This window comes from Pagrus major, chromosome 2 (assembly GCF_040436345.1).
Source record: "Pagrus major chromosome 2, Pma_NU_1.0".
NCBI lineage: Eukaryota > Metazoa > Chordata > Actinopteri > Spariformes > Sparidae > Pagrus > Pagrus major.
In genome coordinates this window covers 2673284-2803872 of record NC_133216.1, presented here as the reverse complement: position 1 = coordinate 2803872, position 130589 = coordinate 2673284, and the positions used below count along the sequence as shown (strand labels likewise).

General features: G+C 39.2%; 3 protein-coding genes across 7 annotated transcripts in view; 1 reads left to right on the top strand and 2 right to left on the bottom strand.

The window, feature by feature from the left end:
* The first annotated feature begins 27330 nt into the window (after positions 1-27330).
* On the top strand, positions 27331-45191 carry gdpd4a (glycerophosphodiester phosphodiesterase domain containing 4a). The gene is made up of 16 exons (XM_073485028.1): positions 27331-27392; positions 28320-28425; positions 28916-29019; positions 29260-29353; positions 29948-30007; positions 30124-30222; positions 30358-30451; positions 32296-32441; positions 32529-32611; positions 33680-33830; positions 34775-34993; positions 36289-36446; positions 39481-39628; positions 41057-41139; positions 42761-42840; positions 45069-45191. The coding sequence occupies exons 1-16, from the start codon at positions 27331-27333 to the stop codon at positions 45173-45175; spliced, it is 1794 nt and encodes a 597-aa protein (XP_073341129.1). The 3' UTR covers positions 45176-45191.
* A 26591-nt stretch (positions 45192-71782) lies between these two features.
* Positions 71783-113383, bottom strand: myo7aa (myosin VIIAa). 4 transcript variants are annotated; one of them, XM_073480112.1, is made up of 49 exons: positions 113366-113383; positions 104537-104650; positions 104180-104332; positions 101748-101932; positions 101191-101312; positions 100501-100643; positions 100250-100363; positions 99973-100041; positions 99673-99757; positions 99398-99474; positions 99034-99153; positions 98586-98728; positions 98170-98380; positions 97870-98005; positions 97613-97719; positions 94167-94304; positions 92969-93127; positions 92281-92373; positions 90397-90491; positions 90214-90298; positions 89813-90031; positions 89509-89616; positions 88913-89122; positions 88358-88564; positions 87993-88169; positions 87768-87857; positions 87549-87676; positions 87315-87441; positions 86868-86987; positions 86272-86445; positions 85860-86087; positions 85558-85725; positions 85194-85311; positions 84713-84839; positions 83967-84136; positions 79441-79631; positions 78700-78824; positions 78022-78179; positions 77693-77846; positions 77315-77470; positions 76825-76930; positions 76627-76740; positions 76125-76212; positions 75424-75530; positions 75068-75253; positions 74615-74731; positions 73734-73817; positions 73398-73517; positions 71783-72375 (listed from the first exon to the last, which is right to left on the bottom strand). In XM_073480112.1, exons 1-49 carry the CDS (start codon positions 113381-113383, stop codon positions 72283-72285), a joined length of 6537 nt encoding a protein of 2178 aa, XP_073336213.1. In that variant the 3' UTR covers positions 71783-72282. The 4 variants fall into 4 exon arrangements, with proteins under 4 accessions (XP_073336213.1, XP_073336222.1, XP_073336206.1 ...); XM_073480121.1 differs by having other exon boundaries at positions 74621-74731; XM_073480105.1 differs by lacking the exon at positions 113366-113383 and adding an exon at positions 106725-106829.
* Positions 113384-124684: 11301 nt separating this feature from the next.
* The window catches only part of LOC141018057 (uncharacterized), a 16596-nt gene continuing 10691 nt past the window's right edge, over positions 124685-130589 (bottom strand). For both annotated transcript variants that reach the window (XM_073492933.1, XM_073492924.1), the window contains exons 5-11: positions 130295-130389; positions 129983-130196; positions 129517-129641; positions 128634-128745; positions 127287-127488; positions 126689-127015; positions 124685-125849 (exon numbers count right to left, since the gene is read on the bottom strand). In XM_073492933.1, coding sequence (XP_073349034.1) covers positions 125711-125849; positions 126689-127015; positions 127287-127488; positions 128634-128745; positions 129517-129641; positions 129983-130196; positions 130295-130389 — 1214 coding nt within the window. In that variant the 3' untranslated portion in view covers positions 124685-125710. The remainder of the gene's footprint in view (positions 125850-126688; positions 127016-127286; positions 127489-128633; positions 128746-129516; positions 129642-129982; positions 130197-130294; positions 130390-130589) is intronic.

Genomic DNA, 130589 nt, shown 5'->3' with positions numbered 1-130589 from the left:
ATTATTTTTTGTAAACAAGTAATCGTTGCAACACTGCAGAACACACTGAACATTGAAATTACAGATTTGAACCCTGCAACAACCAGTGTGAACGGTTGCAAGGCACTGAAGGTCACAGCTGTTCACGCTGGCTGCAGTACGGAGGATCAAAGCTGTAAAAACATTAAACGTGTTTAAACTGCCAGAAACTGTTGCCACTGTGTTCGTGTGTCCTCCTCTGAACCCCCCACACAGAGCTACTTTGGTAAAAAAAAAAAAAAAACGATAATCATGTTACTGTAAGTGACCATCAGCAGCCAGGACACAGTCCTCTGAGCAGCTTCAAGGGGGATTCAGACTTGGTACAGTCCGAGGTCTAAAAGGGGACTTCAGTCCAGAATGAGACGGTCGATGAAGTCTTCACTCCCCAGTGTATCAGAGCCATAATTTATCTGTTTATAAGTCATTCTGATTTTTTGAAACAACTCTGAAAAATGAAGAATAAAACTGTACAAAAACTGAAAATCTGGTCTGCTTTTTTTCTTAACTTTACCTGTTGAAACATGGGTAAGATATGGTTTAATCCTAAATATAAAATATAAAATGCAATGTTTCCCCTTAAAACAGTCCAAAACTGTGGGGTTTGTGCAAAATTAAAATGCCTTATGTTACATGGAAATATTTATTTGAAATGGACGTTTTATTTGCACAAATTCCTTATTTGATAATTAAACCATCCAGATGGATCCTCTACATTTTAAAGGGTACTGATTGTTACCACACCAAAGATTATATCTGTGTTTCTTGAAGCAGCTATAATCAGTACTCTGACATCGATAATGGCTCACATGACTACTTGTTCATGAAAGGGGTCACTTGATGTGATAATCCCACAGAGCTGTACGGCGTCCTGCAGCTTGTTTTGGTTTAATGTCTCGCAGCCTCACTGTTGTGGTTCGGCTGTCAGGACGTCTCTCCACAGACATGTAGGAAGACATTTGGTCTCTAAAGATACTGACTCTCCTGGACTTTGTCTAGATACAGGAGATATTACCCACTGCTCAGAACTGCATAGATAAGTTCATGAAGGACCAGTTTCAGCTTTGAATATTGAGATACGAGTGTGACCGTCTTATCAAAGTGGATCTTCATCATTTGAAGCAGGTGACACGTTCACTGTTTCCACGGTTATGAGCATTTAGGGCATTGTAAGCTGAATGGACCGAATGACCGCTGTTAAATAATAACAGGTTTTTAATTCTATAACATGATTTCCTAATACTCCTGGAAGCTTTCAAGCCTTTCTGTAAGTCACTTATGTAATTTACTGTTGTTTGCTTGAGTCTGGGGCAGAAATGAGCTTAAATCCGTCTGGCTGTGACGGCCGCCCGCAGCCTTCCTCCCGCCGTCCGTCTGGCTGTGAAATTAGATCCCACCTACTTTTTTTCTTTTCTCTAATTAAAGGTGGTAATTACTGATTGCCTGCCTCCGAAGCTCCTCTTTCATCTGCAGGCTAAGAGGGAATGAGTTTTGCGGTGGGAGCGAGGCAGCATGTGAATCAGTGCTTAGGCCCCAGCAGCCCTGCAGTGGATTCAGTGTTTGTGGACGGAGTTAGAAATCTTGAATTGGGGCAAACTGGGGCACAGTTTTAGAGACGTTGGGCACAAACACCTGTAACACATTTATAAAACGAGTACTTCACTTTTTATTACCCTCTTTTGTTGTGTCTGCATCTCTGTATCCTCTTTCATCTCTTCTCATCCTCCGCCTTCTTTCATCTTCAGATCCCTTTGTTTCGTCTCCATCTTTTTAGTTATAAGAGGTGAAATTTATCTGTAATAAATGTCTGTTTGGTGACTCAAATTCACAGTTTAGTTCGAACTTATATCCAGTGATCATCATTCACAACCTGACCTCACCCGTCCTCTCTCCCTCATCCCGGCCCTCCACCTCCTGATGTCTCTATCTGGACAGTGAAGTGGACAGTCTGTCAGTGGCAGTAATCCTCCTTAAATCCTTCAGAACACACACACACACACACACACACACACACACACACACACACACACACACACACACACACACACACACACACACACACACACACACTGCCCCCGCCCATTGTGTCAAACCAATATGATGAGATGATCTTATTGAGCTGTGAGACTTCACAATCCTCTCTCCTGCTCTTCTTTCGTCTCACTTGAACCCAGGGCTGGACGATATGGCCTTAAAATAATAACGCAATATTGTTATACTTTATCACAAGACTAAAAACCCCTCAATATAACTTCATAAAAGCTAGGACTTGGTGACAATGTCAAATATCACAATATTTTTGACCAAATACCTTGTTGTTGTTACCTCCACAAAACATTTTCACAAAAGATTTCTGATCAGTAATCATCAGTAATGTGGATATAATGACTGAGTGGATAAAGACAAGTATTAGAACAGGTAGAACAGTCAGTTAGTTCAGAAAATGACATCGCTTTACTTGAATGCAGCCTTTAAAACCAGGAGAAGACAACACTTATGACATATCATGATATAAGGATATCTAAGACGATGTATAGTCTAATATCAAGTTAACGATATAATATCAATATATCGCCCAGCCCTTGAACCGGATTTTCAAACAGTCATCTGCATTTTGGTTAATCCAGGTCCAGATTGCATTAATTTAATTACTTATTACTGTGTTCTTATACTCTACATAAATATAATCGATAATTTTTTCTTCATATTGGTTTAAATTGAGGATGGAGATTCTGTACTGTGGCTACCATCTTTGTTTACATGAGGAAACAGAAGGAGCTCTCATTAACCAGCTCTAACTGTCCTGCAGAAACTGTGACGCAGGATTTCTGCTGCTAGAATCTCTCTTTCTCTTCTTTCCGCTCCTCTAATTTATTCTGTCTTCAGTCTTTTCCCCCTCGTACATTAAATATGTGGTCTTTCTCACACTCGCGTGTCTTCCCCTGCTGATACAGTGTGGAGAGTAATGAGGCTGGATTCTGCTGAGGAGGCAGAGAGGAGGAGGAGAGGCAGAGTGTGACGCATCAATGACAAGGACAAACAAGCACAGAGAGGGTGAAAGTGAAAGGAAAACAAGACAATGAAGAGAGAGGAGTGTGAAGTGACAACAAAAAGAGATGTGAAATCAGAGGGAGAGGACAGGTGGAGCAACACAGGGAGGGTTAGAAAGGAAAAGAGGTTTTTTAAAGTGAAGGACAGGGCTGTCTGCAGACCAGACCAGTTCATCAACAACGAAACTGGGAAAAACCTTTTTATTGATAAAATCATGGCACGGTGACAGATCTGTGTGACGAGGAGACATTAAAACATGAAACAAACAGAAATCTCACATCATGTTGATCGTGTTGTTTTTGTTCCAGTGAGGTGTGACTGTTTTTCTCATCGTGCCCTCTTCATCTGCTATAATTTAGTGGCACACGACTGAAAAATTAATGCCAAAGACTGTTTATCTGGTGGCGCCTAACTCTTAATTATAAGCAGTAGTGAATTGAAACCCACTGGACTGTAATTCATTTTTTTCTTTTTCTGGAAATTCTGTTTGCACTAAATTTGGATGTAAACTGGACTATTGTCACTTGACTCAAACACTGATCTGAAACTTTAGAATAGAGTTTATTCTGTTGTGTGTTTACACTAAAGTACATCCTGACTCCTCAGGGGAGGAAGAGGGAGAGACAGCAAAGGTTAGACTCAACAGCAGGTGGTGATTGATTACCATGTTATCCCGTGTGTGTGTGTGTGTGTGTGTGTGTGTGTGTGTGTGTGTGTGTGTGTGTGTGTGTGTGTGTGTGTGACGTAAAGAGGGAGAGGTATACTGAGATGTACTGAAAGTGTGTGTGTGAATATGCATATGTGTTTGTACGTGTGTGAGTGCGGCTATGCATCTCTTTATCTTCTTTGTGTGTGAGAGAGAAAAAGCATGTTTTGATTTATTGTCCATGTTTTAGTCATGTAAATGTGCTGTGTGTATGTATGTGTGTGTGTGTGTGTGTGCATTGATTGATATCCCTCTGTGTTGCAGTGACCCCCCCTCCTCTTTTTTTTATCGCTCGCTATTACATAACATCCTCCACTGCAGAGGAAGAGCACTGCAGAGGACTCTCGATACACACACACACACACACACACACACTCACATACACACACACATTAGTTGTTACTCTGTAAAATCGCTCCTCTGGTGCTTATTTACATTTTAATAATCTATTTAAGGCTCTAATTAGTACAAAGAAATCATAATGAGCTCCATTTCCATCATTAACACAATCAAACATAATCAAGGAGGGCAGGCGTCAGAGCATAACAGTAAATTCACTCAACATTTCTTTACATCTTTTCATGTTACGTCAACTTTCCTATTGCTTCTGGTAATTAAGCAACCTTGGACACAGATTTTCAACACAAAAAGCCCCCATCTTAAAGGAACAGTTCATCCAAAAAAGAAAGTTCAAAATGTATCTATCAGCTACTCACCCGATGCTGATGGAAAGTCAGGTGAAGTTTCGTAGTCCACAAAACATTTTTCTGGAGCTTCACAGTAAAATCGCGTTGCAGCATTCTGCTAAACAACTGAAGTAGCTGGAGACTTGTTTTAAAACGTCAAAAACAACAACCATAAACTAGCTTAATATACTGTAGCGCATCCATTGTAATCCCAGTCTTGATAAGACCCAAGACGTTATTGATCCCCTTGATAAGCGGTCAAGTGCACCCACTTCAGACAGGGGGAGCACTAACACTTTTAGCTTAGCAGCCATAGCAAAGATTTCAGCTTAAGAAAGGGTGGAAATAACATCTTTGCAAATCAGTTTGGGATCTTGGGGCTTCTAGAGACTCTGTGACTTGCTGTGAAGCTCCAGAAAAGTTAAAAACATTAACTTCCCATCGACATGGGGGTGAGTATATAATGACAAACGCCAAACTTGTTATAAACTTGTCTCATCACTTGAAGTTGCTGCTCCACTGGACATTATCACAGTGTTGTAAAGTAGGTTGTGGTCCGAGTGTTGTGGAGTAAATGTCATTATATAAAGCAGTGAATGTGATAAGAACAAGACAACCCAGGTTGTAAAAGGCTCCTTGTTACTATTCACACAAAACACTGTGAGAAAGAAAAAGAAATCAGAAAGAAATCATGTGTTTTTCATCACTGAATGAAAAGATGCAGCTTGATTTTAGCTCTTTGTGAGGAAATGTGTTGCAGCAGAGCAAAGAGTGCTGCTAAGGCGTTCATACCGTATACAGTACAGTCTCTGTTTAATGCTCCTCATGCAGCCAGCAGGGATCCTAATAGGCTGTTCATCACCCTGCATGACTGTGAGAGAGGGAGTGAGGAAAGAGGAGGAAAGAGCTTCAACAGGGAAGAAGAATGTGCAGAGAATATTAAACACGCGGACACAAAGAGATTTCATTTTCCATTTGAACCTGTGGATGAAAGAGACACAGACGAGTGGGTGGGCACTGAGAGAAGTTTTCAGGCCGCCTCGTCCTTTTTCTTCTGTGTTCAAAATGAAGCCTCATTTCATCCGAAGGGGTCGAGAGCAAGAGAGAAATATTACGTGATAGAGCGTGACATAACTTTCACTACATGCTGACTCACTGTGAACAGGAGCATCAGCACAATGTCTAAAATGTCCAGAGATCAGTAGCTGGAGGATTAGTTGCTCTTATTTACCACAATTAAGCCTGAAAAGAGACTTTGGGTTGCAGGTGTACGCAATGAACCATGTCCTTGAAGACTGCTGTATGTTTTCTTTTCTATTCTTGTTTAACCTTGATGTAGCTGTTCTTATTCTCCAGGTGTGTAAGGCCTGAGCAGAAGACAGTGAGCAGAAGACAGTGGATAGGACTGAGCAGAAGACAGTGGATAGGACTGAGCAGAGGGCAGAGGATATGGCATCCTCTGTGGATCTGTTGGTTCTGAATGCAAAATGGTGAGGGTCAAGGCTGGCGGGGATGTTGTTTTTGCTGTGTTGTAGAAGTCTACTGTGAGAGTGAGATGTGAAAAATGTCAGTACTAACATCAGCTAGCTGATCGGCACATGTTTTTAGTACACAGCCAGTTATATTATTTGATCCAGCAGCCTTATTTATATCCGCTCTCAGCAGGACTTTTCTCACATCCGCTGTGGTTACTGCCAGTGGCTTGTCCTCTGAAGGCGGAGTAGACTTCACAGCTGAGTCTTTGTCGAGGAGATCAAAGCAAGCATAAAATGTGTTTTACTCATCTGGCTATGTGGCCTCACGCATGATGGGGGCACTCCAGCTTTTGGAGCCAGTGATATTTTGAATTGGCTGCAAACCTATCTTTTGTGCTTTATTCTCCAACTGTGTGAAGACTGAGTGAAGGGCAGTGGTTATTGCGTCCTCTGTGGATCTGTTGGTTCTGAAAGCATACTGATGAGCATCGAGGCCGGCAGAGATGTTGTGTTTTTTGAGCATTCTGCAACTCTCCCAGTCTTTTGTTGCTCCTGTCCTAACTTGTTTTTAAACGGCATCGAGTTCAGAATAACCACATAGAAAGCAAAAATAATGAGGCAAACATTTAACATAATGTCTTTGTACTGTTTTCAATTGAGTATATGTCAAAAAGGATTCGCTAATGTTCAGATTCTGTTTTATTTATGTTTTAAACAGCATCCCAATTTTTTCAGAATCTGGGTTGTAGATTTCATGTCAAATGGACGACTGCTGCAGCTGTAATGCATCCTGCGTGGCGAGGTTTTAAAAGACAGAAAAAGTTTCTCTTTGACAGCAGTGTGTCGGGATATAGCAGCGCATTCCTGTAACCAAAATAATTAGAACCAAAGTCTGATTAAAATTGAAACTGACAGGTATTTCCTGCTGAGAGCAGCTGGGATGCATTTCATTGTAGTCAGTAACAAACACCTGAGAGCGAATATTCTCTGCTGTCACCAGCATACAGACAACAGGGATGTTAGAGACTTGCTTATGATGGATTATTATTGTGCTCAACATCCAGAACCGTCCAGTCCAAAGTCTTTTCTGTCGCTAATTGTTTGCTCAGGTGAACAAATGTCTTTTACTGACCGTCATCACTCACGTCCTGTAATAAAACTGTTTCCTGTGTGCGTCTCCTCGGGTACAGGTTGCTGTTGTAATGGTTCTGTTACCGTGGCGACCCATGCCTTGTTGACCAGATTCAACGCATTATGAGTAAAGGTGCACCGAGTCGCCATGGCAACGATCTGCGTAGGAGTTGCATAAGCTGCGAGCGGGGACCCCAGCAACTGTGTGTGTGTGTGTGTGTTATCTGTGTGTACATCTCAGTGTGTGTACAGCCTGAGTCTATGTGTATCTATACTGTGAGTGTGTGTGTGTGTGTGTTGCAGACTGATGCTCTTGACCTGAAACCAAAGGAGGTTTTTATTATTCTTTATTCTGAGTCACTTGATCAGACTGGACTGGTCGGTTTCTCGCTCCTTTAACCTCTACGTATCCGGGGAAATTTAACAGCGTGAGTGTTCATTTCCAGCAGCGCCCTGCTTCGTATGAAAACAGTTACTCACATTCACAACTGGGAGCTGACCAGTTCAACCACAGTCTGCTGCTGTAGGGCTCGGAGCTGCTCACATGGAGCAGCTTTGTGTCTCATTCGAGCGAAGTAAACAGTGAACAGCTTGACTCCCACGTTCATTCCTGCCTTCAGACACAGCAGGCGTCAAAACAGTGTCACATCAAGGTCCATTTAGAAGCTGTTCTGGAGCTTTCTGTTGTATTATGTAATCTTCTTCAGCAGATAGAGTTTGCCCAGTTATCATTCAGCTATGTACAAATTTACATTTTTCTGAGCATATAAAGGACTAAAGAACATCAGGTTGGACCGTCATTGCAACTGACCAATCACTCTGTCGTTATGTCACAGCTTTGCGACTCGTGTTGTTCCTGAAACATCATTTTTTAAGTTATGAAAAAGTCCACATTTGGAGCAAGCCCATCGTGAGGACTTCTCACCCATGTTGGCTTTATTCCTGACCTTGAAAACAGTAGTTGTGTTACCTCAAAGTTCCCCTGAAGCTTGTTTTCTAGAAACTATTTTACTATTTTATGTAAAAACTAAACTCATCTTCTAATTTTACATTATACTGTACATTGTAGAGTAAGTTTGCAACAGAGCCTACCAGCCCTTGTTATTGAACACAGCACACGTCTGCAAAATGTTCAGTGCCAGCATTTTTCAGTTGGATGTTTGCCATCACAGTACGGTTCAGGTCTGGTTATTTTTAGGCAGCAAAACAATGTGGTTCAGGTTTTGGAACAATCACAAACTGACTTCTAGTATTTGAAGGCAAACACTTCATACGGACATGGTGAGTTTCACTTGTTTGCTCTATATCAGAACTAAATACTTCCATTTTATTTGCTGCATATAGTGCACATCTGAAAAGAAATCAACTTTCTATTAGTCTTTGCTTGAAACAGTGACAGTTAAATTGACCCTTTCCGATATTTGATACAGTTAAATATATTTTATATTTAATTTAATCTGACAGTTTGTTTAAAAGAAAAGATCATCCAGTGTTCTGTTTGTTTTTCTACAATGAAGCAGTTGACCCAAGCTACTAGCATATGACTGGAATAGTGTTTACAAAAAACACCATTTTTTGTGTAAACTTGCGAGCCACAGGCTTCACTTACGTCCCTGCGTTTAGATATGCTGTTTCATACCAGTTAATGCGCAGTCGTCTGCATTTAAATTATTTAAATAGCTCATTATTCAGTTTTGTTTTAAAGTTTCTCCATCCACTCATAAGTAGAGAATATTTCCTCCAGAAAAATACTAAAAATACTACATCTCTCCACAGCTGAGTTAATGTCTGTGCTCTGGGTGTCTGTTTGGATGTGCGTGCCCTCTCAAACAAAGCTTAGCGTTACAGATAAGTTGAGTTTGTAAGAGTGATTGAAATGTGGATCAGGCCTGGATGTGGTTATGTAATAACAACTGTAGCCTGACATTTAAGTGTGTTTTGAACTGTCTTCTGCTCTGTTGTCAGCAGATTTACCACTGTTCTGCCTGCTGTAATGGATTTACTTCCACTCTCCACTGATGTAAACACGCACTGATTCACCAGCACCCACCAACAGACCCTCTTAATGGTGTTTGCTCATTCATCACGCACAACTTTGTTGTTCTGTTTGTGATTAAATCCTGTTTTGATGCTGTGTCGTGCATAGAAAGGGGTCGCCATTACATAACAGAACTGTTAAATAGAGAGTTAAATTTGTCTTCAAAGACAAACAGATTTTGATTTTGGAAAAAGAAAAAGAAAATTTAATTTTAAAAGTTTGTTGGCAAGCACTGCAATAAAACAATTGTATATTTCAGTATATCGGCTGAAACTGACATTCTGGGGACATTTCCTCCAAATGCTGCTCAAGAGAATTTATGAAGAAGCAATAATGGGACATTGTGAACTTACTGAGAAACCAGCATGTGAAGATGACTGTTGATTATATTTGAGAATGTATAGTTCAATTTTTACCTGATTTGTTAAAAAAATAATGAAGGTTAACAATAAAGGGATGATCATCTGAATCTACAGTGTCTTATGTTATAACTGAGAAAAGAGCGGGTAAGTTTTCTTCTTCCTGCTCCTGTTTTGTTCATGATGAACATGTGAAAGTATTGTGGGTAAAAGTGTATTGTTTGTCTTGTGCTTTTTTTTTTTTTTTTTAGAAAATTATACACTGAAAATAGCAAAATAAACCAAATATGAAGTAAATCTTGGCTACTATACTCACCATACTTGCACGATGCACTGTGATATTAAGAATTATTAAATACACAAAGGACAAAACTTGCAGATCAGTGTTTCAGGAACATGTCAGCATAACCCTTTGCATATTTGGTGATTTTTTTGTAGTCATACCGTCAGAAGCTTATCCAACACAAACCATATGCATATATTATTATATTTTCCATTAAACGTACTACAAGGAGCTTTTCACTGGTTATGAAACAGTCTCAATTTAATACTGATGCCTTTACATGACCTAGAAGCAAATGAGAGCATCAGTGAGGAGATTGGCTTTTTTTATGGTATAGAGATATTATAGTCGTTCTTAATGTCTGTCACGGGGTCAGAGTTTCGACCTACCCTGTTAAATTTAAAACTGAGGACAGAAGCTGCTCTGTAGACTGGAGGTATGTCACTAAAACAAAGTTGACTTTCACCATCATCATATTACAGTTATTAATCTAACATTGCCACATATAGATACCTCATCGTCATGCAAACTGAAAACAGCTGCGTTCAAAAGCAAATGTTTTGCCTCGCTTTTAAAACAGATCAGATCTATAGCCAGATCAAGATGTTAAGGGTGTGCGTACCACTTTTGTCCACAGGGGGCGCCAGAATCAACAGAAAAGAAAGTCACTGTAGCCGCTTTAAGCACAAGATAATTCACAGATTTAAATTGTGTTGAATTAAGAAGACAATGCATTATTACTATTGTTTTCAAAATAAATAAAAATGTTACTGTACAGTGGGACATTTGACTAGTTTTCCTTGACAGAAAGTTTCTGAATATTTATTATAAATACAATGAAGGATAAGTAAAAGACAAGTGCATGAATATTTGAACTAAAGATTTTCTACACATCGTTGTTGACCATATTCCTGATGACTGTCTGATTTCATTTAGTCCTCCAAAGTAATATATCACCTCAGTTTTGAACTGTGTGTAAGCTGGGTTTCTTTATTGACCATCTGCATTCATGAATACAGACTGTAAAATGAATAGAATACAAATATGATATAAATATAATATATCTTAGTCCCCCTCAGCGTATCCGATAGGCTCCATGTTCAAGCAATCCAATAAATAAATTAAAATATATTACAATAAATAATAAATAAATAAAAGTCTCTGCCATATGTTCTGTATGATGCTGTTGTCAGTGTCTGTTGGGTCATTTGATTGTAATTGAGAAAGAGGGAGTGTGCGCTGTGGTGACGTAAGCAACAGGTTGGTCGGAGAGCCCCTCGCGGCTGCCTCGTGCCTGCAGTCCCACCCCCCCCCCTCCTCACACATCCTCACCCAGCCGGAGCGCGTGCTGGTACTGTACATCCCCGTGTCCTCTCACACACACGCACACACACACACACACACACACGGAGCTCGAGAGGCTGCACCGCCGCACGAGACTGCTGCAGCGTAGGGCTCGTGCTCCGCAGCCTATCACCGGGCGCAGAGCTGGAGATGAGACAGAGTTGACGGACGGCCGAGCAGCAGACACGTCTCACAGGTAAGGACATGTTCATGTGTGTCCCGCAGGGTGATCCTTCATCGTTTCCTGTCGACACCTGCACGAGCTTTACATGTGAAGTGAAACCTGATCGTCAGCTTGTGTTGAGTGGAGAACTAAAATGTTGTTTAATGGGAAATTCAGTCTTTGTGTCAGTGTCATTGACACCAGGGACGTCTCAGTGGTCCAGCCTGTGTTTGTTAAGTCTCCAGCCAGCTGAGCGATACGCATGAGGACAACACGCATTTGTCTTCCTCTCATTTACATTTCTTGTACATTTGGTCGCTTAATTGAAATGTTGTCATCATCAGAGGTTGTCAGTGTCTCGTTAGAGCTCAACACGACTTAACGTCAACGTGTTTCTACTCAAACTACTGAGAAGCAAGTTGATGTCAGGCTGCGAATGACAGTAAAACGTGAAACAATTGAAGGAAGATGGATTGATAGACAGAGTTTAAGCCTCTTTTTGTTTTTTAGTTATATTCTTTTATATTTCCTTCATTTGGAGTAAAATTATAGTTACTGTCATTACTAAAGGAGCACTCAGATCTTCTGTGTTTAAATAAACTAACTCTCATATATAAACTGAGCTTAAAGGACAACACATTTTCATATTGCTCTACTTTGTTTATATGTGGCGGACCCTGCCACCTTTCTAGCTTCAAACAGTGTTCTGGGACCTTATTTTCCTCTGAGTACAGCCTGTTTATTCATTTATGAAAAAAATAAATATTTTTGAGTTTGTATTATTACCTCATTAATATTGTAAATATTAAAATTCTGAGTTTGAATTTCCCTTTGATAAACATTTTTATTATTATCAGGGCTGCAGTCAACAAACATGTATTTCTTTTTTCGGTTAGCGGTCTGTCTGTTTTACTATGACTGCTCATCGCGAGTCTTTCTCCTACGACAGACGCTGCAGTAGTGTCTAATGTTGTCTCGTATTGTGAATGATACTGTCAGTGTTCAGCTCACACAGCATTTCTTGTGCAGATGCTTGATGTGGGGACATGTAGTGATTGATTGTGTTCCTGCGGTTGTTTGCTTTAACCACCGACTGAACGGTGAATCACGTTTCTGTCCGGGTGCCTCATTGTGATCCCATCGGTCAATACAAATCAAAACAGTACACACTGACAGGATCCCTGTCTAGGTTCAAGTCACGTGGCTGAACATCAGATTCACATTTATGCATTTATCACCCTGCCAAGGTCAGTTCATACACCTACAGCTCTGTAAAGAACAATGGATGCTAATGAGGTGGGACAAGATATGCTCTTGTTTTTATCATCACCATGTGGAGCAGAAGTCAAAATCTCAAAGCCACCTTTTACAACCGGACAGACTCCCACAGTTGTACCGCAGACACGACAGTTTGTTTACCTACAGTCATTTAATCGTGTTGACAAAAAGCAAAGTCATCAGACATCATCACTTTCTTAGCCTGGCTTGCCTGCTTGAATTGACACCGCTACAGAAAAAGTGTAGAAGTGGAAATGAATTTTAAAGAAGTGATCAGAAAGGTAACGTATTGACAGACACATAGAGACGCTCAGACAACAGTCTGTGGACTTTGTGTTGAATACACTCAGGTAAAGCTGGGCAATATATTGATATTGTATCATTGTCACGATATGAGACTATTTACCTTCTTAGATTTAGATATCGTTACGTTTTGATATGGCAGAACTGTTGTCTTTTCCCGCTTTAAAGGCTACAAAGCCCAAATAACGACAGTGACGTGCTAATCACAATCAGCATGTCACTGGTCACTGTATGATCTCAATGCTGTTGTCTGCCTAAGCTACCAATGGACAAACGATTCACACCTAAAAAAAAGTGAACAGGCACAGAGAGGATACCTAAACCGCAGATTCAGATGTCTGAAGTATTTCTGAAATGATTAATCTTGGATTTGCAACCTAGTCTGGCTCGTGATCCTCTTAAATCCCCAAATTCTTACTGTTTTAAAGGGTCTTTATTGTTTGTTTGTTGTTGTCATATTTACGTCCCTGAGCCACATAGTTCAGGTTTTACTTGTCAGCTAACAATGTGAAATGATGAGCATCGTCACTGGCATTGTGTGTGTTTTAGAGGTTGCCTAAAAAAATCAGCTGCAGTTGGGTTTTATAGAAACACACACACCGAGCAGCACCGATCAGACCCACACACCTGGAGCAGACAACATGTAAACACTCACACAGCAGAGGAGCAGAGAGCGTCGTGGTGCGACAGCTCCCGTAAAGCTCTGCACATTAAATCTCTTCTCAACTGGTCAGAGAGAAACTAGTGTTCACTTTCTGCTGAGCCTCTCTGTGATTCTGCATGACGTCAGTGCTGCTCCATCATTTAAGGGTACAGCACAATCCAGATGTAGGCAGAGGTGTCACCCTCACAGTCAGAAACAGAAGCAGAAATATAGATTAAACAAGTTAAACCATCGATTATATATGTGATAATACAGTATCTGTCATTCATACCATCATCTGACATTCTTCTAGAAGTCTGTCGTCTTTTTGTTTTTCCCTGTACAAGTCTTGGGATTATTTTCATGTTCCCGTCACCTGTGCTCAGCACTAGAGCTGCACCCGTTTGAATAGGTGGCTATTGATTTGATTGATCAATCGATTATGTCCAGTCGATTAATTGATGATTCGAATCATCAACATTTAGCTGGATCCTTGTGAGATCGAGACAATCTTTTTCATTGTTTTGGTTTTGCCGATTAGCCATTTAATTGATTAGTTGATCAGAAGAAAATAAGCTTGTCAAACTATTTTGATAAGTTGTTAATCGTTTCAGTCTTTTTTCAAGCATAAGTATCAAACATCTTCTTTGTCTTTTATGATGGTGAATAAGGAACCCACATGTTTTGGACTTGGCCATAAAAGCAATTTGAAGACATCACTTTAGGGTCTGGGAAATGTAATGAACATTTGTCCGATTTTTTTTGACATCTGATAAACTTTGATTAATTGTGGAAGTAACTGGCAGAATACTCGATAATGAAAATAATTCTTAGTTGCAGTCCCAATACTTCTCAACCTGTCAGGGGAATCTAATTGACCTCCTTCCAGGTCAAACCAACCTGACCTTTTAGCTACAGCCATGTCTACATACGTATGTGTTTTATTTAATGTGTGACTTGTTTCTCGCAGAGAACAAATTGGTGAGAAATCAAAGTAAACAAATCTTAATACGGCACTAATTATAGGCAGATTTTGAGTCATACAGTTGGAATTAGTCCTCAGAATCTGAATTCCAGTGTGCTTGTGCATGTTTTTATAAGGTGCTTACTAAGCCTTATTTAAATTTTTCTGCACAAGTTAATTAAATTGGCTTTATTACCGTGAATGAATATTCCCACAGGCTGACAGAGATCCCAGTCTGGCAGTAAAAAGCAATTAAATTGTCCTCTGATGTGGGTTATTTCCTTTGCACTGAGGCTGTGATGATGACAACATGTAACGAGCAGTTTAATGAATAAATCAATATGTTGGTGAGCTTGTCATTAATCTGCCACGACTCATTAACATCAGTGCTGATACATGCTTCTTCATAACGTGTGTGTGGTCTCTGCAGATCCCTGAAGAAGACAAGTGGTTTGTTACTGAGAAATTCTGACTTGACTGTGAAAAGAAAAGTATTCAGGTTTTTGAGTGGGTTTTGTTTTTAGTTGGGTTTCAGAGGCTTAGTGCTGTATCACATTAGCACATGACAGTCTGTCATTAATGCTCTTTGGGTGGATATTGAGAAGTAGATGCCAAGCAGTAACAGTCGCCAATCTGTAGTATCTCTAAATATGGCTAGATCCAACAAGAAATCTCGATTGAAGATGTTTATGTAGAAGTAACCTTTTCTCTGATAACACAGTCATGCAGAGTTCAGGTTGTTGTTGGTTACTTTAATGTCTAACAACGTGTTTCCTGGTGGTACTTTGCAACTCACTTTCCAAACAGAACATAATAACAGGAGATCATATCTGTCAGTGTCATGGCCACTTACAGGAAACTAAACTTTGTGGTTGTCAGTGAGGAAAGACTATGGCTGGGGTCTGAGTTTGTCTTAGCCTTCAAAGTCAGACATGCTACTTGTCCACTTTTACCTCCCTGCTTTGGCTCTGGACATAAATCTTTTCTAGTAATAAGAAATTTACTGGGTTGTGCAGGCTTGAGTCCTATTCACCAGGCGACATGTACTGCTTTTCCACCAAAATGAGTGGGTCTACATGGGTTTTTAAAACTTTTTTGGCTTCAAAACACCACTGAGCAGCTTTCATAGGGATGAACGGGGCTCCACCTCCAACACTGTGTCCAGTAATAAAAGGTCCTTAATAGACCGCATCCCAAATTCCTTCCTTATTTACACGCCACCATCGGATGTTAATATCTCGCTATCGATTCACGTGGCAGAATTTAGCGTGTGTTCGAGACGAGCCGAGCAGAGGTGATAAAATCCCGGGTCTTCTGCAGAGTCAATTGACCAGGTGTAACTGGGAGTGTACACATTCCCATTGCACACAGAAGCCTGATCTTAGCTGGTTTAAGTGGGATTTTTGAGCAGTTACCCCTCCACGTCTGTGTTTTGTGTCACTATGTTGTACACAAAGAATGAACACATGCTGGGCAGTTGTTGGTGGTGATGGGCTCTTGTTGTTGTTGTTTGCTATGGTGTGATGTGTTTGGACAGCGAGTTAACAGCAAAGAGCTGATTGGTCTGGACAGAGGGCGGCTTTGTCTCATGTGTACTGTCTCCCTGCTCTCTGTCCCTCTTTCTATATCTTTTGCCTCCCCATCGTCTGCACATTCAGTGTGTCTTCTTCTGCGATGTTGTGTGATTTGCTGCGTCACATTTTACACTGAAACACAGATGAATTTTCACACACACACACACACACTCACACACTCTGAGACACACTTTGCACTGTACAGGCAGCCTCCAGCATTGTCTATTCAGTATTCAGCTCTGTGATTGCTTTTTTTCGTCGCCCTCTCCCTGTCTGGGACCAATCACATTCAGCTCCAGGACCTGCTGCTGGGCTGCATGACGGGACCACAGTCACTCATTGTTTTATTTACGTCTACAGTCACTTGTGTCATTCCCATGCAGAGCAAAAAACCTGACGAGCTCTCATACATCTAATACCCGTACCCAAGGGAATCATTAAAGTTTAATCTAATCTTGTGCATAATCACATCCTGAAACCACAGTCGTGCAGCTCCACAGGAGCAGCAGGGATTAAGTGCCTGCTTTAAAGGGCACTCCACAAGCTATCTGGGGATTCAAACCAGTGTCCTGGCTGTAACAAGCTGCTCCTGTCACTGCTGGAAGAAAACCCGACTGCAGACCAAACACAAGTTGTGAAAGTGCCACAGCAAACTGACAGAAAACAATTTTTTCTCTAAGTTAATCCTGTTTTCTCGATTTACTTTTTGTTGTTTCCACATTGTTGTTATTCCTCTTCTTCTTTCGCTGACACGACCGCAGTGGGAGTGAGCCTGAGATAAACACATTAGATATGGGTATTGTCATAGCATTACTCACATCCAAACAAACAGGCACATAAACACACATTGCCACTGTCAGTCACAGTAATTTATTCCACATGGGCCAATTAAATTAAATAGACAGCTCTCTTTCCATCACACACACACATGCACGTTTCTGCTCACATGTATTTCAGCTCTGTCAGTTCAGTTTTGCATTTGTGTCAGTTGAAAACACCTTAAGTATTGTTGTTAAACCTGATCATGTTTTTTTTAATTACTGAATATCCGTTACATTAACTGTGGCTGGAGAGAGCTGGTTTATTGTTCTTCTGTCCTGGTTGACACCGGTAGCTCGAAACAGAGTCAGCATGTTTGTATTTTCACAGCATTGCACCTCACCAGCTGGTGTGAACAGGAATCTGGTAATTCATATTGTTTGAGTTGTTTGTTCAGATATAAATGTGTGTGAGGGTGTCTCGCGCTTGTTTTATGAGCTTGTACAATGTAGGACTTCATTTTGTGGCCACTATCTGGATCCTTCTGGAAATAATGGATTCCTTTTTTATTTGATGAGCATCCAAAATGGTCTCCCACAAATATATACACTCACTTTTTGTGGTAGGTTGTATTGTTTTTATAGTGTTCAGTTTCTGTTGACATTGTTGAAAATGTGTAATTTTAAAATCATAATATGTTTATTTGTGAGATCATAGTTAAGGCATCATAGAAATTGGCATTTTGTGCGATTTTTAACACCACAGTCATAAAAACAAATCCCAGGTCTGTAACAATTTGTCTGACGTAATGTAGGTGCTAACTACAAACAAACTCAGGTGTATCCCCTCTTCTTTCTTTGCATTTTCGCAAATCTGCACCAGAAACTGTCATCCTGGATTAACTGCTTATTGTTCCTGTTTGCATTGTTACCATGGATGCACAGCTACAATCTCTAGATGACTTAAGTACTGGAGAAAACACTTAACTTGATTATGATTACGAGGGATTTGTTACAAGGAGCACCTTTTTTCTATTCACTGGTTTCAGAAGAAGAATGTGTCAGACTGTTATGGTTGTCTGGTTCTGCATCAGCCTCTTGTCTTCCTGGATGCTGTAACGATCCATGTGAATAGGTGCCATATTTGTACTCAGTCCTGTTGGGTCATAATTTAATTTTTGGCGGGGACACGAGGCAGTCAGTGATCCTGTCAGATGTAATGGAGCCGAGCAGAAAGTGAAATATGACAGATTGCTAACCCGCTCTCTACCAGCTGCCTCAGTCTCCCACATCACCCAGGGATGAAGATGTAAGACAGCTCTTCTACAGCTCCTCTGATGTTTTGATGGCTAAACGTGTATCCAGACCCATAATAGCAGAGCTGTTTGGTGTGGCAGCGTTGCTACAGGAAGCCCAGGCTGCAGGTTCAAGCTTTTGTTTATAAAAGTTATTGGTTTGTGGTAGTCCATGTGGTTAGTCCAGTCTGCTGTTGGTGCATTGCGGTTTTTGAACTGCTAAGTGGGCTGTTTGACGTCAGAAAGCTGCTTCTAGTGTTAAAACATAAGCTGGTTCTTACAGTAGGATCAAGATTCAACATCTTGCATCAACCATGTGATGGACTTTTTTTTTTTTTTAGAAATGACTTGAAGTAAGGTACCATTCAGACTTCATGATGACTTCTGCTGCAGTCAAACAGTCTGGTGAGCTGCTGTGTGACCTCAGTGCTCTGTATTACCTGGAGGAACATTTTAAATCTATTCCCTGGCACCACGTGTGGTTGTAGTGTTCTTTCCTGCAGGAAGGCTGTGGGGATTAGACAGACTCGCCTGTACAAGAAGTGCTGTACATTTGATGGCTTCAGTGGCCACATCACCTGGCTAATGTTAGACTACCTCCAGATAAGCACGTCATTCTCCAAACTGAGTCCAGAAATCACCAAGTACAGGTTGTCCATTAAGATAACAAGTCATTTAAGTCTCTGGAGTCAACCGGATAGACAGATATCGGTTGACGTACTGATTGTTGGAGCTCTCATTGATGAATTCCTTTTTTTGTTTTTGACCTAAATACTGTCAAGTCCTTGGTCTCAGCAGAGGAGAAAGGCAGACTTTGTTCACTGAACACTTTCTCAACAATCAGTCCTTTCGGTAAACTAGAACAAGGCTTCTGGAAACTGGAGCAGTCATGAAGAACACCCCTTTCTTCTTTTCCTGGGTCAGCAGCAGGACATTTAGACCCACGTTGCACCCTGTAACTCTTTTTAATATGTAAGTGTTCTCAATCAGTGGTTATTTTGCATTCTGTTCATTGTTGTGAACGATGACATACTTTTCTTTCTGCTGGCCTTGATTTTGTTTTGTCTTGTATTCGTAATCTTTTCTCTATAACAGGGATTAGAGGGATTGACCAAAGTATTTTCCATGGTTTCGATTTGTAATCACAGAGACTGATAACTGATCTTTGGAACTGATACATATTTGCAGTAAAAACAAAAATATTCTAAGTGTCAAAATTAATATTGACCAGTGATGGAATATAACTACAATTTACTTTCAACGTTCAACTTTCATTTACATTTTTAATTGAACGCACCATGACCTCCCTGTCAGTGCACGTATCCTTTGTGATTCCTTACAAAGCAATGTAGATTTCAGAGTTTAAGACGTGCCCTTGAATGCACCATGAACTCCCTCTGAGTGTGTTAAACTCCAACAGCAAAGGAGAGAAGCAGAGATAAATCTGCAAAGATAAACTATAACAAAACAGGACAGAGATGCTCAGCATAGTTTTTTGATTTCTGTTGTGGAAATTGAAGGCTCATTTCGATATATTTTTTAGTTAAAACTGACACCCCCATCTTTATCGTTTGATAATGTTACAGAACGCCTCACTGTGCTCGTGGGCGAGGACACACTCCTCCTTTAATCCCTCTGTGTTTCAGATCAAATAAAGCGTGACAGGCACTGGAGATGTTGTCAAGGGCATCGTGATGACAACCTTACCACCATGTTTCTTTGCTGTTTGTGAGATGCACACAGTCCTAGTCTGTGTCCCTCAGAAAGAGACACATAAGGCAGGGTTTCCACCTCTCCTTCTGGCTGTGTTCATGTCAGTGTGATGTACCAGAGGACACCCCACACTGGGATCCGAGCAGTGCTGCCTGTCTGACTCTGTGTCAAACACTGTCTCTTACCTGCGTCATGTCACTCCCATGGTGCTGCAGTGGTTTAGTGGTTACAGCTGTTGGCTCACAGCTTCAAGGTCCTGGGGTTCTGCATTATGTTTCTTGTGCTCTGTGTGTTTGCGTAGTTGTTAATGTGGGTGTGAATGTAACTGTCAATCTGTCTTTTATGCAGGGTTTCCGACAGTGTATTACAGCAGAGGCAGGACGTCTCTTCTGAGATACAGTTTACCAAACTAGCTTTGAAATATATGGTTAGCCTTGACCATCACAGAGAAAAGAGGAGAGTTGCTATTTCACTCAGCAAAGGTGACACACTTGAACACACTTACATACAGTACAAGTGTTATCTAGTTACTAATCAGTCTGCAAGATGAGATGATGATCGATCATATCTTAGATTTACTTCACTGACAATCAGAGCAGCGTGTTGCAGTGTAGGGAAAAGGAGAGCATTCAGAGTTTGTTGAAAGTGGTCGAAGTACTGTGGAGGTGAATGTCAGTCAGTCATAATCAGCCTGAGCTTACTTCTAAGTTTGATAATCAACAGCTGGAAAACGTGTTTTACATGAAGCACCAAGTTGCTTTTTGTACGAATTTACAATATATTTTGGCCAGTTTCCCTGAGAAAAATCCTGTCATGATCTTTCCAGCAGTGTTTACAGGCTGGCAGATACGACCCTGATTCCAGAAAAGTTGGGACATTGTGATTCTTCTTACTTTACTATGTTACAAGCATTACATTCACAATGAGTGTATATTTTAGGCTTCTAAGTCAGAGGTTATGACATAGTGACATCAGGGGTCATTTTTTCTCCTTCAGATCAGTAATTGTCAAATCAAAATTGATTTTCTTTACTCGTTCGTGAGGCCATTTTTCAATCATTTCATCACTGAAAGAAAATAAAATATCTAAACCTTGACTCTTGGTTGGGTAATCGCTTACAACGTAGGCTACTGCATATCCTGTCTGAATTGATTTTTGGCCTTTTATAAAGATTTGAATCATATGTTATGTCACTCAGAACCTACAGTACACCCACAGCAGTAGTGAAATACAGCTGCAAGAGCTGCTGACAAAAACCTGCTGCAGTAGTTTTTACCATAGTCTACCATACTAAGACACTAACTGCTGCAAGACAGCAGCCAAAAAAAAAAACATGTCAAAAAAGTGTCCCCATATATGCTGTATTCACTCTCACATAAAAATAGAAAAGAGTCGGAGAGCTGACCTCAACTGACTTTGGCTCTCTTTGTAGAGTGCTGGCTGAATAAAGTGCTGTCCAGTTATGTAGTTTGATGTCAAGCTGCTAAGGAACTGGCCATTGTCCAAAGGCAGAGAGGAAGAGGAACATGGACAGATGGACGGGAGGGAGGACAGGGGATGGAAGGAAAACTGAGGTGAAGACAATTAGTTGAGAGAGACAAAAGACTGAGGGGATAAACAAAGAGAGAATCTTCTGTAGCAGAACACCTTTTAAATCTTCAGTCCTTGTCCACCTTCTTCTTTTAGGCATTTTCTCCTCTTTTTCTCCTCTCCTGCCTTCCCTCCTTCCTCTCTGTGATTTCTTTCTACGTGTCCTCACTTCATGGACAGCAGGGGTTTTGAAATTTCCTCCGACTACATTGAAGAAATGTTTTTTTCCTTTCACCTCAGGAGCTCAGCGAGTCCGTCAAGTGTGTCACTGCTGTCTTGATGTCTCCACCTGTCATACATCTGACCCACTTTGGCTCCGGATGCATAGTTTATACATCATTGAATGTAAAAAGTAGTATTGAGGAAAAAAGAAACGCTCTCCTCAGCTGTCAGAAGTGGTCTGGCAGGTGATGGGTTGAGAGATAGGGATGTGTTTGGTGGTAAAACACATTTTGGGTTTGTTGTTTAAGCCTTAAGAAAGAAACTGACTGCTGCTGAAGGGTTTCATTTACAATAGCTGCCTTACACAATGGTGGGGCTGCAACTAACAACTAACTTTCACTACTTGTTAGTTGCTTGATCTATAAAATGACAGAAAATGGTAAAAAAAAATGTTGATTACTGTTTCTGAAAGCCCAAGATGACATCCTCAAGTGTCTTGTTTTGTCCACAACCCAAAGATATTCAGTTTACTGTCACAGAGGAGGAAAGTTGAAATGTTCACATTTACTATTTTTTCTTTAAAAATTACTCAAAATGAATCATTGATTATCAAAAATGGTGTTGATTAGTTAAAAAGATGCCAAGATCTACCCAATGGAGAGATGCTGGGAACCATTTTGTCTTGTTGCCCATCAATCAGGTTGTCTTCTATATATTTATTTATCTCTTATATATTATATTGTCTTTACATGAATACTGTAAAAACAAAAACAAATATGTAATTGTTGCTCAGATTTTTCTCACTTGACATTATTAAAAAATGTGATGATGTTGAGCGTCAGTGAGGAAGTGAGCATTAAAACGTCAGGCTCAGACTGAACCGACCTCAGATGACGGGTCCTAAATAACCTTGTCCATACACTTTATGACACCTGCACCTGCTCAGTGATAAAACAGCTGTCAGGTTTCAAAGTCAGGTCTGAGGTCAGTTTTCCTGTCGCACCATGATGTGCTCTACTAAATGATCAGAAGGAGCAGGGAGACCATATAGAAGCTTGTAAGTGAGTTAACGTTAATCCATGTGGACAAAGCACTGTGTTTAAATTAAGAGTAAATGAAATGAAGACTGTGTTGGGAGCACAAAAGTTCAGAAAGATAAGATTTCAGCTCCTTAAATGTTTGGAGGAGATGCTTTTCCTTGTCATTCATCGTAATCAATAGAGTATCTTTAGGTTTTAGACTGCTGGTCTGCACGTCACCCATTTCCTGGTAAGTTTTCCTCGTAGGAGACTTCAGTTGTCTCGCTTTTCACTTGAATGTTAGAATGCAGGCGCAGAGCTTTTGTGTCTCTTATGTACCATTATGCTGCCGAATGCTCATTTTAAAATGCAGTATTCGTTATGAGTGTGTGTGGGACATACAGTAGTGTAAAGAGGGTACTCTGTGTCTCATCCTGCAGATGTGACTGGTTTTGTGTCTAGTGCCTAACAGGCTTTTTGACTCCTGATGGTAATGTCTCTCGCATGTTTTCACTCTGCCTTTTCTTCAGTCTCCCTCTTTTATTACTCCATCTGGTTCTTTCTTGTTCACTCCACCTCCCCTCATCTTTTACCGCAGTAATAATAACAGATCTGATGTCACAGTTGCCATGGCAGCTGTCTGATGACTTGCCCGGGCGAATCGGTCTGGTGGTCTGGTGGCTGACTTCAGTCACAGACACAAAACGCAACTAAACGGAGCAAAAGTCTATCGTACAGACTATGTTAGAATAGAAAACAGTTCATTTGATTTACATTGCATCGACTAGAGTGGAATTAAAATGAAATAATGGATTATTATATACCAGAGTAGACGCGAATGTAATTGATGAGAGCAGATATTACTACATGACAGATTTGGATCAAACTATAGACTATGCAAACTGGCCTACAGTAAAGAACAGTATAATGCACATTTGATAAACAGAGTATGTGCACAGTAGAAGTGTAGTGGTGCTGACAGTTGCAATGATGATGGTACAGACATAATACTGATACACTTAGCGAATTGCCAACATAATTAGTCATTAGATGAATCATCCTGTTTTTAAATTAAAACGGCCTCTTTATAGAATATTTTTTACGAGAAGTCTTCACTGGTGAAAAAAGACGTGAAAACAATCCCAGCAGGCCTGATAATATGACTCAACTGTCATACATGTTGTTGAGTTGTGTATCTACATTATCCCAAATGTTTCCAACATTGTCTAAACCCAGAAAAATGTGTAATTTTACTCAAGGTAACAGTGCATTTCATTTGGTCCCTGTTTGCTGTAACTTTTAGGAAAACAACAGATGATGTGTCAGAGAGTCAGGAAGGAAGTAGCTGAACCTGACTAAACATAACAAGAATAAACTTTAAAACATTACCTCATCTGGGAGCATCACTGCCTGAGTCATGCGATGAAGACTGCCATGATCCCGTGCTGCTCACTGGGGGCTGGACGGAAACGAGCTTTCAATTTCAATCATCAAAATCAAAAGCAGGATTGACGATTCTACCAGTAATTTTTTTTTTCTCCATCTCTGTCAGTTTGCGCTATTCTTAGAAAGAGAAAACCAAACACGTCAGAGATGACTTATTGGTAACCTGCAGCTGCACTTTCAGACACTTATCCTTTGTGCATGAAGATGATCAACTGACTGTTACCTGAGTGTCAGAGATGTTTGATTTAGTTTCTTTTTCGGAGATCCTTTATCGATTTGTTTGGTAAGAGGGTTCACTCCGAGGGACCAAACTTTGTAACAAACTGATTTCTATGTTTTGTTGTTTATTGTTGAATCCCTGAAGAGTAGTATTTTCTGTTTGACCCTAGAATCTTTATTTTTGGTGAATATTATTTGGACTTGTCTTACTCCAACCTGCAGAAAGTCACCAGGATCAAGTCAAACTATTGTTGTAAAAAATACCTGATCTTCTTCAAGAAGAATAAGAACACTTATTACTTCAAAAATTTGAGAGAGAAAAAAAAAATCAGCTGTACCGATGTACTGTTTTTTTTGTAAGGTGAACCAAACAGCGAATTTCAGACTTAGTCAGGTGGTTGCTGATTGAAAAGACAAACGACATGTAGCAACAGACATCAGCATCTATTATTCAGTCCTGTTGTGCTGGAGCAACACAGTCTGAGTGTTTGGGATCAACACAGCAGTGTATTTACCATCTGTCACAGCAGGTTCACCCATACAGCTATATCCTGTTACTCACACACATGCACACACGCTAATCTGCTTCTCTGTATGGAAATAACACATCCTGTATCTTTTGACCAAACCAGTTCGCACTCTGGACGAGACAGTTTTTATAATGGAGAGTGTGTGTTAAGCTGTTAAGCTGACCTCTTTGTTCTCAGCTCCAGCACACTGTTAAAAGCTGTTGCTGGACCTACATTAAGCCGATTTAGGCCACCTATCTGGAACACATCAGGATGTAGCACGACTACAGAAACAAGGAAGCTCAGTGGTTTGCTGCGTCTGCTCTGTGGAAATTTAATCTTTGATTATTCATTCAGCCTTTCAACTTAATATAACTGGCAACAACTTTGATTATGAATTGTTTTAAATCACTTAGTGAGAAAAAGTGCCAAGAATCAATGTGAGGATATGCTTCGTCTATCGTCCAGTTTTATATAATGGTAAATTAAATAACTTTGGGTTCAGGACTGTTGGTCAGACATAACAAGCAGTATGATGATGTCATAGTTAGTTTATCTTACATTTTGATTTGCTAAAATTAGAATTTAGCTAAATTCAAAGTTTAACAAATTTGTGGTTGTTGAAGTTTTTTCTGGATTATATTTACTGTATTACTGTATTATTACAAACTTAATGTTGGTCCTTGATGTGACAGGTAAACCAAACCAAGGCTGTAAACTGACAGCTCTGATTAATTAGCCTGCTTCACTTGCTGGCCAAATGACAAATGTTGATTGTCGTCTGGCCGTGGTATTTGGTGCAGTAGGCCACTGGATGTAGAGCTGTTGCATAACCATTATTTTTAAACCACACTGCTGCTGCTGCTGCTGCTGTTGAGGTGTTAAATGGAAATCCTGGAAGAAAACAAACCTATTGATACCTGTAAATGTCTCTGTGTGAAGGAAATCAATAAAGATATGATCTATATATGTTGATGAAGGTTCTCAGTCATCCAGGTCATGGTAAATCTAGGTGCTGTATCGTAGACAACTGGACTTGTTTCAGTTTCTTGAAGACGTTTCCCCTCTCATCTAAGAGGCTTCTTCAGTTCTGACTAACTGGAGGGGAGTTAAACTCTGTGTGGGAGTGTCCTGACAGAGTCGTTAGGGGCACTAGTGGATAGTTAACTTAACCGGCCTTCATGTGGGTTGTTAGGGCCAGGTGAGCCCAGGTGTGAATGGGTGTTAAGCTGTCTGGGGAGAGAACTCAGTACTGCATTGTAGGTGGGTGATAAGTGATGTCTTAGGCCACCTCCTCTGTTCAAGGACGGTCGTTCCAGTTTGACACAGATGGATTATTTTACTCCTCTTTCAAACCGTCTGTCTTCTCTGTCCAAGATGTTCACATTGTCGTCCTCAGAGGAATGATTTTTCTCCTTCAGATGTAAGTGGACAGCAGAGTCTTGACCTGAGGAGTTGGCCCTCCTGTGTTGTGCCATTCGTTTTATCTGTATAATGTCGATTTTTTTTTCAGTCTTTGACTCTGCCATCGAAGCTCCAGGAACACTTCTGTTATGAAGAACGAAAACACATTTTGGCTTGTGGTCTTCGTTAGAGTGATCAGAAAACAAACTTAACAGTTAAATAAGCTTATCATGTTGGGTGTCCTCCATGAGCAGCAGAGAAGTTTTTGTGGAGTAAGGCTGAAACTAATTGTCACTTATATTATCGATTAATCTGCCATTTATTTTGTCAATCAGCTGATTAATCACTTGGTCTGTAAAATGTCAAATAATAGTAAAATGTGTACACTATAATTTCCAAAAGCCCACATTGTCATCTAATATATATATTTTGTCCAGACAGTATTCTTAACCTCATGATATTCAGTTTACAATATGACTGAGTATTAAAACAATTACTCAAGCATGAAATGTTGCTGATTTTCTGTCAGTTGACTAATTGATCAATCAGCCAATTGTTATAGGTTAAGTTTGGAGTCCAGGACTTTGCTGCCGGTTGGATAATTGGCTGGTTGGCTGGCAGACTTGCTTTGGGAGTTTCCTCACTGACAGGTCTAATTATAGTATTACTGGAGTCAGTCAAAGGTCAGACAGAGGATATGGGTTGATAGATTAGCATAAACACACAGACCATATAGGGCAGGTACTGTTGGTGTGTATGTGTGTGTGTGTGTGTGCGCAACAGCATATTAAGTCACCTGAGCAGACAGGTTATATCAGATATAGGTCAGTGTGTATTTCTGTGAGAGTATCTGTATGTTCTGGGTTAGTTAAAGCAGGCCTCTGGGAAAAAACTAGGCCTCCACTGCCACACACACACACACACACACACACACACACACACACACACACACACACACACACACACACACACACACACACACACTCCTGCTGAGTCTAGTTTTCCTATAAATACATTTTAAATTGATTCAAACTTTCTTCTCCTTCCAGGTGAAGGTGGTGTGGAGGCTGACGCTCCTGCCTTTTTTCCCTCTGTCCTCTCTCGCTCTCTCTCCTGACTCTTCTTCATCCTCCTCTTCCTCCCTCTCTCTCTTCCTCTCTCTCTGTCTGTCTCTGTGATGCCGGGCTGTGGGTGATTGTATGCCCGTGACCAGACTGAAGCTGGGGAAGCTAAAGGTGGTGCGGCGGCAGCTGCTGCAAAGGTGACACACATCACCATCATCACAACCGTCTTCATAAGTGTTCTTACATATTTCAGTCTATACGCATGTAGGCTAATTTCTCTCTAATGCCATTTAAAGGCATTGTGAACTAAAATAATAAGTGACATAATGAATAACTTGCATTATTGGTTGCTGTGGAAACTGTTGCAGTGACTATGGAGATAGGTAGCAATCACGGCTTGTTCTGACTTATGGCAGCCTGCTGTCTGTTTGCACAGTAGGATGAATCACGGTGCTTCTTTCTGTACAGAGACGGTCTGAATGCATCGTCTAAAGAGGGATATTTTATTATTTTTGTGATATTGGTATAACTACTGTATGAATATTAAACACAGTGGTGGGTCTGGGGTTTGGGTGCATTATATTTAAACTGGATCCAGTATCAAATCTGATTTTTGAATCTGAACCCTTTCCGACCCCAAATTTGATTCACACGTCGGACATAAAGGTCCTATTTGTGAGTCTGATTGAGTCTTATTCCCAACTCGTCCAATACTCGACGTCGACCGTTGGCTGGGATGTTGGCCGACCCCTCCTACAATCCCAAAGCTAAAACTTAAAGCTTCCTAATTGTTTTGCACGTCACAAATTAGAAAGTGTAAGGAGAGGTGAAAGATTTGATTTGAAGAGTTTCGTCAGAGCTTTGCAATTCTTTGTATTTAATCAACCTGGAGCCAGATCCAAAATTAATTAGTCTGTATTGCTCTACACCCATCTCTGATAAAACCGGATACCTTATCTTTAAAATCTCTTTCATTCTGTTAAAATGTATCAAATTTGAGTGTTTTGTCTGCTTTTCCAGTATGTGATAATGTTGTTGGAATAGGTTTCGGTTTAATCAGATGAATGTGTGAATGCTCCACTAATTAACTGATGTTTACTTCATTGTTTAATTGACTGTACCAGGTATGAACATCAGCCGTTTGTCTCCTGCCTGGCCGGCCTCTACGGTTGCCAATGGAGACGGTACCAAAGAGCGCGGGCGCAGCCAGGAGAGTGCTGCTGCAGCAAGGTAAACACACAAACACACACACACACACACACACACACACACACACACACACACACACACACACACACACACACCGTCTATAAGCAGTGAGTTGAGTTTGGTTAGTTTGCTGATCGTGCAGAGAGTATTGATTCCCAAGACAGTTTTCCTCCGTCCGTCCTGCTGACTCCAACAGTCAGTTCCTGCTTTTCTCAGAAAAATATCAGCACATATATACTCTGTCAGCTTGTATCTAAATATACTGCTTCCATATGCACTTGTTCCTCTTTATCTGCCAGATTGTGTTGCATCAGGAAGTTTCTGTTTTCCCTCCATTTATGACTATAAATCCTGCTAATATGGGAAACATTATTTTTACATTAAATCTCTAATCATCACAAATGCAGGCTCATTAAGCTTTTTGCTTTATTTATAAAGACCCAGAAACATTTGATCAAAGTGCACGTTAAAGACTTAGTAGTTCAGTAATCAAATAATGTGTGTGATCCAGGTGGAGTGCGGCAGTTTTGGCCTCCTGATCCTCACCTTCTTCCTGAGTTTTTTATTCCTCTATTTCTGGAGTGAAGCTCAGAACGACTACAACGACTTTGACTGGTGGGTCACATACAACACATACTGTGGATAACATGTTGGCATGTTTGTTGTGATTTGCAGGGCGTCTGTTGTCATCATGATGGGGTTAGGGTTAGTTGTGTTTTGTTAAACAAATGACCGTGAATGATTCAACTAATTATTGAATGTATGAGGGAACCAAAACCATCATTCACACTTGATTCACAGCGTGAAGCATCCTGTATGTGGTAGCTGTTGACAGTTTTTCTTGTGCCTCTTAAGGTTCAATTTTGGGACTCTGGGGTTCTGGTTTCCCTGGTCTCTGGTCCTGTTGGTTGTTGCTGCTGCTCTCTTCACATACATCGCCCTACTATTGGTACGCACACTGATGTGATTTCTGCCTGTCTAGCCTGATCAAATTTACAATCATGTATAATATAGAAACAACAATACAAAAAGAAGCAAAAATCAAATCACATCTGTAGTATACTCAGAGGTCTGATTATACACTCCACTGTTTTTACAGCTACTGTAGTGTTGTTGAACAAAACACTTGACCTGACCGCTTCTGTTGTAACTACTGCACCAGTAGTACAACGTTGTCAGCCAGCACCTGATGGGGCCTGACTTAACGTTTTGGTTGAGTGTCACTTTAGTTTTTCTCACTGAACAAAAGTGTTTTGAAACAATGTGTTTCACACTTTTTATATAATTTGGAAAAATGGACACAGGTGAAGTAAGGGAGAAATCTGCATCAACAGAGTTTACTTCAGGACTGCAACTAACGAGAATTTTAATTTTTAATTATCTGTTGATTATTTTGTCTGAGGCATAGAAAAACTTGTGAGTGTGCCATATTAGTTAACTTGTTGTAAACAAATACTTTCAAATAAGCAAATGCCTTGTAGGAGAATGTTCGTTGAAGAAGCCTTATTTACCATTTTTTACTAAATATCTAAACGTTGTTCAGGTTCTGGCGTTGTGTCTGCTTTCTGAGGGTCAGAGGCTGTACCTCCACTGGAGCCACAAGGTATAACACACAATAAATAAACACAAGCACTGTCACACAATTCTGTCCTTTTGTGTTTCAACTTGTTCTAAGTTGTCATAAGTTGTGTTTTCTCTTCTCTCCTGTGTTTGTGTCAGACTGGCATCGTGGTGACGCTGGCGTTCTCCGTCACAGCCACGGCCATCCTGTCTGATCTCTGGAGCAAAGAGTGGAAGACTCTGCTCCTCTCCCTGCAGGTTAGTCGATCCTGACGGACCAGGCAGTTAATACTGTGGCTATTTACATTGTGTTTATAAAAAGTCATAATTTGTGCTTGTTTGAGTGAAATGCTTGAGAGTGTGCTTACTCTTTTACCAATCACTTGTCTTTAGGTGACAGCACCTTTCCTCCATGTGGCTGCAGTCTCACTCATGGCGATTCTCGCCTGGCCGATAGCTTTGCACTTCTTTCGCATGAACAAGAAAGGTAAGCACGCTGAGTATTTATCTTCATAATAAGAAAACTACTCAGTCAACGGTTCGCATCAAATGTGCATAATTGAAGAGCCATCTTACTGGCAGGTCATATTAGCAGAAATGTTCATATTGGTAGGATATTGATATTTTATTTTAAAGTCTTTATTGGCATCGATTGTCATCCTGAAGGACAACATGTAAACAGTTGGTATATGCTAGATGCTTATAACTGATCAATTTAATAATTTATCTTTTCCTCAGTCCAGACCTCTAACCAGCCTAGCCAGGCCCGTTAGGACCCTTTGTACATCAAAATAGTTGAATGTCATGGAGACAGAGAGACAGAGGAATAGAAATCTAGTGAACAGCACAACCAATCTCTTTGACGTAACAGCAGCTACTGAAAGGGAGGACCTTGTTGAAATAACATAATGACTGAGCTGCCCCACCCGCTGGGAATAAAGTTATTCTGACATCAAACATAACCCCTCAGCAAAGTGACGCACTTGTCTGGCATGAATTACACAGCTGTAGATCTCTCTGCCCTCCTGCTTTCGCTTTATGCACTTCCTCTTAACAGAAAATCAATGTCTCATTTTGCTCTCTTGTCTCCGTCTCTCTGATGGTTTCCACCTTCTTTCATTCACTCTGTTTTTCCTGGTCTCTTGATCATTCTGACGTACTCTCTTACCCGCTCTGCCCTTTGCTGCTGTCTTTTTCTTCTCACTTCTCTTGTGGTCACTCTGCCTTGTCTTGCACTGTGGCTGGCTGCCGTTTCCTCCCCACTGAATGGCTTTGACCTCTACGTCTCTCTGCGCCTTTCTTCTCTCTTTGGTCTCCATGGGTACTGTCTCTGGTTGCCATGGAGATTCAGTGGGTAAAGTGATGCTGAGTCATGTTGGGGGTCTCTCCTGGCAGCAGATAAGGGAGAGAGACTTGCCAAAGCACAGGATGTAATGTAACCCTTGATGTGTCAGGGAGGAGTGGATGATGAGTTTTTTTAACACCATGATATCACTGTCGGGTGTGGTTACAGGTGAAAAAGAGCGAGGGCAGAGGATAATTAAACAAGCCTTCAAAAAATCTACTGTAATATATACTGTTTACGTTAGATTGTGGAACTTTGGATAAAGTTTATGTTTCCAGTTGTATGTTTGAACCATTTTCTCGAAAATACCAGTCGTTTTGTTCAAGACCTTGGTCTGCCTTCCCAGTAACATTTGCCTCCTAACCAGACAGCCCTCATTCTGTCTGTTGCCCATATGGCCGTGTTTCAGCACCAGACCACCATGGTGATCCTATCAGGAACGATTTACAGTATATAATCCTGATTAAGTCACATCCTGACAAGTCATCGCAGTGGGCTGCATTTGTAGACCAGGACCAAAAATGTGTTGTTCGTGTACTTTTAGAGGAGTGGTTCCCGAACTTCTTTTAATATCAGTGCACCCCTTCAAAGGAGCTACCTGACGCTCAGTATAAATGCATATAGTCTGTGCACAGGTGGTTAATGGTTTTAACAATTTATCATCAACATTTTGTTAGATTGAATGAAACACAGTTCTTAAGTTTTATTTACGCTGGTTTTTATATTTTTTGCTTTCTTTAAAATGTAATAAAACATTGATAAAAACACACAATAAATGAACAACAATATACATTTTGCCTCATCCTCTTGCAGCAACCGCTTTGGGAACCACAATGCTCCCTAAGTTTGTATTCATCAGCAATAAGATTTTGTAAATCCTGGATTAAGAAAGAAAGCCAACATCTCGTATCGAGATTAAAAAAAGATAAAGACGTTTTTGAATCAATGCTCATCTCAGTACCTCTGTGCTGTTGTGTGGTCTCCAGTGCGTCAGGTGGCTGTCCTGGGTCTGTACCTGTCCGTGCTGTTCTCTCTCTACCTGGTTCCTCTGGGGATGTACTCACCCTGCATCAAAGAGGCAGGAACACTGGGCCCTGCCCCGAAACTCATCGGACACAGAGGAGCGCCCATGGTAAGACTGGAACTGTCTTAATTCTGTCATCAACTTCACTGCTGAGATCTGGTGATGTTGACAAAGTGTATGTGTGTGTGTCTGTAGCTGGCTCCAGAGAATACTGTGATGTCGTTTGAGAAGGCAGTGGAAGCCGGAGGAGAAGGACTGGAGACCGACGTCACTATCAGGTATTACCAACTCTTACCTGTGTGTGAGTTTATGTGTCTGTAGAGCGTGTATTCTTGTAATAATAAATACTGATGAACAAAAGCATCTAAGCTTCTTGAGGACCCGGCATTGTTGTTTTCAAACAAATCATTTCTTCTCTCACTGTCGTCACACCTGAACCACAGCCGTAGGCGTCAGTAGTGCTCCGAACCACTGTAGTTTAAACACAAGTGAATACCTCGAAGCATGGCAAGATGGATTCTGAGTAATTGAAAAAATTGATAAAACGTAGTTGTTTCAAGGGGACCCAATTATATTTCACCAAAAGTGAAATTTTAAAATCATTAAGCATTTAATAACACAAGAGATTACAAGATGTTCAGTCAACTGTGCAGTGATGCTGAGTCTGTGCCTTGATGCTAATTGTACAGATCAGATGCTAGCGTGCTACCCTCAGTGCTAAGGTGATTACTGCCATGCTAATCCAGTTAGCCGTTAGCCCTCTCATTAGCCCACGGCTGGTGGGTGAGCACGCTCATTCACAGCCTGAAAACAGGGGGATTAGCTACATGGCATGACTCAGCGTTAGCGGGTTAGCTTTAATCCCATGCTGCTAGTGACCCCAGTGAGTCTGGTAGTTCTGGTAGTGTGTGTAAAAATGAGGTGTGTGTGGTCTGCATAATTGATTGTGGCTGCTAGGCACTTTCTGTGTAATTAAACTGTCAAGGGTTTTGTGAGGCAATTTATTACTCTGTGTGTGTGTGTGTGTGTGTGTGTGTGTTTATGGGCATATACATAACTGATATCAATCGAGTGATTAATTAAGATGACGGGCTGATCTCGCTGAGATTGCTTGTGTGACTTAATTTGACGGCTGGTGTTTTGAGCAGTGAGCAGAGATTTGGAGAATGAAATGCTTATTGGTGACTTGAATCATTCTCTCTCCTCCCCTCATTTCCTCTCCTCTCATTCACATTCACTTGTCACGAATTAACTCTCATTTTTGTGTCCTGCGCTCTCTCACCTCGCTAACATCCTGATTGCTCACGCTGACACCTTGTTAATATCCCGTCTCTCTCTCTCTGTAGTTATGACGGCGTTCCCTTCCTGATGCATGACTCCACTCTGAGGAGAACCACTAACGTCGCAGAGGTTTTTCCAAATCGAACACACCTCGATGCCTCCATGTTCACTTGGGCAGAGCTACAGCAGCTGAACGCTGGCGACTGGTTCTTATCGGTGAGGCTAACACACGCACATTCTCAAAATATATAATATCATTTTGTCACTGAAGTGTGAAATTCAAACTGGAGGCTGAATGACAGACACTGTAACCTAAAGACTTGAAAAACCTGAAAACATTTAACCTATCTTGAGATCTGACTGTCTGTTTTCTATCTTCTCAACACAAAATACAATATTGTTGCTTAATGAAAACACATCTCGAAATTCACTTTTAGATTAATGCTGATGTTTGATTGATTTTATGTAATAAAATCCAGAGGGTGAATGATTTACTGAACCTCGAGAGAAGAAAGGTCATGTAAGAACATGGACACTGACCACATTTGAGTCCACATTTATAAAACTGAACGTAAATAACATGGATGCTGTCTGTGCTCTAGGGATTATGTTGAAAAGTAATAAGTATTAATTAGAAATAAAGCTCTGATGCAGCTACAATAACAATGTCACCTCATGTGCACTGTAAAATAGGCTCATTCTTCTTTTACATTTTTTTTTAGATGTTTCCTGGAAAATAACCAGATTAAACTAATTTATGACGAGACAAACGGGGTCCCTCCAAAACAATAACGAACAGTTAAACCCCATAGTGTTTTAACTCCAGACACCGCTGGACATCAGCCCAATTTTTATCATATTTTTCTGTTGATGATTTGTTTGTTTTTTTATCTGATTTCCTGTTGTTTGGCATGGATTACTCAGCTGTAGATCTCCCTGCCTGCCCTCTTTCTCTCTCAGCACTTCCTCTTAACAGAAAATCAATGTCTCATTTCCCTGCTTGATTCTCCTTCTCTTGTCTTCTCTGATGCTCTCTGTCTTCTTTCATTCTCTCCCTGTTTTTTAAATTTTTTTTATAAATATTTAAAATATACACTGCTAAATCTGGATTTTTTCCGTACCTGAATTCTCTGAATGACCAAACACACGCTCTCTTACAGAGGGATCCATTTGCTACCCTGTCATCCCTGTCAGAGGCAGACTGCTCCCAGGCTCAGAACCAGTCTGTTCCCTCACTAGCCCAGTTCCTGGAGGTAGCGGCCCGTAGTGGCGGACTAGTGCTTTTTGACCTGCGCAGGCCACCATACGGACATCCCTACAGTCAGTCGTACATCAACATCACTCTGCAGGTGGTGCAGGCCCACATCAACTCCTCACAGGTAAGTGTACAGGGTGGATGGACGGTACTTTGTATGACTTGTCAAGTCAGTTTTATTTCTAAAGCCCAAGAGTAACTCAAGTTGTTGGACCCTGGTTCCAATCAGAGTCCTTTAAAATTGAGTATCTGCTGATCAAACTGACATTACATAGCAGCAGAATATGAAATGTTTTATGGGATATTTTATTTTTATTTTAACAAAAAACAAATAATTCCCTATCGTACCTGTATGAATACAATTTGTGCCCATATACTCTAGACAAGCATGCCACATTCACAGAAATATTGTTTTCTTTTATAAGACTATAGTTGATCTTTTCAAGAGGAATTCAACTGTTCTTTGCCAAAGATGATTTGAGGGGAATCAAATTTCCAAGTCACCGTTACGCCTTTTCTGGCCACACATAAAGTGATTTCCATTAATTTAATTTGGGAATCAGGTAAAGATCTGCCGACGTGTCAGAGCAGAGCTATTCATCAGTTGTTCAGATCTGAATCCCATCTTGCTCTAAATTAAAGAAAACCTGGATTCGGGCCCTCGTTCAGCAGTATCGAGTACATTTTAGAAATGAATTTGTATCATGGCCAGTTTTGATTAAAGATGTATCTGGGACCCTTGCATTTTTCTCAAGCTCCTTAAATTCTGAATTCCAGAGTCTTTTTTCAGAAGTATTAAATTATTAAATGATGTGAATGAAAGTTTAATGGGAAGTTCTGACTTCTGAAATTGACGTGATGCGATCTGCTAGAGAGAAGACGCCTCACTCTGTTTGAGTTTTCTGAATTACAGAGACACTTCATGGACGGGCTTCCCTCACAAAGGATCTTTGGTACAGACAAATCTGACAACAGCCAAGTTTCAGTTTTCCCCGTCATTAAGTTACACAGGAATTAACATTAATATGACCTGCAACTGCTGACAAAATGACACATTCTCTTTGCAAGAGAAAGAGAGCGAGAGTCAGGGTTTTATAAATTGATTTACATGGACACCATAATTCACCATTAATCGCACCACTGGACCCAAAACATTTTTCATGTTTCTGCAACACTTGGTAGCAGAGGTGTCCAAAAACAGTAGAGAACATAAGGATCAGAATTTGAACCAATACAATGAGCCCAAATGGGCCACAATACCGATCCTTATGACTGGATGGAGAAATCTTCTGATCTCTCCGATTGTTGCAAGTGGTGACTTACAACGTATTTTGTGCTTTTGTTGATGTGTGTTTGTGTATCTTAATGTGTTTATTGGGCTTATGTGTGTGTTTTTTTTTTATGTGTGTTCGTGTGTAGGTGCTGTGGCTGCCATCTGAGGACAGGGAGCTGGTCCAGGCTGTGGACCCACAGCTGCAACAGACATCTGGAGAAAAGGCGTCTATTCAGGAGCTGACCGACGGCCACATCACCAGACTGAACCTTCACTACAGCACCATGTCACAGCAGCAGATCAGGTACATGCACACACACATGCACAGACATTTAGTGAAGGTAACAATGCCATGACATAAAAAACTTTTAAAAAGATTTGCGACATGTGACGATTTTATGCACAGTTTTATGATGTTTTCAGTGAAAACAGATCGCTGTTGTTGACAGATTTTGACCTAAAAATAACAGATTGGTTTGAAATGATTTGCATCTCAGATATCAGATTTACAGAAAACAGTTTTTTACAAGTAAAAAAATGACAATAATTGCCCCTTAATATAAAAATACAGTACATTCAGACACAGTTATGCAATCATTTCCATCTACCTAATAAAACAGCCTGGTCTGTACTTTCTGTCTGTGCGTGTGAAGTTATGTAACTCAAGGTACAGATGGCCACCGAGTCCTCAGAGTCTCCATTTTGGTGTTTGTAGAACAGCCGCAGGGAAGTGAGAGGACGGAGGGGGAGGGAGAGAGAGGGAGTTCAAGGGCAGGTGGGTGAGAAGTTCATGGCAGGAGTCAGGAGAGAGAAAGAGGAGAGACTGAGGAGCAGAGGAAAAGAAAACTTTAGGAAGGATTTCTTCAGTAATTGGTCGGAGTGATAGGAGTGAGGAGGGCAGTGCAGGAGGTGCAGATGGGTTGGAGAGGAGGTGGTTTACAGGAGAAGAGGGTATGAGAGGCTGATAAGTGGCAGAAGAGAAACGAGTGGGAGGTACTTGAGCATAAACAGAAGCTGTGGGAGAACAATGTGGAAAGAACAGGGCTGAAAAGATGGTTGAGTGACTCACACGTTGATGGTTTTTAACAGATCTCACACAGTCCACTGAAATAGTTTCCCCATGGTGCTGCTGATTCATCTCCACCGTAATATCTCATTGAAACATGGAAATATCAGCTTTGATGGCACCGTAGGTGTCACTGCCTAGAGAGGCCCGGTCGGATGAGTCATGTTGGAACATTGTGCGGTAACAATTGTGGTAAAAGTTGCTCATTAGACATCGTTTGTGTGATTACTATAATCAGTGGGTAGTCGAAGTTTATATGGTGATTATTTTATCGTTAATCTGTACAGTGATCTACTGATGATTAGAAGGGAAGAACAAATCTGCTCTGTCTCTAACGGACAAGCTTTACTATATCAAAACTAGGGCTGGGTGTGATTCAAGACTTTCACATCAAAAGTACAGATAACGATGCTTTCTCACAACAGTTTTTGAGTGACCACAATGATTGAAAAGGCGCTGATGTTACATGTTCATATCCATAACTTTTTATGGCAGCAGCAGTCTGTGAAAATGATTCATTAAAGATTAAAGAAGGGAACGAAATACAGAAGCTACAGTGAAATTTGTGCATCGATTTCAGTATTTTTTTATGTTGCTCACTGCTTTGCTCAGCTATCTAGAATCGCTTACTGCCCCTTTTAAATGTGTGTTAAGAGTTTAGATAACGTTCAGGGTGAATTCTGGAGTTGGAGAGGGTATTTAAGTGCTGATAAAGCATGACGCTGGTACTCCTGACTTTTTCAACAACTTTTTAATAAGTCACAAGTGCACCGTTTGAACTGACCCTCAGTGTGATGTCACAACCAGAAATAATAATGAGATTATACAACTCTGGGAGATTATACAACTCCAGGTTGTATAACCTGGCAAAGACTTCGTCTCAGCTCTGATCTTTCTCATAATAGAAAATCTCTCTCTCTCTCTCTCTCTCTCTCTCTCCCTCTCTCTCTCTCTCTGTCTCTCTCTCTCTCTCGGTCTGTTTACCTCAGCAGATGATCATTAGACTTTCAAAGGACACTTTCATCCCAACAGGCAGTCAGGGACTGGGTGTGTGCGTGTGTGTTTGTGTGCTGCTCTCTTCCTCGTACCCTCCCTCCATCCTGTAACCATCAACCATCTTGCAGTTTTTCTTCCTTCTTGCCAATGTTGATTTACATCCTTTTGGAGGAGAATTCTGTGTTTTGTCTCTGGTTATAGCAAGAGTAAACAAACAAGATGTGAGGAAGGTCACCCTTGTTTTGTAGGGATTTGCACGTATGACATTCTTCTAGGTCAGTATATTTTGTGCCCCTAATTGAGGACGTGGAGCTCTTTCCACCCCACCCTATTTACACGTGGTATTAAAATGGGATCTGTATCTTGACACATTATCCCTGATAATAAATGATCCGATCTTGCCTGCATGTACACTTGGTATTTTAATGCATTCTCATTATCCTCATAGAAAATTGCATCTGTGTCCGCCAGAGCAAATCCTGGCCATGATTAATTTGAGTTTGTGGCAAATCAGCCCCAGACTCCTTAAAAAGGAGTCTAACTATGAGTTAGGGGAAACTTTATAAACTATGTGAAATGCTGTGTACCACAAATGACTAATTATTTGTTGTAAATTAAGCAATTTTAATACATTAAGTTATTAACGTCCTTGTATAATATAAATATTGTCAGTTTGTCCTGGTGTGTTGCAGTACTGCCTTGATAACAGCAGATCAGCTGGACATGTTGCACACACAGTTATTAACTACTGTATATTATTTATTTCTCACCCATATAGCTCTGATATTTCACTAATGACTAACGTATCTTTTGGCTCTGTCATGGCACAGAATAGATATATAATTCGTAACCACAGGCATATCACTTTCTGCCTTTTTGTTTGCTCGCTCTTTTGAACGTTTTGAAGTTGAACGGCCGGGTGTACAAGGGGTAAATGGTGTGTGGGCTGCAGATCACAGTGAGATGTTAGTCTGTACTACCTTTTTCCAAGCTCCAGCTGTGGCCAGAAAGTCTATATCATCCATGTTGTCATCATCTGTTTTTCCCCATCTTTTGTGTCGAGATGCAGGGCAATTTGTGCATTTTAGGACAACTGAGTTTTGGGTTCAGTTTTATTTAGTTTTGGTAATCTCAGTCCAAGACGTTATGTGTTTTTTTTCTGTTGTGTATAGATTTATTGGTGAGCAAGTTTACAGGAGACTTAAATTTGTTTCTCCTGGATTATTTAAACAACATAGTGACATGTTTTATTTTCTTCCTTCCTCTGTCTCTACAGTAAGTACCAGTCAGAGAACATCAGTACGAACCTGTACGTGATCAGCCAGCCGTGGCTCTACACTCTGGCCTGGTGCGCTGGAGCTCAGTCCGTAACCACCAACTCCATCCACATCCTGTCCAACATCGACAAGCCGCTCTTCCTCATGGTGAGCAGATCCAACTCTTATTATCAGATAGGAACGACTGTCCTCTCATAATTGTCCACAGTGATTGGACAGGTGACTGGTCTGTCTTGGTGAATATGAAAAAAATCATCATCATCAACATCATCAATATCCAAGGGAGCAAGAAACAAATGAAGAGAAATCAACATTCAAAATATTTAATAGATTTAATTGATTTTCACAGTTTTATGAATTAAGTTCATAAAAACATTTGATTATAGCACCAGTTTTACTGGATAATCCAGTGATGGCCATGAAATGATCTTAATTGATTACAGTTGGTAATTATTATGTCAAACCAATAAGGGTTTGAAGAGCGTTGTGGGGCTGTAATACAAAATGTATGTCACCACTGTCCAAATAGCGAAGTACAAACCATCTACTAGTTAGTTTTGACCTGTCGGTGAACCGACTGAATCCTTTCTAACTGGCTGCCATCAAAATGTGGTTTAAAAAATTCATTATTATAGTCACATATGCAATATGACACATTACTGAGTCATCTGGGATGCCTCTTAACTTCTCTCAGACTTAGGCTTTTGGAAAGCTCCCTCCAGGGTGAAGATATTCAGAAATGTGGTTTTCGGTGTTTACGTCTGAACATGCGGAAATGGACATTTTTGGAAACAATGACACAGACACACACACGTTTATCAGTCTTTGTAGCATAATTGGCAAATGTGAACTCAGAGAATGTGTCATGATATTGGAGTATTTGAGTTTGTGCAGTGATGGAGTGGACATTGGTAACACAATGATGGAAAAAAGAGACCAAAAAAGCTGCTTACAAGATTCTGTGACGAGCAGTCACCCTTCCCTGCCTCGTTCATAGTATTTTCTGTAGCTCAGCCACTGACCAGAGTATACAGTCTGAACCCCCCACCCAAAAAAAATAACCTGTTTTTCTAAATATATGTCCGTGTGGACCAGGCCTTAGAGCTACCTTTACTTTGTGAATTACTCTTAGACGCACCCCTTATTTTAAGGATTTTCTCCTGACTTGGAAACATAGGGGCTCCTTTTGGCCTCCGGATGTTTGTCAGTATGTCTCCAGACTTGTACTGTTGTATTTTAGACATCTAGAATTTGCTCTTATCCGCTGTGACTTGCGGCAGGTAGGAGGTTCTGTATCAGTCTGAAAATCTCTTCAGCAGGTGTCGTGGGTGTTTGAAGATTGAGTCTGTGACCTTCTGGTTACATAAACCTTCTCTCTCACCACCTACACGTCTGTGTAAAATATGTTTGATTGCATTTTTAATACGAGTGTTCAAGTCCAAGCCCAATGCTTTGATGTCACTTAATGAAATGATGATATTCATGTTCACACTCTTCTGTCTCTGTTCCAACAAATCTGTGCAGCTCTTTTATCAGCAAACGTAATCAACTCCTCTTATCTCCGTCTCTCTCCAGACTCCAGAGGAATACAGTTTGATGTGGATTCTGACTGATGCTGTGTCTGCCCTCCTCATCATCGCAGTTTTCATATTCCACTGGTGCGTAGACACACACACACACACACACACACACACACACACACACTGCTCTTATAATTATCCTCCTTTGGTAATGATAACGTCTGGTGTTGGGGTGGTGAAGCTGTGCAGGACTGAGTCATCCTGGCTGCTGATGAGGTTTTATTAATATTTAGTGTGAGATGTCAGTTTACAGATCGACTGACGGTGAAGTCCAGTTCTTATTGTGTATTTGTGCTGAGGATGAAATCCAGCTGGAATGGGAAATGTTGACGTCATTGTTGTTGTATAGTTGTGTGCAAAACTGACAAATAAAACCAGCCGTCGCTTTTCATCATTTCGGTTGAGACTGTGAATGAAACACAGACAACGACGGGCTGAAGGAACCTTTTAGATCCTTGAAAAGTAGTTCCCTTGACCAGAAGTTTTGGGTATTTTGGGTTGAAACGCAGCTCAAGATTAAAGACTTCAGTTATTTCAAAGAGAGAGAGAGAGAAGACAACTCAAAAATGCTAAAATGCTGATTTATTTTTCAACCTGCAGCTAATTTACGTAGTATTATCTGTCATTTATATCACTTATAATATCTGTTATGCAAGCTTAATTGCAGAGATGATATAGCAACACTAAACCGATTTGAGTTCATCGCAATGAAGTGATCAGACAAGTAGAAACAGGAATATTAGAAATGTAGAAATATGGGTAATATCTGTGTGGCTTATTTTAAACACTTGTTCTCGTTGATTGTTGAGTTTGAACACATCGGGATTCTTGTCAACAGATGTCTCAGTGAAATCAAAGAAAGAAAGAAAAGAAATCATGTTAGGAATTTTGGCTTGTGTAATGCCCAGATCCAGAATAAGACGTTCATTATCTTGCATATAAAATCACTCTTAAGCAGCCAGTATGGCTCAACTGAAGTGCTTGTTTGATGCTTCAGAAGACCCTTCTTCCCCAAACCTTTCCAGTTGTGGGAGCTGTGTGACACTCACTCAAACCACTCACAGCAATCGCTCAGGTTAGCGTTTCTGGGATTAGGATTATTTTTCTTTGCACAGTTTTGTGTGTACAAACGAGTGCAACGCTATGAATGCCTTCCAGGAGAGACTGTCTGATAATGTGCACTGTTTTTTCCATGTTTTAAATGATTATCATATCTTGCCTCTATGACCTTGGCTTTTCACCCCGCCTTCAAGTGTGTCTGTTCAGAGCAACTATACAAACTTTTGCTTTCTGACTTGTTGTTTTCGAGCATAACCTGGCCCTTAGACTGAGGATATGAACAGAGTGAGAGTGTGAATGTCAGAAAGGGTCATCGCCTCCTCCGGGCCAGATGAGGCCCTTCACCACAAAGGACTGGATATTTGTCTGCCTCTGTGGTTTTATTTTTACTTTAGTAGTTGTTTAGCATCATTGCTTTCATCATCAGTTCCTCTCTTCTCCTTTTGATACTGGGCTTCATCGACATTCACCTGGACCCCCTCACACACACTCGTCCTCACGCATGCATGATGTACACATCAAAGCAGTGTGTGTTCATGTGACTGTCTCAAAGCACTTTGGTAAACACAGAAACACACCTGGTTGTTCTCTGCTGCTCTGATCTCTCTGTCTGGTGTGTGTGTGTGTGTGTGTGTCACAGGTGGAGAGAGAGAGGTCTGCCCTTCTGGTCCGGCAGCCGTCAGACTCATGAGAACGGACCGTACAGCAAGTTCAGGACGGGTATGAGAACATTTTCTTCTCTTCATCCTGTGTCGAGGCTCCTGTTTCATTTCCATTTTATTTATTGCTCGTCTCATCCTGTCAGATATTAGCTGTGTTGACTCCGATTCAGGGTCATCCCTGACGAGGCCGAGGTTAGGATACCTCATCTCACTGCTTAAGTGAGAGAACGACAAAAGGCAAAAAACTATTAGAGAAAAGGCTGTTGTCACTAGCTAGACAACCTACCTACCTACTTTTGGTTCTACTTAACAATTTTCCTGAATAAAAGAGAAGATGGAAACAAGACTAAAAGAAAGTCTTAAAACAGAATAATGTAACTTATCTCTGCATTTAAAACATTTTGTTTCGAATCAACAAATGTAAATTTAATATATCGAGACTCACAGAGAAAGTCTTGGCCAGATTGTTGTCGGAGTACGCTGACATTTTGGAAAATCCTCTTGTTTGCTGTCTTCCCTCGATGTTAGTATCCAAATCAAATACATCTCTGTTGATCAGCACACATTTAGGATGTGGTTTTAATGGAGCTGCTGGTCTTCATTGAAAGAGGAAAAATGCTTTTCAACAGGTTTGAAGTGTTGTTGACTTCAAATCTAAGAATCACTTGAGTTTTGTTCACTTGTAAAATTGTGTGAAGCCGGAAACTTCACTGTGAGGACAATTCTTCTTAAAAAATTGCTCATACAAGTCTCTTAGCTAACCCTAACCCACACAGAGATGTAACTGATATCGATCCTAACAAACATTCCCAACACGTCAGAGTATTCATTAATATGTTGTGTGGCTCCACATTATTTTATGTTTACCGTCTTTGCATGCAGTGATCTCCTGCTGTGTGTGTTGTGTGTGTCAGACTCTTCAGACGTCATCTGTGTTCGTTGGAGCCCCCTCCACTCTGAACCCCCTGCTGGAGCCCTCGTCTCCCTCCCCTTGGTCTTCAACCCATGACCTCCTGCATGTCAGCCCTGCATGTCAGTCCCTCAGGAACCTTGTATGAACCCTGAACCCTGTGTGAACTATACAACCTTCTGTGGTTCCTGTAAAAAACTAGCATTAACCCTCTATAAAGCCTGTAGACAGCATAGAGAGAGATTTCTGTGATTTAAATAACTGTGGCGATTAAGGTTCACTTGGCAAGCAACAGCAAAATGATACTCAAAATGTAAAAAATGAGGAGGTCATGTACAGATACTTGATATATGCATCTTAAAATCATAGAAAAAATATCCTAAATCCAGAGAGTAGCTATAATCAGAGAAAATAAGGTTTAGTCGATGTAGTAACATCTTATCTGTACAAGCACTGCCTGTATATAAAGATGGACAACATGACAGCTCCCTGAAAGTGAAGCAAAAACATCTTGATCGCCCCCTGGTGGAGGATATACACCCTCGCTCTCCATGTTACTAATAATATCTATTTTTTATGAGTACAGTATAAAAACTCAAAGTACATGTGAAACACAAACGTTGTTTCTCTAATTTTAGGTCATTCTTCTCACACTGATATATGTTCAGGTGCTCATGCATCCAGTGAATTTGGTTTAAGTGAACCAGCAAAATGGCAGCGCTCGTATCCAGTGTATTATTAATTATAATTTTGTCAAGTGGAGAAGTGTCGTCCATCTTAATATATGTCAATGAGTACAAGCCTTAGTGTACATAAAGAGCTGCAAGTGGTGTCACAAACGTGATAAAAATCCTGCACCAACCACAAATAGAGTGCTGTAGTAATGAGTCCTAAAACCCAGAAATCAGTTTTTTAAATTTTTTTGGTTTTTGGTTGAATGCCTGAAATAAGGTCTGTGATTTACACAGGCTTAAGGTAATTACACGGTTTGTTCTTCATCATTAAATGTCCCATAATATCCGGCATCCCTAAACCGCTCTATGACGTCCAATATATAAAGCCTTGAAATAAGTCCTCACCACCACATACGTGTCCCTGCATTTTGCACCAAACTCAGCAGTTTGCATGCTGCTTCTTTTTTTAATCTCATCTTTGCATTTCTAGATGCATGGCTGTCTTATTCCTGGTTATATTAATGTATACTTTCAATGCTCACATTGCCAGTGTTTAGCTACCTTCCTGTACTTACCCACCCCCTCATATATGTTTCATGTGCACCCCCTGATTTCAGTACGGCCTTTATATTAGCCACAATGCTTCTTATCAGGTGAAGGAATAAACTCTAAACTGTTTAACCTTTGCCTCCGGTTTTGCAGAGCTGAGTGATGTGTGGTCCATCTCCAGCGTCAACGTCCGGCCTGACCTACGGAGCACGCCCAGTTCCCCCAGTAACCCTCACCTGCCCACCATCACGGAGGAGTGACTGGGAGAGAGACAGAGAGAGACGAAGAAAGAGAGAGGCAAGCTAGAGAGGTACAGATAATGAGAGATGGAAAAACGTACATAAGAGAGAGAGAGAAAAGCGCAGAGGAACCCAGAAATGTGTCGATCACTCGTGTGAAATAACCAAATCTGTTTTGTCTTTCACCTAAATTGTGTGTCACTCATAGTGAGAAGCTGATTGAGAAAATATCTTAAAATTAAAGAAAAAAAATAATGAATTCTCCAAATAAGAGAAGAAAAAAGGAGCAGATTTTTAGAGATATTTAAGAATCAGGACAAAGTGACCAAAGTGAGGTAAAGTCAGACAGCACACTCTCTCTTCTTTCCCCACTTCCTCTCTCATCCTCTCAGTCTGTGGGCCGAGTGCCTGCAGAAACTGAACCGCTGAACCAAACCTCATTCACTGATCTGCCATCAGGGACGGAGCTGAGAGACTCTGGAAACGAGCCCGGGACCGTCAGTGTTCATTTTCATACTGCTATTTCATAGATGCCATTAAAATGCCCGGGCAGTGAGGACACTGGCCCAGAGGCTGACATGTTTGAGAACATTTTCATCATTCAACTCCACCAGCTGAGCTCAACGACACAAGACGTTAACAAAATGAAACCTCACAGAAGAAACAAGAAACGAATGAATATATACTTTCTACTTTCACTCTTTCCGTCTCGTGTTTCTAGTCGATAAAAACCAAAAGAGTGAAGCTGAAGCTCTGAGTGAAAACTGATGGTGATGAAAAGAGACATCTGGACGCTGCTATAATGGACTCTGATCATCTTCTGTAGGAGCTTTACTTTTTCATTTTCAGCTGTACAGATATCAGGTGCATTAGACCAAACCTTAAACCATGTCTTAAGATTTAATCTCTGTGAGTTGTTGGATGTGGTGTGTGAACTGTTGGCCTGACAGACTGAATGTAAACCTGAGGCTTGAGAAGGTGGTGTTAGTTACTATTTATGTTTTGTACTAAAGTGAATGTATTATCATGTGGAGCCATGTTTCTCAAAAGCATACGAGGAATGTTTTGGCTGGGAGTCATTTCCGTTTGGCTACAGGTTTGTGCCAAATGTTAGTGTCAGCTGCTCTGAATAAAGATAAAGATGCTTTTGAGAAAAAGAGGCAGTGAATACAGCTTCTGCTTTCTCCTCAAATATACGCACACAGTACTTTCTGCAAATATGACTTTATAGTCCATCTGTGCGATGTTGTTCTGACTGAAACTGATTTTAGATCTGAAATCCAGAGTGTCTTGTCTCGACTTTTCAGCTGTGAAATCCATGAGGTTAGAGGCTTTGGGTTTCTGAGGGGTTTTGCCAGTTTGCTGGACAGTGTTGGAGATGAAGCAGGACGAGCTGCAGTAAGTGCCATTAAAAACAAAAAAAAGACTAGTTTTCTTGTCAGTGTTTAGAGAATCAGAATCAGAATCAAGTCATCCATCCAGCAAAATAAACATACAATAATTAATTTATAAAATATTGCAATAGTTTCCGACAAATCGTCATCCAACATGGTTCCCAGTGGGCTGCTCATTACATTTCACCTGCAGACTGAATCCATGTGCATATGATTTTACCCAACTAGCCTTTCATTTAGCATTTTATCCCCCATTCTGATTCATTCTTAGCCCTGGACTAAATACTGAACTTTTCAAGTTTAGGACTTGTGTGTCCTGTTTCACGTTGGACTCACAGCGGCCTGGTTGAGGTCTGTCTGACTGAGGTGGATGTTTGAAGACAGATGAATGTGTGGCTGCTATCAGAAGTTTCTGGACTTTTTATTTTGTCTTAAAAAACTTTAGTGCAACACAAGACCACTGAACAAGAGTGTGGTCAGTGCATTCCTCCGTCCTGAGGTCAGAATGAAACATTGCTTATAGGACTAAAGTCATTACAGTGCAGAATCACATGACTGTCTAAGACTGCAAATGCAACAAAGCAACTTAATGTACTGTATTGTATTGTAATATGAATAAGTGGCTAGCACTTAGTTTAATTGTATTTGTGTTTCTGTTGAGAATATAGTAGCTGATCTGTTGGGTAGGATAAGCATTTAAGCTTTATCAATCGCTGCACAAACAGCCATATTTATTCTATTGAATATGATGTTTCTCACCGTAAGGCCGTTCAGTTGAAGTGAGTGAGTCTGGTGACATTACAGAACTGCGTTGGATTCCCTTTGGAAATGCATTTCGAAGCCTTGCATGTGATGAATTTATTCAACATTTATTTAATGGATGCTTTCTAAAAGTGATACTCCACCAAAAATCTATCTCGTTAGTGTTAAACTCAGCTCGAGTAGACGGAAATGGAGTCTATAAAGAGATTCCTACAGTAATGGTGATTCAGGTGCTGACAAGTTTTCACTTGAGAACAAAATGATAACATTCATAGAAACGTTTGTATTTCCTAAAACACAAACAGATAAAATGGCAGCATTTCACAGGTCAAAAACAATATGCGCCGATGAGCAGCAGCGATTATTTAAAGGCCATTGAGTCATTCTGTTCTTAGCAAAAAAAATCTAAATTCTCTATATTCAATATTTTCTCTTTTCTGTCCTCCTCTGTGACCCTAAACTGAATATCTTTGGCCTGTGGACAAACAGGACATTTGAGGACGTTGTCTTGGGCTGAATAACCTTTTTCACCATTTTTTGACATTTTATAGACAAAACAATGAATCAATTAATTGAGAATTAATCATCAGATTAATTGACAATGAAAATAATCTTGAGCTGCAGCCCTGCTTCATAATGTATTTCAAGATCAACACATTAGGTGGTTATATTTCTGTTTTTGACCTCTGGAGTGCAGCCTTTTCTGTTTCGATTTAAGGAAGTACAGTCATGGTTGTTTTTTGAACTGATTGGAAATTCAGTGCAGAGTGATCCACTTCTCCACTCCAAACCAACTGTATCTGGTGTGTTAAAATCACCAAAATCTGGCTACACTGTAGATGAAACCTAACTACATAACATGGAAGATGTTTTGAGTTATTTTCACAAAACAGTGACGGTTTGGTGCGTACCGAGCACAGAAATAAACAGCAGAGAAGTGGACAACATGACAGCAGAAACAATCACTTTATCTCCATCTCCGTCCCTGGCCCCCTGAAAGCAGAGGTTTAACCTCAGTCTCTGTTTGGCTTTTAAATCTTTAGATTTTGCGACAAACATCCAGTTAAGTTGTGTCTGTATTACATTGTTTTCACATGCAGGCGACCTTTGCATGCTGCTCTGCATGTTATATCAGTAAAGATAATGCAAGACAACTTGAATTGCCGCAGTCAAACCATAAAGATTTAGAAAAAAAAACATGAGGACAAAACTCAGAGGAAATGGATGTTAATGACACCAAACACACATCATCAGGCCACAGACTCCCACTGGAGGCAAACAGCTTCTCTTTGTTTGATCTCAGCCACCTTCACTTCAGACTTCTGACCCAGTCATCATCAATACAACACACCTGCTTTACTGTCTTGATGCCTACAAGAGTGCTTTGTAGATATAAGTTTTTACAGGATATGTTGGAGCTCATGTCTTTATTTATTAAATTACTAGAGTTCTCCATATCAAGGCTGTGTTTCAGATTTGGATTTGCTATGGTTTGATACTAGGAGGAGGAAGCTGTTGTCCTGTTGGCTGCTGTTATGCTTTTAACGTAAGAGATGCCCACTGTAAGAAACATTCTCAGACCAAGTAAAACTTTGGATCTCTTAAAATCAGATCTTATCAAAAAATCGCACTGAAAGAAAACAAAATAAAATCTGAAAGCATACAAAAGCTCAACACTGTCTTTGAATAATGCACTGCAGCACTAGTTGCTGAGGAAAAATAAGCTAAGGTATAATAGAGTAGTATTATATGGGTATTATAGTATAGTCCAGATGCCATTCTTTCAAATGGTTTAATCTCTGTAGCATTTTACATCTCGTGCTGTGCTGAACGGCTATTTTTATTTTATTTTATAGAAGCGTTCCCAGTCTTTGGTTTCCTTTTTTTTTACTGTAACTTTTCTCTGTTTGTAAATGCTACTGTCATCTGGTATTAAAACATTAGAAAAAAGGTTTGGTTGTTCTTTTTTTGCTAAAAAGTGTGGCTAGCTAACATTATTTCAGACAGCAGGCTACGAAGAACTCACTCTGAGGTTAAATCTGTTATATGTCGAGCAGTGATGGAAAGTAACTAAATCATTTACTCAAGTACTGTACTTAAGTACAATTTTGAGGTACTTGTACTTTACATGAGTATTTCCATTTTCTGCTACTTTATAATTCATTTCCACTTCATTATGGAGGCAAATATTGTACTTTTGACTAGAGCCTGACTGATACCGGGTTTTTGGTGCAGAAGTGGCAAGTGAAGAATTTTTTATTTTCTGGTGATCCCTTTTTCTGATTGAAATTGTTTTCTCTGCTGTGTCAGTGACTTGACAACTGGTGGGGAAAAATGTTTTGCCAGGTTAATCTCTAAAAGTTCCAAACTTCAGTCCCTTGTGGTCAAAATTAGTATTATGAAAAAAAAAGACTTGAGGGGCAAGTTTTTTTTTCTGGTGATCTATTTTCCAGGTTGTAATTTATTTTTATTTATTTGTGAAACAGATTGAATTTTTTTTTCACCAGAATTTTTTTTCCACAAGATTATTTTTTTTTAGTGACTGAAAAAAAACTTTCTTTTGTGGAACCAAGTGAAAAAAATAAAGCTTTGACGGGAACAATTTGAATCATCTGTGGTTCTATTTGGAACATGGCGTATTAGAAAAACACTTTTTCACTCGGTTCCAAGCATGAACAAAAACATTCTTGTGAGAAACAAAATGTTTTTATGACTTGGTTCCACACAGACAAAAAAATATCTCATAGAAAAAAATGTTTCACTTGGTTCCACACAGAAGAAAAAGTTGTCATGACAAAAAAAAATTCACTGGGTTTCACATCAAAAATGAAATTCTTGTGAAATGTATTTTTTCTCATGAAAACGTTTTTAGTTAGTTTTTTTTTTAAGGTGACCAAAAAATGGTGATTTTTTTTTTTTAGGTGAAAATGAGGGGGGAGTGCAGACTGAAGTTTTTTTTCAAGGGGGAAAAAAAGTTTTTTTTTCAGTTGAACATGAAGCAAGTGAATCATTTTCGGGTGAAAATACAAACAAGTGGTGAAAAGAAATTAAAACAAGGTTTTTTTCAGGTGAAAAAAAAAGTTTTTTCCCCACTTGGTTCCACACAGGAAAAAAATTCTCGTGATATTTTTTTTTATCTCATGAAGATGTTTTTTTTTCACTCGGTTCCACACATTAAAGAAAATTCTTTGTGAAATATATTTTCTCTTGAAAAATTTGTCTTTTTTCACTTGGTTCTACACATGAAAAAATATTTTTAGAACTGTGAAAAAAATGATGTTCCTGGTGATCAATTTTCTCTCGCCCCTCAGGGCTTCCGTATATTCCTAAATTACTTAATCTTTTTATTCTGTGTGAAAAAAACCCACATTTTTCATTTTTTTTTCACAAATTCTTCTTCATTCTGTTCCACGCAGAGGGAAAACAATTCTCATGAATTTACTTTCACTTGATTCTACACAGGAAAAAAAATATTCTCGTTAATTTTTTTCTTTCTCGTGAACCAAACCCCCCCAAAAAATTATTTGTGATTTTTTTTTAATACAAGCAAGTGTAAATTTGAAAATACATGAAAATTATTTTCTCTGAATTCTGACTTTTTTAAAATTTAATCTGAATTTATTCTTCAATCTGATTTTTTTTCTCAGAATTCTGACTTTTTTCTCAAATGGAAAAATTCAGATTTGATCAGACTTTTTCTCTGAATTTAGATTTTTTTTTTTAAACCTGAAATTTCTTTCTCAACTCTGACTTTTTCCCAGAATTCTGGCTTTTTTCTCTGAATTTTGACTTTTTTTTTTTAAACAGAATTTTTTCTGAAATCTGATTTTCTTTTCTCAAATGTGACATTTTTCTCAAATTAGACTTTTTTTCTCAAATCTCAATTTTTTCTGGAATCTGAAATATTTTTTCTCAAATCTGACTTTTTTTATTATGATTTTTTCTCCAATCTGAATTGCTTTTCTGAAATCTAACTTTTTTTTTCTAAAAAAAAATCATATTTTTCTCAAATCATATTTTTTTCTAAAAACTGATTTTTTTTTGTCAGAATTCCAATTTTTTCATTTTTTTTAATTTTGAGAAAAAAAACTGAATTATGAGAAAAATGTTAGATTTTAAGAAAAAATCTGGAGGGGGGAAAATTTGAATTTTATAAGAAAAGTTGAGGGGGAAAACCGTCAGAATTTTAAGAGAAAAGTTTGAAAAAGTTGAGGGAAAAAAGTCTGAATTTGGGGAATAAAGTCAGAACTTTGAGAAGAAACTTTTGGGGGGAAAGAGAATTTTGAGGAAAAAAATTGGAGAAAAAAAGTCAGAACTTTTAGAAAACAGTTGGAATTTTAAAAAGCAAGTCAGAATTTTAAGAAAAAAGTCAGAATTTTGAGAAAAGGTCAGATTTTAAGAAAGAAAAGTCGGAATTTTAACCCTAATCCTCCCAAAATTCTGACTTTTTTCCCCTCAACTTTTCTCTTATTAATTTTTTTTTTTAAAAACCTTTGAAAAAAAAAAAAAAACAAGTGTTGAAATGAGTGGTGAAAAGAAATAAAAACAAGTGAATTTTTTTCAGGTGAAAATGAAAGCAAGTGTCCCTTCGTTCTCTGCCACTTGTGATTAATGTAAATCAGCTGATGGGACTCTCGGACATCTTTTCTGGTCCTGCTCTAAGCTCTAAGGTTTTGGGCTTTAATTGACTTTTTTCGGGTGAAAATACAAACAAGTGTTGAAAACGAATGGTGAAAAGAAATAATGAGGTGAAAAAACAAGGTTTTTTAGGGGAATTTTTTTTTTTTTCTAGGTGACCAAAAAATGGTCAATTTCTTTCAGATGAAAATGAAAGCAAGTGAATTATTTCCGGGCAAAAATAAAAATAAATGTTGAAAATGAGTGAATTTTTTTCTGGTGAAAAGAAAGTATTTTTCAGGTGAAAAAAAAGTTTTTTCAGGAGAGAAAAAAATATTTTTTTTTACAGGTGGCCAAAAAACGGTGATTTTTTTTCAGGTGAAAATGAAAACAAGTGAACTATTTTCGGGCAACAATAAAAACAAGTGTTGAAAACAAGTGAATTTTTTTCTAGGTGAAAAGAAAACACGAGTGAATTTCTTTCTGGTGAAAAGAAAGTATTTTTCAGGTGAAAAAAAAGTATTTTTCTGGTGAAAAAAGTATTTTCCTGGTGAAAAGAAAAGTTTTTTTTTCAGGTGAAAAAAAAAGTTTTTTTCACCTGAAAAACACTTTTTTCTAGGTGACCCAAAAATAGTGATTTTTTTTCAGGTGAAAATCAAAGCAAGTGACTTGAAAATAAAAACAAGTGTTGAAAACGAGTGGTGAAAAGAAATAAAAACGGGTTTTTTTCTGGTGAAAATTTTTTTTTTTGTAGGTGACCAAAAAACTGAATTTGTTTCAGGTGAAAATGAAAACAAGTGAACTATTTTCGGGCAACAATAAAAACAAGTGTTGAAAACAAGTGAATTTTTTTTCTAGGTGAAAAGAAAACATGAGTGAATTTCTTTCTGGTGAAAAAAGTATTTTTCAGGTGAAAAAAAAAGTATTTTTCAGGTGAAAAAAAAGTATTTTTCAGGAGAGAAAAAAACGTTTTTTCTAGGTGACCCAAAAATAGTGATTTTTTTTCCCAGGTGAAAATCAAAGCAAGTGACTTAAAAATACAAACAAGTGTTGAAAACGAGTGGTGAAAAGAAATAAAAACGGGTTTTTTTCTGGTGAAAAAAATAGTTTTCAGGTGAAAAAAAGTAATTTTCAGGTGAAAAAAAGTTTCTTTCGGGTGGAAAAAAGTGTTTTTCAGGTGAAAAAAAGGAATTTTCAGGTGAAAAAAAGTTTTTTCAGGAGAGAAAAAACGTTTTTTCTAGATGACCCAAAAATAGTGATTTTTTTTTTCAGGTGAAAATCAAAGCAAGTGACTTGAAAATACAAACAAGTGTTGAAAACGAGTGGTGAAAAGAAATAAAAACGGTTTTTTTTCTGGTGAAAAAAATTGTTTTTTTTGTAGGTGACCAAAAAACGGTGATTTTTTTTCAGGTGAAAATGAAAACAAGTGAACTATTTTCGGGCAACAATAAAAACAAGTGTTGAAAACAAGTGAATTTTTTTTCTAGGTGAAAAGAAAACACGAGTGAATTTCTTTCTGGTGAAAAGAAAGTATCTTTCTGGTGAAAAAAGTATTTTTCAGGTGAAAAAAAGTTTCTTTCGGGTGGAAAAAAAGTAATTTTCAGGTGAAAAAAAGTTTTTTCAGGAGAGAAAAAACGTTTTTTCTAGGTGACCCAAAAATAGTGATTTTTTTTCCAGGTGAAAATCAAAGCAAGTGACTTAAAAATACAAACAAGTGTTGAAAACGAGTGGTGAAAAGAAATAAAAACAGGGTTTTTTTTGTTGAAAAAAAAAATGTTTTTTGTAGGTGACCAAAAAACGGTGACTTTTTTCAGTTGAAAATGAAAACAAGTGAACTATTTTCGGGCAACAATAAAAACAAGTGTTGAAAACAAGTGAACTTTTTTTCTAGGTGAAAAGAAAACACGAGTGAATTTCTTTCAGGTGAAAAAAAAGTGTTTTTCAGGTGAAAAAAAGTATTTTGTCTGGTGAAAAAAAGTTTTTTCAGGAGAGAAAAAAAGTATTTTTCAGTGAAAAACACTTTTTCCTAGGTGACCCAAAAATAGTGATTTTTTTTCCAGGTGAAAATCAAAGCAAGTGACTTGAAAATACAAACAAGTGTTGAAAACGAGTGGTGAAAAGAAATAAAAATAGGTTTTTTTTTTCTGTTGAAAAAAATTGTTTTTTTTCTGTTGAAAAAAATTGTTTTTTTTCTGTTGAAAAAAATTGTTTTTTTTCTGTTGAAAAAAATTGTTTTTTTTGTAGGTGACCAAAAAACGGTGATTTTTTTTCAGGTGAAAATGAAAACAAGTGAACTATTTTCGGGCAACAATAAAAACAAGTGTTGAAAACAAGTGAATTTTTTTTCTAGGTGAAAAGAAAACACGAGTGAATTTCTTTCTGGTGAAAAGAAAGTATCTTTCTGGTGAAAAAAGTATTTTTCAGGTGAAAAAAAGTTTCTTTCGGGTGGAAAAAAAGTGTTTTTCAGGTGAAAAAAAGTTTTTTCAGGAGAGAAAAAACATTTTTTCTAGATGACCCAAAAATAGTGAATTTTTTTTCAGGTGAAAATCAAAGCAAGTGACTTAAAAATACAAACAATTGTTGAAAACGAGTGGTGAAAAGAAATAAAAACAGGGTTTTTTTTCTGTTGAAATTTTTGTTTTTGTAGGTGACCAAAAAACGGTGATTTTTTTTCAGGTGAAAATGAAAACAAGTGAACTATTTTCGGGCAACAATAAAAACAAGTGTTGAAAACAAGTGAATTTTTTTTCTAGGTGAAAAGAAAACAAGTGAATTTCTTTGAGGTGAAAAAACTCTTTTTCAGGTGAAAAAATGTTTTTATCAGGTGAAAAAAATGTTTTTTTTCAGGTGAAAAAAAGTAATTTTCAGGTGAAAAAAAGTTTTTTCAGGAGAGAAAAAACGTTTTTTCTAGGTGACCCAAAAATAGTGAATTTTTTTTCAGGTGAAAATCAAAGCAAGTGACTTAAAAATACAAACAAGTGTTGAAAACGAGTGGTGAAAAGAAATAAAAACAGGGTTTTTTTTGTTGAAAAAAAAAAAGTTTTTTGTAGGTGACCAAAAAACGGTGACTTTTTTCAGTTGAAAATGAAAACAAGTGAACTATTTTCGGGCAACAATAAAAACAAGTGTTGAAAACAAGTGAACTTTTTTTCTAGGTGAAAAGAAAACAAGTGAATTTCTTTGAGGTGAAAAAAAAGTGTTTTTCAGGTGAAAAAAAAGTGTTTTTCAGGTGAAAAAAAGTATTTTGTCTGGTGAAAAAAAGTTTTTTCAGGAGAGAAAAAAAGTATTTTTCAGTGAAAAACACTTTTTCCTAGGTGACCCAAAAATAGTGATTTTTTTTCCAGGTGAAAATCAAAGCAAGTGACTTGAAAATACAAACAAGTGTTGAAAACGAGTGGTGAAAAGAAATAAAAATAGGGGTTTTTTTCTGTTGAAAAAAATTGTTTTTTTTCTGTTGAAAAAAATTGTTTTTTTTCTGTTGAAAAAAATTGTTTTTTTTCTGTTGAAAAAAATTGTTTTTTTTGTAGGTGACCAAAAAAACGGTGATTTTTTTTCAGGTGAAAATGAAAACAAGTGAACTATTTTCGGGCAACAATAAAAACAAGTGTTGAAAACAAGTGAACTTTTTTTCTAGGTGAAAAGAAAACATGAGTGAATTTCTTTCTGGTGAAAAGAAAGTATTTTTCTGGTGAAAAAAGTATTTTTCAGGTGAAAAAAAAAGTTTTTTTCAGGTGAAAAAAAGTTTTTTCAGGAGAGAAAAAAAGTTTTTTTCAGGTGAAAAACACTTTTTTCCTAGGTGACCCAAAAATAGTGATTTTTTTTTCAGGTGAAAATCAAAGCAAGTGACTTGAAAATACAAACAAGTGTTGAAAACGAGTGGTGAAAAGAAATAAAAACGGGTTTTTTTCTGTTGAAAAAAATATTTTTTTTTTGTAGGTGACCAAAAAACGGTGATTTTTTTTCAGGTGAAAATGAAAACAAGTGAACTATTTCCGGGCAACAATAAAAACAAGTGTTGAAAACAAGTGAATTTTTTTTCTAGGTGAAAAGAAAACACGAGTGAATTTCTTTCTGGTGAAAAGAAAGTATCTTTCTGGTGAAAAAAGTATTTTTCAGGTGAAAAAAAGTTTCTTTCGGGTGGAAAAAAAGTGTTTTTCAGGTGAAAAAAAGTTTCTTTCGGGTGGAAAAAAAGTGTTTTTCAGGTGAAAAAAAGTTTTTTCAGGAGAGAAAAAACATTTTTTCTAGATGACCAAAAAATAGTGAATTTTTTTTCAGGTGAAAATCAAAGCAAGTGACTTAAAAATACAAACAAGTGTTGAAAACGAGTGGTGAAAAGAAATAAAAACAGGGTTTTTTTCTGTTGAAAAAAATTGTTGGTTTTTTTGTAGGTGACCAAAAAACGGTGATTTTTTTTCAGGTGAAAATGAAAACAAGTGAACTATTTTCGGGCAACAATAAAAACAAGTGTTGAAAACAAGTGAATTTTTTTTCTAGGTGAAAAGAAAACGAGTGAATTTCTTTGAGGTGAAAAAACTCTTTTTCAGGAGAAATTTTTTTTTTTTCAAGGGGAAAAAATGTTTTTTTCAGGTGAAAAATTTTTTTTTTTTCAGGTGAAAAAAATGTTTTTTCAGGTGAAAAATTTTTTTTTTTTCAGGTGAAAAAAATGTTTTTTTTAGGTGAAAAAAATGTTTTTTTTTCAGGTGAAAAAAAGTTTTTTCAGGAGAGAAAAAACGTTTTTTCTAGATGACCCAAAAATAGTGATTTTTTTTCCAGGTGAAAATCAAAGCAAGTGACTTAAAAATACAAACAAGTGTTGAAAAGAAATAAAAACGGGTTTTTTTCTGGTGAAAAAAATAGTTTTTTTTGTAGGTGACCAAAAAACGGTGATTTTTTTTCAGGTGAAAATGAAAACAAGTGAACTATTTTCGGGCAACAATAAAAACAAGTGTTGAAAACAAGTGAATTTTTTTCTAGGTGAAAAGAAAACATGAGTGAATTTCTTTCTGGTGAAAAGAAAACACGAGTGAATTTCTTTCTGGTGAAAAGAAAACACGAGTGAATTTCTTTCTGGTGAAAAAAGTATTTTTCTGGTGAAAAAAGTATTTTTCAGATGAAAAGAAAGTATTTTTCAGGTGAAAAAAAAGTATTTTTCAGGGGAGAAAAAAACGTTTTTCCTAGGTGACCCAAAAATAGTGATTTTTTTTTCAGGTGAAAATCAAAGCAAGTTACCTGAAAATACAAACAAGTGGTGAAAACGAGTGGTGAAAAGAAATAAAAACAGGGGTTTTTTTTCTGTTGAAAAAAATTGTTTTTTTTCTGTTGAAAAAAATTGTTTTTTTTCTGTTGAAAAAAATTGTTTTTTTTGTAGGTGACCAAAAAACTGTGATTTTTTTCAGGTGAAAATGAAAACAAGTGAAATATTTCCAGGCAACAATAAAAACAAGTGTTGAAAACAAGTGAATTTTTTTTTCTAGGTGAAAAGAAAACACGAGTGAATTTCTTTCTGGTGAAAAGAAAGTATTTTTCTGGTGAAAAAAAGTTTTTTCAGGAGAGAAAAAAGTTTTTTTCAGGTGAAAAACACTTTTTTTTCTAGGTGACCCAAAAATAGTGATTTTTTTTCAGGTGAAAATCAAAGCAAGTGAATTGAAAACACAAACAAGTGTTGAAAACGAGTGGTGAAAAGAAATAAAAACAGGTTTTTTTTTCTGGTGAAAAAAATTGTTTTTTTTCTGTTGAAAAAAATTGTTTTTTTTCTGTTGAAAAAAATTGTTTTTTTTCTGTTGAAAAAAATTGTTTTTTTTCTGTTGAAAAAAATTGTTTTTTTTGTAGGTGACCAAAAAAACGGTGATTTTTTTTCAGGTGAAAATGAAAACAAGTGAACTATTTTCGGGCAACAATAAAAACAAGTGTTGAAAACAAGTGAACTTTTTTTCTAGGTGAAAAGAAAACATGAGTGAATTTCTTTCTGGTGAAAAGAAAGTATTTTTCTGGTGAAAAAAGTATTTTTCAGGTGAAAAAAAAAGTTTTTTTCAGGTGAAAAAAAGTTTTTTCAGGAGAGAAAAAAAGTTTTTTTCAGGTGAAAAACACTTTTTTCCTAGGTGACCCAAAAATAGTGATTTTTTTTTCAGGTGAAAATCAAAGCAAGTGACTTGAAAATACAAACAAGTGTTGAAAACGAGTGGTGAAAAGAAATAAAAACGGGTTTTTTTCTGTTGAAAAAAATATTTTTTTTTTGTAGGTGACCAAAAAACGGTGATTTTTTTTCAGGTGAAAATGAAAACAAGTGAACTATTTCCGGGCAACAATAAAAACAAGTGTTGAAAACAAGTGAATTTTTTTTCTAGGTGAAAAGAAAACACGAGTGAATTTCTTTCTGGTGAAAAGAAAGTATCTTTCTGGTGAAAAAAGTATTTTTCAGGTGAAAAAAAGTTTCTTTCGGGTGGAAAAAAAGTGTTTTTCAGGTGAAAAAAAGTTTCTTTCGGGTGGAAAAAAAGTGTTTTTCAGGTGAAAAAAAGTTTTTTCAGGAGAGAAAAAACATTTTTTCTAGATGACCAAAAAATAGTGAATTTTTTTTCAGGTGAAAATCAAAGCAAGTGACTTAAAAATACAAACAAGTGTTGAAAACGAGTGGTGAAAAGAAATAAAAACAGGGTTTTTTTCTGTTGAAAAAAATTGTTGGTTTTTTTGTAGGTGACCAAAAAACGGTGATTTTTTTTCAGGTGAAAATGAAAACAAGTGAACTATTTTCGGGCAACAATAAAAACAAGTGTTGAAAACAAGTGAATTTTTTTTCTAGGTGAAAAGAAAACGAGTGAATTTCTTTGAGGTGAAAAAACTCTTTTTCAGGAGAAATTTTTTTTTTTTCAAGGGGAAAAAATGTTTTTTTCAGGTGAAAAATTTTTTTTTTTTCAGGTGAAAAAAATGTTTTTTCAGGTGAAAAATTTTTTTTTTTTCAGGTGAAAAAAATGTTTTTTTTAGGTGAAAAAAATGTTTTTTTTTCAGGTGAAAAAAAGTTTTTTCAGGAGAGAAAAAACGTTTTTTCTAGATGACCCAAAAATAGTGATTTTTTTTCCAGGTGAAAATCAAAGCAAGTGACTTAAAAATACAAACAAGTGTTGAAAAGAAATAAAAACGGGTTTTTTTCTGGTGAAAAAAATAGTTTTTTTTGTAGGTGACCAAAAAACGGTGATTTTTTTTCAGGTGAAAATGAAAACAAGTGAACTATTTTCGGGCAACAATAAAAACAAGTGTTGAAAACAAGTGAATTTTTTTCTAGGTGAAAAGAAAACATGAGTGAATTTCTTTCTGGTGAAAAGAAAACACGAGTGAATTTCTTTCTGGTGAAAAGAAAACACGAGTGAATTTCTTTCTGGTGAAAAAAGTATTTTTCTGGTGAAAAAAGTATTTTTCAGATGAAAAGAAAGTATTTTTCAGGTGAAAAAAAAGTATTTTTCAGGGGAGAAAAAAACGTTTTTCCTAGGTGACCCAAAAATAGTGATTTTTTTTTCAGGTGAAAATCAAAGCAAGTTACCTGAAAATACAAACAAGTGGTGAAAACGAGTGGTGAAAAGAAATAAAAACAGGGGTTTTTTTTCTGTTGAAAAAAATTGTTTTTTTTCTGTTGAAAAAAATTGTTTTTTTTCTGTTGAAAAAAATTGTTTTTTTTTGTAGGTGACCAAAAAACTGTGATTTTTTTCAGGTGAAAATGAAAACAAGTGAAATATTTCCAGGCAACAATAAAAACAAGTGTTGAAAACAAGTGAATTTTTTTTTCTAGGTGAAAAGAAAACACGAGTGAATTTCTTTCTGGTGAAAAGAAAGTATTTTTCTGGTGAAAAAAAGTTTTTTCAGGAGAGAAAAAAGTTTTTTTCAGGTGAAAAACACTTTTTTTTCTAGGTGACCCAAAAATAGTGATTTTTTTTCAGGTGAAAATCAAAGCAAGTGAATTGAAAACACAAACAAGTGTTGAAAACGAGTGGTGAAAAGAAATAAAAACAGGTTTTTTTTTCTGGTGAAAAAAATAGTGTTTTTTGTAGGTGACCAAAAATCTGAACTTTTTTCAGGTGAAAATGAAAACAAGTGAACTATTTTCGGGCAACAATAAAAACAAGTGTTGAAAACAAGTGAATTTTTTTTCTAGGTGAAAAGAAAACACGAGTGAATTTCTTTGAGGTGAAAAAACTCTTTCAGGGGAAAAAACATTTTTTTCAGGGGGAAAAAATTGTTTTTTTCAGGTAAAAAAAAGTTTCTTTCAGGTGAAAAAAAGAGCACTTTTTTTTCTAGGTGACCAAAATGTGATTTTTTTTTCAGGTGAAAATGAAAGCAAGTGACTTTTTTCGGGTAGATATACAAACAAGTGTAGAAAACAAGTGGTGAAAAGAAATGAAAACTTTTTTTTTTCTGGTGAAAAAAATAGTTTCTTTTTTAGGTGACCAAAAAACGGTGAATTTTTTTCAAGTGAAAATGAAAGCAAGTGAACTATTTTCGGGTGAAAATACAAACAAGTGGTGAAAACTAGTGGTGAAAAGAAATAAAAACAAGGTTTTTTTCAGGTAAAAATGAAAGCAAGTGAATCATTTTCGAGTGAAAATACAAGCAAGTGTGATATGTGCAGGCCTACAGGGATAGTTGTTGTGCCCGACTGGTTGTGTTCTCTCTCTCTCTGTCTGTCTCTCTGTTGCGCTCTGGCGCCCTCTCTTCCTTTTGTGTCTGTTTTCTTTCAGGAAGACACACCTGTCCAGGTGTGTTGCAATTACCTGAGAGCATTTAAGGAGGACTGAGTGGAAGCCACGATCTCTCTGAAGCCACTGCCCAGCTGACACCAAAAGGAGGAGATTTTTCAGCTCGTCTCCTTTGTTACCTTTCCCCCCCACGTTTTCAGTGCTGGGGATTTTGTTTTCTTAATTTGTTTGTAGTCTTGTTTTGGAGATCACCAGCAGTCTAGTTTTCAGTTTTTCTTTAGTTAATCTAGGATTAGAATAATTTCTTTCTTGTTTAGTTTAGAGGGGATAGCTGGGTGCAACGGCCCACTGCGTGGCTGGCCCAGCGATTTCCCCCTTTTATTTATTTTGGCTCGGTTCTCCAACCTTTTCTTTTGGTATGTAATTTTACTCTTTTCTTGATTTATGAATAAAATTTGGTTTATTCCTTGATTTGTTTGTCTGAGCGTCCTTTTGAATATGTTGCATCCTCTTTACGAGCTTTTCTGTTAGAGGGTCCATAACAAAGTGTTGAAAAAGTGGTGAAAAGAAATAAAAACAAGTTTTTTCAGGGGAATTTTTTTTTCTAGGTGACCCACAAATAGTGAATTTTTTTCACGTGAAAATGAAAGCAAGTTAATCATTTTCGGACGAAAATGCAAACAAGTGTTGAAAACCAGTGGTGAAAAGAAATAAAAACAAGGTTTTTTCCGGTAAAAAAAAAATAGTGTTTTTTCTAGGTGACCAAAAAACTGTGAATTTTTTTCTAGCTGAAAAGAAAACACGAAAAACCAGGTTTTTTTCAGGTGAAAATGAAAGGAAGTGACTTTTCGGGTAGAAATACAAGCAAGTGTTGAAAGCAAGTGGTGAAAAGAAATTAAAAAAAGGTTTTTTTCAGGTGAAAAAAAAGTTTTTTTCAGGTGAAAAAGAAAGATTTTTTTCAGGTGAAAAAAAAGATTTTTTTCAGGTGAAAAAAAGTTTTTTTCTAGGTGACCAAAAAATGGTGAATTTGTTCAGGTGAAAATGAAAGCAAGTGAATCATTTTTGAGTGAAAATACAAGCAAGTGTTGAAAACAAGTGGTGAAAAAAATAAAAACAAGGGTTTTTTCAGGTAAAAAAAAAGTTTTTTCAGGGGAAAAAAAGTTGTTTTTCTATGTGACCCACAAATAGTGAATATTTTTCAGGTGAAAATGAAAGCAAGTGACTTTTCGGGTAGAAACACAAGCAAATGTTGAAAGCGAGTGGTGAAAAGAAATAAAAACAAGGTTTTTTTCAGGTGAAAAAACTTTTTTTTTCAGGTAAAAAAAAAAATTTCCGGTGAAAAAAAATGTGTTTTTTTCTAGGTGACCAAAAAACTGTGAATTTTTTTCAGGTGAAAAGAAAACACGAAAAACCAGGTTTTTTTCAGGTGAAAATGAAAGGAAGTGACTTTTTTTGGGTAGAAATACAAGCAAGTGTTGAAAACGAGTGGTGAAAAGAAATAAAAACAAGGATTTTTCAGGTGAAAAAAAATCATTTTCTTCCGGTAAAAAAAAATAGTGTTTTTTCTAGGTGACCAAAAAACTGAATTTTTTTCTAGGTGAACAAAAAACTGTGAATTTTTTCTAGCTGAAAAGAAAACACGAAAAACCAGGTTTTTTTCAGGTGAAAATGAAAGGAAGTGACTTTTTTTGGGTAGAAATACAAGCAAGTGTTGAAAACAAGTGGTGAAAAGAAATAAAAACAAGGTTTTTTTCTGGTGAAAAAAAAGGTTTTTTTCAGCTGAAAAAAAGTTTTTTTCTAGGTGACCAAAAAATGGTGAATTTTTTCAGGTGAAAATGAAAGCAAGTGAATCATTTTTGAGTGAAAATACAAGCAAGTGTTGAAAACGAGTGGTGAAAAGAAATAAAAACAAGGATTTTTCAGGTGAAAAAACATCATTTTTTTCCGGTAAAAAAAAAAATAGTGTTTTTACTAGGTGACCAAAAAACTGAATTTTTTTCTAGGTGACCAAAAAACTGTGAATTTTTTCTAGCTGAAAAGAAAACACGAAAAACCCGTTTTTTTTCAGGGTAAAAAAGGTTTTTTTCAGGGTAAAAAAAGTTTTTTTCAGGTGAAAAAAAGTTTTTTTCTAGGTGACAAAAAATGGTGAATTTTTTCAGGTGAAAATGAAAGCAAGTGAATCATTTTTGAGTGAAAATACAAGCAAGTGTTGAAAACGAGTGGTGAAAAGAAATAAAAACCAGGTTTTTTTCAGGTGAAAATGAAAGCAAGTGACTTTTTTTGGGTAGAAATACAAGCAAGTGTTGAAAACGAGTGGTGAAAAGAAATTAAAAAAAGGTTTTTTTCAGGTGAAAAAAAAGTTTTTTTCAGGTGAAAAAGAAAGATTTTTTTCAGGTGAAAAAAAAGATTTTTTTCAGGTGAAAAAAAGTTTTTTTCTAGGTGACCAAAAAATGGTGAATTTGTTCAGGTGAAAATGAAAGCAAGTGAATCATTTTTGAGTGAAAATACAAGCAAGTGTTGAAAACAAGTGGTGAAAAAAATAAAAACAAGGGTTTTTTCAGGTAAAAAAAAAGTTTTTTCAGGGGAAAAAAAGTTGTTTTTCTATGTGACCCACAAATAGTGAATATTTTTCAGGTGAAAATGAAAGCAAGTGACTTTTCGGGTAGAAACACAAGCAAATGTTGAAAGCGAGTGGTGAAAAGAAATAAAAACAAGGTTTTTTTCAGGTGAAAAAACTTTTTTTTTCAGGTAAAAAAAAAAATTTCCGGTGAAAAAAAATGTGTTTTTTTCTAGGTGACCAAAAAACTGTGAATTTTTTTCAGGTGAAAAGAAAACACGAAAAACCAGGTTTTTTTCAGGTGAAAATGAAAGGAAGTGACTTTTTTTGGGTAGAAATACAAGCAAGTGTTGAAAACGAGTGGTGAAAAGAAATAAAAACAAGGATTTTTCAGGTGAAAAAAAATCATTTTCTTCCGGTAAAAAAAAATAGTGTTTTTTCTAGGTGACCAAAAAACTGAATTTTTTTCTAGGTGAACAAAAAACTGTGAATTTTTTCTAGCTGAAAAGAAAACACGAAAAACCAGTTTTTTTTCAGGGCAAAAAAAGTTTTTTTCAGGTGAAAAAAAAGATTTTTTTCAGGTGAAAAAATGTTTTTTTCTAGGTGACCAAAAAATGGTGAATTTGTTCAGGTGAAAATGAAAGCAAGTGACTTTTTTTGGGTAGAAATACAAGCAAGTGTTGAAAACGAGTGGTGAAAAGAAATAAAAACAAGGTTTTTTTCAGGGCAAAAAAGGTTTTTTTCAGGGCAAAAAAAGTTTTTTTCAGGGGAAAAAAAGTTTTTTTCTAGGTGACCAAAAAATGGTGAATATTTTTCAGGTGAAAATGAAAGCAAGTGAATCATTTTTGAGTGAAAATACAAGCAAGTGTTGAAAACGAGTGGTGAAAAGAAATAAAAACAAGGATTTTTCAGGTGAAAAAAAAAGTTTTTTCAGGTGAAAAAAAAAGTTTTTTTTCAGGTGAAAAAAAGTTTTTTTCTAGGTGACCAAAAAATGGTGATTTTTTCAGGTGAAAATGAAAGCAAGTGAATCATTTTTGAGTGAAAATACAAGCAAGTGTTGAAAACGAGTGGTGAAAAGAAATAAAAACAAGGATTTTTCAGGTGAAAAAAAAAGTTTTTTCTATGTGACCCACAAATAGTGAATATTTTTCAGGTGAAAATGAAAGCAAGTGAATCATTTTCTGACATTTTTTTTTTTTTTTTCAAGTGTTGAAAACAAGTGAATTTCTTTTAGGTGAAAAAAAAGTTTTTTTCACCTGAAAAAAACGTTTTTTCATGTGAAAAAAACTTTTTTCTAGGTGACCAAAAAATGGTAAATTTTTTCAGGTGAAAATGAAAGCAAGTGAATCATTTTTGAGTGTAAATACAAGCAAGCGTTGAAAACAAGTGGTGAAAAGAAATAAAAACAATGTTTTTTCAGGTGAAAAAAAATCGTTTTTTTCCGGTAAAAAAAATTAGTGTTATTTCTAGGTGACCAAAAAACTGTGAATTTTTTTCTAGCTGAAAAGAAAACACGAAAAACCAGGTTTTTTTCAGGTGAAAATGAAAGGAAGTGACTTTTTTTGGGTAGAAATACAAGCAAGTGTTGAAAACGAGTGGTGAAAAGAAATAAAAACAAGCTTTTTTTCAGGTGAAAATTTTTTTTTTCTAGGCGACTAAAAAATGGTGATTTTTTTTCTAGAGAAATAAAGAAATAAAAACAAGGGTTTTTTCAGGTGAAAAAAAAAGTTTTTTCAGGGGAAAAAAAGTTGTTTTTCTATGTGACCCACAAATAGTGAATATTTTTCAGGTGAAAATGAAAGCAAGTGAATCATTTTTGAGTGAAAATACAAGCAAGTGTTGAAAACGAGTGGTGAAAAGAAATAAAAACCAGGTTCTTTTCAGGTGAAAATGAAAGGAAGTGACTTTTTTTGGGTAGAAATACAAGCAAGTGTTGAAAACAAGTGGTGAAAAGAAATAAAAACAAGGTTTTTTTCAGGTGAAAAAAAAAATTTCCAGTGAAAAAAAAGTTTTTTTTTCTAGGTGACCAAAAAACTGAATTTTTTTCAGGTGAAAAAGAAAGCAAGTGAATTATTTTCTGGCAATTTTTATTTTTTTATTTTTCAAGTGTTGAAAACAAGTGAATTTCTTTTAGGTGAAAAAAAGTTTTTTTCAGGAAAAAAACATTTTTTTTCAGGAAAAAAAAAAGTTTTTTCAGGTGAAAAAAAGTTTTTTTTCTAGGTGACCCAAAAATAGTAAATTTTTTAAAGGTGAAAATGAAAGCAAGTGACTTTTCTGGGTGAAAATACAAGCAAGTGTTGAGAACGAGTGGTGAAAAGAAATAAAAACAAGTAAATTTTTTTCCAGGTGAAAAAACTTGTGATAAATGTAAATCAGCTGATGGGACTCTCGGACATCTTTTTTTCTGGTCCTGCTCTAAGCTCAAGTATTTGGGTTGACATCTTTCATTTATACAGTGTCATATATAACAGACAACTGGCTCCTGACTGTCTCTTAGTGATATTGGCCTGCTCTTTTTTTAATTTTTAAATTTTTTTTAGGTGCAGTACAAGTGACGAATGTGAACATACATATATATAACATGGCACAAGACGAGACAGAGGAACTAATAACAAAGAAACACAGAAACAAACAAAAATAAATTATAATAATAATACGAGAAGATAAAGAAAAGACTAACGGCAGCAATAATTGCAGAAGGAACAAAGGGGGGAGAAATACAAAACAGCAAGAAGACACAAGGGAGAAGATTTGTAGGGTATGAAACTATATGAAGTGAAAGAGGGCTTGGTATATTATATTATATTATATTTAATAAGATATAAAAAAAAATAACATATTGGCCTGTTCTAATGACTCACTAGTTCTCCCCTCCGCTTTACAACAAGCTCTCATGTTTGGTGTGGTCATTGCAAAACGGGTCATTTTAAGAGGATGGAAGTCAATTTCCCCTCCCTGCTTCAAAAAATGGCTGAATGACACGGTTTCTTGTCTACATCTAGAGGAAATACGATACGATACTCTGTCTAGCTCCCACACCAATGTTTAGAAGATCCTGGGCCCTTTCATCAGGAGCCGGAAATTGATCATGCTTTATTTTTTATTTTTTTCTCTATGTTTGTTTTTTTTGTATGTGGCTGTGGCGCATTGACTTTGATATCCTAATTACAGCGGGCCTGCCTCGATCCCCCTTGGCCCCGGCCTCCTGGTCTTCATTTCTGACTTTTTTTTAATTTACTATTTATTCTCTATCTTTTTTTTTTTTTATGAGTGGAAACTCTGGGGATCTTGTTAAATGAATTGACGTGCAATTGTGCATTTTCTTCTCTTTGTATCGAATTAGTGCTGGCTGGTTGTTTTTTTTTTTGTTTTTTTTGTTTGTCTCTGTTAAATAAAAACAAGTAACTTTTTTTTTTAGGTGAAAAAAAAAAAGTTTTTTTGCCATGTTCTAAATAGGACCGAAGAGGATTAATATGTTTTTCTTCCAAAGCTTTATTTTTTCACTTGGTTTCACAAAATGATGAAAAATTCTTCTGTGTGGAACCAAGTGGGGAAAAAACTTTTTCTTGAGAAAAAAGAAATTTCACAAGAATTTTATTTTTCCTGAGTGAAAAAGTGTGTTTGTGTTACTCAGTTGAACCACAAAAAAAATTTGAGTGGAAAAAAACATCTTCATGAGAAAAAAAATTCACGAGAATTTTTTTTTTCTTGTGTGGAACCAAGTGAAAGAAAATTCATGAGCATTTTTTTTCTCTGCGTGGAACAGAATGAAGAATTTGTGAAAAGAAAAACCTGGAAAAATGTATAAATTTTTTTCAAAAACTCTGTTCCACACAAAAAATGTAAGTAACTTAAGAATATACAGAAGCCCTGAGGGGCGAGAGAAAATGGATCACCAGAAACATCTTTTTTTTCAAAGTTCTAAAAATAATTTTGTCACGTAAAAAAAAAAAAAAATTCATTTGTGGAACCAAGTGTAAGAAAATTCACGAGAATTTTGTTTTCTCTGCGTGGAACGAATGAAGAAGAATTTGTGAAAAAAAACCCTGAAAAAAACATCTTCATGACATTAAAAAAAAATTTCACAAGAATGTTCTTTTCCTGTGTGGAACCAAGTAAGAAAAAACCTATTTCATGAATTTCATTTTTTGAAAAATAATTTTCCATAAGAATTTTGTTTTGTCTGTGTGGAACCAAGTGATAAAAACATTTTGTTTTTCATGAGAATTTTTTTGGTCAATTTCAAACCCATTGAAAAAGTGTTTTTCCAATACTCAGTTGGACTACAAGAGGCGGAAGTGCCACTATGCCATGTTCTTAATAGGACCAAAGAGGATTCATGTTTTTTCTCCTGCCAAAACTTTATTTTTTCACTTGGTTTGACAAAATGATAGTCACTTTTGTTTTTCACCATTTTGTGAACAGTGTCACACAGAAAAAAAACAAAACATTTAGGAATATGCGGAAGCCCTGAAGGGTGAGAGAAAATGGATCACCAGAAGCATCTTTTTTTCAAAGTTTTAAAAGAAAAATGTTCATGAAAAATCTTTTTTATTTTCATGTGTGGAACCAAGTGAAAAAAGACACATTTTTCAAGAGAAAACAAAATTTCACACAGATTTTTTTTTTAATGTGAGGAACTGAGTGGAAAAAAACATCTTCACGAGTAAAATTTTTTTTGACACATGGGAAAAACATTTGCACTTGGATCACAAATGCAATTTTCTGAATATTCGTTTTCACAAAAAAATATCATATATATTTTTTACTCAGTTCCAAGCATGAAAAAAGATTTGTGAATTTATGAAAAAAAAACCTAAAACATTTTGTGAATTTTTTTCTTCACTGTTCCACACAGAATGTTTTATTAAGTAACTTTGGAATATACTGAAGAGTGAGAAAGAAAAAAAAATTCACAATTTTTTTTCATGCTTTCATGCTCTTTTTTTTTAAAGTGAAAAATAATATTTAGAGAATTGCATTTGTGATCATAGTGCAAATGTTTTTTCCCATGTGTCAAAAAAAACAAAACATTTTTTTTCATCATTTTGTGAAACCAAGTGAAAAAATAAAGCTTTGGAAGAAAAAAATATGAATCCTCTTTGGTCCTGTTTGAACATGGCGCAGTGGCACGTCAGCCTCTTGTAGTCAAACTGAGTATTACAAAAACAAACAATTTTTCACTTGGCTCCATGCAGAAAAAAAAAAAAATCTTATGAAAAGAATTCCTTTCACTGGGTTCCACACATGAAAAAAAAAAAGCTCTGGTGATTTTTATTTTTTTTTTCTCGTGAAGATGTTATTTTTCTCTCTCGGTTCCAAGCGTGGAAAAAGAAATTCTCATGAAAAAAATAATTTTTTCACTTGGATCCACACAGAAAAAAATAATTCTTGTGAAAATGTTCTTTTCACTCTGTTCCACACATGAAAAAAAGGCAATTTTTTGGACTTTTTTTGACACGCACAAAGCCAACAAGTCATTCAGTATATAAATATAACAGTATACTAACGAACGAACATGTTGCAGCTGTGACAGTAGTATCCTGTTACACATACCAACATCAGCCACCATGCTATAAATAACATGATAGTTAGGTACACTGTGAACTACATGAGTTATTCATTTATTATATCAGTCGAGTCGAAACAAATTTATCTAATATTTAATACAAAAGTAAGAGCACACATTACAGACAATGAAATCACTACAGGCAGTCAGGATGACAAAGTTACACAGTCACAGACAAAACAAAAACGAATGAACTCCACCGAAAAAGCAACACAACCGGAAAAAAAACTACACATTTGCATTCGTCCACAAAGAAAAACAACAAACTCAGCAACATAAAAGGTATCAAATGGAATGGTTGGCACTGTTAAAATACCAGCGTATTTGTTCGTCATACAAACAAGACAAAAGCAGTGCAGGTTAGTAGATTAAGGGCTTGCATATAAAACAAAAATACAAGTCACAAACTTAAATTTGAAGACAAAAGAACAAAACACTGGTTGTCTGTTTTCAATGCTATTTTTGTGGAAGTAAGGCCATTGGTAGAGGGAGACACACTGGGAGAGTTTGTTTCAAATATTCAAAAATGTTTATCTGATTTTACAGAAGGTATTCTCTCTTCTGGGGAAAACACATTTTCTTTTTAACCAAATCTTGTTTGAACTGGCAACAGAATTACTGACCAGGTGCCATAAAAGCTGTCAGAAATGGTCTCCTGAATTTGGACTTGTGACTAAAAACATCCTTTCTTAAAAGTCAGACTTGGATGGTTTATGTAAAGAAGCTAAAAGTAACTTTTTATATAGTTTCTTTAGGATTTCTTAACATTACTCAAGAACTAATGTATTTTGTATTTGATTTGAATGTCACAAGTGTTTATCACGTGTATTTTGATGCAGGTCCAGATGCAGAGGAAAAGCGTCTCAACATGTATGTCACATCTCAGCCTTGCTGTGGAGGTATGTGCTTGCTTTGTACTTCTTTTCTTTTAAACTTAAACCTCAGAGTTGTAAATGCACTATTTTCAGATGCAAATTTTTACAGAAACCAGAAACACCTAGTTCAGATTATTAACTACTATCAACTACAGGAATGTTACAAAAATTCCCATAACAGCTGCACTCCAAAGGAATGCTGGGTAATGCAGTCTCAACAGAAATATAGAAACAATGAAGGCATTAAATGTAAAGCTAAAAATAATCTACAACATTGAAGAAAAGAGGTGTAAACATAAACCATTAATTCAGTATTAAAAAAACAAAACCCTCATATAAACTGTTACACACAGTATAGGCCATAAAAATCATACACAAGCTGAGAACCAAAACACATTGCAGTTCTGTCTGCAGTGTGTCACACAACAATAGCAGAGTTTTAAATAAATTAGACAAGGTCCCTTAATACCACTTCAGTTTGGATCCAAGGCCAGAGAAATAGACAAATATCTTTCTAAACCCAAACAAGAAGGAATCTTAATGGATATTATTCTAAGTGGTGAAACAATCAACTCTTAATACACAGCAGTATTCTGTCGAGAAGAAAGAAGAGAAAACACAAACCTTAGAGACTACTGACCTGTTTTTTGTGAGAAAATTACAGCCAAACCTATATTATATCTAAGAACGCAAACTGAACAACTTTTTAATTTTGTCGGTATTTCAAAATACAGCTGGTTAGCATGCTAACGTCAGTAGATATCTCTGCAACAAAGTACATAAATGTCTTATTTCTTCACATTCTGTTAATAATTTTAGTTCATTTTTTGTTTATGTCTAAGCTGTGTTTTCAGCTGAATGCTAACATTAGTATGGTAATGTGTGATCATTTGCATGCACATTGACTCAAAATTAAATGTAGAACTTTTAAAGGCCTCTTTTAATACCGCAAAGAATTAAATGTAATATCTTTTCCATAATAATACATGTCAGAGATGGATAAAAAAAAAACCCAAAACAGTAGGAACAATAAGGCATATAATGATAAAAACATAGCACAAAAAGTAAGGAAATTTAGCCTGTTTATTTCCCTTTTAAATGGTGCCACATTTGTAAGGAACATGCATTTGTGGGATGAGCAGCAGAGCTGAATATGTGGGTTGCGCCCATGAAAAATTTGCCAAATCTTCTCTGCCAAACATCTTATTCTGCTATTGACTCTTGTTTGGTGGATTGGATGATTGAAGTCTGAAGAAACAAGACATATTGGCAATTTAACAATTTATGAATTTAACAAACAGGAGCCTCAGTAGCGTGTGGAGGAACCGTACACAGCCACAACAGCCTGGCACCTCCTCCTCATGCTGGTCACCAGCCTGCTCACACACTGCTGTGGGATGGTATCCCATTCTTTAACCAGCATTTGTCGCAAGTCAGCCAACCTGGTTGTGTTGGTCACTCTGGCACAAACAGCATGCCCAAGCTGATCCCACAAGTGTTCAATGGGGTTGAGGTCAGGACTGCTGGTAGGCCATTCCATCCTCTCCACTCCCAACTTCTGGAGGTAGTCTCTGAGAAACCCTGCTCGGTGTGTGAGCAGGCTGGTGACCAGCATGAGGAGGAGGTGCCAGGCTGTTGTGGCTGTGTACGGCCTGTGTCCTGTTTGTTAAATTAATAAATTGTTGAAATGCCAATATGTCTTGTTTCTTCAGATGTCAATCATCCAATCCACCAAACGACACCAAACAAGAGTCAATAGCAGAATAAGATGTTTGGCAGAGAAGATTTGGCAAATTTTTCATGGGTGCAACCCACATACTCAGCTCTGCTGCTCATCCCACAAATGCATGTTCCTTACAAATGATTTATTGCCAAGAAGCATTGTTACAACAAAGAAATAATCTTCCAAACACAAATTTCCTTACTTTTTGTGCTATGTTTATTAGGCGCATGTTTTTAATTATTTAATTTATATCACATTTTTGTCAATACTTCAAAATAATTCATCGTAATATAATTAATCAATTAATGAGACCTGAACACAGATAAGTGACATAAAATGGATGGATTGATTAACAATTAACTTGCCCATTATGAGACAATGAGCTTCCTAGCTACTGTAGTCCACTTGAAGTTTTCAAGATGTATGAGGCCGATGACAGCTGACAAAAAGTTACTGTTAAAGTTTAATGATGTCACAGGAACATTACACCGTTTAGGTATCAAAGTCCTCAAAAATGTCAGACATTAAGGCAGTGAACACCGGCTGCCACTTGGTTGCTGCACCTCAGTTCAATCTGAATTATAAATTAACATGACAACAGCACTGACTGAACACTATTTCTGTACACGCAGGTCTGTTGAATCAGGAACCAAACCAGGCAGATACCCTGTTGGACGAAGAGTTTGGAGGTTTTAGAGGTAGTCATCCTCACTGGACGGCTCGTCCTCATCCAAGTTGTAGCTGTAACTGTAACAGTTGCTGGGGCCTTCGCCGGGGTCGTCGCTGCTGGCAGCCGAACTCTCCCCGGTGAGCTTTGACCCTTCAGAGCTAGCAGAAGGACTGCGGCTCATCCTCCACAGCTGGTGGGCAAAGGTCCGGCCCCAGCTGCAGTACTGGCCAACAGGGCGCAAGAGCCGGATGAGCTCAGCGGCCTCCTGCCAGTAAGAAGTTCACTTGCTGTGGCCCCGCCCGGAGCGCTGTTTGTTCATGGTGGTGAGCATCTGACTGATGTAGGAGGTCAGCAGGTCGTCCATCTTGTAGCCCTGCAGGTGTGTACACACACAAAAAACAGCATTTTCAGGGCTGATACTGATTATTAGAGACTGAGACTGAAAACCAATAATTGGGACTGATATTCATCTGCAGTAAAATTAGGGTCAAAATAAACCTAAGCACAATTTACTTGAGTACGGTTCTTAGGTCCAATTTTCAGGTACTTAACTTGAGTATTTCCATTTTCTGCTACTTTATACTTCCTCTCCACTACATTTATTTGATACAATTAGTTACTAGTTACTTTGCAGATTCATATTATTCAGTTTTATAGGCTATTAATTGCGATGTGTTACCAATCAGATACTGTTTTGAATGGGACATTGCGTGAGAGGATGCTGCATCAGAGCCATGGTAGCACATTTTTAAATTGGTTTATGCACTTATGCTGATACTGATGAAAAATGCTGACTATTGGCCCAGTTAATCGGTCTACCCCTAATATTAAGTTTGATCTTGGATTAGGCTTGCCTGAATTAAAGGGGACTGTTGGGCCTTGGCACAAGTATGTGCTCTACTGAGTGCTTTTCTAGTTCTGAATCTGATACCAGTATCATGTTTCAAACAAGTTGGGACAGGGGCAACAAAAGACTGGGACAGTCAAACACCTGTTTGAAACATGCCACAGGTTCACTGGTAACAGGTGATTCAAGATTAGGTATGAAAGAAGCATCCTGGAAAGGCTGAAATGTTCAAAAGCAGGGATGGGGTGAGGTTCACCACTGAAACACATGATTGTATAAAGGAGATTTCTACGTGGGTTCAGGAACACTTTGTAAAAACTTTTGTCAGTAAATACAGTTCAGTTGAAAATAATTTCATTCTGTTTTTATCTATGTTTTTAAATGTATTTATGTATCATGTGAGCCATTGTGGTAGACAACAGGTATCACATTTTTTTTACCCAAGCATTTGTTCATGCTGCCTGTCGCCCCGGCTATCATTTATGACTCAGTTATTACTCTGAGAACTTCTTTTATTAGAGAATTGTGTGTGTGTTGCTGCCACCCACCAGTGAGGTCTCACACAGCAGTTTGCTTCCTCTGACCAGGTTGCCGATGGTGATGTGGAAGTAGGTGTTTCCACTGCTCCAGTTGGAGATCTTGGTGAAGGGGTGGGTGGTCAAGATGTCCTGCACAAACACACACAGAGAGGTACGCTTCAGCTGGCCTCAGGGCCTCTGACTGATGGGCTATGATGCCTACTGAAGTGTTTAATGCATGGGGAAATGAAAGAAGGTGAATGTGTTTACCATGTACACGTCAATGAGCAAAGTCCAAACTAACCATTAAAAGAACATCAGACAGGTGAGGAGGAAAACAATAGTTATTTGTATACAAACACAAACCTTCGTCTTCGGGTCGATAAGACTGACTCCATGTTTGTTGATGGCAATCAGGAGGATCTCTGGGAAGTTGGGCTCTGTAGTTTGCTAAAGACAAGAGACAGATTAATGTTATGTGACGACAAAGTATCTATTGATCATGTATCATACCTTATCATTTTTACATGTAGAGCTGTGATCTTTCCCTGTAAATTTGATGTTAAATATTTCCACCTCAGATGAAACTTGAGCAGCAAGGACCTCTTGTCTGACTAATCAGGAGTTTCTTCATTTCCTCACATATCTTCCCTGCACCTCTCTCTCTCCCTGTCCTTAACTTGGTTGAGTGGCACTGACAAACATCCAGTCCTTTCAATCTACACCAGCTCTGACCTCTGTAACTGTTCTCAGAGGCACCTGTCCTGTCAGTAGCAGCTCCTGAGGTGCTGATAGGCCAGTGGCTGCCTGATATTTCCTCCTCCATGAAGAGGATACAGAAAAAAACAGAATTGTTTTTATTTGGTTGATTAATCTTATTCCCCTTGAATAATGCCTAAAATAAAACCAGTAAGCTCACAGGAACACAATATAGGAGTCGTTCCAGCTCCCCGTGGTGGTTATGCTTCACTAAACGTGCCAGAGAGAGAAAGAGAGAGAGAGAAAAAAGACATAGAGCATAAGAACGTGGGAGGTCTCGTAGTGAGATGCATCACAGGTGCATTGTTCCATCTGATAACACATTTGCTTGTATTTGTTTAGTGAGACGGTGCATGACAGCTTAAAAACACTTCCTGTGTGGATTTCCCATGGGAGGCGAGGAAAAGATGTCACTGAATGAAACAAGAACACAACTCAGACAAAATCACCTGCTACAGACAGGAAGTGACACGCTCAGTTGTGTTTACCTTGACCTCAAAGAAGGCGGAGCCAAAGGTCGGCCATTTGTAGATGATCTTCAGAAACATCAGTTTGGCCTCTTCCCTTGATTTACCAGCCTGCTTGTTGAAGTATGCAACCACAGACTGGAATCACAAAAATAAAAAAAAAAACTGTTCAGATGATCAAAACATTGACATGTAACTTTCATTTTCATTTTCCTGACTGTACATTATAACATACAGTATTGAATATCTGACGCTGCTTCCTTAGGATAATTTCCTTTATTAACACGTATTACTTGAGGAACAATTATTTTATTTCCTGTCCTTACTTAATAAAATATATATAATTTATAAGATTACACATAAAAGTTGACTAGGGATGCAGCGAGGTGAAGGAAAAAGTTAATAAAACATTTAATATTTAATATTCAAAATCAGAAAAGACCGTTTTGTCAGTGGAGTTTTGCAGGTTTTTACCCTTTTCCAGTCATCTGGTGACATCTGACGGATGAGATCCTGGGGAACCAGCTCTCGAAGCATTTTGGGTATTGTAGGGAAGTGGGATTTGTCATCCTCAAACTTGACTCGGTAGATGAGAGCTGCAAGTTGGAACACTTCTTCTCGTGAACACTTGTGGTACCCACGCAAATATTTAGGCAGCTCCTAATCAAAAGCAAAAAAATAACGATGATACTAAATTTATTGGAAGCAAATTGCTGAAAGATAAAGTTGCAGCAGACAAAATCTTTGAGAATTAAAAATCAAACAAAACCGTGGATAAGTGAGTGAGTGTGTTTTCTCCTGTTTCTTATTGTAAATCCCATAAGACCGACCTGGTAGTAGTGAAAGATGGAGTCAGCGAAGGAGTCCTTCCCTGGAACTGTGTTGGTCCACAACTTCTTCATGAAGAACACCTGATAGGTCAGAGAGGGGACGATTCCTGCAACGTAAAATATTAATATTCGTTTTATTAGTTTGAGTGCAGGTTTGTTCAGCTTCAATCCTAAAAACAGAAACACCTCACTGTGTGATGCAATATAGTTCAACAGCACCAAAACTACATCCTCCAAAATGATGATACAGTTAAATTACAGTTCTCCTTTCATCAAAAACTGAACATTAAAACCTTCATGAAGGTATAATTTATTACACGACTGTTGTATTAGACCACATTACTTTTAGCTAGGTGTACCTGCAGCTTTATTTTAGTGAGGGAGAATACTTGATGTTCATAACTGCAGTGGATGATGCACTAAATGTCAAACAGGTTGCAAAAGTCAGTTGAGTATATGTGTTTCTCTGTAGGCTGCGTATGTTTTATTCTACTTGTTAACACGAACTGAATGTGTACAACAGAATCTCAAAGCTCTTTAGATAGTCATCCTTACTTTTAGTTTAATCCTGATGGATTCACTTAGAACTTATATATTTCAATTTCATATTCTATCTGAATAATATTCCAAACTTCACACCAGAACTTGACATGAAATAATTTTTTTGATCCCACAGAGGTGAGACAGTTGCGGATACAAACCATCTTTAGCTGGTCGAGATTTCTTGATCCAGTCAGTCAAATGTCTGACAAAGTCAAAGAAGAAATCTCCCTCTGGCACACTGATCACCTGCAGAGCACAAACATACACGGAACCAGATACATCAGCTCAGTGCAAGCCAATCAAGAAAGTAATCACAGTATGTAAAACAGCCCTAACTCACTTTGTAGATGTTGTAAAAAATGTGTTTTTCTTGAGAAACTCATGCAAACATGAAATTATTATATATTCATGTGTTTTATAAACATGTTTAAACCTACAGTAATTGCAGGAAATCTTATTGACAAATTTAAGTTTTGTCACCTAATAAACCTTAAGAATGAAATCTTTGGGTAGAAATATAAAGTAAGATCTAAGGCTGTAAGATCAATGTTTAATCCCACCTAACATCTCCTGTCATTCCCACATCCTGACCTGGACCAACCTGATTTAAAAACAGTGGCAGATTTGTTTTGCATCTAAAAACAATCTTTGACCTCTGACCTTGTCTGAGATCTTGACAAAGAGGCTGAATCCTTCAGGAGATTTGAGCAGCAGTCTGGTTGAGATGTTCTGGCAGAAATCCTTCGCTTTGGTACTGGACTCCACCTCAAACGCCTGCAGGTTTGAGAGACAAACAAAACAAAATTTGTAAAGACACTTTCTTGTTGACAAGGTGACATTTACATGTGTTTTTCATACCTCGTCTGTGTCGTCAGGGAAGTAGACTTTGTGGAAGATCTGGGTTGTCTTATGTTGGATGGCCTCTACTTCCACTAAATGAGGGGGATACTTCCTGGATCCGTTACTGTTACCATGACAACAATGGCAAAAAGACAGCGAAATGAACGGTCAGTCCAGATGAGTGAAGGATCAGAGAAAAATAAAATGCTTAATTCCTAAAGCTTCAAGTTTAAATAAGTTCAAACATGTTTTATCTGGAACAAGTCACTGACAAACGATTCATGAGCTTGACTTTTGTCCAAAGTTACTGTTAAGGACTGTTTTTTGTTTTGCACATCGCTTTTTTCTATTTATGAAAAAATCTGTGTAAGTAATGAACAAATAGGTAAATAAGTCCAGTATATAATTATAACACTTGTTTTTTTAAATAACAGCTATTAACTAGACGTGAGGCACATGTGAACTCTGAGTAACCTGATGTTATAAATATTTAATAATTAAGTTTTACCGTAGACTTTTGTGCAGCCGCTGCATGCAGTCTCCAGACAGCGGGTGGTGTTTCTTGGACTGGAGGAAGCGCTGGATGTGCGGCAGCAGGACGTTACTGGGAGGATACAGACCAGTACACAACCACAGAAGCTCCCAGCCTTTCTCCTCACTGTACCTGCAGTGTCACAACACTCATGTTCAGCTTCTGCTTATATTTTTTCCGACTGCAACTACAGCGATGACGAAATGATTAACATGCGGAACATCATCTTTCTGTGTTTAAATGCCCTTTGCTCAATCCACACAATACCCCCTTTAATATATTTAATTAGATAGAGATGTTATAATTCACACTAAGGTACACTGTTTAGAGTGATTATGGTGCTAGTTTACACACTTGACGTGGTTGTCGGTGAGCTGTTTTATGATCTGACAGTAGATCTCGTCTTTCAGAGGTTCGGCCTTCAGCGCTCCTTCAAAGATCTGGTCCGTCAGCTCGTTGACTGAACGTGTCCTTTTAGATGGGTAGTCGCCCATGTACTTCATCATAGGTGAGAAAACGTCAAGGAATCAAACAACTTGATTCGCTTGAATACGCAGAATGTATTTGGCTGTGAGACAGAGTGTCTGTTTAATTATTATGCATATTTATCAACTTTGAGGGTCCAGAGTATAAACATTTATTGAAAATCAAGTTGGGATACTCCCTTCCTGTTTAAAGGATATCTATGAAGGACATGCAGGCGTCCTGAGCCAGCTCCTCGTGGTTGACAACCTTCTTCAGCAGTGGCTGCTTCAGCGGCTCTCTGGTGCAGCTCCACATCTTGTCTTTCCCACGGTTCTTAGTGACCATCACCCTGCTCAGGGTGTGTTTGGGAGGAGGCCTAGAAAGGAGCAGGTTACAGAAGTCACAGCTGACATGACCGCATGTTAGAGGTTCAATCAGTGAAGGCAAGTCAGAGAAGTGGAAATTTGTCTTTGATGTGGCTAACAAGTAAAAACAACACACCAATAAACAATTCATAGAATACAAACAATACAGTAAAAACTGAACTGTGGGCCTGCGATGATAACTTCTGAATTTACTGAATAAAGTTTCCACATAAACTATCAGTTGTCAGTTCTGCAGTGTGATATTACTAAAATTAATGAATCGGTGCGTCAACTGATATTATGCCTGTGAATTGACTTAACGGTAAAGGAAGAACACTAAAGGGATGAGGACTGATCCCTGAGGCGCTCTGACTGAAATGACTTGAGGAGGATTTACACATAGCAGGTGAGAATAAACACATACTAAAACAGTGCGCATGAGCGTGTACCTGTATGTTTTCTGTCCGTAGGAATGTGTACATACCTGTCTATAATGTATATGCATGATTTGTTTTTAATCCTAGTGTGTACCTGAAGTAGTCGTAGGAGAACTCCTCCAGAGTGTAGGGTTTCATCCGGCCGTCGCTCTCTGGCATGACGAGCTGCGAAACACGAACCGACTCCTGCCGCTGATCCGGCGTCATGGTTACCAAAGCCTGATGGGTTATATTACTGTTCATCAGATTACATTACATTCATGTGACAGATACTTCTATTCAAAGTGACAAAGGCTGTTCAAAGACTCACAACACCTATGGATACCCTTTCTTTTTTTTTTTTTAAATCAAATTTATATTTTGTACAAAAAAAAGTACTATATCTTATAGTATAAATGGTATTAATAGAATATTTTGAGCCCCATGTTGGCTGCTTGTGGCACCCCCATGTGCTTGTTGTACATGGGGGTGCACATTTTAAGCAATTTCTTTAATTGATCATCGTCTGCCTTAACAATCGATTATGAAATATGTTGGACATTTTTCCTTTTACCAAATGGTTTTAACCACTGACATGATCTATGTTTGATGATCTGCTGAACTTCTGGTTAAATTGTGGCACATTTTACTTAAACTAAAAAGACTTTTTTGAATTAAAAACGATAAATATAAATTTCAGCAGACTGGGCTGTGACACAAACACTGCAGTCTGTGCTGCCAATAACATCAAACAGCTTCCTCTCCATTAAAGACAACCAGAGGAAGTCAGTGCTGTAAAAACGAGTCTCCTGACAAACAACAGAAGTTCATGTCATAAAATCTTTTTTACTCTCACCACGATGTCTTGCTGAGGTCGGGTCATGGTTGGCAGGACATAGACACAGTCAGCTGGGAAATCTCCTCTCTGATTGGTTCGTTCGTTGACACCATGCGCCCAACCAGAGTTGAGGACCTGCTCTCCTGTGTCCTGGTCCAACAGGATCAGGTCTCCCTTCAGGAAGCTCAGGAACGTGGACTCTTCCCCAGCTGTGGAAGTACGAGTTTTATGAGGCGAAATGATGGTTTCTTCTTTTAAACTTTTGTCTTCTATGTTTATTTAAAGGCCTTTCATGTAACAATTTATAGCAATTTATATGTATTAATCACTTTTTTATTGTCCAGAGATGAGCAGATTGCAACCCAACGTGAAAAATGAGACCTTCCCTGTCTTAAGAGTCCTGGGACCAAGTCACGTTGCAGAATGCACAACCCGACTGCACATTGCATATTCAGCATATTAAAAATGACATTAAAAAAAAAAAAAATCATAATCTCGCCTAATGCCATATGATTTTAGAAGGGGCCACATTAAGGACTTATCTTTCAAAAGTGGCTCCTCCACTTTATGTAACATGACTACAGCAGGGCTTTGAATCCTCTTTACGTTCCAAAAAAGTGCATCATCTCGCCATGACAACCGGCCTGCATCAGAGTCATCCACTGGTGTTTATTTTTAGAAGCTCTCAGCTGCTGCGTGCTACTCTCGTTCAACACAGTCTGTGTTCCTCCGGTCAATAATTCATATTTTGAAGGCCTGCACACAGGAGACAGAGAGCAGACTGCAACTACTCTGAGCCTTAGGACACCTGAAAAGCACACCGCTGGATGAGCGATGCCCCCCGAAACTAAGAGGCAGCAAAATACACAGCAACACTGCAACCAACAAGCCACATCTATGAGGTGAGGTCATCTATTTATCAGTTTCATCTATGAGACAGCAATTTTGGTTGGGCTTATTTTAAAAACACACAATACAAGCTTGTATTTTTTTAAAAATGTTTTTGCATCATCTTACGTGTAATGATCCGACCTGCAGTTTGCAGGGTGGGTTTGTTTTTTTGTCTGCCAAAATGTGTGTTCAGGTTGTTTTAAGCTAACTGTATAGGTTATTCATCAATTAAAATTATAAAGGTTTTAAACAACTGTATGTAACTGTTTAAATATCTGTGTAGAAAGCTGCCTGCTTAAAAAGGTGCTATATGTAAGAATTTTTGTTTAAAAAATTCAAAAATGTACTACAATTAACAACAAAATGTGAAGAAATAACTTTTTTGATTTATGCTATAGACGTTTATGTCTTGTTTTGCAGGGATATTTTTTGAAGTTAGCATGCAAACCAGCTAGCCCCCAGCCACTTTGTACCTCAAGAGGTGACATCAACACTACTCTGGTGCTCCGAGCTCTCAGTCTGGGCAGACTCAGCTAATACAAGCACTAGCTTGTCTGAGTAACTGCTAATGGCAGCTACAGTTAGTGGTTACTCAGGTGATATGCTGCCACCTATTTGTTTGGAGTATGAATTCTTCCATATTGGTCCTTTAAATATCCATTTTTAACTTTGAACTGTTTTTGAAAGGGCTTCTAATGCCTTTTTATGTGTTATGAAGGTTAAAGCACAATTGCCTTGTTGTGTTCTACAATGGCCTTGATGACCAGGAAGCTCTCGCAGAGAGCCCAGACACGGGCCTCGGTGACTACAGAGTACCAGGAAAGGTTCCTTCCCCCACGTTGTCGAGTGGCTGTGGTCTCAACCTCAACACAGAAAAACCCGTACCATCCACTCAAAGGGACAAATGCCTTTGTAAATGATTTTAGGTAAGGTCTAAAGATTTTTGTCTTGCCTAACTGGACACATCTTAGTGAATATGCCATAACCAAAACTGTGAAAAGTTGCTTTTTTCAAGGTTCATTTCATTGTCGTTCTACAACACAGGGCTGTACAACGTAAATGCAAGCTGTAGTTCCTTTAGCCTACACAAGATTTTTTTTTTTCAAGGTGGAGCGTTAAGGATGAGTTCAGGAGTCTCACAGCCTGAGGAAACAAGCTGCTGCACAGTCTGGTGGTACGGCAGTGGATACTTCTGTATCTTTTGTCAGATGTCAGCAGGGTGAACAGACTGTGGCTGGGTGGGTGTTGTCTTTTAGTATCCTTTGGGCTCTGTGCAGACGTCTTTCCCGATGTCACTGATGCTCTGTACCAGCGATGTTCTGGGTGGTTTTAATCACCCGCTGTAGAGTCTTTCTGTTCTGGGCCGTGCACGAACCAAGCCAGTTTGTGATGTTTCCAGTCAGGATGCTTTCGTTCGCTCAAGATGAGATCTTGAAACCGAAATTTAGGAATTATAGCCTTTTCTGTGCTTTTTTTTTTTTTTTTGATGGTGATGTGCGATGTCCATGACAGGTTCTCTGTGATGTCAATTCCCAGGAACCTTAAACTGTTCACCTGCTCCACTTAAGCCCCACTGATGTAGACAGGGGTGTGTCTTTGCCGCCTTCTTTCTAAAATCAACAATCAACTCCTTGGTTTCGCTGATTGCTGCTGTTGAGCAGAAGTTTGTTCTCTTTGCACAACTCTGCAAGATTGTTGATTACCTCCGGATATGAACTCTCATATTTTTAGTCGCATTGTTCAAAATTAGGTGTGAAAACTAGAATTCAAAAAGCCCTTCACAGGTATAAAAATAATAATGTATAAAAAGCAAAACATTGTAAATCTCCAATCTTTAACGTGTGTTTCAGATCCTACTATGTGAAGAACATGTGGATGAAAAACCCACCAAAGACCCCACAGCCCCCACAGCCCCCACAGCCCCCACAGCCATCTGCATCGCCCAAAAGCCACCGGAGATGCAGGAGCGCTCCACACAATCCTATGTGCTTTGAAGCAACGCAGAAGGCATCCAAGGAGGACTACACGTCAGTGTACACAAGTAAGCAATCTGAAGCTCTGTAGGCTCTTACATAGCAACAAATAGATCCTGTACATCATGATTTAAATATATCCTCACTGTCCCTTGTTTTCAGGCGATTTCCCTGTAAGGAAACTAAGTAAGCGGCAGCCGTACAAGCAGAGAGACAGCTTGAAAACCAGCCAAGGATTAGTGGTCACTGATGGTGATTTCACAGGTCGTCACTCCAAGAGAAGTTATTTTAAAGGTTCGGCCAACTCTACAGTAGTCCTGCAGGTGACAGAACCAAAACCAATTGAAAGCATAACGAGCTACCGAAGTGATTATGTGAGTCATCCAGTGCAGCCCAGGATTCACAGGGAGAAGCCCAACAAAGGTCTGACCATAGAGCCTGTAATGAGGACAAAGGTGACGTGGGATGTAAACAAGAAGCTTTATCACAAAAGCGAGGAATTCTTTCAACAATTTAAGACCTTGTCCCTGGAAACTAAGTTTCACAGCCAAGGAAAAGCTAAAGACTCCAGTCCACCAGCAGATCCCAACAACTTCCTTTCTACAACACATGCAGACTACACGGCACACGAATGCCCGCGCACCAAACCACTCCTGCCATCTATGCAAAGGGATGAGAAAAGCAAGAAGCCCTTTCAGGCAACAACTCAAATGAAGGAGGATTACAAAGCTTGGGACATGTTGCCATGTTTCCCCTCTGTCCATAAAGAAGAGCTGGACTGGCACAAGAAAACACTGTCAGTGTACACACCTAATCTCGCTGAGAGCTCCAGAACAAGCCCAAAGACTGTTAGCCTTCCTTCCACACTGAATGAGACTCCAGTCTGTAATTCCTCAGAGAAACCTCAACTTCCTGCTGAGAATAGAGTATTTTACGGCTTTGAATGCATCTCCAACGGGAACGAAGTCTCGAGAAGGTGGAACACCTCTCTAAACAGAGGAGGGACTTGGCTCGATGGTGACATTGGTGATGAGCCATCTAAGGCCCACCAAATCATAAGCTGTATGGTTTCTAGCAGGAGCTAAGATTTCCTCGACACCAGGCCACATATTACCTCAGGTCGTTTGTACATTTACACTAATGTAGCATGAGGTTTTGTTTGTGGTGACTGGGTTTCTCATAATAAACAGCAACAGATGTCCATTACTTGTATTTCATCTTTACCCTGTAAACTGCAGTTACTTATGTGCATTTGACTTAAAGGTGCACTTCTGTGTGTAGTTTTGGGGAAGACATTTTTAATCAGAATGAATGACGACTGTGCAGTTTGACTGAACACACTGACCTTAAAAGGACAACACAATACCATACTGTTTTACTTGTTATTGATGCTGGACCAGTGTTCTGGGGATCTTGTTTTCCTCTGAGAACAGCTTGTTTATTCAGTAATGAAAAAGATCAAAATTACTCAGTTTGTAGTGTTACCTCACTAATATTGTAAATACCAGAGAGCCCAGACACGGGCCTCAATGACTACAGAGTACCAGGAGAGGTTCCTTCCCTCACATTCCCACTTTGCTGTGGTCTCAACCGCAACATAGACATTTTTTGGGATTTTAATGAAACAAAAAACATTAAAAAATGTTTTAAAACATGGTTTCATCACCCTTCAGGACTTACTGGGGTTGGGGTTGTCCTGCAGGGCCACCACAAACTTCGACCTCTTCCTCAGGCCTTCTAGAAAGGTCACCACCAGGTCGCGAATGTCCTCCGCGTTGTTTGAGGTGAAGGTGTACTCATCTCCTTTGATGGTCGCCAGAGTGAAACTCTGACTCTGCAACTTTCCTCCCCTGAAAGACCAACAAGTCCTCCAAATTAGACAACTACAGTAAATACATGGATTGCCAGCTCTCTCCACAAAAGCATTTTCCAATTTGATGTCCTTCTCATTGTTTGTGTAAGTGCCTTCCACACCAAAACCTTACAAAAGTTGAGGGTTAGAAAAATATCATAGTTTGGCTTAAAATAACTATTTAATTTCTTTAAAAAATGATGTTGAAGGCTCTTTAACCTTAATCAACATCAAGTCACTTCCTTCTTTGCTCCAGACAGATGGAGTTTTAATTCACACAGCTGTAAAGAGCTTTGACACTCATCAAATTACCTTATTGGGCATTTGCTGAAATAACTGTATAATAGTTGTTTTTCTTGGGAGATAATTTCAAGATAAAAGAGAGAGACAAAAGGGAGGATGTGCTAAGAGAGGCTGGTTGATCAGTAAAAGTAAAATAATAATAGCAATAGCAATGGAAACAGGCAATAATGGGTGGATGGAAATGTGGATTAAGGAATGAAATAAAGGACAGGGAGTGATACCAGTGTAAGACTTAAACTGTTAAGTGATAACAGCTCATAGCATGCCTCACCTGCTGCTGGATACTGCAGTGATTTCTGGGAAGGACAGCTCTAAGAGGACCTGCTCCTGCTCGTCCACAAAATAAACCCCTGTCCAGTTGACAGCGACGATCAGGTCATTTTTAGGCAGACTGGGACCTTAGAGGCAGGGCGCAAAAGAGGGAAAATGTTAAACCTAAATGAGTCACCTTTCTTAGTTTTAAAAGTAAAACACCTGGCGCCGGATGACTGCTGTTTCAATACCCTTTATAGATCTATTTTTGCAGTTTATGCACACTTGGGGGTAAGAAAGGCTCAGATGCAGTGAGCAAAGATGAAAATGTGATGTCATGTAAACTGAATGTAAATGAAAGTGATTAATCAAAAAAACATTTTATGTGTCCAAATGCAGCTTGTATCAGCTCCAATGTTTTGAATGATTGGATGTTGACTGGTACATGATCTGTGCCTCTTATCACATGCTCAGGTAGAAAAGATGTTGCAGATGCTCACCTGAGAACTTGAAGGCTTCGTAAAAACGAGAGAAGAGAAGAGGCCACTTGTGGCGAGCGAAGTCCACCACTTCCTCCTTCACCTTCTGGGTGTCAAACCTCTTCTGGGTGTAGATGCCCTGCAGATGGTGTCAACTACAGTCAGTGTAGATGCAAATATACAAACACACATTGTTTTCATAATAACAAATTCGATGATTCAAAGCTAATCATAAACTGTGCAGATTATTAAAATACCATCAGGGTTCTGGACCAAAGTAATGGACCAACTGACCAACCAACTTCCAAAGCCTGGCTAAAAACTCCCCTCTACATAAATTATTTAGAAGGACATTAAAAAAAAGATTTGTCCCAAGAATGAGCACCTTTTTGTGTGCAGCCATGATGAAATGAGCCCATTTTTCCACCGTCCTGGAGGTGCCGATCTCTCTGTCGGGGACGTAGGAGGGGATGAGGCTCAGCAGGCGCTCCAGGAGGATCTCTGAACCGTAGTCGATGTAATACTGCTGAGAGGCCAGTTCTGCCAGGTCATCCTGAGGACACAGAGATAAATACTGTAAGTGTTTTTGGACTTGTGTTCTTCCAATAAAAGGGGAAAAAAAGTTCTGTATTCCCAAAATGTCAAACTATTCCTTTAAACTAAAGAGCCAAAGAAAGAAAAACACACCCTGTCACAGCGGTATTCTCCAAACTTGACACCCCTGACGGTTTGCTGGTAGATGAGGTTGGTGGCGACCTGGTCGTCAGCAGGGGAGTGCCACGGTGTGAAGATCTCCTTCCTGAAGAACAGCCTCCAGGGGGCGTTCCTCTCCTGAGCTCCCTGCTCCTTCGCGTACTGCTCGCACTGCGAAACAGCGTCCATCACATGATCGTTCCCGCTGCCTAAAGAGGAGACCTGCAGGAGGAGATGCATTTGGCTACTTCTGTTACTACGACTGCAACTTTGCCCCTCAGCAGATGAGCTCTGCACAAACATCATTCCTCAGAGTGACATCCAGGTCAAGTAACAATAAGAAAAAAACTACACAATGCCAATGATGGTCCTAACGTGTGTGCAGTACATGCTGCTGTGTGCATACCTTGTCAAACAGAGCGATATAGAGTGAGAAGCCAAATCGGTCCCGCAGGTTGATTTTATCAGACAATGCACTGCAGAGCTCCTTGGCTGTGGTGGCCGAGTCTGTCAGCAGTGTTTTGGTTGTGCCGTCCATGAACGTCACCGGCAGCATGATCGGCTTCTTCGACTTGGTGGCCTGGATATAAATTTCAGGCTGTTGGTTTCCAAAGGTTGGTTGAAAAGTCTCTTGCTTTAAGCTGTAGAACTACTTTTGAAGGTGCCTCCTCGAGTTTTCAATCATTTCACAGTTTGACTCCAGACTACAGCAGTGGCCTGTGAACAGTTTGTTACTACCAGATCATCACTGCCTTCTGCTCACTGTCAAATCAACTGTTTCTCTGCACCATATTTTTTTTATATATTTGACCTCTTCTACAGTCTTGTGATTTATGAACTACTAATTTTAAATCAATTCAATTTATCTTTCTTTTTGTGTATTTCTCATCCATCTGAGAACACTGTGATGAAAAAAAAAATGTTGTGCATCAATTATAACTCAAAGAAACCTGAGATCATGCGCGCGTGTGTGTGTCTGTGTGTTAGTGTGCGTGCGTGCACCTGCAGCTCCAGCCAGGATGGAGGTTGTGTTCTCGTCCCGTTGACAAATGTCCGTCTCAGTCTCTCTTCACAGTACGGAGCATAACCCGGTGGCCCGCTGCTGATGAAGTTTCTCAGGTACTGAAGGCAAACAAACGGATTTAGGTTCCAAATTTTCAAGACGTAAACAACAAAAACAAAACAAAACTACAAAGTACTTTACTAACAAGTGACAATTCATATGTGCTGTATGATCAGGTTGTAGGCAAATTTAAACATCTCTCTCACAGAAAAACAAACACTCCTTAAACCCATCCTGCTGTCTATAAATGTAGACAAAACAACAAACTGTGGAATTATATGAATTTTGTGACCTCGCGTGAACTTCAGACTAAGACTTCTTCCTGCTGTGTATTTAAAGTGAAAAGATCATAAAAATAAATTTAAAAAAAGTCTAGATGTCCTGACCTTGACAAACTTGTCTGAAGGAGCGAAGCAGCCGACACACAGAGAGATGAGGATCCAGCCCCGAGCGTGAGAACTCTTAGACGGGTTCTGACTCAGCTGCTTACAGATCTGACAGTAGATCTCATCCCTAACACACCAGATTACATCAATTAGATTAACACTGTACTTACTTAGCAAACTAAAGCTCTATTCATGACCACGGCAGGTGTGTGTGTGTGTGTTTTGTGTGTGTACCTCAGTGCTGGTCTCAGGATCCCGTTGCCGATGATGAAGTGAAGTTTCTCCAGGTTGGATGTGGGCCGGTCCTCCAGCATGCTGTTGCCATGGAGACTGTACTCACCATCGTTAAGGCGTTTGGTGACCTGAAACGCATCACATTGTAACTTTTCTAGTTCTGCAATGTGAAACTATCAGAAAGGTAGTCAGCTTTTATAACCCCCCTCTGTCTCTCACCTCCTCGGTGATCTTGGATTTCTTCTTCAGGGTGAGGGACACCAGCTTGTGTCGGACACTGTTCTTCTTGTGGCTGTCTGAGTGAGGCGTCTGCAGGGAGGACGGGAAGGAAACCGCTCAAAGACTAATCACAGATGCTTCTGCTGGCAGGTACAGAAACTAGTCCTCCAGTAAATCTGCTCAGACTATATAAATCTCATCCCTCCCAACCCTCCTCTTCCTTACCTCTCCCTCCCCCTGCAGCGCCTGCAGCTCTCTCTTGTAGGTCTTCTTTCCCAGCGTCTCGTAGATTTTTGTCATGACGGGGATCTTCTCACTTCCGTCACTGATGGCTGTATGGTACTTAGGCTCTGGCAAATCTCCCATGAACCTCAGCACTGTGATCCACACCGCCAGAGCAGCCTTGACCGGAGCACAGAAGAAATATCTATCAGGGCGTCTACAGGTAGCAGACACTTATATTGAATGCTTTTAAAGACTTTCTCAAAATACTTTTAAACCAAATTAGTTTTGGTTCTTGGCAGCCAGACATGAGCATCTTTCAGAAAAACAACTTGTCAAACTGGGGTCAGATGTTAAAGGTGGCCTACCAGCTGGTCTCCCTCGTCGTCGTGGAACAGCAGAGGCTGTTTGAGAGGCCGTCGGACGTAGGTGTGAGTGGTGGTGCCCTGGAAGTAGGTGGCAGCAAACTTGGCAAACTTGTATTCCGATAAATCCTCCTCTTCATCGTCCTCAGGCAGAGGAAGAGCCTCATCCAGATCCTCCTCCTCCAGCTCCTGATGGGTCCGCTCCAGGTCCTGCAGAGGAGACAGACTTTGGTCACTGATGTCGGGTGGAAAACCTTCACACTGCATCACTTTCTAATAACTGACATTTATTTTTTCTCCTTCTCGTCAGACCCCTGCATCAGGCCTACATAACGCCTCTGTGACTCTGTTACTCTCCGTATCGAGTTACTTTGATTTGCCCTTTTTTTTAAAAAAATTATACATATATCAAAAATAAACCCCTCAAGCTGTGAGCAACTGCTTGCAACCGAAAGTGTCACGTTGGTTTAGAGTACTTTGTGGCTCCATCATTCAAGGGAAAAGAGTTTATTTAATCTCGTAAAGTGAGAGGACAACCTTTTTTTTTTTTTAGCTCACCTCAAAGCCGGCGGGGGCTTGTCCCTCCTGGCCTGGCAAAGAGCCTGTCGTCCCCAGGAAGCCAAACATCTTGTCCACCATGTCGGAGTCGTTGACGGGCTCCAGACGGGCCTTCTCCATCTGCTCCACCATCTCCTTCTTCCTGCGGACCTCCTCCTTCTCCTGCTTCTCCCGCTCAGCGTCCTCTTTCGCCAGCTGGGCAAGACGCTCCTAGAAAATCAAAATATCACACTGGTTTTAAAACAATAATAATAATAGTTTGCAGTTTATGTAGTTTATGTTATGTGCCACCTGGTTCCCTCAGTGGCAGAACAGGAGGAGGGATAACAATCACTGTATTGGAGTCACTGGGTGGAGGAGTGAAAAGTATATTTCTCATAACTGTCGGTGTATTTGAGAAAAATAAAATATATTTATAAATAAATATATATTTACAGTATAGATGGATAAGAAAAAAAACAGGAAACAAAGGCACATAACAAATTAAATAAAAGAAATTCTAGATAATTTCAACTTGAATAAGACATTACAGTTTGTTTTAATATGACGAATAAACTGAGTTTTGAAAATGTCAGAATTCTTTGTTGGACTCCCACCTGGTGTTTGCGTTCAGCCTCGGCCTTCGCTCTCTTTGCAGACATCTGATTCCTTAGTTTGGCCTCTTCAGCCAGACGCATCTTCTCGGCCTCCAGCCGCCTGCGGTACTGAAAGGAAGAGACGGGAGTCCACTGGTTACCAAAAACAACTCAGGCTCAACCAAAAGGTTTGTTCTTGAAAACATCTCAGTTCAAAATTAGAATTAAAGAATAAAAAGGAGCTGAAAATAAAAATAAAAATTCAAATAAATTACAAGTACAAGTACATAAGTACAGTACTTGGTGTGTATGTGTGTGTCTCTACCTCTCCCTTCAGCCTCTTGTACAGCCGGCAAGCGATCATTCCTCTGGTGTAGGCCTGGATGGTGATGACGGCCCACAGTCGGTGCCGGAACGCTCGGCGCACCAAGTAGCCCCGACAGCGACCCTGGAAGCACGTGATTCGCTGCCGGGCCACATGATACGACGCACACAACTTCCTGGAACGAACCAGAGCCTGAAGGCGAGAGAAGCCTGCTCGCATCTGAAGGGACACAGAGAAATAATACAGTTACAATAACTTGGTTGTATGATGAATCACAATCACGCTGATATAAAAGCAAACGTTTGACTTTGACTTGAATGTTCATCTGCACTTTTGTTTAAACTTTTTTATAATTGAATTAGTGGTGTTTGTGTAAAATTAAACACAGAGAGGTTCCTTACAGCTCCATAGTTCTTCCTACACTGATAACCTCTCCACGTCTTCTGGATCAACACAGCCGACTTCCTCAACTTCAGGAAGTTCGATCTGATGACAGGAAGTGAAAAATCAGAAAAAACCTTGTTTGTGTGACCATTTCAGTTTTCCTGAATCTGAAAGACTGAAATCAGATTTTTAAGGCCTACCTGTCCTTGAAACCTCGAACCACCTTCTGGATGAGGATGACCTTGTCCGTGATGGCCTTGTCTCTCTCGATCTCCAGCAGCATGTCGTGGTGATCCTATGCAGCAGCAGAGAGAACCAATACAAAACACAAAACGGAAACACAAAGCTCTGGTTGATTCATTTGAGATTCTAATCAACTTCCAGTCTACAGCCAGCCAGCTGCTCGGAAAGTTTCTACTTTGGCATAGCAGTGGTATCAGCTAAATGCTAACATCGGCATGCTATCATGCTCACAATAACAATACTAAATTTCATGACAATCCCTCGAACAGCTGTCAAGACATTTCGGTTTGGAAGTGTTAAAAGGTATAAAGTTTGCCATCAGCCTCAGCAGAGTACAGCTGAGGCTGATGGGTATTTGACCTGTTGGTGGCACAGAGGACCAGTCAGGGGATCACCAAAGTCGTTTACCCTTTTGGAAACCACTAACGTCTGTCCAAAATGTCATAATAAAGTAATCCATCCAAAAGTTGCTGAGATGTTTTAGTCGAGACTAAAGTATCGGACCGACTGACCGACAGCTTGGCCAGCATGTGATTATCTGCTTCCACAACATGTCCAAAGTGAACTTTGCTTGTCATTCTGAAGTGAAGACACAGTGAACACAGATTTAATGTGGCAGCTTTCCAGTTTGCCAACACGACACATTAAAGAACACAAATGCCTTAAACTTCTTCTATCTCTTCGTCCTGTGATCTGTCCATCCGTCCTGTCAGGGAAGTGTGGGTGCTGGCCTGCCTTCACCCCCCTGCACGTTTTACTTCCTGTTTAGCTTCCTGTCCAGCCGAGCAGTTAGGCCTGAAATCATTAACTACAACTACATTTATAAATGTACTCTATCGTTCTGACAGATGTTTCCTACCTGACAGAAAGACCAACTCTACTTTTAACTACAAAACCGACAGCCAGCGCTGATTGAAGGCTCAGTTTCAGCCCTCAGTTCTGAGTTCAACTGAACATTTTGCAAACTGCTGAGAAAACAATAAATAATACAAGTATACCAGTTGTTGTCGCTTAATCAAAATATAGACAAACCATCTGTGGAAAGACAATGTTTCCACAGGGGGCGCCGTACTGGAGTCACACACTGAAAACAAACAGCTGAGACTCAACCATCATCAGCTGATATTTTCATTGAACCTCTGGGGAAAGAAGTGACAGTGTCACCATGGCAACCAGCTAACGGATGTGCCTTACCAGTGACTTTTGACCTCTGGACAAAATCTGTCCTCACTGGGCAGGAAACCAAAACACACACGTACACACAAGTACTGTATATACAATCACACACACATTAAGTTTTTTTTTAAAAATCACACACACACACACACACACACACACACACACACACACAGTGGGAAGTCTTTTCTTTCCGTCAGCAGACATGTGAACTGGAAACAATCACAGCAGCGCCTCACTACTGGGATGAGCTGGTTCATTACCAGTCATCTGCAGCTGAGGCGTTTGCTAACCAGGTCCTCTTCTGTATAATCTATCTGCCATCATGTCAACATAGAGAAGAGTCTCTGAGAAATGTTTACAGCACCATGTTGAATCCATGACACCAAGAATTCAGGCTGTTCTGGGGCCAAAGGGGGTCCGACACAGTATTAGAAATATATCAAGTGAAGGTCTGTTTGATACAGGTTGTATTTTCTTATAAAGAAACGTAATGTAATAAATCTCTTCTAGTGAAGCTAATCTATAAAGCAGAATGATATTCATAAAAGCTTAACGATTTGATGAAATAAAAATGTTCCCCACGCTGCACCCAAACACTTATGTTTCCTTTTTTTGTTCAATGCACTACAATTGAACAGAACTGCCCTTTAACGCAGGAGTACCTTGAGGAAGATCTTGGTCTTTCCCATCTGCCAGTCATCGTCTCTGCCGAGCACGGCCTCAGCAATCCTCTGACAGGTTCCCCTCAGGTCCTCCTGATGGGAGAGAGAGAGATATTAACAGTGTGAGGTCATCACATGCACTTTAAAACAAGGTGCTTTTCTTTACGCTCCTCTGGTCCTCTATCCTCCCTGTTCTCCCTCCACCATCACGGAGGATCTCTCAGTCCCTTCAAATGCACCTTGAGGAGACAAGAGTGCAGAGAGAGGTGCTGGACTCTGCAGGAGTTTTTTTTACTGGATGGAAACACCCCTTTGATTGAATGTCTTTATTGATTGGTCAGCTGCTCTGACGGGATAGTAAACAATCGGGATGTTGTTGTTACACCATCACAGGACGCCCAAAGCAGCGGAGAGAGGGAGGAAACCATAACATGTGGGAGTCCAAGGAAAACAGACTGCTGATGGATTGTGGGAAAAACTGCATGCTGACCAAACAAAGTGTCACAAGTTTGGTGTTGACTGACTGGTTCCAGTCGCTCACACTCACACACACACACACACACACACACACACACACACTCATCATGCAGCAAAATCTGACACATGAATCCTCAGAAACTTAATCTGCTAACAAAGCACTTTTTAGGGCTGACTGACTTTCAAAGACTCACTTTAAACTTTAAACTACCTGTTTGTAGGCCGGTTTGACTCCAGGCATGAGCACCCGGTAGCGATCGACGAACTCCACGAAGGTGTAGCGGATGGGATATCCTGCACGGCGGATCCGAATGGTCTCCATCATACCAGAGTACCTCAGCTGACGCACACAAAGCTCCCTGTCAAACAGCTGCAGACACAAACACAACAGCTGTCACTGAAGTTTCTGGCTAAGGTGCTCATCACATCCTCCACAGTCAGGTGATACCTCAGGTGTTCAAAATGGAGATTGATCACTTGTTCAAACAATCTTTAAAAACAGGGTTTTGCATGATGCAGGTGATGAGGTTAAAGGTCGTCATCTCAAACTGATTAAATTAAAAGTTAAAACTCTCTAGGGGTCAGAAATCTGAACCTGTGGGTGATAGTTTCTGTTGTGTTTCAATACCTGTTCACATGAACTTTGTAGTTTGTATTATTAGTAACGAACGATGATCACAGAAGTTATTGTTTGTGGTACATTTGTCTTCAGTTCAAAACTATTTGATGGATCGAAGAGAAAAGCCTGAAAGGACCAGTATTTACACCCATACTGATTTTATTTTAGATGGAGGAAGATATTACTGTCAATTAAAGAGCATGTTTAACTTTATATGGATTTGTTTTTCTTCTGCAACTTAGTGATATTACAAAATCACTTCATCAAGGTCCCTAAAAATAAAACGTTCATGTTCATCTTGTACTTGAAAACATATGATCATTTTTCCATCAATCTGCAGGATTTGGCAAAACAACAGAAACACTACAAAGTGTGGAGAGAAATAATTTCAACAGCTTCAACAAAACCGTTGGTCAGATGAGTTAAGACGGATCATTTTGGAGCCCTTCACGTCCCTGTTAGTTAGCTTCAACTCGTGACTGTGTGTCGACTGTGTCGTCCTGACCGTCCACAGTTTACCGTCATATAGTATATGAACTGATAAATGACATGTCCGACTGCTAAGCTGCTATTCAACCTAATAAGACCTCAATTGTTTTAGACGTTTTTATATTATTTTGTCCACCCAACAACTCATATTTCATTTTCAATGCAATCATTAACTAATTGAACTTGCTGAGAAAGAGTCAGTCGACTAGTAACCAAGTAGTTTTACTCTCTGTTGCACTGCTTGTCCATTAAATCTCTAACAGGTGAACTTATTGTATTTGAGCGGAGGTCGGACACTCACCATGGGTTTCTTGTATTCGTTGGGTTTGATGCAGCGGACGAAGAAAGGCTGACAGACGCTCAGAGTCCTCATCAGCAGCTCCAGAGATCTCTTAAACTGACTGCTCAGAGTGGGCGACCGCTTCCTGGTCTCTGCGCCCTGCACACACACACACACACACACACACACACACACACACACACACACACACACACAGTGAGACAACATAGAAAGTGTCGGGGTCAGAAACAATGAGAAGTCTTTTCTCTCTTCCTGAGCTCTGACACTAACCTTTTTCCTTTCTCTGTCTCTGAATATAAAAAGTCTCTGTGTGGCTGACGCTGCAGGTTCACAGATAAATGTTAAAAGTGTCCACAGAGCAGCAAATGTCAGGAGGAAGGAGCTGCGATCGCTCACAATGAGGTGGGGATATCGGGACATGGGTGCATAACAGCATGTGACTGGATATGCAATAAAAGTCAAATGAAATGTGTCACATTATTTTCGGCGACAAAATAAAAATTCAGAATAAACAATCAGGTGAAAAACTAAAATATTCCTAATTAATTTTGAGTGTATTTAATTATTCCACAGAAAACTCACCAACAAGTGTTGCAGTTTGCAGGTTGAAGCTTGTTGGATCTGAGGATTTGGTACTTTTCTTTATCATTAATTATAATAAACTTTAGACTTTAGACTTTTAACACATCTCTGTGGCTTTGTGAAATCAGATCAGAAGGTTAAGGGCTTTTATCACAATGTACTGACCTTTAATGAACAAAACAATTGATCGATTAACCCAGAAAATAATGAGCAGCCCCAACTTAAAATACCACTAATTTAACATTACTGGCCCAAAAGCACAGTCCAAACACCATCACAGTGGTGCCAAAAAGAGATTTGTGATTATTGTCACATTATAAACGTTTAAAGGTTTAAGAAAAAGCACTGGACTTGTTGGAAATGTGTTCATCTTACCTGGACTTCATGAGAAGATGTCACCTGTTTGACGTCGGGCTTTACGCTCAGGGAGCTAATGTTAGCTAACGCTAGGTAACGCTAGCTAAGCTAACTTCGTGCTTCATCAAAGCTGCCTGATTTTAAACATGTTTGTCTGTTTTTGACACATGAAGCAACAGATAACAAGAATCTCGGTTTAACGAGTGGTTATTCTGCGTGCTGAAGCGATTTATTGACTAACAGCAGCTCTGCCAGACGACCGCTAGCTAGTTAGCTTCATCTCGGAGACCCTCGGCTTCAAGGTGAAGGTGCTGGTGTTGCACCGTATTCTGTCATCGGTCAAATCTGTGACCTGGTTACCTGAAACTGACCCCAACCTGCCTCGCTGCGGTTTTTATTTATTATCGAGTACTGATTCCCAAAGTGTAACTTCAACTGTACAGGACTTTTGCACGCAAACATCAAGTCAAAAGCGCCGCTAATCTGTGGCGAAGTTAGCAAACATGTCAGAATGAAACACTGAATAAACCGCCCTTCTGTCGTTTTTGATAGTTTTATTTTGAAAACCGTCACCGGAAATGATTGTATGTCGTTGTGTCTGGTCTTTGGCGGTTTGCTGCCCTCCTGTGGTCACAGTAGGAACTACAACGCCACAATAAATTCAGGGTGTTAATAGTCGTGATTAATTTATTTTTTATTTATTATACTATTTTTAATTAACATGAATGTGCAATTATAACAAATGTCACCAGAAACGTCATGACTAGTACAAGATATCATAAAGGGGCCGTTTTAAATACACTTTTCTGATGTGGAGCTTTTATAAAATCGAAATGTGGCCTTCTTGTCCTCTCCTGACACTCTGATATGTTTTAATCACCTGATTTTATGTAATCTCGTGTATGCAAATGAAATAAACAAACAAACATAATAAATAAATAAATAAAATAGACTAAGCTACATGTTTGCAGGTGAAGCTGACTGACTGACATGGTTCCCTGTGGAGTTACGAGTATTCACTGCCCTCTTGTGGTCACAGCGAGGAACTACACCAATCTGATACGTCAAGTTAGAAATGATAACATTACAACACTGTAAAAACTTCCGGTAAGTACTTTCAAAATAAAGCCTTGACCATACTATCACAAATGATTTTTTTTTTTAATCATATTTTGTACGTTTCGATGTCTTACCAAGCCGCAGCGAGGAGTAGTCTGGAACCAGCACAACATTAACGCTAGTTTCTTTGGAAAAACTGACCAAGCTAACGTTAGCTTCTTGTCTGGTTGCGATGAGTCTGTCTCATAGGTTGTTTATGTGGAAAGATGGCCACTCTGTTGTTTTTTCAAAAGATTAACATTAAAACTCATCTTTCAAACATTAAAAATGATAAAGAGTGGTGTGTTTTAGACACCTTGTTTGGCCAATACAAACTCTGTCTATCTGTTTAAATCTGCTCCTCCTTCAAATCGCCGGGCACACAAACAGTACAGTAATTTCGCCTCAGTTTTCCTTTTATAGCCTTGGGAATCAGCGGCCGTCTGCTCTAAGATCTTGCTAGAACTTCACGCTTTAAATTATTATTTAAAGTATTTGCGACTAGTCCCATTAGGGATGATAAAAAACGAAATCGTTTCTGTTAAATAATTACCGAAGCTTATTTTGAAAGCACCGACCGGAAGTATGTCCATTGTTCATTCTCATGTTATTATTTCTAACTTGACTTATTGACTTGATGTAGTTCCTCGCTGTGGCCACTGGAGGGCAGCAAACACTCGTGATTGTACACAGTACACATGACACTCATGCTTCTGGTGGTAATATAATTATTACACATATTTATATTATTGATTAATTTTCTGTACACAAAGAAATGATCATATAAATGATTTTTATGAGTCTCACTTTAAGACTCCACAACTTAAATGGGAATAAAAACAGTTATTTATTTGTATTGGTACAATTAGTTGTGTTGTGTAGTTGTGTTAGGTGTGTCTTTGTAATTAAACAAAATGAACCATTACACTTCTAATAACATGGCCTGCAGCAAACACAACCTTTTTAAAAGTTTTTTTTTCTTATTTCATTTACATGCAGGGCGATGGACATAATATATAGATACAAATATAGATATTATTGTGAAAGTCCTCCTCAGAAATGTCTGACTAGATACTTTATTTGACATATTTGTGCTTGTCAGAATCGAGAGTGTTTACTGCCCTCCTGTGGTCACAGTGAGGAACTACATCAAGCTACTGCTACTGCTTTATGAAGCACTTTTAAACAGGATTAAAACATTTCAGGACTCAATAAGGCAAATAAAACCATACAACAACAAAAACAACAACAACAACAACAATAATAATACTGAAGTAAAGGAAGTATCTGTTTCAGGCACCAGTGTCACTGAATTAATCATATGAGCCAAAGTTTAACTGAACATGAACTATGGCTGTAGATGTGTGTGTGTCTGTTTGTGTGTGTGTGTGCATGTGTGTGTCTGTTACCATAGCAACATCAGCCTGGAAGATTTGTTTGATGAACTTGTTCTTGGAGGAGTGAACCAGCTGAATGATGTCACCGTACAAAGTGTCTCTGTTCTTCTCCAGGAAGCCTGCAGGACACACACACACACACACACACACACACACACACACACACACACACACACACACAGAAGGAAACACATTAAACATCTTCGACGTGTTCATACAGGAACAAACGGACATTTCCGTGTGTCTCTGGTGCGTGAAGCGACTCTGACCTCTTGTTTCGTAGTAAACGACTCCAGCGAAGTGTTGGATGCCGAACTGAGTCTCGTGGTTGTTCTTTGGGGGGATGTAGTTTGTGTTGACTTTGTGCTGGAAGTTCAGCTTGTTCAGCATGGTGGTGTCTGTGCCCTGAAGGAGGAAACAAAAACCAAACAGAAACAAAAAGACAAATATGTTTAATAATTAAAGCCTTTTTTCTCCACTTGTTTCCAGCAGTCAAAGTCTGCTCGCTCTAACCAGGTGGTGGTGGACGATGATGGCTGACCAATTTCAAACCTGAAGTGTGTGTGTACCTTGGGGAACTTGCTCTCTTCGTCGATGAGCGAGATGATGTTCATGGGTTTGATGGCAATCATGTCCAGAGCGTCCTGGTTGTCGGTGAACTCGATGTGCTGCCAGTTGATGTGCTCCAGGTTGTACTCCTCCTGCTCCAGCTTGAAGACGTGACGCACGAAGAACTGCTGCAGGTTCTCGTTGGCGAAGTTGATGCACAGCTGCTCGAAGCTGCAGGAGGGAGGGGGGTTGTTATTTACGCCCTTGTGCAAATGTTTTGTGACTACGAAATCTACTGTATATGGGATGGAATAAAGGGGCGGGCTGCACAAGGTGTGAAGTGAAAAAAAAAAAAAAGTTTATGCGTGTTTGTGTGCATGTGTGTGTGTTTATGTGTGTGTGTTTATGTGTGTGTGTTTATGTGTGTGTGTTGTACCTGTTGACAGTGAAGTTCTCAAAGCCGAAGATGTCCAGCAGTCCGATGGAGCGTCTGAGAATTTTGGGGTGTGAGGACGCAGGCTTGTAAATGGCTGCGTTGATCTTCTCCACGATCCACACGAACAAACGGCCGTAAATTCCCTGCACACACACACACACACACACACACACACACACACACACACACACACACACACACACACACACACACACACACACACACACACACAGAAGGAAACACATTAAACATCTTCAATCAAGTCACAGTTCTATGCTATCTATCTTAACAAGATGGATTTAAAAATACTTTGCAAATGTTTTATCAGGAAGGAAATGCCTTAAATACATGTTAGACCTCAAGGATACACGCTGTGTTTTGGGGGTAACACTGAATGTAAATAACTGTAAAAGATAATCCAAGATGATTTTGAAAAGTGATAACTTACCTTAACAAAAGCGTCCCGTACATCCAGAGCTTGTTCCATGCTGAGCGGGGTGGAGACGGTCTCTCCTCTCGTGATCAGAGTCCGACTGGTCAGACAGTTCATCAGATCTTTACCATCCACCTGAACACACACACACACACACACACACACACACGCGCACACACAGCTCAAATCAGCTTCAACAAGTCACACTGACATGAAATATATAATATCAGGTTATTGTAAAGACGTACTACACTGCTTTTGTCAAATGGCCTGTTGAAAGAGACTGTTAATAAAGTTCTCATTGTAAAGTGAAAAGCGGCGGGCTGTCCTGTGTGTGTGTGTGTGTGTGTGTCTGTCTGTGTGTGTGTCTGTGTGTCACCTCCAGCAGTGTAGCAGCAGTTGTGAGATGAGGGCTGCGGACGACCTCACAGGCATCCAGGTTGTCGTAGGTACGAGCTGCAGGGTCAAAGGTCAAGAGTGTACACACACGTATAATCTGAATAAAATAATAAAATGACACCCCTGTTTAAAAGTGCACAGACAGAACCTGAAGGAAGGAAGACTGATCCAGGAAACCAAAGCAGCGACAAACATTACGAGTTACGAGACTGAACTGTTGTAAAATGTCTGACTTAAGATTGTTTTTGACTTTACCTTCATATCTGAGGTTTCCCATGTGTAAAATAGCAGCCAGCAGCTTAGAAATCTCCCAGTTCTCTCTGTCTGTGAACATCAGAACCTGCAGAACAGAGTACAGGACAACTGTAAACCCTGTTGGGAAAAGAAAATGTTTCACCTTCCTGTTTCTCATAGATCTTTCTTTATAGAATATATAATCCACTGAAGTGTGATTTCTTCAGTTAACGTCTTAAAGTAGCTACTAAGTGATGAAGTCACACACACCTGTAATGTCTCTGTGCTGTGCTATAATCAGTGTGAGCTTTTCATCAGTACCTTCATTGCAGAGCGGATGTTGGAGTACTCTTTCAAGTCGTCTCGGCCGTCACACACTGTACAGCTTCCCTGCAGAGAAACACAAACATGGATGGGATGGATTTTTCACTTTCAATTGTTTAAGCCCAAAAAATATCTGCATACAGTTGACATTAGCCACAGTTTGTGCCTCCGGGGCGATCTTTGGGGAAAAAGAGGGCTGTTTTTTTCCTCAGTTTTTCTACTCAGGTATCTGATAGAATAATGACTGACACAGTTTGAGGGGGACAGCACTCACTATGGTCAGGTAGGTGTAGTCGGTGGCTTTGCTCAGCCCCAGTTTCTTCTTCTCGTCTGCAGTCATCCCCTTCAGCATGCAGTAGAAGATGTGGTAGTTCCTCTCATCGTGGGCCTGCAGAGAGAGAGAAGTTACATCAAGTTAAACATTAAATGTACATGTTACAGCAGCAGTCACAAGTAATCGCTGAGAAAACCCTGCAGAGTTTAGTGTTGGAGCAGGTGGACAGGTGTTATAATGCAGCCTGGTACCTGTCGACAGACTCTGGATTTCTCCAGCAGGTACTGCTCTATCTTGGCTCCCTCTATGGCTCCTCTCTTGTTGAAATGGATGTCGATGTATTTCCCAAACCGGGACGAGTTGTCATTGCGGATTGTTTTAGCGTTGCCAAAGGCTGGAAGAGAAACAACATATACCTGTGATGATGATGATGTCATATGGATGAATGGAAGGGTGTATATGAACCTAGTGGTGTGTGTGCATGTGTGTGTGCATGTGTGTGTGTGTATTTGTGTGTTTTTATAAAGTTTGACATGTAAGAACATTGTCAAGAAATCCTAAATGTTAAAACCAGATCAAGACCTGCAAAAACTAATCTTGACAACTTGTGTTTCAGACACAGCTGAGGTTCAACATCCTGTCCAGGAACACATGAAGGAGAAGATCAGAAACCTGAAATATGTTGAGAATATAGTTATCAAATAAAAAAAGCTCTTCACTTAGACGGTGAGACTGAACAACCTCCATATCACTCAGACTGCCTTCATCTGTTGGAGCAGGCGACGTGTTATTAACCCGAACATCTCTGCTTTCACTGTCAGCATACCCAGGTAATGGCCACGACGCTTGAGAGACAACAGTCAGCTGCAGGATTTGTGTATGTGCATGTGTGTGTGTGTGTGTCTGTGTGTGTGTGTGTGTGTTTGTGTGTGTGTTCCTACCCTCTAGTATAGGGTTGGCCTCCAGGACCTGCTGTTCTATCCAGGAGTGTTGACCACTGATGGCTGCCAGGAACTGAAGGATCAGTTTGGTGCTCTCTGTCTTCCCTGCCCCGGACTCACCGCTGTCACACACACACACACACACACACACACACACACACACACACACACACACACACACACACACACACACAGAATGACTTTGTGATGAAACATAAACAAAGAGCAAAGATTTCAACATTTTCTTCACACTTTTCATGCAACAATTTAATCAACACATTGTGGTTGGTACATAAATAAAATTGGATATTTCATAGTCTCTAGTTTTAATTAAATCATTTCTCCTTCCTCATAAGAGTGTAAATGTGTCAGCTACACTGCCAGTATGTTATGTATGGATGTTTGGCTCCTTTATAGGAGGAATAGGGGCCTTTTATGAGTCTGTGCCCCAGGACCAATGTTTCATAATCAGTCTATAGTTTTGTAGGTACTTGATCATAAACCAAAGCATTTGACGAATGAAAGGTTTGAGATCTGGAGTCTGAACTCTTTCCTACCTGATGATACAGCACTGGTCCCGGTTGTTCCTCTGCATGTTGAAGTAACAGTTGTCAGCAATAGCAAAGATGTGGGGTGGCATTTCGCCAATCTTCTTGTTGGTGTAGAGGCGGATCTGGTCGGCTGTGTAGATGGGCAGCAGCTGGTAAGGGTTGACGGCCACCAGGATGGAGCCGGTGTATGTCTGCACACAGAGGAGAAAACTGTTAAAACTTTTGTTTTGAGCGACTTCATGCACAGTTTGAGCAACGTCATGCACATGATGGTAGAGGTGGAAGAAGTATTCAGAAGCTTGGAACAAATCTTAAGACTATCTGAAAGCTACAAAGACTGGACAAACCAAACATAAAGGTCATTTCCACCAACTTGTTTAGGAGTTTTAGTCTTTGACCGCTCTGAGTAAACGACTGGTCAGAAACCACATGAACTTCTGGAGATATACAAACAGGAACAAGGGCTAGAAATTAACTTCAATCTGTCGGCAAACTTTGAGTTTTATATACAGTTATGTGTATTTTTTAAATGCCTCTTTTGGAATAATAATCACACTATATATAAAATCAAATGTGAAACCCTTCAGATTCTGGACTGTCTGCTCACACGGCAGCATCACAGTGGGCTGGGGCAGGTGGAGGGTACATGAGGTGACACAGGTCCCGTAACTCAGATGGTGAAGGATGACAATAAGAACGTATCAGTGTTCGCCACGGGAGAAGAGACGGCCATGTTGGAAACAAATCAACATGCAGCCGGGCTGCAGCGCTGAGCTTGGTTACTGCTAAGCCTGAGCAAATCAGATGCATAAAGCACTTGACTTTCCTGCAGATACATGACACCTCCAAAGCTCGAGAAAGCTTACGAAAAGTAGCTCTTTTCTCCTCCAGGTTCGCTTAGTTTAAGAGAGAAAAGAACAAAATGTGATGAAGGTGCTCTTTGGTAGGGAAGTCCAAAAAATAAAAATCCAAGGCACTCCTCTGGCGAAGAGGTTAAAGAGTCTATTTCATACTGAAATTCTTAAAAAAACATTGACAATGCATGATAAAAATGAGCTTGTTCAAGGATTTTAACCGTTTTGCCAGAAGAGTGCCGTGGATTTTTCCATTTTTCTAGCAAGTTTAAGCTTTGAGTTATGACATACTGTGGCCTCTACAGTGTGTGTCAAACTCAATGGTCGCTGTCATTTATTTCAAAAAAGTTCAGGCATGTTTCTACAGAGCAAAATAAAATGAAAAAGAGTTTTATTCCATAATTACATGTCCATGATGACACGTATGACTGAATAATACCCTAAATTCTTTCTTCACTGTAATCAATTTAATTTGTTTTGCAATGAAATCAATGATTTATTTTCCATGAGGTTTATACAACAGAACAATACTAACATGAAACATTCAAAACATGCAACATACTGTATGTGCAGCTTATCGTTGGATAGGAAATATACTGCATGCTGCTTTTCTTGAAGCCGTGCAGGTGTTGCATATAAGATGTGCATTAAACATATGTATTAAGCACATTAATTCATTCAGGTTGGATCTCTCTTCAGCCATGCTGGACATGCAGGCGCTGACTTACCCTGCCACCACAGTTTGTCTTCAAGGGAAACAGGAAGAGGGAAGGAGGAAGGAGGATAGCAAGTAGGGCAAGAGAGAGCATACAGAAGCAAGACATTGAAGTATAGTGCAGAAAATCAGCCAGAGCAGACGTCTGAGGTTGGATTTTTGAGATAATACTGAGGGAGTGATAGTGAAGACCACTGGATAAAGGTTTGAAAAGCTGTAGTAGTCTTAAATTATTTGTAGCAGCAGTGTTAGTGCGCTGGATATAATGAATGAGCTAAGGCAACAATAGGTAAGTTAGATTAGTTTTAGGAACCATTCAACAATTATATCAAAGGAATGATTGTCCTTGTCTTGTTCTGCCATGGCAGAAATAACAGAATTGTACATAAATAAGCCAACACAGTGGAAAACAAACTCATAATGTTTGAATGTAATACTGTATGCTCAGTTAAAATCCTTGAATGAAAGATTGTTTTTCCACATCTATGGTGCATCTTCTAGCGATTTGAGCTGTATGACTCCAATTTTAACCTGCATTTAACGAACTGCAATCGGTACAATCTGCACTTTGGATATATTGTTTAGAAAAAAAATCAATCAACAAGTTGAAAGGTCACCTAACTCTATGAGCTCTGCTAATAAAAAGTAGACTGCCAGAATGTGGGTTGTATTGAAATGATGATCAGGAGTCATTACAGATATTTTTGTGGATAGCTTGTTGATAATAACTCATGGAAATAAGTTCATGGTGTATACACACATGTGAGTGTCCTCCTGCATTTGATGTGCAGGTTGTAGAGTTGTACAACACTGTTCATCAGTATCAGTGTGCAGCCGTAGTATAACAACAGTACTGCAGTAAAACTCACATAAATGAGTTTTTCTCTGTATCTGATGAGCAGGTTGCGGAGGATGCCAGCTTCGTTGAGGTCTCCCAGCCGGATCATGTCCTCCACTCCATGGATGGAGGTGGGATGCATTGGCTTAATGTTGGTGGCATTCTGGGGCGAGATCCAGTGCTCCTGGAGGAGGAGGGACATTATGGTGGGTTGTGAAAGGTGAAACGTCTACAAGAAAGTCCAATTGCCTACGATACAGCACTTAGAATTACCGACCTGGATGACTGAGAACCTTCATCAACATGTATTTCAGACACAATCTAGCATGCCCCTGCAACATAAAGGACCATTAATGTGTAATAAACAACACAGTAATTCAGGACTTACATTTCCTTCATCGTCCAACACCTGGATCTGTCCCGAGTCACAGAGTTTGACCACTGCGCCGACTGGTACCTCAAACTCCCGACCGGTCTTTAAGTCCAACCAGACATAGTCGCCCTGGAAAAAAATCCAGAATTAAACCAAACCCAGAGTTTGGGAGTGGGATCAGAATCGTGATTTAGATAAATATCAGAAAAAGAATCAAACTTTGAAATCAGGATCAGAATAACGTGAATAAGGACAATCACATGAGAAATCAGAACCAGAAAGGAACCATGCCTTCATTATATCTTCTCCATAAATGTGATTGATTGATGATTGGAACCCATGATACTTTGATTAAATAATAGAATCATAACCATTTTCACACTGCACCTGGACCAGATATAATGCAGTCTGAACATGTGAACCCTTTTAACCCGGGTCAGATTTTGGATTAATAAAGTCTCATGTCATCTCATTCTACAGTGACCTTTACTGCCTTTATGTTTATTGAAGCTGTAACATTAAGACTCAGCAGGGTTTGTTAATGAATTGTAATAAATGGTGCAGTCTAAAAAAGGTGAAATGAACCCCAGATGATCTCCTGCTGCAGGCAGACGGTCCAACCTGGACTGGAAACTTTTGGAAAAGATAAAACACAAAATGTGTACCAGGAAATTGTCGAGGTGGACAGGAGGAACATCTAACCAGCAGACCGTCATTATGCAGGAGAAGAAAGAAGGTTAGTACAGCATGTTATGTTTTCATACAAAATATCTTATTCATATTTTCTAAAGTAAGGCTGAATACACAACTTCGGTTAATCAGTAGCACAGTTAGCTGTTTGTGTTTTGTTTAGAAACAATGTAGTGAATAACACTGATTGTGGAAACGCTGGATCCTGAAACCACCCACTCACCACCCATCCAAACACCGCCTCATGGCAATGGCTCTCCTGGACGGCAGTGGCCCCCCAGTAGGATAATATGCCCTTTGACACTACAAAAACTTCTCAGGAATGGCCTGAGGAACATGACAAAGAGCTCAAGATGTCAACCTTGCCTCCAGATTCGCCCAATCCCAATCCAACCTTGGGGCATATAAGTCAGATCCATGCTGGCCCCCACTAGCAATCTACAGGAATCCAAGCATCTGCCAACAACAGCTAGTGCTGATCCAAGACTGATCCACAGCGGGGCCTCCGGAGTTTTCATAGCACGGGCATGTATGCCAATACGTGATAGGCCGCTGACTCATATCAGTCGGGCTCTTACACTTTACAAAAAAGCTATCAGTACACATATTGCCGACGTAGCACTCATATAACATTCTAGTTGTCCACTTTTTAATAGTCTACATTTGAAAGTAATGACATTTAGAGACAGAACAGTGTCTCACAATTGATCCCAACCTCAACTCAACTACTTTGTGTAGCCATGCTTCAATGATGGTAATTCGCAGTGCTGAAAAGAAATTGTGGCTGTCAGGCTGCAAACCACCACCATGGTTTCTGGAAATGCCCAAACATCTAGATTTACTCGAAATACATACCTAATGCAGTACGAACCTGTGCATCTCTGTGTGCAGTCTTTGTGCTAAGCTAACACAACCGACTTCTGGCAACAGCCTCATATTTAATGAACACATATGAGAATGAGATCAATAATCTCAATAAGATTTGATAAATAAGCAAACAAGCATCTCTGAAGATTCCCTCAAGGTAGAGTCAGTAGACTGAAGCCCTGTATCTACTGTACTGAGGATGTCTTGGGTCACAAACACACAAACATGGTCACAAAGTGATGCCTTTGGGCACGTGAAACACTTAAACATAGTTTTGAGATATACAATTATGATTCGAAACAGAAAACCACATTCTTGTGATTCATGCATAATTATTTTAACACCCAGTTAAGCATAAGACAGCATCTCCCTCTCACTCTCTCTCTCACTCACACAAACAAACCCACACGCACGCACACACACACACACACACACACGCACACGCACGCACACACACACACACACACACAGCGCCACACAGAAGTATAATTAATATTTGATGCATGAAACAAGGCAGCATGCGCACTTATCTTACGCAACACAAATGCCACAGAATAAAGACTTACAATTATGAGTCGTCAAACTTAAAACACCCTTTCCCTCTCTCTCACATACAAACACACACACACATTCACACAATATTCACCGGCAGCAGTGTGGTGGGTTTCATCACTGTGTTGACGTTGCGTAGCAGCGCCCATTTTGCCAGATCCTTCTCATAGAGCTCCACATATTCCCGACGCTTGTACATCTTCACATGCACGGTACAAACTCACACACACCCTGACAATGATATCCAGTGGTAGCAGTCTTGTATTCCACCCAGGGATGGATTAATTATCCACAAGTACGGGTGGGAAGGTGAGTAAATTGATCTGATGTTTGTGTAATTTCCTCTGTATTTTCCTTACACACACACACACACGAGTGGACGATTTCCAAATATCCATGTAAAATATCAAACTAAGCCCAAAGGAAGACACATATGCAGTAGCTGTCATAAAATCTTCATGGTTCAACAGGTTCAGTTCATCACAGGTTCAGCAGATCACAGTCACATGTCAGCTCTGTTTCTCTTCCCTGGGTTCATCAAAAAAAGCTTAAATGCCCTTTAAGAGATGGCAAAAACAAAAAACAGGTCCAATATCAGACATCTTTTAGTCTGACAGGGCCAATCATCCTGGTTTGTCACCTTCAGTTCCGCCTCTCTCTATATTTCTTGTCCACTTTGAAAAAATCAATTTAAAAACATTGGATAAAATCCAGCCTGCTGCTAATTTTCAGCTCACTCTGAAGTTTCCACTGCAGTTACATTTTGGGACAATCCTGCTGCTCTCTGTCCTTCTCTCTTTCTGTCACACTGACACTTTGTTAACCCAGCCCTCCACAACCTCCCCTGTCGCCCATGGCAACAAGATGACACTTCCTCCTCAGGTGTGTCGTGGTGTTGGATTTCTTGATAGATACTACAGGCTCTTACTACGATGTTAATTCTGCAGGTTAAGAAGAATAAACTGTGTGTTGACAGACCGAGAAACATAAAGGACAAAGATAGTATACGACTAATACTAATAATAATGGTATCACTTTATAATAAGGTACAAAAGTGTGAGTAGTTGAGTAAAGTGAGGACGAATCAAGAATGACTTGAGCATTAATGCATCATTGATGAGTAGTTTCTGAATTGAGGACTATATAGTAGAGAATGATGAGATACCAGAGAACAGACTGGGAAATATGAATGAATCATTATGTCTCGCTCCTGATTGATTCTGAACCAGCAGCACAGACTAGTAACATTCATTAATTACTCATAAAACAATCCTTAATTGCTATTTTTGTGCAACCCCTAGTGAAACATCATCCTGAGTAATTACAAAGCAATTCCTCATTGCTTTATTATTTAAGCATTATTTACAATGAGGAATTAAATTATTAAAAACAAAATAATTTCAGAAAGACAAAAAGTCAAGAACCTTGTGTTCACACCACACAACTTTCTCTCTTGTAACCAAGAATCTTGAAGTCGTTGTGGTGACTGCATGTAAACCTGTTTCCATAATTGTTGAGATTTATAAATGCACAGCTTTATAAATCTGACAAAATGAATGCTAACTAACTAACTAACTAACTAACCAAATACTTGCAAAACACGACATCAGCCTCAGTTATGCTGTGTTTTTAGTGCTAGTTTGCAACTGTGAGCATGCTACCGCGCTAAACATGGTAAACATTATACCTGCTTAACATCAGCAGGCTGACATTGTTAGGATGTTAGCTCTTAGCATTTAGCTTTAGTTCTGTCGCTAGCTGTGTGTTGCATGAGAGTGTGTGACTCAGAGTGTGTGTGTGTGTGAATGATGAATTGCTGTTTGAGTGTGTGTTACAGACCTGTCAGTTTAATTAAGTAAATACTCCGTCTGGCAAACTGAGCTACCTGAACATTACACCACCGAGCACCTGTCAGACACACACACACACACACACACACACACACACACACACACACACACACACACACACACACACACACACACACACACTGCCTATGAGGGAGTAAGCCAATGGCAAACTATCAGAAACCGCATTTTGAATTATTTAGCAGAGAGGATCTGTTTGGTGTCTTCTTGTCTCCTTTTTTATATTTCTTCTTCTGTGCATCTCTCTCTCTTTCATTTATGTCCCCACCGTCCACACATTTCTCTTTTTTTGCTCTCAGTTCTTATCAGAGAGGTGTCTTCTACAGTACATGATGCACAGACTGATATAATTCAGATACGTTTTGTAAGTGATCAGCTAACTGAGACAACACTGATGTTGAAGTACTTTTTCATTGACCTTTAGTTTGTTACTTATCTAGAAATGACAGAACTACAAAACAAGGCTAAAATAGCTCCTATAAGATTAACTCAGTTTAGTGAAACAATCAGATCTTATGTGAGTTATGAAGAGTCATTGTTAAACACAAAAACATTTTTACCGGAATTATTCTAAAATGTTACGCCACTCAAGCGAGCGAGACCAGCAAACCAGTCATTACACAACAACACGAACACTGCAAACAACAATGTAATTACCGTTAGCTAACAAAGTTTTCATCAACATACATCCCATAAAAAGACCAAAACCAACAATGAATTTATCCTACTGACATAAAAACATATTTTAAAATCTGTTTGAAATGGGGGTTTTGAGCTGACATGTGACCGTTGGCCTATCCACACTATCATCTCTAGGGAAATCACAAACTTTGAAAATAGTCACTGAAAAAAATGAGAGGGAAATATAAACTTCAAGGGTTTAATAAAAAACAGCTGAAACTGTACACATGTATGTGTCATTGCTGACACGCCGACACGAGTTTGCCTCTGAATGCCTCTCTTTAATGACAGCATTCTCCCATCACAACCATCAGTCTCACACTGACAAAGAGTTGATTTAACTCACAGGCCTTTAGAGGCTTTTTACAGAAGTCACTTACAGATCGACAAAGCCCGCAGGTCAACTAACCAGACACCGCAGCAAGCAGAGACGGCCATGGTAATTCATGACCCACTGATTGTCAGAGAACCCAGCAGAGGAGTGGTTCAAAATGTTACCTAAATAAAAGTATGTAAGTATTATCAGCAACATTTTGGATTTATATACATTTGATATGACAAATTCCAATAAAAAGTAGTTAGGAACTAAATCCAGTGGAGTAAAAAGTGCAATATTTGCCTCTTGGATGTAATTGAGTAGAAAAGTATCTCTTGAAGCTTAATGACTTAACTCCCTGATCTTTATTGTAACTCTTAGACCTCTAATTTCATGCTATTAAACATGTTGTGACCATGAAGCTTATTCCCAGTAGCTATATCTGATACACAGGACAGGTTGTCCGCTGTGGCTACAAGTAGGCCTATTATCTCACACACACCATGCTTTGGACAAACGTGACTGAGACAAGCCACAGTGCTGGTGTGGTGTGAGCAGGACAGCAGTGATGTAATGTCCATGCTGCCTGCGGTGGATGAGTGTGTGTGTGTTCTCATCATCTCTTTCTTCAGGTAAATAATTCAGGCCAGACATGAGCCGGGTATTCACTTACGCCTGCTAATGTCACTGCTGTGTGGAAAGGCACCAAAGCACACAGAGGACAGGTTGAGAGAAAGCTGTTGTGAGGCACTCATAGTTGAGCTTTTTCAGCTCTTTCTTTTCTTCTGTTTCTTCCAAATAAAGTGGAAAGTGCATCGTCGCCTGTATATGGAGATTTTTTGCCCGAGAGAATCTGTGTATAACAGCAAAGAGTCTAGAGATACATGGATGCTGGGAGGCCTCTAAACAGCCCAGTAACTAGAATAAATTGTTGGCTTGGTTTATATTTTTCAAGCCACGAATATGTTCCAAATTTGTACGTGTCATTTTTACCATATTGACAAATACGTGTCATATTACGTTCACATTACGTGGGGAGGTGGCGGGGATGGGGGTGGCTTTACAGCTTGGCGAGAAGGCTGACAGTCGAGTAACCGCTGTTCAAAACTGTGTTTCAAGTAGTTTGTTATTGTGTAACCAACGACGTTAGGACATCTCCAGCCGTGTCATTGGTGATAAAACCAGGTATGAAGTTTCAACATGTCCATGATTTACAGGAACACACATGGCAACATTTATTCTGGTGATTGGGTCGCTCTAAAATGTCACCAGTGTGACAGTATTAATTACTCGAACACTGCTCCATTTACTCTAAATAGAGCTCTGTTTTTGAAAAATCTGTCGTTCTAGCTGCTAAACACTTCGCTGAGTTCACCAGCTAGTTGCTAACTATGTCTGTCTGCGGTTGGGTGGAGGAAGTAGTGCAGAAAACAGCTGCCTGCTGCAACCAAACATGCCATACGAGCTGTGAGAATGGACCAAAGCAGTAAAGTTGTGTGCTACTAAACCAAAACGATTAGCTGAAAGTTGCTTTAAAAGCTTCAAAAAGCCATAGTCGTGTGACCTGTAAAATGTTGATTATAGCTATTGAAACTTTAAACGAACACCCTGATGGATATTTATTATTTCAGAAGATGTGTGATCATAGACTGTTTGATGTACGGCTCATGTTGTTTGTAAGATTTCTGTCATTTAAGCTCAGCCTGAATATTCACCCAAAGTCACAACTGCAGCCTTGATACTATCTTGTTACCCTCATGGTGCACTAAGTTTACTGCAAGTTAGACAGGCTCCCTCCAGGGTCTGTAAGTGTGCACTGCAGACCACAGCTCACCACTGCACACTGTACAGTGTCTGTCTGCAGGTGGGAGGTCTTCTTTAGGTATAGGTCTGCCCTCTGCTGGTGTTTATAAAACTCTTCATCACCAGTTACTTTGCAGTTATGCTTTTTGCAGCAGTGCGTTTCCCAATATTTCTAGGAACATTTAGACCATCACAGAATGCTGAACCTCACATTAATCCAATTACTATAGAGTAGAGCATTTTAATTAGGGGGTCAGCTATTAGAAGGCCATGTGTGATTTATAAAGCCACTTCCAACTCACCTCATTTGCATTTAGATAGATCATTCAGATAAATCAAAGGGCATGGGGTGAGATATAGTGACAAGGTAATTGTGCTGGTATTTGTCACTGAATTAACTTGTCCATAAAATACAGACAGACGGACTGCCTCTCCTTTCTGCTTCAGTGGACAATCAACATTAACATTTTGTCTCTACTCTGCTTCCACGAAAGGACAAAGCAAGAGGACACAGCACGTATACTGAGAAATCATTGTTATTAAAGGTGTGCCCTCTGCTGGTGTTGAGCAGCGGTAGTACTTGACAATAATTGAATAAAGCTACCTGGTTTCCTTCACTCAAAATAACCAAAACTGTGTTTCTCCTTCAGCCCTTCTCCTACACACACACACACACACACACACACACACACACACACACACACACACACACACACACACACACACACACACACACACACACACACACACACACACACACACACACACTACCCCTGTCCTGTTCCCATTGTGTTTGACCAGTAAATGTTTGACCTCACTGTAAAAGTTGTTAGTGTTCAGAGGCACCTTGTTCTCTGGCTGAAGCCTGAGTTTACCTGGATGAGGGTGGTGCATCTGTAGCTGAGACGGCGTTCATTCATGTCCCAGCCTGGCGGTAGCCAATCAGATCCCCTCCTGTTCATTTTCATTGTCATGGTTACCAAGTCTAGTTAAGATCTGCACACCATTCTGAGTGTGAACAGGTCTGCAAAAAAACAAAAAACTAAACCATGGATGTTTCCTTCTTGTTTCGATGTGTCGATCGGTTGATATTCTTTTGAAATCCAGTGACAACAAATCTCCTGAGCACAGCAGTTATTTATATCTAAAGATCCACAGACACATCCCAAAATAAATACTTCCAATGCAAAATATCTTTGGCTTGCTGGTGGAAAATAAAAATGAAAAGAAAACAATTAAAAACAAAAGTCTGTCATGTTGTAAAAAACGATCCTCTTCTCCAAACTCGATGTGAGCCACAAAAGTTTGAACATCCCATTAAGTCATCACACGAAAAAATGTTTTTCTGAAAATTGAACGATGATTTTCCCCTTTTCCGAATTCAACAGTCACATCCAGAAATTCCTTCAAACTGGTGATAAAAATGTTCTGCTGTTGCTCAAATATCATCCATAATTTTTCTTCTTCTCCCGTTTAAAAACAAGAATTGTGTGTGTGATCCAGCAGAGTTTTAAGTCACACACACTTCCTGTCCACCACAGTTCTGATCTCACCTGTACAGTTTGGATGGAGGTAAGGAGGTCAGAGTGTGTGTGGTGAGACAAACATCCACAGAACGGGGTGGAGGCTGATCTGTGTGTGTGTGTGTGTGTGTGTTCGTTTGTTTTATTGGCTCGTCCCATCTGGGCCTCCACAGCGGGGGGACGCTGTCAGAGCTGATTAGTCAATCAGAAAGGCTGATGAGTTCAGCAACGCATTAACTGAGTATCAAAAACACCGACACTTGGGCCAGTGCACACATGCACACATGCACACATGCGCAGACAATCACACACATACACAAGGAAGATTCAGTGCAAAGAATGCAGCATAATGAGCAGCTGATCATTAACAAGTGTTGTTGTACCTTCACTGCAACGAACTGCAGACACACACACACACACACACACACACACACACACACACACACACACACACACACACCAGCACACAGAACGCAAAGTTCATATTGTGTTGCAAAAGTTCAGCTATCTGTCATGTTAGTGTGTGTGTACTGTATGTGTTTACCTGCTGTAGAATGACCATGGTTCTGGTTTCTGTCCTTATGTTTGGACATCAGCAGTCACCTGTCGACCCTGAGAAAGACACAGAGAACGATGAAAAGTAGACTTGGCGGATTCAGATCATATTGACATAGTTCAGCAAGTATGCAAGAAATATATCAACTGAAACAAAAGTGATTTAAAAAAACAAGAAAATAGGGATGACTCAGTGTGCTGATCAGCTCCAGTGGCACATAATGTGAGCATAACACACACACACACACACACACACACACACACACACACACACACACACACACACACACACACGCATAATGTTTTAGCTATAAACACGATCAAAGGAGCAGCAGACACATAAAAACTTGCTTGTTAAAATTCTGTTGGGGTTAAATTAAATAGCAGAGCCGAGTTTGCTAATAGGATCCATATAAAACACTACAGGTAACACACACACACACATTCACACACACACGCACGCATGCACGCAGACATACACAGCAGTGACAGATTGACTGAAAGGGAGAAAAAGTCCAAGAAAGGGCAACTGTTGCAATGAGACACGGTGACAGGAAAAAGGACTTTGAACAAAGTAATTTTATTGGAGATGCTGTGGCTCAGGAGGCAGAGCAGGTTATTCACTAATTGGATGGTTGGTGGTTCGATCCCCAGATCCCCTGGCTGCATGTCAAAGTATCCTTGGGCGAGATACTGAACCCCAAATCAGTGTCTTGCATCATGCATGGCAGCCTCTGCCATCAATGTATGAATATGTGTTTGAACGGGTGAAGGTGAACAGTGGTCAGTAGACTGGAACAACACTATATACATGCAAGTCCATTTACCATATATGTGAATTATGGGAGCAACCAACAACACAGCCCAAACTATGTACTAATGGTATGCAGTAAAAATATGTAGTATTCAGTATATTGATTGTGTATTAACAATACAGCAACTGCTACAGAGGCAGAAAATGTTACTGATGTTTAGTGAATTTTGTTTAGGTAATGAAAAGTTTCACAATTTCATTTTTAAGAAGAATTTGCAAAGCAAATATTGGCGCTGCTCAATTAACCAGGTGGAAGCAAACAAATTCAGTTTCATGTTATAACATGAATGTCATAAATGAATCATTGACAACTGTGGACAACTGAAAACATTCACTTTACTTTACTTTTAATGTAAATGTAGCAATCTTGTTAGCAAACAGTTGCCTATTTAAACATTCAGCAGAAACAAAGCAACATCAGCATTGTTGTGTTTGTGTCCATCGAACAAATGATTTACAGATGAATGTGTACTCTCTGTTTTTTGCTCTCTTTAGTTACAGTAACACTTACTTTAGGATATCAATGGGATGGCTCATAATCAATGGCCAGTCAACAGCTAAAAACATTGATTACGGCCTTTTCAAAGAGTCTAATTTCCTCTTTAAGCACTTTAAAATCAATATCCAGGACTAATTAAGACACATTATAGATCAAACTAGTCTCACGTATGAACTGTGACTGACTCCGCCTCTCTGACTGTGTCACACGACACTTAACAAACACAATTACCTCTTTTTGTTGTTGTCCATTAGTGTGCGTACGTGTGTGTGTGTGTGTAAGTGTGTGTTAGCAGGTAGTTGTGTGTCCTTGCATGTGTTATTTATTAAGGTCAGACTTAGAGTTGCTTGAATGTGCATGTTAGCGCTACAGAGTAATTGCTGCTATATTTGTCTGTGTGCGTGTGGTTGTGTGTGTGTGTGTGTATGTGTGTGTGTAAAGGTATTAGCCCTAGTAAATAATGCAGCCTCCCTTAATGAAGCTTTAGTTTGATCCTTTGACTTACTGACACATGGCAGCCGTGACACCTCGACCTCATTAGACATTTAGTTCTCTTTGAAAAGAGAGTCTGAGTTACACCTGAGATACAAAGCAGAGTCCTGGTTTGAAGCTCAAATCCTCAGCAGAGTTTAGTGCATTTACAACATAACTTTGTGAGAAATGTATTATTCTTTGTCTTTCTCGTGAACAATCAAAAAAGCTAACAATAATTAGTTTGGAATAACGATCAGTTCAATCAGTAACTGCTGTGATCAGAGTCCTCAGGTGGCAAACCTGTGTGTACATGGAAATTAGCCACGGTAAATTATTCACTGTCTCATTATCCATCTTTATTTGGATCAGTTGACCTATGACACCTGACAGCAGTGACAGCTGACTTTCAGGGGGAGAAATGACCCCTTGTAAGCAAAACTCTCAGAAGAGGAGGGGTCACTTCGCTCACTGGAAACCTTTCAAAAGGTTTCTTTTTAAGACGGACGCCGAAACTGTTCCCTCACTACTTCAGCGATGGCAGTGCTAATACTTAGATATCAGGTTTGATTTGGTGCTCTGTCTCACACCAGTCACCATAAAAATGAACTGTCCATTTCAGGTTTGCTTGCTGTAACAGACAAACACATGATAATAATCGTTTTGTATACAAGGGTTTGAATACAAACTTTGCTTCGGTGACCAACAAGATTCAAAATTTTGAGGACAAAAAGGTTTCAGAGAAACAAGAGACAGAAGCTGAGCTTGCCACTCTGTTACAAGAGGCTCTCCTGGTGTGTGTGTCTGTGGGGGAGTGACAGCCATACTGTTCATCGCAGCTAACATTACTGTTCATCAGCCCTCAGTATTCTCAGCAAACACTGAGACATTCAATGTTGTTTGAGTGGCCAGTCAAGATGTCTGCTCATGATTACCAGACATTACCTGGCCATCAGCTGGACGTCCTTCCTGGATTTCCTAGCACGTCGCAATATGACTAGCAAGCTATTCTGCTAAGCGTATGTACACCATGTGCATTCAGCAGACTTATACATCCTTTGTGTCCCTGAGTGGACACAACGTTACCATCCAACCAATGTTTGCTGGGTCCCAGCGGGCCCAAGTGTTGTGTTAACTGCTGCTGAAGAAGAATAAATATAGTTCATGGAACATTTGACTGCCAGTGTTTGTGAAGGCTTGCTATTGTTAATACAACCAGCAGCCATGTGTGAGAGGCACAAACTGCTGCTATGGTCAGCTACTGTTCTGCCATTTAAACTTGGCGTGGCAGCCAACATACAAAGAGGACCGCAGCAAACCGCCAAACTGGCCACAGTTAGAGAGGAGCAAGTGAAGTCAGCTGAACTAAGAGTTCAGATCCAAGCACACAAGCTAATTATGGGCAGAAAAAGTAGTAAGCAGGGGAAAAACCACCTGTATTTACTCCTTTGCCAACATTGCCAGTGCCAACAACAACACTGTCAACATTGCTGATCATCTTAAAGAGCCATGATTTGTGCTCGATGCAGCTGTAGGCTGCAGACCACAGCTACTGGACAGCCTGTAAATCAAGAAGACAATTTAATATCAGCTCCTGCTGCATTTAACTTTCTCTCTCCCTGACCGACCTTTGTTGACTCTCCGATTAAGGAAATGTCCTGAAAATGACCTAATAACAAGACCTGAAGAAGAATTACCACACACCACAAATACACACATATTGTAAACACATACAATGACATATAAGACTACATCTCTCTCTCTGTCTTTCTCTCACACACCAACACACACACACACACACCCTCCCTATCAATATTTCAGCATCTAATTATCCCTGCAGAGATCTGGAACAAAGGTTGTGTGCAGCCATGGCCTGTGTGTGTGTGTGTGGTCTAAACATATCAGATTTTAGACCTGTACATTAAGACACATTAGCAAAAGGTGAGCAACACAGTGAAAGTAAAAGATCCTGCAGCAGAGAAAGAAATGGAAAACGAAAGAAGGGAAGGAAGAGATGGTTCAAACGTTAAGTCTCTAACTCTAACTAACTTCTCTGAAAACAGTTGTCTGCTGTGACTGAAAATCAGCTGATAACTCAGTAGGTTCATCACTACCGGAGACACTTTCCACATCGTCATTTCAAACATTGTTATAGTAAAAATATTGATTGTAGCCACTTTACCAAAGAGGTCAGCAGCACACGTTTTCAGACAGTCTCTTTTGGAAGTCATTCATAATGCTGCACCCTTCACGGCCTACTGATGGGCCTGAGGGAGACATCACCAAGCCCCCACTGGGAGAGGCAGACTGGCAGAGTGAAACCCTCTAATGGGACGGCTGTGGACTAATATTGAATTGATTATGAGCAACTTTCTGAGGCAACCCAATAGAGAGTGGCAGGTGAAGGGCTTTTACTGTGCAAAGAGGTTTGCACGCATGAAATTTCCAGTGAGAGATGCAGTTTGGATGTTTTTTGTGTTTGTGGAATATGGGCAAACAAAATAAAGTTAATGTGGATGATTTATATTATAGTTTAGCAACTTTATGGATTTTGTTAACGTCACAACAGGAGTCATCTCAATGAGTAATCTCACTCGACAAACCCAGTTTTATTCTGCTCTGTGATTAGTTCTTGGTGAAGTGTGTTTTACACATTAAAGTCTGTTAACAGGTCTTGGGAAGTGTTACTGCATATGTGAAGAAACTTCATAAAGCCTTTTGTGGCTCCAGAGGAAGCTGTGTAACGTCTGATAAATTGCCTCAAGTGATGGATGGTGAAGATGTTGGATGGGTCTGAAGACTACAAGTCTGAAAAAGAAAAACATGTATTTGTAGGTGTGGAGTGTTTTTTTAAAAAGTGTATTATTTATCAGACTTCACAAGCTACGAGAGCTTGTGAAATGTAGTGAACTCGCCTCTTGCATTCACCTCCCAGCTGAAAATACGGAAGCTAGTTGGTTAGCGTGCTAATATGACAGAACAGTCAAAAGTTGTTTTCTGCTTGTTTTTATGGCCTCAATAGGCAAAAGAAGCCAATTAATTCTGCTTTAAGTAATCGATGTTGCTGCGTTGACAGCTAGAATTTGCTCACATGAGCGGACTGTGTTGAAATATGAATGTTGACATGACCTCGGATACACCCAGTTCACTAAATGATATCGTAATGTATTCATCAAGATAAGAGTATAAAAGCTTTGTGAGTACCCAGGGAGGGACCAGGAGTCAAACCAGAGTTAATCTGCTGCACAGCTGGATAAAACTCAGAGCTTGTAAATAAAATCAGACCTCATTTGGTGATTTAAGTCCTCCTGTGTTGATAGGGTACAAATAGAATACAACAAATTAAAAACGTGTTAAAAATGATTATATTACTTAAGTGCAGTTGAACAAATAATCTGATACCAAACATAAAACTATTATTAAGAAACGAGAAGCACAAAACTCCATCTTTGACTTATTGTTCATCCTGAGAAAATACATCAGTCATTTCAGCAAGTGCCTGAAAATGTCAAATGCTAATGTTCAAGTGATAAAAGCCTCCAGCCTGACAGATTATAGAGCCACCAAGTCTGACTTTAACATGAGAGACAACTATGTCCTACCAACAGTTTGCATTGGTCTCTTTTAATCCTGACTGCTCAGTAATCTTAGTATCAAGTATCAAGTATTTATTTCTGCAGCTATGACGACGGAGGTCCCCTTAACTTAACAAAGTAGATGTGTTGGTAATTTTAACCCAATCCACAATGTTTCCCTATTCCGTTTTTGTGGCTAAACCAAACCTTAACCATATTTGTATAAGATCAGAAAATGTTCTTATTCTATTATTGAAACTGTGTTGTTGTCCTGCCGATATGGATCAGATCAGAAAACGCTTATGATCAGTTATGGAGGACATGGACCATCAACACATTTCGTCATCAACGTGTAGTATAGATAGATAAAGAGATATCCAATCGTCAAAACCATCTTTAAACTAGCATTGATACACAGTATATTTAATTTTGGTAAAAGAAAGATTATCAGTCTTCAGTTAATTGGAAAAGTAGAACAAGACCAGATCTGATCACTTCTACATAACCAGTCAATTACTTCTGCTGTCTCATCCAATCAGAACCTCCATCAAGGTGAGCACATCAATTGTTCCCGACCAGCCAAGAGTTGACACAATTGTCTACGAGGTGTGAGCACTTCCCCTCACACATTGTTTCATGTCAGTTGTTGGAGTTTTGCGGAGGTAAATAAACTCTCCAATAGTTCAAACAATTTGAGGAAAGTCCAAAGTCCAATGTCCAATGTACAGTACATAATAACGGTTTTACTTGTAGTCCAGTCACAAACTGGTAGCAGGTGATTCATGAATAATGAGCCGTGCAGAATATGATACCCATCAAAAAAGCAAGTCATAACCTGAAAGCTACAGACTGGTGACACCGCTCAACAGACCTAAAGTGATGAATCACTAACAGTAAACAGTCCTAGGTTACATGTGTCCGAGTTTCCTGTATTGTTCACACACACACACACACACACACACACACACACACACACACACACACACACACACACACACACACACACACACACAGTAGTAAGGAGAGTAAGGAGATTATGCACAAAGCCAACATGCGTCTCTAAGCCTACTGACTGACCGTCCTTACCCTTTTGCGTGATCTGAACTCTTCTCAGCCTCTCGTTCTTCTCACTGACGTCCTCCTCTGTGGGAGGAAGGATGAAGAACAGGAGAAGAGGAGAAGACAAGGAGATAGTACAGTCTTTCTTCAGGAGAGGAGCTGCAGAGAAACCTGGTAATCCCACAGCAGAAAAAGCTTGAAGAAACAGGGTGACACCTTCATCTCTATCCTTTCCTCCTACCACTGAACTTCTTTCTTTTTCTTCTCCCTCCTCTGGTCAGTTTGTCTCTTTTCCTGCCTCTCTCTGCAGATCATTTGCTCATTGTTTCACTCTTTATATCCAGTGCTGAATTCTCAGAAATGTCTGATTTTCTTCTTCTGCTCTTTTCTCTTCCTCTCCTCTCCTTTTCATGTGAAGGTATACAGGCGTATAATGGGTGAATGACTCCCTCCTCCTCTTTCCTCCCGCCCTCTTTCGCTCCTGTTGGTATTAACGGTGACACGGCAAGCTGCTCATTCACTGCCACTGATCCCTGTTACAGCTGGAGAGAGAGTCAGTGGGGGGTGATGAGGTAAAGCATAGAGGAGGTTGTAATAAGACACAAAAGAACACACACACACACACACACACACACACACACACACATAGACACACACACACACACACATAGACACAAACAATTTCTTGGGTTCACATAAATCTAAATGTAAATATAAACATCCAAAGTCGAGAGCAATAATTTATACTGCAATGACTTTTTTGGCAGTTCAGAGCAGCAGCAGCAGCAGCAGCAATGACATATCATCACTTTTTAAGTTGATGTGTTGACCATGAAAAAAACAAACAACCAAACTACATCGCTCGTTGGAAATGTCATGCCTCCAAACCTCCTTTGCACAGTAAAAGCCCTTCACTTACCACTTTTAATTTGGGTTGTCTGGAAAGTTACCCATAATCAATTGCCCATGGATTCGATATTAGTCCACAGCTGTCCCATTAGAGGGTTTTACTCTCCCAGCGGGGGTTCAGTGTGTGTGTTCTGTAAAGTGTGAGGGGTACTGACACCGCCTGCAGGGCAACCAGGGCTCTCTGATGTGTTCAGTACAGCTGCCAGTGTGCTTCAACAGAACTGTAACATCCAAGCAGCAATTGGCCAGCTGTGCAGAGTATGAACTCTCTCAAGACTGTTTGTTTTTCTTTTTTTATGCATTAGGGTTGTATGCTTTTGAAAAAATGGACATTGCAATATTTTGTTTTTCTGTGATAGAAATTACGATATTAAAAATATTCAGGAATTATCACCTGAGAACCTTCAGAGAATTTTCCTTTTGTATCGAGCAGTAAAAAAGTTGTAGCATGACATCTTTTGAGTTTATTTGCCTGACTCAACATTGCACTTCCTGCCATGTGACTATTGCGAGCGCACACATTGCGTATCAATACTGAAATGATATATTGTGCAGCCACACTGTACATAATGATTTCTGTCACTTTACATAAATGAGGGCATCACTATGGATCCCGTCCAGCTGAGACTGAGAGTCTGAAAATGTGTGTCATTGTCCCCTTAGTTAAAGTGGCCATAATGCCATCATCATTACCAGGGACCAGGACTTGCTTTCAGTGTTTACAGTCCTAATCAGGCTGCACGTTCATGTAAACACACAAATCGCACACACAAAATACATCATCACCTGCAAATGTAAGTGTAACTGCCCCGGGTTGTGTTAACTTCATCTCAATAGTTTTATTGGCCTGACAGTCAGGGTAGAGGTGCTGCTCAAACTCCCTCAGGTGCCCCAGTGACAACAAACACTGGTGGGGGTGGGCTCCACCTTTCCTTCTGTAAGCACTTCAAAAGTCACCCATTCAGCTTAAAACACGAGGTTCCTACCTCTGGTTCTGCTGACAACATTGTGGGCTTATAAACCTCTAATCCAGCCCCTAGTCGGTGATACAGAGGAACTGTGAAATGCAGTATTTTTGGGGCCACTGACTGTATCCATCACATCGCAGAGATAGTTATGTTAGTGTTAATGTTAAAGGTGCATTATGTAGTTTTGAAGAAGAACTTTTAATGAGAAGAGAAAGATCTTCATTTTTTTATGCCTAAACAAATAAATAAACAAACTCTGTTTTCATGACTGAATAATCTGAATAAACAAACTGATCTTAAAGGACAACACAGTTTCATACTGTTTTACTTTGCTTATATGTGGCGGACCCTGCCACCTTTCTAGCTTCAACCAGTGTTCTGGGACCTTATTTCCTCTGAGAACAGCTTGTGTTTTAATGGAAAAAATAAATATTTATGAGTTATATTCCTCATTATTATTGAAAATATTGAAATTAAAAAAGGAGTTTAACTATCTTCTCCAAAACGACATATCGCCCCTTCAGTAGTATCTCTACTAATAATACACACTTAACATTAACACTCACTGATTATCAGAATTAGTGTTTTTTTTATCTGATGACCTAAAAAATTAGTTAATTTTAAAATGTGCTATTTTGGTTCAGACTCAACGAGCAATCTGCAAAGTAACTAGTAGCTCAAGTTATCAAAGTACAAAGTATAATGTTTGAAACCTGAATGTTCAGCGCCATCCAGTGGGAACATTCTGGTACTGCAACACTAGTGTAGTTGTTATCATTGATATCAATGTTACTAAATTCAAAGTACAGTTCCTTACTAATGTAATTATTACAAATAACACAACTATTGATTAAAAACTATATCACCTGAGTGTTAACAGCTGGAGGTCAAGTTATCCGCCTGTCTCGATGCTGGTGGAGCTCATGATTTCATGTAGTTTGTCACGAGTGTTTGCTGCCATCCAGTGGTACAAAAGAGGAACTACATCAACTTGATGTGGTGTAAGAACACAGAAAGATTTCATAATATTTCTAATTCAAGAAACTGCAGCAAATTAAAGAGAGACATCGATTAAATTATTTAATTCCTTTCAAGTGGTAAGAGACAGTCACAGTTAGAGACTCCACAAGTATAAGTAAGTATAAATAAGTATAAAGGTAGAGATATCTAATCTCATTTTTATTATTTGGAAGTAGCCATGTTAGTATTAATGTATAGTGTCTGTATATTAAATTGAAAGCCATAAACCTCAGAAGAAAAGTTTAATAATTTTTTAATTTTTTCTGAGCGTGCTTGTGAGATGTTTTGAGCTGAAGGAAAGGCAGGAAGATGTGACCTATTGTTAACACGGCAGATGCTTTGCATCCACAATTTTCATATATCAACACATTGTGTTCTTTCTCTCTTTCTCTGCCATCATGTTTTCCATCAGCACCCTAAACATTTACCTGTCTCAAAGCTTCATGTGCCGCTCGATCAGTGAACTTTACTGACGATTTTAACATTTTCTGGGAAGGCAGACACCTCTTTAAAGCAGATGGATTTTGCCTGAACAAGTCAGGAGTAAGATTGTTCACCTCCAACATATTTTACTCTGTGCATCACACATCAGTTCCCCACTGCCAAGGACAAGAGGCGAGACAAAACCAAAACAACCGATAAGACAGAGCCCTGGAGGAGAACTGCTACTGCCTGAGATAAGCTCTGAACACAGAAGACCACTAAGCCGGTAGGAGGCCTAACCGCCGCCATCTTCACCCCCCCAAGAGGAGTCCCCTCCAGTCTTGGCAGAGGGAGACTCATTGAAACAACCATCACAACAACTGAAATGTCACCGCACCCCTCCACCTCCTCAGAATAATCCTGTGCCTCCACAGTCTGATAACAGCACAGCACATCCTGTCTGTGTCGTACAACGATCGAGGAAACACGAACTGCTTAAATGAATCTGCCAGTTTATTAAAATCAGCTCCTATTCCTTGTCGGCCACAAACTGCCGCAAAAAATTGCACAATTGGTTTTGACTAACTAAATTTAGCTTTGTAAAACATCAGGTCTCTGGCGGGAAATGCTTTTTCAAGACATTATTTTATCATCAAACACAATCTGAATTTCATGTTTAAACCGGAACTTGATTAGACCAAGATAACAGTGGAGCTGTTCACATTGAATCAAGCCCTCCTTTCAATGCATAAAAAAGGAGGAGGTGTCTGATGATCTACTGAAATGCAGTCAAATGTGTATGGAAATGTTTACTTGTTTTGAATATGACTCTTCAGATAAACTCATCTTCTCTCATTGCTCTCGCCACACTGGTCAAACTGGAAAAAAAAGAAATGTCAAAAAGCTGAGCGCAGGTGGTGAGAAACAAACCTCCAGGTTCATTTTGACATTTATAAAATGGAGACTTTGCATTGCATTTAATTTAGAAACTGAAAACGCCAAGGCAGTCCTTCTCTCCTGATACATGAAAAACTACAAACCGAGCCAGAAAAATATATGAAGGATTAAAGGACTCGTCTCAGCAGGATTTCGAAAAACTTGTCCGTGCATTTATCTTCAGCAGACTCGACTACTGTAGCAGTGACGTTACAGGACTCCATCAGACAGCTGCAGCTGACTCAGAACGTGGTTCCTGTCTGTCAAAGAATAGATTTCAACATCCTGCTGTTGGTTTATAAAGCACTGAATGGTTTAAGGCCTAAATACATTTCTGATCTGCTGCTACGTTATGAACCATCCAGACCTCTGAGGTCGCCAGGTACAGGTCTGCTTTCAGTTGCTAGAGTCCAAACTAAACACGGAGAAGCAGCGTTCAGTTATTACATATTACATATCTGGAACAAACTCCCAGAAAACTGCAGGATGATGTGAATGAGCTGAAGGTTTTGTCTGGTTTTCCCGTTTCCTCTCAACTTCTGCCCAATTTCTATATGCTTGGACATCAAATATCCTTTTTATAAAAACTTACGGTTCTGAAAAGTGTAAAAAACATACCACTGTAAAATTCTGCAAATTCATTTATTGAAAAAATACTTTTTAAATACAGCAGGATTTGCTTCAGAAAGACAATGACAGTACAAAATAACTTAGTGAATGGATACTCATCTAGATTTAATTCAAGTACTTTTGAAGACCCAAGATCCTCGAGATATCTGAGGTAATTAATTTACTGTACAGTTACAGAACTGTAACCCCATTTTATATTATGTCAAAGATCCCCATAAATCAATCACCAAAGAAAATTACTTATATAGTATAAAACAAATACAACCCAAACAAAGCAAAAACAGTCACATGATATTAACATGTAATATTGACAGGTAGCTAGCTAGCTAGCTAGCTAGCTAACAACTGGATTTCCATTTTCTTTGGTTTAGGAAAACAATGCGGTTTGTGATAAAATAAGTACTTCACTACTTACTAATTTAAGAACGTACATGCTCTTTGATGTGTTTTCAATTATTTTTCGGACAGCAATGGAGCTCGGTGGCACAGAGAAACACGATATTTTTGATTGTTGCTCATTAGACATGTCATGTTAAGACTGCAGCTAGACCACCTCTCCACTAAGATGGTGCACATGGCAAATATTATACCCGCTTAACATACACAACAATGTTGGGGCTGTCTCGTTATTTTTTCTCCTCTGCCCTCCACTAGAGTCATCTGCAACTCCTTAGACATATTCTTGATTAGAAGTGTCTATATACTGGCGAGAGTCGTGTCAGAAAACATTGCTGTATCACATCACCGGTTTGTATATCCTCAGTCCTGAATTTTCTTTTTTTTCGTTTTGGCCGAGACTCAGGCGACACACCAGTCAGCCTCCGTCCCCACTAGTTTTTTGATGCTTTGTTTGGTGTGTCTCTGACATTTAACTACAGAAAGCGCCACCTCACAGAGCTGCTAGCATGACTGTAGACTCATATAAACAATATAAATTAGCCAGTAATGTGGGTAAAGTGTTCACAGTCTGTCAAACATCTGCATAGTGTCTTGCTTCTTACTTTTGAACACGCACACACATGAATAGATGCTACTGTACGCTGTCCTTTTGTAGGAGTCCACATTCCCTGAGCACAGTACTGACACTCTGTGTGAAGCGGGCGCCGTAGCTCAGCAGTCGGCCGTCATATATCAGCTTGTCTTGTGTCAGCCCGGGTTGTCTCGGATGTCTGCACGGACAGAAAGCAGACGTGACATTTACAAACAGTGAGAAGTGAGAGGAGCCGCCTGTTTAGAGATTTATTTTAATAATCACCTCAATGATCCTCATAGACACACAGGAGACTGCTGGGTGATTTAACAATGCAATAGTTTTATTTTGGCCTTTAGTTTCTGTTATTTAACATTTTTGGAGAAGTTGCTTTTTTCAGTCACTTTGGTATAGTGAAAAGCTTTAAATAACAAAGTGCTCATCAGCCTCAGCTTCTCTTGCTCTGACAAAGACACTTGTCAGAGGTGAGACTGATCATTTTAAACTGATTTAAAGTGCTCAATGTTTTATCAGATTTCTACAAAAGTGTAACCTTTGGCATCAGCTCACCATTAGTAGTGCACGTAGCTGAATCTTTGGCTCAGAGGGAGGATGTTTCTTATTGAAATTAATACAAAAATGAAACTAACTCAGCTTAATCTACTATTGATCTGATGGGATTACGTGTAATGCTGCGGTTTAGTCTCAGATATCCAACACAAGTTGAACCTGTTCAGTAGACCCACATTACACAACACCTGGATGAAATGTAAAAACAATGTGATCATAACGAAACTAAAACAAATCCTTTGACATGGTTTGAACAGGAGAGCTTTGTCCCGACCACAATGTTAAGGAGTCAGATTGCTGTAGAAAGGTGACTGTAACCTGGTTAGTGTGCAAGTGCATGTAGACAAACTGATGGCCAGAGCAAATGTGTGCTGTGGCATGTTTCACTGGAATAAACCAGCTAAATGCATTAAATAAACGTCTTATCAAAAGACAAACCATTGCAGAAGTGGGTGTGCATGAGTCTACCTTGTGTGGTACATCCGTGCTATATTCCTGTCAACCCAGGAGCAGCCTGTGTTTGTTTGTGGGTCCAGCAGCCCGTGGACGGTCAGGGAGAACACAGCTCGAGGGTTGACAATGGTCTTGAAGTTGGAGTAATGAGTCTCTTGAATGATTGGCTCCTGGTACAGGTGGGTCAGGATGTTCACCCCGGGCACCTTCTGCCAGTCGGAGGGCAGCGTCAGGGAGCCGGAGTTAATCAGTGTGACGGTGTTAGGGAACACGTTGTTCTCGAACATGTAACACTTGTTGGCACCATATTCCTTTTCCAGCAGAGGCAACAGCTCCAACCAACTGGTAACAGAATGATTACAAATATGCATTGATAGCATTTTAAAGGCGTTTAAATTCATAAGCAGTATATAAGGAATTAATAAATACAAGTTGAATTGCCTTGTGTCTGAATAGTGCTATATAAATAAACTTTCCCTTTCAGTAATAAGAGTGTATTTCATACAGTCAGCGTACTCTAACAACTCAATAAGGAATGTTTTTTGACACCAGGCATCATTTGGCAGAGCTAAAGGCAGATTTATCAAAAGACACTTCATATAGAAAGTGCTACCTGTCGACTGACTGGGGCAGTATGAGCTCGTCAATATCATGCAGGGCCATGTATCTGGATTGATACATATATCTGTAAAGACAGTCATGGAGAACAGGAATCTGGCCAAGGTAATGGATTTCACCTGGACCGTGTTCAGGCAGCCAGCCGCGAGACACATTCAGATATCTGGACAGAGACCAGGGAATCACCTCCACCAAACCTGAGGAGGAGACATTTCAAGGTTTAGATCACAAGAACATGTAAGCAGCCAAGATGTTTCAGTTTAGCATTTTCAGTCTGGGAAATGACTTTTGTTGAAATGACTTTTGTATTATTTCTTAGCATGTTTTTGACGCAATTGTTTATTTCTGTCTGCCATTCCCAGATCCTTCTTCTGCCAGAATTAAAATGCCTACCTACACATGAAGGGTTCACATGAACAATGCGGCACTGAATGACGCACTGCTGATTCTAATTTTATCTCACTGACATCGGGTCACTCTCCAACAGCTTTATCAGAGCTGAATTAAGTTACTGCATGACACATCCTGCTGATGCTGCTTCAAATTAAATCACTGAACTGGTGAACGGGCTGAGGCCTCTACGCCTCATTTCCACATATCTCTGTGTGTGTGTGCGTTTCAAGCCAATGTCCATTTATTCCTATGGGAACCTCCATGATCGATGTGTTTTGCAAAACTACTTCTGTTTTCTTTTCAGTCTCTACATGTGGAAGTGCAATATGGACGGCTCTATTATATTGACAAGAGAATTGAACCCACAGAGAATTATTGGAAACTCTGCAGCTCTATGGAGCCTGTTAAGTGTTTGAGCTGCTAGTTTTGATTTAGCTGCACATTTACTGTATCGTTCAGTCCCAGTGGTCCCAGTAGCAGCAGGTAGCGGTTTTCCAAGCTCTGATACACCCACTGTACACACACACATATCCGGTTTAAGGACAGATTTCAGAGATTTCAGGACATTGGATATGGTTGCACTGTGAAGGCTAACTTTTTTTACCAAGTCATGTTGACATTAGGCTCAAAGACTTTACAACCAGGGATAAGTTCCAGCTAATGAAGAAACACACTGTTGCCACTGGCCTTAAAAGCTTTGTGTACTTTTTTTTGTCCAGTGGAACATTAGTACAGCTTCTTATCCTAACATACTGTAGGTCATCTGTCATTTTCCTCCATTTCTTCTCAAAGGGCAGAAGGAAGGAAGTGGTGCATGGAAAAGGGTGGCTGTTTAAACAATGACAGTGAAAGGGAAAGTTTGTAAAATGTTTGGACAGATAAGAATACCCCTGCTGCAGTTATGCAGTCACACTCATACAAAAAATATTCCACCTCCATCATACTCCACCTTTGTGTGTGTAGTAGTCCAGTATGCGCTGTGTTTCAGGACTGCTACTGGTCTTATAGACGACGACCCTGTCCACCCCCAGTAATAGCAGCGTCTCCAAACTCTGGACCAGCTGCAGTGCAACACAGGGATTTATTTAGCAACAACAGGAGGCATGTAAGTTCTTAAGTGCATGACAGGCAGAATTCTCTGGGTTTACTGTAATATACAGTACGATGGAAAGATGCAAGGCATTTAAATAAGCCTGTTCTTACTCCAAATATGACAAACACAGCAGTCTGGTCAGTGGCTTGAGGCTTCTACATCTGACGCTGTAGTTACACCACGAGTGTAATTTCTGGAGGCTCCAGTGTAGATGAGTACAGAGCAAGAAGTTTATTTTAACAAGCAGAATGTTTTTTCTAGAACTAACCAAGTACTTTTTGTGCCTAAACCTAACCAAACCACAACCGTTTGACAACGTTAACAGTCCAAAAGTCATAATATGTCACAATATGTGAAATGTTTAGTAGCAAGCTTTAGTTTGCAGGTCTAAGCGGATGTTGCATATTACATATTGTTGCTCACTTTACCGTGACGCCCCACAGTCCAACTGATTCTAGAGGGGTAAGTTCAGCATCATAGTTTGAATCTTAAGGCGACTAACCAACTGTTGTATTTGGCAAGTTGGGAGTGAGATCATGTTGGAAAATAATAATAATAAGTAAATAAAGCCAATAGAAGTTTCTTTTAGTTTGTCTTAATTCGGCCCTTCAGCATTTCTCATTTCTTCCTGTCTTGGTTAGGATACATGAAAAAAAATTGTCTTTTATGTCCAATTTGACTTTTAAGAAAGTAACAAAAGTTGAGAATTACTGACAAAATCAGTGTTATCTGATGTTACCTGCAGTACGTTGTTGAAATCAAACATGGTGGAGAGGCAGACAGTGAAGTTGTAATGAAAGGAGTCACTTTCTGTCTTGTCGTTCCTCACCTCCAAATACACTTTGTCAGGTTTTTCTATGTCACCTGAGAGAAGAAACACAGAAACATTTTGACGATCACATTAATTCACTGTACTCTAAAAGTACAGTGCAATCCAACAAAAGGAGTTTGAAAAACAAAATGAAGTCATGACCAGGGAATATATATTGATGTATGAATCAAATACTGCTGACAGTGAAATATCCCTAAAACGTATCTGATTACATACTGTAGCTGGATGACAATGAACATCACTTAAATCTGGCCATATGGATCTCTGTATAACCTTTCATGGTGCCCCAAGATTTTTCAGTCTCGGCCACCATCCCTCTAGCCCTGCTGCTAGCATGCTAAAGACCTTATGTGCAGAACCTTTCCCTTAGTACCTTCGGAGTCGGCTGCAGAGGTCACAGATATATGAGATGGGCTCTCACAGCCTGAGGGGAGAGGACACATGATGTCTGCAGTCCCATATGCAAAGCCGAAGTGATCGACATGGACGTTGCTGACACCTTCAGAGATGTGCAGTTTCTCCGAACAACAGAGAAGACAACGATATGCTACCGTCTCGCTCCTCAGCACCACTGCAATAATACGAACCTGGCACCAGAAAACATAAATAAGGACGTTATTACAACACAACAGGCACCACAGGGAGTAAAACCCGGTACAGTTGGTGACCTGCCCTCTTCACTCACCTCCTTCTTTCCTGTGCGGTGCTCCTGATGCGCTGATACCAGAATTGTTTTCGTCCCCTTGACTGCCACAAGAGACACTTCTTGTCCTGCAGGCGCTGCAGGAGTGAAAAATGTTAAATGAGTTGGTGCATAAGTACTTGCAATTCAATTCAATGGTTGTTTTTTTCCCACAAAAGCTGCACATTTCTCTGCACTCACACCACAGCAGCAGTAGGGAACGTTCATGTTGAAGTGATAATACAATGAAAGGATAATATTTACCACAACCTGGGTCTTATTTTGGTGGCTTTGGCCA

What these genes read in the sequence shown, in the direction of transcription:
- myo7aa (XM_073480105.1), bottom strand. Translation starts at nt 106,829, where the DNA reads ATGTACAAGCGTCGGGAATATGTGGAGCTCTATGAGAAGGATCTGGCA. An exon ending in GAGAATACCGCTGTGACAGG is followed by an intron (nt 85,726 to 85,859) that starts GTGTGTTTTTCT and finishes CTGTGTCCTCAG; the next exon opens with GATGACCTGGCAGAACTGGC. An exon ending in ATCTCGACCAGCTAAAGATG is followed by an intron (nt 75,531 to 76,124) that starts GTTTGTATCCGC and finishes TTTACGTTGCAG; the next exon opens with GAATCGTCCCCTCTCTGACC.
- gdpd4a (XM_073485028.1), top strand. Translation starts at nt 27,331, where the DNA reads ATGCCCGTGACCAGACTGAAGCTGGGGAAGCTAAAGGTGGTGCGGCGG. An exon ending in GAGAGTGCTGCTGCAGCAAG is followed by an intron (nt 28,426 to 28,915) that starts GTAAACACACAA and finishes TGTGTGATCCAG; the next exon opens with GTGGAGTGCGGCAGTTTTGG. An exon ending in ACAAGCCGCTCTTCCTCATG is followed by an intron (nt 39,629 to 41,056) that starts GTGAGCAGATCC and finishes GTCTCTCTCCAG; the next exon opens with ACTCCAGAGGAATACAGTTT.